General features: G+C 46.8%; 2 protein-coding genes across 3 annotated transcripts in view; one reads left to right on the top strand and one right to left on the bottom strand.

Moving 5' to 3' along the window:
- The window catches only part of APBB1 (amyloid beta precursor protein binding family B member 1), a 424653-nt gene extending 423259 nt beyond the window's left edge, over positions 1-1394 (top strand). The window contains exon 15 of the mRNA XM_085623528.1: positions 1-1394. This exon is cut by the window's left edge and continues 4278 nt beyond it. The gene's annotated coding sequence lies outside the window, so the exon portion shown is untranslated.
- Positions 1395-26663: 25269 nt separating this feature from the next.
- On the bottom strand, positions 26664-143614 carry LOC146806326 (protein NSUN7-like). Of its 2 annotated transcripts, XM_085623526.1 has the most exons (11): positions 143360-143614; positions 117474-117532; positions 102947-103080; positions 84473-84625; positions 55581-55764; positions 43294-43507; positions 41416-41559; positions 33515-33616; positions 32519-32639; positions 31500-31626; positions 26902-29497 (listed from the first exon to the last, which is right to left on the bottom strand). In XM_085623526.1, the coding sequence occupies exons 1-11, from the start codon at positions 143541-143543 to the stop codon at positions 28385-28387; spliced, it is 2535 nt and encodes an 844-aa protein (XP_085479652.1). In that variant the 5' UTR covers positions 143544-143614; the 3' UTR covers positions 26902-28384. The 2 variants fall into 2 exon arrangements, with proteins under 2 accessions (XP_085479653.1, XP_085479652.1); XM_085623527.1 differs by lacking the exon at positions 117474-117532 and having other exon boundaries at positions 26664-29497.
- Between the last annotated feature and the right edge of the window lie 565 nt (positions 143615-144179).

Raw genomic sequence — 144179 nt, 5'->3', positions numbered from 1 at the left:
TTACACTTCCATTGGAACACCTCTGCCTTTTTAAATAGAGTACTACAGTCGAGGGCTGCCTCACTGGCAATACCTTCAGATTTGTTGGGCGAATTAGGACTGGCAAGTAATCCAACATGGGCCTCTGTAGCTGCTGGTTATGATAATTCATCAGCAACTATATTTGTCCTATATGGAACACCAGTGCCCATTATGGACAATATCAAATTGAAATCTGTTAACAAATAGCTGGACACTCCGGCAAGAAACATTCTGCAGTAAGTCCTTGCCAGGAAACTCATATTTTCCCAAAAGTCAGTACTTTGGGCCCTCTGTAGATGAGAAGCTGACACGGTGTGATTTTTGACAAAGAAAGAAGACTCTTAAATGGGTGTACGAGGGTTGAATCTCCATTTAGAATGCTCTTTGTTTTAGAACCTTTTTAAAAGTAATGCATTCCATCAAGTTCGGACCTTGGACTCCATTGAGGAGATGAGATTGTCTGGTTATCAGAAAAACAGAAATTATCCTTCTGGGGATTTGAGATTTCGCTGTGTAGACTCGTCATGTTTCCTGCAAGTCCTGAGTCTTGTGCAGGCCCAACTCCTCAAGTCCAGAAAAAAACCTCTATATATCTCAAGGACCAGTTTTTAGTAGTTGATCACTCATCAGAGTTTTAAAGATGAGGATTCTGTCTTGTGATGCCATCTCAACAGATGGTACCTTTGCAAATGGGGTTTGTTTCTTAAAACTAAACATTGCTGCTTTTACAGATATCTCAAAGGATCCCCTTTCCCATGCTAATTTCATGAGGAACTATACTCTAAGTTTAACAGAATTTCCTTTTATTTCAAAGATTTTAAAAGATTATTGTGCCTGTTGTTTCTCTGGAAATATTTTCAGATCGGACGTTTGTAGGAATTGTCTTTGCACTCTGTGTGGAGTTGCCACTTATACACAGTCTTTCTCTTTCTTCGTGTGTAGTGATATTGGCGATTCTTTCTATGAGTATGTGCTACATGTCTGTAAACCTGCTGGTTGTAGGGATGACCGGTGGGTCACAAACCAGCATTGGCTGCCTCCGTGTTTAGCCTGTGACAGTCATTCAATAGTGCTCCACGAACGGAGCACTGCTGTTGTGGGACTCTGTTGGGTTTCTCAGTCCGCAGGTTTGTGGAACGTGGTGGAAGTGCATGTGTTTTAATTGTTAACTATGCAGGCAGGTACTGTCAGTTTTGTTTTTATTTACTAGCTTTAAACTAGGCGTGAACTGGAAATGGCCAAACTGGAAGAAATAAACAACAGAACTTTTGTTTAATCTTAAAGGAACTGCACATCTCTGCTATAATAGAGAATTGTATGTGTTGTACTTAATTCAGAACAAAATAATGTAATAAAGGACCTAAAAATCACAACTTAATGGTGTTTTGTGCACTGCATATTTTATATGGGATAATGCATGCCACATGTGCGTTTGTCCAGTTTGTGTCTTTACATCATATTGCTCTTGTTATAGCAGAAAGTGTTATATGCATGTCGCGATAAGCTCATGATGTCAATGCAGAAGGATCTATTTTTCAGATCCCGGTGAGGCAGGCACTTGTTGCCCTCAATGCTTCTATCATTTTCACATTTTCTGATTTCTAGAATGTCTGTAGTATATTCACATTGAATCACCCACTCTTATTCCATCTATTGCATAAAGGAATTAACAAATCTAGAAGATATATCAAATTTGCCTTTCAGGCATAAGTCCAAACAGCCCGGAGTTCCATGTGGTATCCAGGACAGTGGTACACTAAGAACCGAGAAGTTAAATTTCTCCAAATCTGCTTGACTTCTATCGCTCTAGATGGCATTTTAAACTCCAGTGGCACTATGGTATTGCACATTCATCACAGCACGTTGCCCTTATCCTGCACCTCTAACATGACTGAGGAGTCTTCATGGTTCCCAAGGTGACCCTGATTAGTTCCTAGTACCACATGCCTAAGAAATACAGTCTGCTCGGCTTATGTGCACTAATTCAGCAAGGTTCTGCTACAGAGGAAAGTTCTCACAGCCTCTTATCACAAAAAGAAAAAGATGAGGGTGAAGAATGAGAATTGTTTCAAGAAGCCATGCTTACTTCCGCCAGCTTCAGACCTCATGGGACTGTTGCTCTCCCAAGCTCCCAAGAAAGAGAAAATCTATAAAACATGTGTATCTGTTTTTCCTCAAGCCATACTACTGATGCTGGCACTCTTTCAAGTAGATCTATTCCATATCACAATAGTTGGTTTTGGTTTCCTCTGTCTGAAAATGTTGGTGTAATGCCAGTATGCTTCATGTATGCACATAGATCATTGCTTACCTTTACACATACTGCGGATGTACTACACTACTCCAAATGCTGCCACTTTGGCTTCCACTACTCAACCTTTTCTTTACTAGTTTAAACATAGTTACATTTTAGTTGGATAACTACTGTATTTGTATGACAACACTAGTGAGGGCTAAGACGGGCAGTGACAAACCAAATCAGGTATGCTAGCCTCTGCAGAAGCATGCCTCGTCATGTTGTAATATATACTGGGGTGGAATTGCACATTGGTTATCTTGTTTGCATATCAAAGGTTGTCCCTTTCTGGCTGACAAGCGAGTAGGTTAGTTGAGTAGCTGCTTACGTTTGCTTGTTCGAAGAGCTGATCTCCATCTTGTTGTGGAGGTGCTCTGTGTTTGCTAAAGCATGCAATAGCCATTGCTAAGTTTGTTCGTGTCTGCTCCATTGGTTACTTCTAGGGTGAGTTTTACGGTGTGGCAAGCTTGAAGTCAACTCTGCACGTACCCACTTAAGGAAAAGGAACACCGCCACACAAGATTGCTATTGTGACGGTTCCTTTTGTTCACTCAGCCTCGCCTTGCTTCTCACCTCCTACTCGATGTTTTCTGAATGTAGGTTACTTTGCTGACTCTGACCCTCCAGATTATCTAAGTTGTGCAGTTTATAAAATCAACTAATATGTAAAAAGCTTTCCCCTTTTGAGCGCATTGGCCCATGCTGAAAATCTCCATCCTCTGCCATGCTGTGCTACAGCTTCTTCTTCATGTCTGTTGCAATTTCTTTTCCACGCCCTTTGCCTTTCCCCTTTTTAGCAGCTGGCTGGGCCATTTTTTCAAGCTTCAACCCTTTTTGACTCCCATCCTGGTAGTCATAATGTCTCCCCATGAGCCTTGTGATCCACTTCCTTCCAGGTAGTGTTCAAGGTCATTAATTAACAAACATTCCACAGGCATGCCAGGGCTCACAGCTACTTTCAGAAGACATGCCCCCACCCAAATACCACAGGATAGTGACCCTGTCTGTCGTCAACCACCACAACCTTGTATAATGCATTTGGAATTATCTGTTCTGGTGAAGCCAGCTGACTCCTTACCATAGTCATACTGGCTTCTGTATCCACCAGAGCCTCTACACCTTGCCCATTGACGGTGACTCATTGCCTATACTTGTTAGTATTTTAGGGCACATGGATATTAGGAACCATTTCACTGTCAGCCAAGGACACTAGGATAACCTCACTAAACTTCCCCCTCATTAACGGGGACAAGCTCCTTACCCAGCACTGCACTCCCCACCCCTGTAACCTTTCCTCCATTGCGAAGTTGTGCTATTTTTTGACACTTAGGTTCCCCTCTGTAGTGTCCATACTCGTGGCACTCATAGCACTTTATGACTTGGGCTGCTGATTTTTGTCAGGGTTGTTTTTCTTCTGGTGGCCAGATTGGGAAGGAAAACGAGACCCTTTTCCCTATGAGTTGGTTTGGGGGCCTGAAATGAACTCCTCCTATTTATCGTCCCCCCTCCTTCTGATGGGAACACTGGTCACCCTTTTGGTAGTCCCTCCCCAGAGGCTTTCTTCGACACTCTGGTGCTGACCCAGATGTCCGGCTCCTCAGGAAGCTTCCCGAGATCAGTAATCTTACTATCCACTAGGTGCTGGTGCAGAAATAATCAAATATCAAGCATTTGCTGCTTTAAAATTGAGTTATAAAGCTCTAAATTATCGTCTACTTTGCTGTCCTTCAGCCAGCCCTTCAGTGCCTTACCAGCTTTGTCTAAGAAGTCAACCCAGCTATGTGTGAATAGCTTGTGACTAAACCTGAACCTCTGTCTATTTCTCAGATGTCAGACCAAACTTGCTGGTCAAGATGCCTTCATAGCAGTGTAGCAGGTCTGGTCCTCCACCTCTAGTGTAAGAAGAGTGTGTCTCCCAACGGTGGCCATGTGCTATAGATAGGCTGTCCGGTTTTAGGTTTAAACCTATAATGACTGATAAAACCCCACCGGAAGGGAAATAGCCCTCACCAGTGTAAACATATAAACACTGGAAAAACCCCTGCACAACCACAAACTAAATGCCATTCAAAGAAAGGAAAAAGAGAGTGAGAGTCATTTTTTTTTCTTCCTGAAGGGGCCAATACAATCTAACTTTCTTATATACAGTAACAGTAAGGAAGATTGGGCTCGCAATATTCTGCTTGAGTTTTGTTGTCTAGGGATGTCACTAAAATGTGGTTTCTTCTACCTTTTTTCAGTTTTGGGGTCTTTGGTCTAAAGATACAGGGGTTAGAAGCACGTTTTAGTTATTTATTTTATAAACTGTAGAGAATCAGGAAATATCAAAATCATATTTGATTTTTTGGGCTACGTTTGAGTCTTTCACTGATGAAAAAAATATAGGTTTCATAAGAATCTTTCCCAATATGTACCATCACATTTACCCACAGAGAATGGATAAAAACCCTTGATACATCAGACCCCTTTTATAGTGAGTCAGTATTGATAGTAGGTGATTTGCCAAACACCCCCGGCTTTAAACATTCAATGCAAGGTATAGTGACAGGCATATGTGAAAAGAGTGCAGTTACAAAGCATCTGGAATACTGGTGAAAACATGACACCAGACTTTTGGAAAACATGGAATGCAGTGTCACTTGCAATGCTGCTACAAAAAGTTCTTACCAAGTTTAACTGATTAGACTGATATTGTTTGTATTTGCAGTGATTCAGCTACGTATATGAAAAAGTTGTGTGATGACCTGTCAAAATCGATACCTGAGCTGAAGTGCTTCCCTGTAAGAGATCCTTGCCACTTGTTAGATGGTATGCTGAAGACATCTATTGACTTTTTCGACCATTCTGATGCACTGTTTAGTTATGCGCGGAAACTTAAACGCAAATATTTCTCATTTTGTGCTTTGTGTGGCATCAAAGAACGAGTCATCCCAACTGTGTCACTTAGTTAGTGGTTCTCTGTCCTAGAGGCCATGAATGGTATATTATTCATGTGGCAACCGTTTACAGAACTTTTGCTTAGTGATGATGCCAAAGGCAAGAAATGTGAGGATCTTTGGTCACATATTGATAGTGATTTGATAAAAATTACACTCTACTGCATTCTTAGATTTTTACAGGAAAGCATGACTTCTGCAGTGGACCTAATAAAAAAAATAGAGTCAGAAAACATCCTTGTCTACCAAGTGTTCAGCATAACTGGTGTAGATGTGAAACATCTCCTTGAGAGTACGCTGGGCGACACTTTTAGTGACTTTGGCACTGCAACATGTTCTATATTAGAGTGCTTGCCACTTGGTAAGCAAAGAAATGTTGAGGAGCAATTCCGGAACATTTAATTTACAATCTATGAGAAGTAGCCCTCCACCAACCATGGCATTTGAAGTCAATGAAGCTTCACTGTGGTACTCTGCCCAAGTTATATATACCTTTCGTAAAGGGAACTTTTCTCTGGAATTTCAAAAGTGCTGTCTCATTTTTGACCGCTTCAATAACTCTGAGGGCATATGCGTCCAGTTCAACGCATATGTTGCGGAGCCTGTCACAGAGAATCACTATCTTCAGGTGCACCAGTATTGGCATAGAAAGCTATGTCAGTGGCCAGCATTAGCAAATTGTGTACTGGCTATGTTGGCGTTGCCTGTCTCAAGTGCCAATGTTCGGAGGGCTTTTTCACAGATCAACGTTTACATGGGAAGGAAAGAGCGAGCATGCATGACCAAAGATTCACTGAAGAAGTATTGTATGGTGTTCCACGATAAGTTTGATTTTGTAAAAATTTATTTGGAACTCATATGCAGTGTACGTACACTGTCTATGTAAAATGCACTGTCAATGCAGAAAGCAAGCAATAATAAAAGCAAAAAGTTCCATAAACACCGGAAAAACACTGTTTCTGTTTTTAATGGCGCACAAATGTGTAACCACTGAAAAACAGTTTTTTAAAGGTATTGAAATCACTTGAAACCACTGAAAAAACACCACCAGAATTTACTAAAAATAGAAACTGAAAACAGGAAAGCCTAGCTATAGACTACCACCCCAGAATGTCTCTGGGACCTTCTGCACTCTTAGAACCACTTCATAAGCTACAAACCACTTTTCCATGTAATTCCCCACCACATATCTAAGCACCAAATTCTTGGGTATTCTGACCCTTGGCTCATGAGAAGACACTGCAGGTATGCCCTTACCATTACTGTTGCTGGATCCTACTTGCAGGGCTCTGAGGTTGAGCTCATGGCTAAGTTTGGCAAGCTCCGGCGTTAGTTTTCTCTCCTCCCTCCTGTCTACCAGCTCCAGGACAGGTTCTTGGAGGAAATGCTGCTCCATGCTCTGGGACTTACTACTGCTCCTGGCAAGTTGTTGGCCCCCTCTACAGGCAGGCCCAGAGCTGGAGCATGCTCCAGAATCAGCTCATCCTCCTCCTCCTGGAATTTCCTGCTCCTCATCTTGAGTGTAATCCCCTGGGACTCGGCCCAGGCCCTCAAGGCTTTCTGAAGCCTTCTCCTGGGTAAAGCCTCTCATGGATACCTGAACATTTTTGCAAAAGATCTTCATCTGATCCACAGTGTAAGACTAACCTGTCCAGATCAAACTCCCAAACTTCCGGTGCAGTTGCAGGTGTAACTTCCCCCAGATTGAGACATAATTTAGCAATAAACATCAAAAGGCCAATCATGGAGAATTACAAAAAAAATGAAATGGTCTAAGTATAGAGTTGAAGTGAACAATGACTTACTATATGGCATTGCACTAACACCAGTCCTATCCTCACCGCTGATCACCAATGTTAGAAACTGGGTTTCTGGTTGTCAATGGCATGCACCCTGTCTAAGCAGAAACCACAATCCTACTCAGGTTAAGGTAGATACACACTAAAAGATAACCTGTACTCACCCTCTGGTAGCTTGGCACAGAGCAAGCAGGCTTATCTAAAGAGGCAATATGTAAAGTATTTTTGCAAACCCCTCAACCCCTGTCCAAATGAGAAGCCACAATACTAGTTAGGGTAACAGACACAGACACAGGCACACACACACACACACACACACACACCCTCTCTCTCCTCTCTCTCCTCTCTCTCCTCTCTCTCCTCTCTCTCCTCTCTCTCTCCTCTCTCTCCTCTCTCTCCTCTCTCTCCTCTCTCTCCTCTCTCCTCTCTCCCCCCCCCCCCCCACTGGAGGAAGACAGAGAGCAGCATGGCAACAAAGAGAAAAGTAGACCTTTCAGATCTGCAGTCCTTCTGGAAGAGGTTCAGTTCAAGATCCAGAAGTGTCTGATTTTAGTGGGTCAGAGACCCAGTGTCTTTGATGTGGGGATGACTTCAAAGCAGCTTTCTGAAGTGCACAGGTTCCCCTCTCAGCCCAGTCCTGTCTGCCAGGCTATCTATGTGGGGTTAATCAGCCCATTGTGAGGAGACAGGACACAATCCATTCCAGTGAAGTGGTAGCCCCTCCCTTCTATCCAGCCTAGGGAAGACCATCAGAATTAAGGGTGGGCGGAGCTTGTGTAGTGGTACTCCATGGAATTTCACGGAGTTACAGCAAAACTCACCTTCCACCACCTCTGTTACCCCCGCTAAAGCCCCCACCCCACTCCCGCATAGTAGTAAGAGTCTTGCCTGCCTCCATAGGTGTCCTGCTCCTGTTGCTGGGCCTGGCTCCACTCTGCTTCCGCTGCTGCGGTTGAATCACAGGAAGAACTGCAGTGAGCATGGCGTACTGCTTGAAGGCATGGCTGCCTCCATAGGTCTTTATGTGAAGGCATGCCTGACCACGGGTCAGGCATGCTTTCATGCAGTATGCCATGCACACTGCAATTCTTCCTGTAATTCAACCGGGGTAGCAGAAGTGGAGCCAGGCCCAGCAGCATGACAGCAATTTGGGTGGCAGGTAAGGCTTCCTGTACCGGTGAGTTTATGCTGAACTTTGCCCTCCAAGTGGAGTAGCACAAACTCTGTAAACTCCGCCTACGGAGCAGAGTTTACTGCCCAGAGTTAATCAGAATGCAGATGTATGTAGATGGGTACTCTGACACACCTATCCTTCCTGTGTTGTGGCTGTCTAGAGGGAACGCACAAAGCGTAGCTGCTACCTACCGCAGACGTGTATTAGAAACCGTCTGTCAGGCACACAGAGCAGTAAGTGCAGAGAAATGTCCGCTTTCTAAAAGTGGCACCAATTATACACTTTCTGAAAGTGACATCTCTAAAACAGTAATGTGAAATCCCACTTCACCAGTAAGGAGAATTTATCATTACCATTCCAAACATATGAAACATGAAAAAGCTACTCCTCTCTTATAAGTAATTACAGTTTAAAAGCCTATTAAGGAATTCCCAATGCAACCTATAAGAGGAGTAGCTGTTGCAGGGATTCTGCTTATACACAGAACTATGCGTAGAACCCCAGGACCTCAGTGAATTGTGGTGTACCAGAAACTCACCTCAGAACCCAGAACCCAGTATCCGGCTAGCATAAGTGTCCCATTCGTTATCCGAGATTTGGCTCGGCGATCCCAATGAAAAGACAACCCAGAACAAGCTACTCAGTGTACTCTCAGGAATGGTGGGAATCGGAAATACCTGTTCGTATATTATTCTCACATCAGTCCACAACAAGAATCAAATGAGACACGGTGAAAATAAAGAGTTTATTTTTATAGACCACGTGTCCTAAGATGCAGTACTTTGGCTAATACAAGCAGACAAATGATTATAATTAAAACCATCAGCATCGTTACAATACCATAGAATATAAAAGGAGTGATCATGTTATAAATGACAGTGGATACTACCACCTTCCCTTTACTAAGAAGCTAATATTATTATTATGCTAATAGAAGGTCTCTTAGGCTTGAAGGAGGGGCCCCATACCTCAAAGATCAGCTTAGTGAAATCACATCACAGGAGCATCAGGAGTCTTCTCGCAGGAAGGCTCGTCTTCGGTCTGAATACTAAACATGAGGTCTGTAATATTAAAAGCACCAACTTTCAGGTATTCGCAGCTGGCTGTATGTTATGGCTAAATAGTGAGTCGATCAACCCAGAGTGGAAAACATGCATTGTCCAACGACCCAGACTGTTCTTGTTACACCGTGTACAGACCAAGGTCGCTGCGCAGAGCTCGGGATGGTAACAACAGATTGCTCTCGTGTGAGGCAAAGCGTGAGCCAGCAGTTTGTTTAAACAATAACATGTAGATGCAGTGTCGTGCGCAAAAGCAGCAAGATGGCTTTCTAACATCTAATGTGGTTATGCTAACCTAACAATGTAGGTACGTATTAAGGGTTTCCTTACTACATGCCCCCTTGATCGAAGCACTATCCAGTATGCAAGAAAAGAGAGAACGCAGAGTTCAGTTGCGACAGAGCAGAACAAGGCGTATTCAATTTAAAAAACAAGTTTCAGTTCAGGCAAAGTCCGAGAATGAAAAACGAAAAAAGGAGAGAAAAAATAAAACCTCAAACGTGCAGCGGGGAAAAAAAATGAAAAAACGCCACACCGGGCAGCAGTGCAGAGACACAGGTAACGTTCAAGACATGTGGGTAAAAACATAGTGGACGACAGTTCACTCAATCCATGAACGTATATGCAGCATACGTGGCAACAGCTTCCAGCAGAAAATCGTTGGCACGGCCGCTAAAGGTTTCCGCCATCCAGTTAATCAAAGAAAAGGAACATACATGTTCTCCAATTAGCGGAGCCTCTAGCACCATCAGAGGGCAACCAGCGTGTACTTCCAAATAACTCATATCCAAGAAGTCATATGCCGCCCTTGCGATGTCCCAATTACCCAGGATTCCATGCGCCGCACCACAGGCCATAATCCGAACACCAGAACAGTCAAACTCATGAGTCACTAAGGGACTCATCAGTCGATCATAATCCGGGTCCGGAGACACCGTGTTGGATAAGCACAAATCCAGAGGCCATTCAAAGGGACAATCTAGGCAGTGAAAGACAGGTTGCACGCAGGTAAAGTAGGAATACCGGAAGGATAATCCATATGCCAGGCTCAAGGTCGCCAATGGTAGGGTACCATAATGTTCAAGCATCCTGTCACGAAGAAGATGTAGACGGGACAGGTTGTGGTGAGGCACAGAAAGTGCAGCCATTCCGTAGTATGAAAAGTAAAAGCAGGACACCTGCCACCAGCGCCAGAATCAGCGGGACACCTCCAAAGACGCTCGAGAAAATAGAGTGAAAAAATGCCGGAATCACACCAAAAATAGTTTGGAAGGAGGTCACGAGGCCTGAGCCCACAAGTTTAAAAAAATGAGCCAGGCCGGTCGTGGACAAGGCATTGAAAATTGTTTGGATCAAAGCTCCAAAATGCAGGGGGAGGTCAGTATTCAAAAGCGCCTGTACCTCAGTGCGCGTATTTGCTACGTGAAGGACAAATGTTTCTCGGGAGGAAGTCAATGGCACCTCCTTTTGGGACAATAGAGCTCTTATTCTGCTCATCTTTTTGAACTCTGCTTTCAAGGTCGGAATCGAAGGCCAGATGGAAACATCCAGCCGCCCATGCGGGGGAGGAAATAGAACATTATTGCAGCAGACTACTCTCTGCGATACAGTTACTATGTATGGGATTCCCACTAACATCCCGCAGCAAGCTTCAATATTCAAAATCAAATAACTACCGTTTGCAAGCAGCGTGAAAGATGGCGTAATCACAGGAACTGGGATAACTTTGAGGACGCAGGCCAAATTCGGGGCGTGTACATTGCAAGCACCGTGCAACTGAATGTGCCTACATACTACAGAACGATCAGGTGTTGTGGTACATTCCTCACCTTTCAGATAAACCTCAGTACCGTCCCTTGTACATCTATACGTAAAAGGGAGGGACCAAACCTCATGTATGAAAGCGGTACCCAGCTGTTCATATCTACCCAGAGCATAGTGTTTCATACAGGATGTAAACTTAAAAAGCGCAAACGGGAGAGTGATCAACCCATGTACTAACCACACGGCTGAATTCAATTCCGCCACAGAGAAAGGTAACGGCTCCAACTTTTCAATGTGTAACAATGAATATGTAGCATCTTTCATGGACATGAACTGCTGCTTTACAGTAAGGTTAAAGGGAAGGAATAATGATGTCGTATTCAGATAGTCCCAGGGGACCTTTCCAGCCTTTAACGTTTGTAATGTCCATGCAAACTGCATAACAGAACGCAACTGGTTTTGACCATGATACAATACAGACATATCATCATGTACAATATCAACAATTGAAGAAACAATATTGTCCAATGTATAAATTCTGGAAGAAAGTGTGTTAATGCTGTTATCTATAACGGCCAAGACCTTTTCCATATTTGCTTGATCAATGGCCCTCAATCTTGAAGCCGCTTCAATTTGTGACAATTTCCACACTTCGTTGTAAATAGCATACGCCCACCTCTTGGATCTGCCACCCACAGGACCTTTAACAAAATCATTCAAATCTATTTTGTCATGTAATTTTGATAAATGAACTTTGACAGATGCCAAGGTGGAATGTTTTAGCCAGGACTGACATAATTTCCCTACAGAGTAGGTAGTTACTGTATGTGAGGACTCAAACCGAGGGTCCACGCGCTGCTGCGTATACCCCGGTTTCAGACCCAGAAAACGTCGTTGACAGGCATCAGAACTGCTTTGCCAAATTAACCATCCTTCACTACTAAATTTCGAAAGATTGAAAGATGCATTAGAGACTAATGACTGCAAAGCAGGAAGGGACAGATCTGTGTGGTTATCCCAATTGGGGTAAGCGCCCAGATCTGGAACAGAAGGGAAATTTAGTTTTTTAGAAGTGGCCAATCCAAAACAGGTGGTCTGGAAGATGGTTGAATTTAAAAACAACATGATTTGGTACAAGACAGGCACGATGTAAAGCTTCAGTTCCCTGAACCTGCCACGGTTTGGAACCCCAAACCGATTTAAGATCAATAGTAGCCTTCCACAGATCATAACCTTTGATTGACAACTCATCCAAAAAGGACTTAGAATATAGTAATTTGGTGTGTGTCAGTCTAACCTTCGAGGCCGACTCAGACATCACTTTAAAAAAAAAAGGATGCTGGGCTGGAAACACTGAAATCAGTAAAATAAGTATATTTATCAACCAATGTAGGTGAACTGCCTAAAGATGGGGTGGGACAGTGTTCCCACTGGGTAAAATTTACAAAATTTCTAAACGTATTTGCTTTGTGCAGGAAGTGATTGCCATAATGTTGAAAACAATACTGTTCTGCATAGTTGGCCGCATTTTCATATAAATCTTCTGCATCAAAAGCGGCATAATATTTCAAATCAGAAAACAGTGCTTCAATGGCATGAACATCCCAATCATCAGAACGAATGTTCTGCTTAACCACATCACCCATAGAAACACGAAATACATTAGGCACATTGATGACCTCAGTAGGACCATGAATTTGGAAGTTAACAGCATCCCACGCAATTCCATCCAAAACGGGCCAGGCAGTAATATTCACAAAAGTCTGATCCCTTTTCATGATGTGGGACGAGGAGTGGGGGGCCAAAGTTCCATTGATAAGTCTAATTATAGATCTCTCTTTGAGATAGTGTCCATTCACCAGACGGAAAAACACTATTACAAATCCAATGGACATAAACAAAAAAATACTTATAAGCACCAGCCAAACTTATGTCCAAGGGGGAATCAAAAAATGTCTTTTGAACCAACTAACAAAAATAGCAATCTTCGAAGGGGAAGTAGAAGTCAATGAGTTAGTGTCAAAGGAGAAACGTGACTGGTTAACCGCCGTAGATTGTAAAACAGGCGATTGACCATTTGTAGGATAAGCATACTCAGTCTCTTCGGGCAGACCACCAGCCGGTGGTATTAATAAGGGATCAGAAATTGACTGCATCTCGATGGCAACATCAGACAAGGTGGTAGAAGCAGGAACCAACACTGAATTTCTTTGCATCGTCTGGCATGAAACTGCTGGAGTCATACTAAGAAGTATCGGCCACTCGCTGAAGTTTGACATTGTCAATAGAGATGTACCTGTTTTCTTTGCGACCAGGAAGTGGAGGTAAAATGACTGTTCTTGTACCCTGCACTCCAAGCACTGGAACCGGTGCACGATAAGAGGGGCCGAACTCCTTCTTGTTCTCCACCTTCTCACGAACCAGGTCTCCAACTCGGGGTAGCCAGCCGACTACCGGAATCTGAAGCTCAGCTTCAGACGTGGAGGGCAAGTGTTCCTTCGAAAGAGTGTCTCTGGCTTCTTGTAGAGTCTGCAATACAGCACAGTGATCATCTACGTCAAAGGGTGCGGTCGACGCCGCCATGTCTAGACCATCAAGGTCTGGAACAAACATTCTGATTCCGAAGAGCATCATGTACGGGGTCCGCCCACCCAGAGACCTTCTAGGGAGATTATTAAGTGCACGTTGGACGTTATACAAATGGGCCAGCCAGTTCCGGCCTGTGCCTAAAACACGTGCTGTCAAAGATTGCTTTAAGTCACGGTTCATTCGCTCCACCACACTATTACCCTCAGGTCAGTAGGGGGACGAAAATTTGACTTGGACCCCCAAATTTCTCATAGCCTCCTTGTAAGCCTTAGAGGCGAACGCAGGGCCCTGATCAGAATGGAAGGTACCAAACGCAAAAGTTCCCACAAAGACACGCAAATCCCTGATGACAGTCCGCGAGTCAGCACTCCTTTGTGGCCATACCCAGAGAAAACTTGTGCACGAATCCACTGCAACCAAGATATACTTGTACGCAGTATCAGAAGAAAAAGGACCGCAGTGATCTAAATAAACACAACCAAATGGCTTATTAGATATGTACAACTGTGTTTGTGGTGGGCGCGCAACAGTAGAAGGTTTAATCTGTTGGCAAATGTCACAATCAAGAACATAAGCGCGCGCTTGTTTATATAAACCAAACCACCAGTAACGTTGTTGTAACAGAGATATAGTAGCGGACACGCCGGCGTGGGCTGACGCCAACCCCTCGTGCGTTGCTAGTATCAGAGCTGGTCTGCAGTCCGCGTTGGGAATAATTCTGTCACCAACGTCGTTAATCCTCACTAACGGGACGTTATCAGGACTTAAATGATAAATATAACGAGAGGGAAAACCCTTCGGGTAATCACTTCCCTTCTCTGTAGCAGCAATAGCTGCCAAGATGTCATCATCAATCTTACTTTTGGATTTTGTAACTGCTGCCACTAAGTATGTAGCCACTGCGGTTTTTGCTGCCTCGTCAGCCAAGCTGTTACCGACAGCATGGACACCAAATCGTTGGTGACCAAGAGTGTGAATAACATTCACAAGTGGGAGACGTTCTTTAAAGTCTGCCACTCGAACCCAAAGCAGTTTATGCTTAATTGTGCTTCCTTTGGTATCTCGATAATCGTTTTGAGACCAGAAGTGTAAGTTGTCATTGTAAGACTGGACACAATAAAAGGAGTCACTTACTATAAGAGTCGTGACTCGGGGATCAGCAAACTCCAGTGCAAGCACCAGAGCCCGAAGCTCCGCCAATTGCGCGGTACAATCACCCAATGACTGCGTATGCACTGCATCAGATTGGAACTCACCATTTACGAATGTACCTACGACAATTGCGCAAGCCGCACAATAAGCGTGCTTTGATCCAATCGCGGGCTGCGCCGAGCCGTCAGTGTATATGACACAATGGTATTCTTCGAGCGGGCGCAAAGACAGAGGAGCCGGATGAACAAATTCATACTGCAAGTACTCCTGAGTCTGTAATGAGGCGTCAAAGATATAAGTGACATCTGGCGACGTCAGTGTTGTGGCCCATTGTATCCACCGTGGATGCAAAGCTTTAGAATTTGGTACACTTGCTTTAGTCACTGCCTCTAGGGCAGGATACGGTGTTACTACCAGAATCTGTTTCCCATGCGACAGTGCGCGTTCTTTAAGGATCGCCATCTGTACAGCAGTCAGAACTTTCTCGACCGTGGAAAAACGTAATTCAGCAGAGGTGTACAAGTGTGATTTATACGCAATGGGGACTGTATCGCCCTCATTAAACGTCAAATACGTGAAACCCACGGCGCCTGGTACTATTCTTATTACCAGGTTAGTGTGGTTATCACGCGTCAGCAAGTATTGTGAAGCAAGAAGATCAGCCTGTAAAGACTGTAGAATAGCAGAGTGTTCTAGCTGCCAGCTAGACTTCGAAAAGGAAGGTTGTACCAAGGCATAAAGCGGCTTGATACGCTGGGCATAATCAGGAATATACGTACGTCCGAAATTCAGAAAGCCCAGGAGAGATTGTAATTTTTTCAGCGTTGTAGGAGCGCGCAAGCATGCGCACTTCTCCAGAAAGTGAGGAGCTAATCCCTTACCCTCATTGTTGAGCTCGTAGCCCAAAAACAACACTGTATATTCCGCGATGTGAGACTTCGCAAAATTAAATTTGTAGCCATAGTCCGCAAAACTCACAATAATATTGTCGACTCGAGACAGATGTGGCATCAGCTCATCATCCGTGAGATAGATATCGTCAACATAGGAGTATGCGTCGGGGTCTATTCTCTCTAAGAGAGAGACCACGCGAGCGGAAAAGACGCCAGGGCTGTTTTTGTAGCCCATGGCTAATCTCGTAAACTGTTTTTGTTTGCCGCCCGAAGTAAACGCCGTCCACTGGTTACTCAGTGTGGATAGGTTGTGGCTAAAAAAGCCGTTGGAAATGTCAAGTGGTGTTTTAAATCTTTTACGCACGAGACTGTCGACAAGAGCCGAGCTGTGAGTATTTTGTACCGCGCAGGTCCGGCAATGGGAATTTAGGTGCCGGTAATGCAAAACTAAACGGTACGAGCCGTCAGGCTTCGTTACAGTGAATAAAGGGTTATTCATAGGGGACACACAGGTTTCAATAACACCCTGATACTCCAATTGTTCAAGGATCGCCGCGACGTGCGGTCTAGCTTCACGACGCATGGGATATTGGGGTTGAGGCTGGGGCATAGACCGCAATGGAATCTCATGGCAGGGGGACAACCGGTCCCATCCCACCTGAGTACGATACACCGCCGGCGCAAGCACCAGCGCCCACTCCTCAGCGTACACTTCAGCCTGGTCCTTAGGCACCGTGTGCGCAAAGGACGGGAGGAGCTTCTAAAATGAAAGCTGGGGGCCAATCTGCCTCCGCTAGGAGGATATCATAGGTGGTAGTCAGATTATCCCAAAAAATCCCCTTTATTGTACGTTGTATGTCACCCTCAATTAGTAAGACTATTTCATAAAGTCTGTCAGGGGGAGCCACTCTGGTGTCAGCTGTTTCAACAGTAACCAATATATCAGTTGCTGTCGCCGCCAGAAATGGACGCAGAGCTTGACGGACTATGGTAATTTCCGCCGCGCTGTCCAGTAGCGTCAGCGCCCATGTCCGGTTCCGAAGCTGTGTCCGCACTATCTGAGGCATACCTTGCCGTCAGAGCAGCCACTTTCTTCTTCTGAAACGGGAGTCTTTGTCGTGCAAATTCGTCCTGCTTGCCTTTACCCTCAGTCTGTCGGGGCTGGTCACGTGTTTGTGGAGCACCCCGACCTTTTCCACCGCCTCCGCCACCGGACTGTGAAGCCGATGTTTCCTGTGAAGAACGAGGAGAACGTTGTTCAGAAACCTGAAACCTATCAGGAGACTTAATAGTAGCACGATCACGCAGATCATAAGTGCGTTCACTACCTGACTGAACGGGAGAGGCAGGCCGAGAGCCCTGTTTCTGCTGCTGCTTTCCCTGTTGTTTCGACCGCCAATTCTGTTTCTGAAAGTTTGGACGGTCATCCTTACCAGAGGCTTCCGCCTTACCCTGCTGCTTAATATCGAGAGTTTTGATCACAGGCTTAACTCCTAAAGAGCTACGACACAAATCTCTGTACGCAGACGAGATTATTTTCGCAAATTCCCGCGGCTTATCCTCATCAGCAACTTTCTTCAGTTCATTACGAACTTGGAACTGCATAGCATCACCCTTAAGGTTACCCATTATCATGGTAGCCACCAGGTCAAACTGTCCGAATAGCCGCATTCCTAATTCTATCGCAGACTCCGCACCGTGGTTATCTTGAACACGTTTAATAACGGAGGGCAGCATCAACATAGACGGAGTGCCAAAGCACTGCGAGTACGTCGCTGCAAAGACCTTCCCCCAGTTCACACAATCATCAATGTCGGGGACCAAGTCTTTAGGCAAACTAAAGGTAAGGATCCTGTGTTTCTCCACAGGAGATGTATTCGGGTATACCGCTTCTATTTGGTCAAATTTTTCAGCAAGCCAAAAGGGGAAATCATCCCTAGTTTGGGGGCGCTTTCCCATAACAGAATTAACCATAACCGGACTAATGACTACCGCGTGGTGGTCAGTTGGTTGTCCCGCAACAGCAGGTGCCCCCGCCTGCATATTGCGCGAAACGTACTGCACCAATGCCCTATATACTGTAATAAGGGCAGTGTGCAGTACACGCAACTCAGCCACCGTCACCGTGAGGTAACGGGGATGAGGCGTAAATCCGGCTAGTACCGGCCAAGTGGCCCCTGCAATCGATAAAGGGCCCATTCTCGGCGGTATAACCACATGGGGAAGGGCGCCATTAAACCAAATAAGATGCTGCCAAGCAGATATTGGTATTTCCTGTGTCCTATACGGTGTATAGTTCGCTGGCACGGCAGTGGCAGTGTAAGAATGAAAGGTATTATCGTCCTCACTCACTGCCGGAATCGTCACCCAAGAGTAGAACAACTCATAGGGATGAGCCGCATCGGCTCCTACCACAAAGATGACGTTCATACCAGTGTCCGGCACCCGATACTGCGTCAAATGACGTTTCAGAGCTGCACGGCTATGCGCCGCAATATCTACCGCCATAAGGACAAGCTACACTTGAAGCATTCAGTAGCACAAGGGTTCAATAACCTTTTTAATGATCAAGCTTGAAGAAACCTATATCAACAGAAATAGGTAGGTTTAAATCCGTCAGACTTGTTATCCGGAAACAAGAATGAGGGTGTTGTGGACTAATATAAGCACTACTAAGGCGTTTCAACTCATAGACCAAACGTTAGGTGCGCCATGTTGCAGGGATTCTGCTTATACACAGAACTATGCGTAGAACCCCAGGACCTCAGTGAATTGTGGTGTACCAGAAACTCACCTCAGAACCCAGTATCCGGCTAGCATAAGTGTCCCATTCGTTATCCGAGATTTGGCTCGGCGATCCCAATGAAAAGACAACCCAGAACAAGCTACTCAGTGTACTCTCAGGAATGGTGGGAATCGGAAATACCTGTTCGTATATTATTCTCACATCAGTCCACAACAAGAATCAAATGAGACACGGTGAAAATAAAGAGTTTATTTTTATAGACCACGTGTCCTAAGATGCAGTACTTTGGCTAATACAAGCAGACAAATGATTATAATTAAAACCATCAGCATCGTTACAATACCATAGAATATAAAAGGAGTGATCATGTTATAAATGACAGTGGATACTACCACCTTCCCTTTACTAAGAAGCTAATATTATTATTATGCTAATAGAAGGTCTCTTAGGCTTGAAGGGGGGACCCCATACCTCAAAGATCAGATTAGTGAAATCACATCACAGGAGCATCAGGAGTCTTCTCGCAGGAAGGCTCGTCTTCGGTCTGAATACGAAATATGAGGTCTGTAATATTAAAAGCACCAACTTTCAGGTATTCGCAGCTGGCTGTATGTTATGGCTAAATAGTGAGTCGATCAACCCAGAGTGGAAAACATGCATTGTCCAATGACCCAGACTGTTCTTGTTACACCGTGTACAGACCAAGGTCGCTGCGCAGAGCTCGGGATGGTAACAACAGATTGCTCTCGTGTGAGGCAAAGCGCGAGCCAGCAGTTTGTTTAAACAATAACATGTAGATGCAGTGTCGTGCGCAAAAGCAGCAAGATGGCTTTCTAACATCTAACGTGGTTATGCTAACCTAACAATGTAGGTACGTATTAAGGGTTTCCTTACTACATAGCCTTCACAGTAGTGAAACACAAAATAGGTTATTTGTCACTGCCAGGACATGCAAAACATAACAGTACGTGTTCTACCTCTTACTTATGTAGTACCCTGCCCCTAGGGCTACCTAGGGCTTTCCGTAGCGGTGGTTTATATGTAATCAAAGGGGAGTTTAAGGCTTGGCAAGTAGTGTTAAATGCCAAGCCAAAGAGGCAGTAAACTGCACACACAGGCACTGCAGTGTTAGGGCTGAGAGAGGGTTGAAAGGCTACTTCTGTGGCTGGCACGATCAATACTGTAGCCCACTAGTAGCATTTAACTTACAGACCCTGGGTATGTGGTATACCACTTTACAAGGGACATACAGTTAAATTAAATAAGTCAATCCAGTATACACCAATTGCCTACATGTTTAGGGAGGAACCACCCCACATAACCACCACATGCAAACAGATAGAAATATACAGCATATCTTGCTGCATATGAGCATTTATTTCTACTATAGATATGTACCTATATATGTGTATTGCTTTGTATAAATGTGTAGAATACTTATGTTTAAATATATATATATTCATTAGTTCTGCTTAACAAATGTACATATTACTGATAATTATATTATTCCATGTTTTGAACATGTATATAAGTGACTGCATAAATAAGTAAATCTTTATATCATAACTATTTATCTACAATTGCTTCACTATTGATCTACAGAAAAAAAATATATATATATATAAATAACTAAAAATAATTTAAAGTGCAACAAAATTTGAAAGCCAGAGTTTATTTATTGCATGTTTAATCTACATATACTACCTTCCTTTATGCATCTATATACCTTCCAAGTACTTATGGATCTATAGCTTTATTACTTTTGTATCTATATATTTATTACTTTTACTTATCTATTACTTTTCTTCTAATTCAGCATATCCAATGCACTACCCTATTTTTCGCCTATGCCGCTCTCAATATATCCTCTAGCTCAACTCCGACTCATCTCTAACCTCTTTTTACTACTGTTTCCAATGCACTAGCCTATTGCTCACCCTATACCCCTATCAATATATCCATTACTTTCATTCTCTCATTCATCCCAAACCCCATACTACTACTATGATCCCCTAAATAGCCCTTTCGAGACTCTTCCCTACTCCATCCCTCCTTGCATCATCTCATACCTCTTTTTACTATTCTGACCCCCCAAAAGAAGCCTCTTTTAATCCCTCCCTCTGACTCTTTCCCCTCCAACTCCCTTTTACTCAACCCCCTCCACCTCCCTTTTACTCAACCCCCTCCACCTCCCTTTTACTCATCCCAAACCTCCTCCTACTGCTATGAGCTCCAAAACAAAGAAAATTCTTCCCTTCTATCCCTCCACTATCCTTTTCAATCCGTATAACAGACTGACATGTCCACCACTTAAATTACTTTCATATTTCACTATACTAATTCACCACTAACACTATGGGTTCCAGAGTAGCGTGTTACTCCCCGAAAAAAGCACTTCAACGCCCATCGGGGGTAGCAAGCGCTATATAAATTCAAACCTTTTTCACTTCTCAATCCCTCCACTATCCTTTTTAATCCAAATAACTGGCTAACATATCCACCACTCAAATTAGTCTCATATTTTCACTATACTGATACACCACTAATCCTTTATGGGTTCTGGAGTAGCGTGCTACTCGCTGGAAAAAAAAGTTATTCGGCTCCTCGTCCGGGGTAGTAAGCTCTTTATAGATGCAGTTACAGTTACTTATGTGAGAGAGCTGATCCGGAATCTGTGTTGTCGAGGGCAAGCGAGACAAACAGAACATGGGCTCTTTGTTTTGGGTGGTGGTGAGTGACAAAAGACGGAAGGCTATGTTTATGTGATGTGAGAAGGTAAACAGGAAGGAGGGCATTTTTCAAGGTGTGCGAAGTAGGGAGGTGGGGCTTTTTTAAGGGGGTGCAAAACTGCTACTGCTTTGTTTTGGGGGTGGCGAGAGAAGATAAATAAGGCCTTGTTTTGAGTTAAGGAGAAAGCCTGACGCTGAAGATTTGCTTTTGAGAGTGTGGGAAGGAAGTAGAGCAGCAAAGTGAGGTTTTGAGGAGCAGGATGTTGAGACTAGCTATGCAAGGATGTACCGTGTAAAGAACACAGAAAGTCTGAAGTTAAGGAGTCCTGCATTAAAGGCCAAGATCTGAGCTGGGAAACTAGAATAGAACATAGTAACAGGAAGCCAAGGAGATGTAAGAATTATCCTGCAAGTGCCAAAGAACCAGACTGTTGTGGAAACACAATAATGGGCAAATACCGGCAACAAATATTGACACTAGCATCATTAGCAACTTAGCTTATTAGCAAGGACTCTGCGACAAGAATGCTACTAACACCTAATGTTACGTGGTCTCTTCCCTAGTGTTGCTTTCAAAATCCCTTCCCATTGGCTCAGTTTCAAACATTTTGTATCATTAGCAGGTTTGGTGAGAATGTGCTGCTACTGTGAGTACTACAGACTTGGGCTCTCGGCCTCAGAAACAAACAACACACTCCTATTAAGCCCTTAAAAAGTCTTTAAATGTTTAGCTTACAACGACAGTAAAGGAAAGGAAATGTAAGCATATGTTTGTTGCTTTTAGTGCTGTAGATTCACATACTTTGCATACTCCTGCCTTCTACTGTTGGGCCAGAACATTATAAGTCGTTTGTTTTCGAAGAAGCTTTGAGTCACAGAACATGGGAGTGATTCCACCCTTATGCAACAATGTGCATGGGCACTGACTACAGCATTACACTCCAGATTACACCATTCTCACTGAACAGCATTGCTGTTGAATGAGAAGGATCAGCCTGATGAGGAGCTTCTTGTGGGGGCTGATGGACATGTATAGTATTATCAAGTACCACAGCTGTGTGGCCCACACTGCTGCCAGCAGAATGATGATCATGGACATGTGCTTCATCTTCCTCCCCACATGTGGGAGGGGTGAAAAAGCATTGACAAATGCCCTTGACCAGTTCATCCATAGTGCATTACCCATGGACTGTTGGTGTTTATAGTTGGAGACAAAGTTTGGGCAACTTGCATGTTCTTGAACGGTGAAGGTCAATTGTTTGGCACCCCCATTTGTGAAAGTGCCTTAGTCGGACTTCAGGGTGGAGTTCCCATTCGTGGGATGCTTACAGCTTAGTGGATCTGCTAGGTGTTCTGCCCAGAGCTTATGTTGTTGTGAATCACCCAGTGCAACATTTGCTGAAGAGGGACCCATGTGCCTTGGGCAGTTATGTCACCAAGACACACCAGCCTATCAGCGATGCGTGATTGGTAATAATCATGTGCAGACATGGGTGCAAGAAAGGTCAACCTAGCAACAGGTTGTTGCTATTTCACCAATGCAGAGCGTGGATTGCCGGACTTCATTGACACTAGATCTTCCAGTTGACCCTCCACTTGTGACCGTTGGTTGGCGAGGCACTGTTGCAAGGGGCATGTTCAATCAGCTGTGCGGTGCAATTGCTATGTTTGAGGTCATCATCTCCAGCAATTTCATTACAGCTCTTACTCTTAACGGAGAGTAGACTGAAAAAGAGGCCGCAGCTGTTTGAATGCTTTCACCCTCTGCTGGTTGGGGTATGCCTTCCCAGTGACGGCAAAAGGTAGTATCTGCAAAGTTTGTGGGTGGGATTACTTTGTGTACCCTAAACAGTGTAGAAGGCTGAGCAGTGTATGAGTGCGTGCTAAACATTACTTCCTGCTGCTGCTCTTGGTCAGCCATTTGACAAAATAAAGAAAGACATGCATGTAGTCTCCTCGTAGGCGAATAGCCACAATAGCCAGACACTTGGTGAAGACTCTTGAGGCTGTAGCAACTCCGAAGGGCGTTCATGTGAACTGGTATTGCTGCCCTCTTACTGCAAACTGGAGTTACCTGTGATGGGCAGGGTGGATGGATTTGTGGAAGTAGGTGTCCTTGATGTCTAACCCCATCATAAACTCTCCTTATCAAAGCAACAGGATGATGCAAGGTTGCCATGTGAAAGTGCTCCAACAGGATGAATTGACTGAGTGGCCAGAGGTTCAGGATAGGCCGTAGGGTCCATCCTTTTTCAGGTATGAAGACTTGTATTGAGTACATGTCCTTTCCCTGTTGGTGTAGGGGTACTGGCTGTTTGGCGCTCCTTTGAATAAGGACTTGAAATTTCTCTCTCTTGTAAAAAAGTGATGTGATGCTGACTGAATACAATTTGACGTTGTTGTATGTTGGTTAGGGTGGTATTAAAAAAAAAAAACAAGCAGTATCCCTGTTTGACTACAGGGAACCCCCTTTGAGCTGAATTGATGTCAACCCAGAGAGAGTGGACATCCCTTATTCTCCCCATGACAGGTGGTACGTGATCGGACAGTGGGCGAGTCTGTTTGGGGCAGACTCTTCCGTTTTGGAGCCAACTCTACCCCTGCCATTGCTGCCTCTGTAGCTCTCCCTTTGAATATCCCTTGCTGGCCTGGGGTCATGAAAGGCTCGCTGCTGCCGTTGATATGTCTGTGACTGGGTGCAGGGTGTGGTTCTTGCTGGCCCTCAGGGGTGTTGTCTGCGAATGTGCCCTTTTGTGATATTAAATTGTAGGGCCCCCTGTGAAGTTCACAATGTCAGTATCTTTTTTAAATTTCTCCTACATTCCATCCACCTGGGGGCCAAAAAGGTTTCCCCAGCGCATGGAATGTTGATATTTTGTGTTGAACCTCCGGTTTAAATCCTGACATGCGAAGTCAAGTTTGTCTACAGAGCGAGATACTAGTGTTAACAGAGGGAGGCAACGTCTAGGGCGTGGTTTGTCTTGCTGCTACCTAGTTCCCGCAGCATCAATGTGCTTACTTTCCTTACCTGGGTGGTGCATCCCCTGTGGCCTGGAGTGATGCTTTCTTTATGGCAATGTGAACCACCAGAGACTCCGGCCGAGCCTGGCCCCCTGTTGTAATGCAGGTCCTTGGAAGAAGTTTTATACTCCTTCTCTATGCAGGGTGTAACCATCTTGGCCCTGACTGTTAAAAATTGGCATGGGGCAACTTCTGCATATCCGTAAGCAAAGATGAGAATTGAGTCTTTGAGGGGGTCTCCACCAAAAAGTCGGCCTAGTTTTCTATGAGTGCATGGCTCCCTTATAGTATTGAGCCACTCTGCATAGCAGCATGGTATACTGTATCGTCATCTGCTAGAGCTGGTTTTCACCAGGTATCTAGGTCGAGATCTTCAGGGGGCTGACATTGAATCTTTCCATGGGTCATCCCCCACCCGCACCCATGCGCTGATTATAATGCGGGCTGCATGGATCGGAGAAGACAGACCCTTCTGGGCACTCTGGCGGGGGGAATTTGAGATAGGCGGTGATGGTGGTGGTGGTGATGGTGGAGGAGGTGGTGTGTGTGGCTGTGGTGATGGCAGGTGGTGGTGGTGGTAAAGGTGAAGCAGGCTTGGGTGCGGCAGGTGAAGCTAGAAGAGCTGTCATTTGATCCCTGCGTTTTTAGGGAACTAGTTGCTGAAGGACTATATACTTGAGCTCCTCGAAAGCCGGCCTCCTCTTCTGTGGGATGGAAGGCAATGTGTAAACCGTCCTCAGCTGAGGAGGCTTTGCCAAAAATCTGTCTGTCTGTCTCTGAGTGAATAAAGAGAGACTTCTGTCTGGTGTCAAGCTTCTCTGCTAATCTCTTGAGGATGGGTGCTTCAAAGGTCTCGGAGCCCAGTGCTGAGGAGGGTTTCAACTTTGATTTTGGCAGACTGTGGATACGGTGTTTTCGGCTCCAAGTGTGAAGGCTTAGTGCCGTTTAACCATGAAGAGGTCGAGCATGGGTTGTCTCTGCTCTAAAGCTTTATCGATGCTCCGACCGAGCACGAAGGGAGCGGTGGACCAGAGACCACACCTTCAGTTTGGGGGTCAATGCAGTACTCCCTCAGGAACGCTGATCTGACTGGGTGTCTTTACCCCAGAGCGGCTCCTCCATTAAGGCGGAGGAGCATCACGTCACTAAACAATTGCCCCCAGAGATTCAAAAAATAAAATGGTATTATATGTTAATTTATTACCATTTTATTTTTCAAAACCCCATCCCGAGCAAAGTGTCAAGATGGGGGAGGGGCGGGGCTTTCTTTGAAAGCAGTGATAGGCAGGGCACTTAAATTTGAAGAGCGCATGCCTTTTTGGCCGGCCGTCTTGCGGCGGCTAGCCAGGCATACTCATTTTAACCTGCAATAACCCAGCTCTCTTTGGCAGCTGGGTCAGAGACTTCATTAGGTCTCCAGAGTCCTCGGGAGCAGTGAGAGTGGGCGCTCCCTTTAATCCTGGTGCTGCTCTCATGCAGCATGAGAGCAGCTCCAGGATTGGTTACTGCAGTTTCCAGGGGCCTGCCTGGAGAAGACCTGAGCGAGGAGGAGGAGGATGTCGCGCCAGGAAGGTAAGTGGGATTTTTCTTTTTTACTATTATTTTTGCCCCCTCCCCCGCCCTCCTTACATGCCAGCCGCCACTGTTTTATCCCATGGCTGGGGGTGGTACACAAGGACCTTGGGCTGTGTTAGTGATGTGCTTGAAGGATCCGCCAGGGCTCCCTGTTCCCTGAAGACATTTGAAATATCAAGTAGCGATCCATGCTGCATCCTCAGGTGTGCCCAAGGTCTTTCCCTTGGGTACTGCAGCTTCTTCTTGCATCTGAAGGCAAGTTTGAAATTGCCCATTGACTCATCGTGCTTGGGAGAGAAACAGAGGTTGCTGATCTCATAATGATTGGTCCAATGGTATTTTGTGTTGGAGTGTGGGCAAAATTGGTAGGGATTCTACGCTATCTGCCAACATTTTCTGAGGCTATTTCCTTCGTAACTGAAAAGAGATTCGGCCAAGTTCTGTGTATCCAGTGATCAAGCCGATCACATGGCTTTGAGGTGTAGATAACAAACTCAGTTGTTGTCTTTTGCTGGAACTGACAAACTGAAGCAGGGCCTAAAGTCACCAAAAGCAAACGTGTGAGCTGCAGCTTTACAGTTCCAACTGCTATGGTGGAAAATAACTATCTAAGGGTGGAGTTGCTGATCTTGCTTTTAGTGGATTGTGGGAGGAGTTACACCACTTTCCATAACTCATAGCTTCTTCGAAGATAGACAACTTTTGATTGTCGGAACCCAATACTAGATGGCAGGTGTACCTTAAGCAGGTGTATCTACAGCCACATGTCTCGAAAATAATAGCATCAGTAGGCAAGAAATAGTTGAGATCTGTGTGTGTGGTTGACGGTATGAAAACTTGGACAAATATGTTGAAATGACCTGGTTCATAATCTGAAAATGGTAACTTCATCACAGAAAGGCCATAGTTTGTCACCTGGAAGCATTTATTCTTATTGAGGAAACTTTGGCTATAATAAGACGTTGGCTCTTTAGCAGACTATGCTCTAGAGCAGAGCAAAATCGCTTAGTTGGCAAAGGTGTAGCAAAGTGTCCATAGATATGAGAAATGCACGATTACTTAGCACAGATGTAGCAAAGTGTCTAAAGACTTGATAAGCAGACCGCAATCACTTAGCATTGCTGTAGCAAAGTCTTTTATACAGGAGGTTGTGGCATCCGTTCTCTCTGCGGTGGATAAGAGTGGCCTGGTGCATTGCAAATGTATGGTGGTGGCGGTCGCGTCTCAGAAGAAGCAAGTGACAGTGTGCCATCTGTTCTTCAAGCATCAGTCATTACTTGGAGTCTCATTTGAATAAAAAGGGGGGAATGAATGAACTGAGAAATGGCCCTGGGCTAGCCTCACCCACAAATGGCAGTTTATCCAGCTGCTTTTCTTTACTGAGGCCTTGAAGATGTGCATCATCTCTGCAGAAGGCTGTTTTTCTTCAGTGAGGCCATGGAGCTGGTCGTCGTCTCTGCGGAAGGCTGCTTTTCTTCAGTGAGGCCATGGAGATGGTCGTCGTCTCTGCGGAAGGCTGCTTTTCTTCAGTGAGGCCATGGAGATGGTCGTCGTCTCTGCCGAAGTCTGCTTTTCGTCAGTGTGGCCATGGAGATGGTCGTCATCTCTACCAAAGTCTGCTTTTCTTTAATGAGGCCATGGAAATGGTCGTCATCTTCCCTGCGGAAGGCTGCTTTTCCTCAGTGAGGCCAGGTAGATGGTAGTCTCCGCAGAAGGCTGTTTTTCTTCAGTGAGGCCATGGAGATGGTCGTCGTCTCCGTGGAAGGCTGCTTTTCTTCAGTGAGTGTATGGAGATGGTCGTCATATCCGCAGAAGGCTGCTTTTCTTCAGTGAGGCCATGGAGATGGTTGTCATCCCCGTGGAAGGCTGCTTTTCTTTACTGAGGCCATGAAGCTGTGCATCATCTCTGCAGAAGGCTGCTTTTCTTCAGAGGCCATGGAGATGGTCGTCATCTCCTGCCGAAGGCTGCTTTTCTTCAGTGAGGCCATGGAGATGGTCATCATCTCTGCAGAAGGCTGCTTTTCTTCAGTGAGGCCATGGAGCTGGTCATCTCTGCAGAAGGCTGCTTTTCTTCACTGAGGCCATGGAGCTGGTCATCTCTGCAGAAGGCTGCTTTTCTTCACTGAGACCATGGAGCTGGTCATCTCTGCAGAAGGCTGCTTTTCTTCACTGAGGCCATGGAGCTGGTCATCTCTGCAGAAGGCTGCTTTTCTTCACTGAGGCCATGGAGCTGGTCATCTCTGCAGAAGGCTGCTTTTCTTCACTGAGGCCATGGAGCTGGTCATCTCTGCAGAAGGCTGCTTTTCTTCACTGAGGCCATGGAGCTGGTCATCTCTGCAGAAGGCTGCTTTTCTTCACTGAGACCATGGAGATGGTCATCATCTCTGCAGAAGGCTGCTTTTCTTCACTGAGACCATGGAGATGGTCATCATCTCTGCAGAAGGCTGCTTTTCTTCACTGAGGCCATGGAGATGGTCATCATCTCTGCAGAAGGCTGCTTTTCTTCACTGAGGCCATGGAGATGGTCATCATCTCTGCAGAAGGCTGCTTTTCTTCATTGAGGCCATGGAGATGGTCATCATCTCTGCAGAAGGCTGCTTTTCTTCACTAAGGCCATGGAGATGTGCATCATCTCTGCAGAAGGCTGCTCTTCCTCACTGAAGCACTCGTTTGCTTCTTTAACACACCAAGAAACTCTGGATTAGGTGGAGGCAGGTAAACTTGGGAGAGGGACAAGACTTGAGATCGCCCCAATGACCGCTGCATATTTAGACTCTGGGACCCTTTATTTAGCAGTGGCCTAATGTCCTCCCAGTCGCCTTCTCTCGCTACTCTAGCGCTGTGCGACCTACAAGTCAGTGAGGCAGACAGGAAGACTTGGGAATTGGCCAGCAAGGGAACAGGAGTTAAAGTGTCCCTTCCTGGCATTCCTTCAGTGCTGGAGCATAGAGCCTGGATCCCAGCAGGGCACACATTGGCTTGCACCTTCTTGGGGACCAAATTGTTCAGTTTGCTCTGTACTGTGATAAACTTGTTTGTCTTGGGCACAGGGCCTTCCTCTGAAACTGGATTTTGTCCTCTAATATTTGTATTATTCGTCTTATCTTCTACTGTTGATAGACGTCTATCTGCATTGCGTCCTCCAGAGTATTTGTATATTGGAGGTATTATTTCGGACACCTGGCTTCTGGTGTGTTTATCTTCCAGGACCCTAAGGTAATCTTCAGCACTCCTTTGATGGTGATCCAAGCCAATGGCAAATCTTTGTAGATCAATATGTCTAGATTTTTCCTTCTCACCTACGCCATACTGCCCCCTGTTGAGGAGCCGGGAAGTCTTAGTGCTGCTTGCAAGTTCTCGCACTCTGTTTCTATTGTCAAGCATTGGGTGCCAGAGCCAAGCCTTGTTATCTGAACTAAGTACCTCAAGGCCCCCTTCCTCCACCGTGTGATCAGCTGGTTTTCTGTTAATAATGTCATTCATTCTCTGGATTCCTTGCGTGCCATCCTGATTGTCGGACCTCTTCCTAGACGTCTTGTGCTTTGGCTGTTTTTTCTTTGAATTATGTTGTGAGGTTGTCTTGGGACTTCTTGCCAGCCCTTGCTTGGCGGCCACCGACCGGGGTGGACCTCTTTTGGGAACTGTCAGATTCTCTTCCTCTTTGTCTGAAAGAACCAGCATGGCCTTGTCCAACAGGCCCTTCTTAATTGCTCTGGCCAAGATCCCCTTCACTGTGATTCCCTGCAACAGAGAGACATGAATTAGAACATTGTGAGCCTCACAGAGCAAAGTATTCGTACATTACCTTGTCCATCCTTTGTATGACAATATCTTAGGTCGCCAAGTACTTTTAACCTGGTGTTTTCTGTAGAATATAGTGTTTTTTGCAATTTTCGCTAGGCTGCCACCCAGTGCACCAAACTGTATTGAACTTTCATCAGTTATCTAAATTTCTAAATAAAAGGAGCGATCTGGCAAAACTCCACAACCTGTCTCCATTTGCACTTGCTCCATCATTGACAATACAAAAAATAGAGCAATTTACACAATAGTAGGACTTTGATTTCTCCCGCCCACCTTATCTTTATTTTTTTCTGATGTGCTTTGTGTATCCTTGGGCACAGCACACGCTTATTTTACCCAGTGCACCACTGCACCAGCTCATCATGTGTTTAGAATGAATAAATAATACCCATCTCTTGAAGAGCGCAAGCTACTCCAAAAAGAAACTTAAAGAGCGCTTTGGTGGAGATGGTTATGGGGGGATGAGGGGAGTGCTGAGGCAACAAGCTGCTGTAGGGTTCAGAAAAGAATAGAGAACCGTTTCAGGTGATAACGAACTAAGCCACCAGTACCAAATTCAAGAACATGCCGAATCTGCTGTAGTGTTCTTGGTACTGCTTCCTTCGGGCACGTGGCTCCGGGCTAAAACATGTTAGCACAGCCAGAGATCTGTGTCCCCCCTTATGCACATCTTTGACTTGCATCTCAAGTCCATGCTTTTCTCCACATTTATTTTGGTGAATGTTTTTCTCCCACTTAGCTGCAGTGTTTAAAGCACAAGTATGTTGTTTTCATTGTCACTGCCTAGACAAAGGATTGCAAACAAGCATTGGCAATGCCAACAGTTCTTACTTTCGCAAGGTATTGGCTTTGTCGTTTTTAGCCATGCTGTACAGCAGCGTGGCTAAAAGTTTAAAAAAAAAAAGTGCTATTGCTATGATAAGGCCTGTGCTTTTTTTTTTATTGCTGATGGACGGTTCTGGACTCAAAATGATGGACGAATCCTTTGGAGAGGGAAATATGGTAAACTTTAAGCCAATGAGTGACACTGAAGCCAACCAATGGAAAGCAATGTGCAGCCTCTGAGCCAGCTGTGAAAGAAAACAGTGTGTCTCACAAGAGACCGTGCATGCGCTGTCTTAGGCAAGACTTTAAAAGGCAATCTACAGTAAGTAGCCTGTCTATAGCTTTGTCTATAAAAGAAGGCACACATGACCTATGACTTAAGGAAAGGCTAAACATAGTCACTCTGCTCCCAACGGCAAAACCTAAAACATTGAATTTTAAATTAGAGGGCAGCCTTAATTAAGGTTTTTTTTTGGGCAGAAACATGTCGCTCGTGTGCTGGTTCCCTACGGGACCTCCTGCCTTCTTGTCATCCACAAAAAAACGTTGGAGAAGCCGCTCTGGTGATATGCACTTCTAAGGGAAGATATGGTGGAAGTGGGCTGTGGATATCTGAAGAGATTAAAGAGGGACCGTGGGAGATGTGATCTGAACTTCTGCCTGACCACAAGAGGGACCCAAGGATTTTCAGAGGTGCAAGAAGATGATCTCCTCGACAGAGAATCGGTGCTGCCTGCCAGATCTGCTTCTTTCACGCAGAGGCCGGAATAGACACCTGGTGTGGTTTGGGGAATCTCTGCTGCACTGGGAGCAAATGACAAGTCCTTTTATTTGGGACTTGGTTTATGAGTCTGTGACTTGTAAAACTATCCAGTTCAGTGTGTTCGATAAAAATTAAAAGAAAAACATAAATACACGACAGTCGCACAGGGACACACAAACAATGATTCACAAATGCATTTAGGAAAAGACTCAAAAGGAAATGAGACAGAAGAAGGAAAGGGATATGCAGATCTGGAGGGATGAGAGATAAAGGGCCATGTGAAGGAAGGGCTGAGAGATGCCGATGGACAATGGCGCTGCTTCTGGTCGGGAAGCGAGGGGCTGTTCTCACCTGCCGCGTGAGCTGTGCCAAGAAGAACCCATTGCCATCTGTGGACGGTTCCACTCTTAGAACTGGATCTTCCGGTGCCGTGAGGGGCTCGGAGGATGAGATCCTGGATGCCAGCGGAAGAGTCAACCTGCGAACAGTAACCACTTTAAAGATGGACTCAGCGAAGAAAGCTCGTTCTTAGAGGGGATACAAATGGTGAGATCTTGTGCTCTGATCATTCACATGCTTAGGTCAGTTTAAACAAGACATTGCTCTTTCTTTCTTCTTCCCCCAGTTAGTCTGAAATGCAGTTGCCATAGCCATTAATGATAGACCTGCTTTTTTATTGGTCGGCACCTTTACCAGGACATGCTGTGGGTTTATGTTTTATTGAAATAGTAGTGGAAAGGGCCTTTAATGTACACATATGGCCTATTCAAAGCTATGGAAGTGTAATATTACACACAAGAAATCAACACGCGGGATTGGAGGAGTGAGGGTTTTTTTTTTTTTTTTTTGCAGGAATGCTCGGGAAGTGGGCCACACCACACACTTGCAAATTTGTTGGCAAACGCAATCTTTCACAAGGCATATTCTCATCCTAGGCACAGTAAAAGATCTAATCTAGTCTAGGGCCAGGTAGGGCTATTACCAGGGTGGCAGTGGGGGCGGAGCTGTGTGAGCCACAAACTGACATCCAGACGGTTCTCCCACTCTTAACACATCATCTGCAGGGAGATATCTGCCATGTCAATAAGTGTTAAGAGCTATAGGCAGGTCTTGCATTTCTCCATGGCTCCCTCACTTTACCATACTCCAGATGTTGGTTTGCGCTCTTGCTCTCATCTTGCAATTCTAGGGTGGAGTTCAGATGTTTCACGTCTGTCTCTTCTGCTCTTATCAGCTCCTGTACTGATATACCTTCCCTGCTTGCTCCCAGATAGGTTCTCCAAATCCTCACTCACCTTTTTGAAGGCTCCTGCTCAGGTTCTGCCCTCGCCTTGCTTAATTACAGTTTCTCTGCCCACAGCACTACCTACCGGTAGACCAGCTCCGGTGAGTTCCTCTCAGGCTGTAGTTTAAGAGCCTGGCTGAGCACTGCTTCATTCTCTTCCTCGTGCATGGAGCTGGTGCTGTACAAGATGGAGTGGACATTGGGAACTAGGGAGAAAGGAGTCTGGTAAATGTACATTGTGATCATGAAACATCAGGGCAGGTAACAAGAGATCAGCTGTAATGCAACAACACAAAGGTGGCACAGGTATTTCACAGTAGGTCCACATCGCCCTCCCTGTCGTCGTGCACCAGATTTAATTTAGCTCCTTTGAGTTGATACCTTCTCTTTCACCACTGTTTACTGGTAGCAAGCATATCCTGTCTTAAGTGTGCTACTGCAGGTGAAATGTAAGTTAAGGAAAAGGCTTATAACAAGCTTGCTAATCACCCTGAACCACTTTGAGACGTCATTGCCTGCTGGGTGCACATGGAGGCTTGTTGGAATTTCTACTATAAGAAATTACTTATTGGTTTAGCGATCTTTAATATCTAGACATAAATATGAGCTTAGTGACTACTTATTGCCTTATAAATGGGCAGTAATGATTGATTTTGTTTGCTCTGCCAAAGCATGTCCTGTAATGTAATAGGATCCATGCTGGTAGCGCACACCCTAGTTTCAAATTTCTTGCATGGTATGTTTTTTCATGTAGAGTATGTCATTGTCGAGTAGATCCTGTAGTGGTTAATGCTCTCATGGTATCAAGATAATGTTGACCAGGAAAGTTCTTGCACTGGAGAAATAAATGCAAGGTGTAGACCAGGAAAAAAGGTGTAAAGGGGATAAAGGCATACAAAGTAGGAGATTGACAAGGTGTCATTGAGTAAAAGTGAACGTGATCTTGAACGATGGACTAAAAGGAAAGACCAGTGCCAGGGATAGAGTTTGAGATGAAAAGCTGTGTGTATGTGGACATTATCGCATAAACAGGTTGGCAGCCAGATGCTCCACCGCACGGTGCCACTGGTGCAACACTTACACTTCATGGCATGCAGCACCAGTTCTAGATGGAGGTCAGCGAACGATTTCACCATTTGTGGTGGCACGGGTCCATGGGCCAGGTGTTGCATCAATGAGATGTCTGTGGAGACAGGAGCAGGTCAACCTTCACGGAGATTTCAGACAACATTAGCTTGCTTTGAGAAACAGAGCAATAGTGTGCCTTTTCTTGGGGTCCCAGAGCACTAAGTGGTGCAGGGTAGTAACTGCAACAATTAATGTTGTTTATCTCTAGTGTCCTGAAGTTTCAATACTGTTGATTCTAGATGGCCAAGTGCTGTGTATTAGCGTTTGACTAAGTGTGCCGGGGTCAGGCAGCCAAGGCTAACTCAATGAGGTTGAGGTTTGACACTCAAGATTACAACACATCCAGATTAAATAACACATGCCAACTTCAACCTTCAGGCAGTTCTTACCTTTCCAAAGAAAATTACTTTATTTACAGGAAGTAAAACGTTCAAAACAGAAACAGTCATCGAGCTAGAAGTGTATAGCACCTTCTGACACTTTGTGGCCCCATCACTCAATCTTGTGCTCAATGGTTTGCTGACTGTGAGACCTGAGGTGACTATCACTCCCTCAGCTGAGTCATCTGCCTACTCCCAGTAAGCAATGGAGGAGCTCACTGTCCTCGCCCTCTTCTGTGAGTGCAAGTAATGCCATTGGATACTCCTTTCTGGGGTATTGTTGAAGCCGATTCACATGGACCAATCAATGGGGTTCTCTGGTTGCACCTGTGCCACCTAAATAATTGAGACCTACCTCACAACTTAATAGGGGCACACCATTTGTCCTCAAGAGCCAGAGGAAATAAAGGCTTTAGTATCCAGAAATGTTTACCCTCTTGGTAGCAGTAAGAGAAGCCTTCTGGTCCTAGCACTCTTTCATGAGCTGTTGGACGCCATGAATGTTATCCACTACCGTACGCATAAGCTAAGGCGCCTTTTCACAGATGCCCAGCATGCAGTTCACTGGATCATACGTAGGTGGCCCAGGGTGGCTGCCCCAGCCTTCCTTCACCAAAGTGACCCATGTATAGGCAAAGCAAAGGCATAGTCTGAGAATGGCCCACTTGCCCCTGAAAGGATACTCCAGGGCCCCCTTGTGCTCTTCAGTGTCTTGCCTAATGTTTACAAAAGCACATTGGTCTGGGTTGGCAAAATGTGGAGATGTTTTGTGTCACCCTGGCCTCATCCACCATTGTTTTCACGTACTTGGTAAGGATGTTGGTCCCTGAGTCAGAGAGCAAAGTCCTGGGGAGTCCAAGTCTGGAAAAGATTCCAAGGAAAGGTCCAGCTTCTACAGGTGCAGTAGTGATGCTTAGGGACAAAGCCTTGGTGTTTCTGGTGGCCTGATCCACAGCAAGAATCTACTTGCCGCCCGACATTATTGAGGTTATAAGAGCACCACCAACTTCAGTCCACACCACTGAAGGGATTCTCTCACAGTTTCTAAAGGTAACAGTAGAGCCCTGGTCTGGACTTCTGGCTTGCCACTGCCTGCCACACCTAAATCAGACTATCCTGCAAAAGGAGGGATACCATATCTTTCATCTGCCTTAAACCTTGGGGCTCAACCAAATGTACCTCATGCTCAAACAGCATCAGGAAATTCCTGTGCATCTGAGGCATCACCAGCGTCTTGCTAGTGCCGACTCTTGGTCTGAGGGCACAATTAACCAGCATTTGCAATGCAATAGGTCTCGCTTTTACGCGAGTTTGAACTATTGGCATTGTAAATGACAATGCCTTTTATTTATGTTTTGTTTTTTAAATCACAAAATAAAAGGCATTGTCATTTACAATGCCAATAGCTTAAACTGTCGTAAATGCAAGACCTATTGCATTGCAAATGCTTGTTTGAAATTAAAAGGACATGGTTTGATACCTGGAGGAGGGTGAGGGGAGGACTCGTGTGTCAATGCAAGCCAGATAGCTGAGCTGCAACTTAAATGGTATCTTGGATGCAGGCTTTGGTAACGCTGCAAGACAAGCTACGCCTCTACATTGCAAAGTTAAATACCTCCTTCCTCCACCGAGACACTGTGTCGTGAACTTTACACTGCCATGGTGAAAGGCTCAAGCTTTGAGGCATCTGTTTCGCGGGCTAGGAGGTACTGCTTCCAAAAAACAAACATGACGGATTCCAGCAAAGCAGGGGTAAAATCGGGAAACGCTCCCCCCTCCCTCACTACAAGACAGGGACACAGAGAGTGAAGCTGTAAGCCTGTACATGTCTGAATGGAGCCAGCGAGTTGCTTGTAAGGTACTCACAGCTGTGAGGCTCCCAGGCTGCTAGTCAGATTCTGTAGTGAACAGAGTACTAGAGACACTTTTTTGAAATTTAAAGGACATGCTTTGAAACCTGGAGGAGGGTGAGGGAGAGGACTCTGTGTGTTACTAAAATAACCAGCGCAGCATAGGCAGTGTGCTGTGCTGCTTACGAAAGACATAAAATATCGAAAAATTTGAGTTTGCGAGCCGCCCCGAAGAAAACAAAGATGCGGCTTGGCAAACATCAGAGCAGACCCTTTAAGGCAAACACAGGGATTCCCAGAGTGAGAGAGCGTCCGTGGCGCAGCAGCTAGAGCTGACAACTTAAGAACTGGGGATGTGTGTTCGAGCCTCGGTGTCGGCACATCCTGCTGATTATGGACAAATCACTTGATCTTCCCCCTGGTCGCCCTAAATGCACTAATTTTAAAAAAGATGGAGTCTGGCTGTCCACATGGGCCGCCCTAAAAGTGGACAAGGCGGTAGCCCAAAAGCCCGATATTCAATCATGCGTCAGCATTTAACATAAACGATGACGCGTGCCAATTGAAAAGAAGGGCAGGGCTTAAAGTCGCTTCTGAATTCGTATTGATTACAAGAAGCCCTCATATAGCGTGCAGCGCTTTGCGCTGCAACGCCAGGCGAGACCTAAAACAAGCATTTACAATGCAATGGTCTCGGCAATATTATAGGTAGAGCTTTTGGTATTGCTCATTATTTTTTTATCATTATTGTATCCCTAAATAAATGGCATTGTCATTTCTATTGGCATTAGCTTTTTTTTTTTGCATATGTGATACCTATTGCATTAGCAGAGAGAGAGTGAGGTAGTGAGATAGAGAGAGTGAGGTAGATAGAGAGTGAGATAGAGAGAGTGAGGTAGTGAGTGATGTTGTGATGTAGTGAGATATAGAGAGAGGTAGTGAAAGAGAGTGAAAGTGAGTTAGTGAGATAGAAAGAGTGAGGTAGTGAGATGGTGATTGAGGTAGTGAGTGAGAGAGAGTGAAGTTGTGAGCTAGAGAGTGAGGTAGTGATGTTTTGAGAGGGAGAAGTTGTGAGATAGTGAGGTAGTGAGATAGAGTGGAGTAGTGAGGTAGAGAGTTATGTAGTGAGAGAGAGTGAGGTAGTGAAACAGTGATGTAGTGAGGGAGAGGGATGTTGTGAAATAGTGAGATGTAAGCAGAGTGGTGTTGTGATGTAGTGAGATATAGAGAGGTAGTGAAAGAGACAGTGAAAGTGAGTTAGTGAGATAGAAAGGCGCAGTAGCGACCCCCAGCTCCCCAGGCGAAGACGAGGAGGTTCTTGGTGCCGAGAGCAGTGGCAGGGTAAGGGCTTAAGCAGCGGGGGAGCGGATGCGGTCCGGCGGCTAGATTGCCGACCTTGGTGCGGGAAACCAGAGTTCGACACTCTGGGTCGCGTCCACATCTCGTGATCCTGGCTAAATCCCTTAACCCCCCCCTCGTGCCTGAATGCGCAACGTAACCGGCGCGCATGTAAAGCGCTCTAATACCTTCGGGCGAGTTTGCGCTATATAAATAAATAAATTTAAAAAAAAGTTAGGACAAGTACTTTACTAAAGCTGGCTCCTATTACTCCTTAATGTGCACCGGCATCCCCTCATTCCGAATGCAACGATCGTAAAGGAGTCTCCCCCGAGTGGAATGCTAAGTGGGCGCCATTGGTGCGGAGGGCGCAGGAGTCGGTGGAACAGATGCAAGCTGTGGCCTTAACTCTCGTGATCCTGGGTAAATCACTTAACCCCCCCTCGTGCCTGAATGCGCAACGTAACCGGCGCGCATGTAAAGCGCTCCAATACCTTCGGGCGAGTTCGCGCTATAACAAAGTGGCGTTGTTACTGGCACTGTTCAAGTGGAATAGTCCTAATACTATATTTAATCCAACCTTCCCCGTTCACTCACCTTAATTCCTGACTCCATGCTGAAAAGCAAGCACACCACTGCCTTTCTCCGAGGGGAAGCAGAAATGCCTCGGAGAAAGGCAGCAGCATTTTCGGATTCGGGGGCGTGTTTCTTTTTCTCTCCTCTTGCCATTGGCTGGAGGAGATAATTAGAAAAGTAGCAAAAAACACGCCCCCGAATCCGAAAAGGACGGGGCCTGTTCGGAGTGACAAACCTCTTCTCCAATGGCTGGCCAGCATTCAAGAGGCCAGCCAATGGAGAAGAGGAGAGAAGAGGGGCGGGTTCAAGCCCCTCTTCTCCAAGTCATTATATCTCGCGAGCGAGACTGCGCAAGCGCAGCCTTCGCTAGCCGAGACCTAAAAAGGAGACCTTCAAAGCTAACTTGAATTGATTAGTCACTCCTTCAGAGACCTGGTCTTCTGTCATTTTCCTTAGTCTCACTAGGGTCGGATACTCTGTATGAAACTTGCAGAACTCATCCTTGGATGCAACAAGCTCTGGAAGGACATGTGATGCCCTTCAGGGCTCTCTTCCTCCACTCTGTCTGGAACAGGAGTCGCTGGGGCCTGAGCCAGTGTTGTCATAGAGCATGTCCTGGATTTCTGCATTAGGCTGTCCTGTTCAGGCATCTCATCTTAAGGAGGTACTTCTGCCTAATTAAGAGGCTGTCAGTAATGTGCCCTAGTGCGCAGAGTTGATGTGAACCCTAGTGCAAAAAATTGATGCCTAGAAAACTGGAAATGCAAATCCTTTCCTTTATCTCTACTTCCGTTCTGGCCATCTTTATATCCATTGATATATAGCCTTGTTTCTCTTCAGGACAGGATATGTTTGTCAGTGCTGGCAGATGTCCGCTTCACCAAGTGGTGGGCAGCAGCGTCTCTCATAGAAGGGATTATTCCGTTGCATCTTGGACCAATTACATTGTATTAGGGTGCAAATGCTTCAGCACTTCTGGGTCTCTCTCCCCAATGCCTTTAGCTACCATAGACACTCTTGCTTGGTCCCTCTCAGGAGTGCTCAATACTGGAGAGAATGCTCCCTATGCTAGAAGCACTGACCCTTGACAGTCCTCCCTCAAGTGGCCTCTCACCTCCACGAAGTGCTCACTGGTCTGTGGGTTGGAGATGGAAATAGTAGCTATTTTTTTTCTTTTTGTCCTTGTCCAAAGGATATATTCACCATGGGCGTTTGTCCTGCTGGGAGCCACTGGAATACTTCTTCTTTTCAGGGTTTTGGCTATGCTGTTGTCACCCTTAAGATTGAAGTAGTGAGACTCCTGCCCATTAAACAACCACATAGACATTTAGAGCCTTTGCCTTTCTGATCAGGTAAATGTTACCTGAACCCGGGTGGACACCCCTCTCAAGTTACTCAGCAAGCAGTTTAGGTACTTAGGTTTTTTTTTCTCCATAAGCTCCATCCAGGTCAATTGCTCATTCCAGTTTCCTTCTGCCACGTTCATCCAGTCCTCATAGAAGGACGCCTCCTTCTTTCCTTCTTGCAGTTCATGAGGTTGGCTCTGTACTGGGACGGAGCAGGTCAAATGTCTGTATTAGAACCTCCGTTGTGCAGTCTTACCACAGTCTTGATTCACTCACTGACTTTGGCATAGTTTCCACTAGATCAGAAGTGACTCAGTAGAACCATTACCTTCGTCTTAAGACTCACTTTATGGATAGTACAAGTGCGCTTGAAGGTCTTGTGCCTCACTTGCGATGGCTGTCATTATCTCATTGGTGACATTTAACCTGGAAGGTAACTGGGAATGACCTAGCATCTTTGGGCATACCTTGCTGGGTCCAGCTCTTTCACCTTGATGCCAGTGGCCATTTGTTTGGCTACTACCAGTCTTTCTCCCTCCAATACTCTGCCTTTCTCTATTTCACCCTTTGAGTCTCTGTCTGAACCCAATCTTGCTCCTTCTGCCTTTTCCTTCTTCTGCTGAACTAACCTCGTCTCCAGATCAAACTATCGTGCATGTTCCTGTACTGTACCCTTCTCGTTAAGGGAGTCTGGTTCCAGGTGCTTAAGTACGAACGCTTCAGCCTCTTCTAAACCAGGAAAGCCTGAACTGGGCAGTAGCCGGGAGACCCTGTGTGGGACAAGCCTGGCTCAGCCCCATTTCATCAGTGAACTCTGTAGTAGTGCCAGCCCCAGGGTCACAGCTATCCTCCCTTTCAGGTCAGGGGCTCAAGGTAGGAGGTATGAGCTAGTCCTTGTCCTTCCCAGAACAGACATCTCTCTAATCCCAGCTTCTACCCACAGCTTAGCTGCCATTTTGAGAGTAGCATATCTGCTACAGCTTGAGACTTGAGTTTAGTAATAAGAGCTGCATGACCACCACCACAGTTAGGCCTGTTTTTGAGGCCCTAGGGGAATCAGTGGTTGCTCAGCGTTACTGGTACAAGTTAATGTTTACCGCTGGTATCTTGGGGCCCACTGCACTCGGTCATTTAATTGGAGTGTAACAGTGTTGAGAAATCAACAATGAACTTAGCGTTATTAACAACGTCCCTTCTGTTTCTACTTGAATTGGTTTGTGTGCAGTGAGCCCCGCTGCAAACATGATCATTCCAAAAGCCTCACTGAATGTCAGATTTCGACTTTTTTATGGTCTGGCTTGACAACACAGCTGTTGCCAGACAATTATGTGAGCATCACTAGAGAGGGACTTTGGCTCTGCCCACATGTTGGGAGCCAGGACTATATGCTTTGATTGGGCAGATGTTATGTACTTCCTTAAAAAAAACGTGCTTGCTGTCTAGTACAGATGTGATCCTTTTATTTATCCAGCTGGCTGAGGTTGAACGGTCAGGGACACTCACATGATCTTGTAATGCTGTAAAAGTGTTTTAGGTAATTTATTATGTTGTCTTTCTTTAGCAAAAGCACAGTTGGGATGAAGGCAGTCATTAACCTACATGGATGTTTGGGTCTGGCTTGACAGTGTTACTGTCACCTAACTTTTTCACTTATACCAATATTGTTCTGCAGTTCTTTGCTTCCATACAAATACATGTCCATTCCCATACTATTTATTTGTAACACTTCACATTACCAAACAACATTCCTTTAAAGCCAGAACTGTTGGCATTGCTTGTTGTAATCAAGCGATTGGCCCTATGTACCACCACAATGGTTTTTGTGCTCATGATATTTAACAATTTACAAAACCGATGTGAGAAAATAGTGTGTTGTTAGCAGCCTAGAAAGGTGGACTTGTCTGGTAAAATGTTCGAAGACCCCTGCCTAAAACTGAAGCAAGTAAAGTATGACGTCAAGATGTGGAATGCTACAGGTTTTGCTAAGCAGTTATTCACTCCATATTGTATTTCACGCTTATGATCAATAATTTGTCTTAACACAAAGCTCTATAGGGTCAGAACCAAGTTTAATAGGTTATCACACCAGGAAAGTGCTGTGAGCTTGCAAAACACAAGTCAGAGTAACGAGCGGAGAGGAATTATTTTAGAGAAAATATCACAATTGGCTTACTGTAACCTGCTCAAAAGCCAGGTCCTTTGGGGGCATTGACGTATTCCTGTTCATCATTTTTTCGGATGTTGCTGACAGCCAGTTACAAGGAATGATAGGCGTGGACCTCGAAGGAGGCTGGCATGATCAGCAAATAAGAGCACATGTTACTCAGAAATCTTTCTTGCACCTAAACTTACACCAGGACCTACCTTCGCCTTCAGTGAGCAGAAAATCTGTGGGATCAACCAAAGCGGAAGCTGAGCCCACCATTGTCAACGCAATCACTCGTACTCTCTGGAGTCGGGGGTCCGTCGGCTGCAAATCCAGGAAATTGGCTGGGATGAATGTCACTTCTAGGGATAAAAAAAATGGTTGACTTCAAAATGTGTTTTCCACATACCTACTCCAGGGTGCTAAATCACAGATTAAGGGAGACAATGGGCAGGTGCATCGGTAAACTGTTTCTAAATGACCTGACATGGTCACACCTTCTCCGCTGTATAAGATTTAAAACCAATGAGACTAGATGTTCTATTTTGGCAAACCATGGGAAACCGACTCCTCATAACTGAAAAAGAGAGTGATTTGAGGAACTGGTGAAGCTGCCCTGGACACCTGACAAATTATAAATGTATGGATGACCCGATGAATCATGGCGAGTGAGTTAACGAAGAGTGACATTTGGAAACCATGTGACTTCCCCCTATCACCTGCCGTCTACTTCCTGAGATGCTCCCAACTGAAAAGTTCATGAGTCAATGAATGAGCCCCATTATATTCAGAGCTTCTATTACGAGAAAGGAAGGGGTTGGGTCTCAGTTCTAAATTCTCAGTCGATTCTTGAACACAGGACATAGATTGTAGGGTTGGAGCAGCAGAGAGTAGGGCCTTGCCAGGACGGCAAATGGTTGCTGAAACAGCACCACCCCCAGCACACATCAAGAAAGATAACTGATGCATGTGACTGTGTTACTTTGAGGGCAGAGACTTATGGGTGCGTGTAGAATCTAGAGAGAAAGCGAAGCAGGTAGTTTTGTGTATTTCATTAAAGGCGAAGTCCTGGGTTCCCTCGCAAAGTCCTGGGTTCCTTCCTGAAGTCCTGGGTTCCTTCCTGAAGTCCTGGGTTCCTTCCTGAAGTCCTGGGTTCCTTCGCCAAGTCCTGGGTTCCTTCGCCAAGTCCTAGGTTCCTTCGCCTTAGCACCCTGCCTATCCCTTCCAATTGGCATAGCCTGCATATGGATACATTAATGTATTTAAACCGCTTTCAGAAGAGCCCCAGTCTTCTCTTTGGGGGACCAGTGTATTTCAGTATGGCCTCCAGTCTCTAGACTGAGACTTGAACTCAGGTCAGGGGCCATCTCGCAGTGTAGGGCTTGTGAATCGAAGGAATTCTCCACAGAGCTGCATCGGTAGTCACGGTGTGGGGACTTGTAGCCATGGTGATCACTATACTGTATTAAGTGTGGGACTTCACAGTGGCTAATGTGTAAACCAATAAGTGCCAAAGCTCTCATCAGGAGGACACTACAGCTTGCAGCACCCATTGCCCCTTCAAGTACTGCCAATGCCAGTAGCAACACAAGTACTAACCATCACACTCCGACAAGTTTGATAAATAAGACAATTCCAGGGCCCCAAAGTTATACGAATGACTTGGGTGGCAGGTATTAGTCATTGTTAATGTATATTGAATTAATAAACAGCTGTTGTGGTCATCTCTAAATTAAACAGACTGCAACTCCATGTGGTAGACTGTCACAAGTGTCTGTGCTGACTGTTAAGTGCCGGTGCCAAGCACCAGAAACCGCCAGCTCATATTAAGCACTGGCACTGCACGAAATATATCATGACCCTTTCTGATGGGTGCCCACCACCGGGATGTCACTGAGTGCTTCTGCTGGGGAGCAAGGGAAGGTCCTTTAAATGTGTTCAACACCAGCCAACCACCCTCCCCTCCCTCGATTCTGCGTAATGAAGGTTGAGAGCAGAGTCTGTCCAGCCCCACAACCCTCAGACCTCCCATCTGCCCTGTGTGGATTAAGTTCTCTGTGTAGTCCCTTAAAGAAGGCAGAGGTGAAGTAACTCACTGCTCACTCCCATATCCTTGCAAAGGTTTCTCAGATGGTCCATGCTGCTGTCGTTCTCTGCGGTTGCACAGGCCAGGACTTTTCCGCTGTTGTCGTCTCGCAGCGCGGCCACATGCACAGGCGCGAGTCCAGAGCCAGCGGTGGCGAAGAGCACATCCTCTGCAGGGGTCAGTATCGTCCTAGTGCAATGTGCCAAGATACACCGAGACTTGTCCTGTACATAACAGAGAGGGTACACGGAGACACGTTACAGTAACAAGCATTTGCAATGCAATAGGTCTAGCATTTGTCAGAGTTCGAGCTATTGGCATTGTAAATGACAATGTCTTTTCTCAGTGTGTTTTAGTTGGAGTGTAGTGGGTGTATGAATAGAGACATAGCACTGCCTAGAGGACTTAGAATGAGGAAATACCACTGGGACCAGAGAAGCAGGAAGCAGCACTGTCTAGAGGACTTAGAAAGAGGAAATACCACTGAGACCAGAGAAGCAGGAAGCAGCACTGTCTAGAGGACTTAGAATGAGGAAATACCGATGAGACCAGAGAAGCAGCACTGTCTAGAGGACTTAGAATGAGGATTTACTGACATGACCAAAAATGGAGCTGCAGCACTGCCTAGAGGATTTAGAATGAGGGAGTTACTGACGGGACCAGAGAAGCAGCTAGCAGCACTGTTTAGAGGACTAAGAATGAGGAAATACCAACAGGACCAGAGAAACCGCTGCAGCACTGGCTAGAGGACTTAAAATGTGGGAATTTTCTGACAGGACCAGAGTAGCGGCTTGTAGCACTGTCTAGAGGACTTAAAATGAGGAATTATCACTGTGACCAAAGAAGCAGCTGCAGCACTGTCTCTAGAGGACTAAGAATGAGGAAGTGTTGTTCTAAAATATATGTATGTTTTCTGTTTAATACTGCTCGTTAATCATAGTTTGCTCCTTTTTGGTGTTAAAAAATATTATTTATAGCAAAAGCAACAAATAGACAATATTGGAAGCATAAACCATTTAGTATATTTACTATATTCACTTACACCAGTGTGACAACAGGTAGGAGTGCAATTTAAAATAGTTCTTTTAAACTTTTTGTTCTCATTTCGCTATTACTTGTTAGCTTGCTACAAAGGGGCAGTTTATCCCTAGAATGTTTTTTAAACAAACATTGATTTTGTTCTCTATCATAGGCTCTGCCTCAGAGACTAAAGAAGATTGAAGCGATCACAAGAGCATATATGACAGTGTCCTAGCTGGTCAAATATAGGGTGTTGTACATGATAGGGGAGTACACGAACGAGCTCAAGGGGAACAAGCTATGTTCATTGGACATTTTCCCTGCTCCGATTGCAGCATATGTCACCTGACCTCACGTACAACTACTCTGAATCTGGAACCAGGCAAGATCTGGACTCAACGAGGACACACTAATTGCAACACATCTAATGTGATCTATCTGATTACATGCCCGTGCGGTCTACGCTACGTTGGAATGACTACCAGAAAAGTCAAACTCCGCATATGCGAGCACCGGAGTAACATCAACGCTCAATAAAGCTCCGTCCTACGAAAAAAAAACACTTTCTCCCGCGAACAGTTTCCCGACTTTAACCGGCAGTGACCTTTTTCCTAACCATGATATCATTGGCTCCCCAGCCGCCATGTTACCCAATCACGCAGCAGTAACGGCTGAGCATGTCAAATCACCGTGGCGCTCTCTCTTTGTCCCGTCGCCTCACGCGACGCACGCCATCCCTGCTACCACATATACGAGCCCCCTCCACGGACCCTGACATTTCGGACCCGGGTGCGAGAGGCTCCTCAGGTACCAAACGGGTGCTGAGCAACGAGGGCGTGAGTAACACTCTATCCCACTTCCTCCTTCTTCCATTTTAACGGTAAGCGCTCTAAGAGATACCACGCTCTTGGTTTTTACTCCTCCTTCCCTTTATTTTCTTTAATTCCAGGGTGTGCCATATGCTCCCACCCCCCTCCTGGGATCCTTGAGGCTTCATATGGATATGCCTCCGAGTAAGACTGGGTTTTCTTCCTTCCCTGTAGTCTAAGTCGTTACCTATGACTTACACAGGGGTACGTTTCTCTGTGCCCCCTGACCATATGCTATATAAGTTTTCACACATAATACAGCATTCACATGTGTCTCGATAGACTTTATTAGACACGCTATTCAGGACAAGTTTCAACCCACTTGCCTGACACCTGTGACCTGTTAATTTTAGGTGCACTGATTTCACAATTATTGCACCTGTGGTATTCGCTAATGGCACTTCTCCAATTGAGCACCTTGTTTGCTGCTTGGCTGACTTTGGCAGCGATGGATTACGAGTTTGACCATCAACACTTACAATTCTTTCATGTTTTGTCTTTTGTTGTGTGTTTGTTAACTATCAGAATAAACTCGTTCCTCTCCTCCATTCTAACTATTGGCGGATTATTCACTGTATATATTTTTCACACTGTTAGTCCACGGGAGGGTGAGCCTTAGCGCGCCCACACCACCGGGACTCTGCACCCCCACTCTGGTCCTGACGAAAGCCTGTTAATCATACATTAAGGCAGAAACATGTTGACCGCCACAGAGTGAATCCGGTCTTCTATTTTTTGACCCTCACTCTTTCTTTTTAATATTTCCAATTAGCAAAACAAATAAAACTGCTTTTTTGACTCAATTGGAAGTTTTTAAATTCACTGTCACCTCACAAGAACCCCGCTCCGCAGTAACCTGGCGTTGTAGCACACTGGGATGGCATTCGGCCATACCCAGTGGAGCCCGATGATGAAGCATGTCACCAACCAGGTTGGCGAGTGAGGGCTTTATATAAAACCTATACTACTTATGTAGGTCTACTTTCCTTTGGAACATTATACAGGATTGTAGTGAGTCAGCAGACCCGTGCTCCGTGAACCTAAAGAGGCCCTATTTAACACACACGGACTTTGTTGTTTTTGATATGTTCATTGGTTATCAGTGTTATCCCTGGAGTTAACTTTGCTTGTTCAAGTTACACATCTTCGCCCATACTGTGATACCTGGATCGGCTTGCGACTATTGAGACTCTCTCAGGTAATATTCGCCATGGAACTTTGCTTTATTGTTCTAGGTCTTTTGGTGGTACAATTATGAACATATTCGTAAAGATGCTCTTATGCTTTTTATGTTACAATATGCTGCTGAAAGCACAGTCAATCTTGCGTATTAGTTTAAGGAAAAGTTACAGAGGGAGGTTCTTGGAGAGTGCCCAAAAATATTTTTTTTAATTAAATACTGTCAGCTTTATTTTCTGGCTGCTCCCCTGAATAACCACAGTGGAATGAATGGCTTCTGCAATGCAGCAGAAAAAATCTGGAACAGGGTCGGGGATTTCCTGCTTCCACAATATTCCCTAGTGCAACTGTCTACAATGGCATATCCCTGCAGGGCATTTGTTGACGTAGCCGCTCTTGGGTGAGGGAAAGCCGCCTACTCTTGTGAGGGGGAAACCTGCTGGCCAGGTCTAGGATTACACCGGAAGTGACAGCAGTAAGTGGGAAAGCGCTGGGTTCCCAATGACACCGTGACCTTCTCCACTGGAATGCGAGAGCTGTCATGATAACACCATCCGACTACGGAAGAGCAACGTGTCCTCATGATGGGCGTTTGAGTGTTGGGGATGTAGTATTTATTATATTGATACTTTTTGGCTGGTCCTGGCCACCACTCCCCCTGGGGGGCTGGCCTGGGATAGGCTTGGCCTTGCCTTTATGTTCAGTCATGCCCATAAACAATTAGTGTAGGGTATCACTGTTCTGCAGCTACTGTGTGGTCAGTGTTTTCATGCCCTATTCAGTTCTATTCCACACTGATGCATGATGGTATTTCTGGCCTCATTCTCCCTTCTCGCTCCCTCCTTGCTAGAGGAAGGGGAGGCCACCAGCAAGTCCAACGAGCCGCTCACGGTCACGCGCTGCTGTTCTTCTGTTCACAGGTGCTGGGATGAAATGGCCAAGCACATTAGCCAGCTGCAAGAACACAATGCAATAACAGAGTACTTACTGGGGGTTGTCCCCCCTCCCCCTTCTGACAGAGGGGGGGGGGAGAGACTGTATAAATCTCCAGAGACGAAACAGCTGCTTAGTTAAAAAAAAAAATTGAACCATAAAGCCCACCCTCTACCTTGTGGTACACCTGTACTGCTCTAAAGCCCACCCTCTACCTTGTGGTGTACCTGTGGTGCTCTAAAGCCCACCCTCTACCTTGTGGTGTACCTGTGGTGCTCTAAAGCCCACCTTCTACCTTGTGGTATACCTGTCGTGCTCTAAAGCCCACCCTCTACCTTGTGGTATACCTGTGGTGCTCTAAAGCCCACCCTCTATGTAGTGGTCTTGTCCCATGTGTAGAGGTGACATTGAGAGTGAGGGCTAGGCAGCTGGACATAGTAGAAGTAGCCGAGGAGTGTCTTTTAAGGAAGTTTATTAAGTCCATAAGATGTGTAGTAACAGCCCCACCAGGAGCAGCCTGCTAGCTACTCAGCCTATCTTCCAACTGTCAACACTCACACCAGGCACCCAAGCATTCCACTCATGTCAATCACACCAACATTCCACACAGAACACTCACACTGGCTGAGCAGCTAGGAACAAGGTGAAAAGGGAACATTATAACATAACATGAGAATACTACATTATCTTCTCCCTTTTAAATTGAAAAACTAAAAAAAACATACTAAAATTAAAACAACTATACATAGTAATGTACAATTGAAGACAGTGGTCCATAACCCTGGGATGAATGGTTAAACCACATCAAGAGAAGGAACACAGACCAAACAAAGAAGGAAAGAAGAATGAAAAGATACAAACAAACTATCACCATCCTCCTCCTTTAATATTGAAACAAAAAGTAAGTAGAGAATGTACAGCTCATAGACACAAAGTGAGCGAACACCACATGAAAAGACATGTGGAAAGAGTAAAAGGAATAACGCACCCCATAATTCTACCACAATGGCTGGACTGCACTAAAGTAAGTACTCCTCATGTAAGGAACCAGACCATAGTACCTGTGGGGAAGGGACCGTAACCCAAGGTACACATGCAAAAATGGGACTGGGACCCATAACATAAGCTGTGTAAATGGGACTAAAACCCATTAAGGGTAAAACACATTTAGAATAAGACCAACAACACACATTGTATGGGACCAACACCCATAAGAACAAGTGCAGCACAAGAAGACTACACAACATGACCAAAGTGCAGCACAAGGTAAACACAAAGTGTCCACACGGTGATGCGCGGGGCGACTTACACTCAACAACAACATCATGAGCGCAGGGCGACTTACACAGAACCACACGTGAGGCACAGTGCAACTTACACACAAGACAGAAACACCTGATGTGCAGGGCGACTTAAACACAAGACAGAAAGATGTGAGGCGCAGGGCGACTTGCACACAACAACAAGTGAGGTGCGGGGCGACTTACACACAACAACAAGACTGCCCATGACGACTTGCACACGTAAAACACCAGACATAAAACATAAAATGAAACCTAATCACAACACAAGGAGGTTGGGAACCACCCACCACGACCAGAACCACACTCGTGTAAGGGTAAGTAATGTAAGGTGGAAGGAAAAACCAAAACCATCCTTCATGTAATGAAATGTAAATTGACTACCACCCACACTAAACAGTCTCCAGTTCGTTGCCAAAATGTAGTGGTCTTATCCCGTGTGTAGAGGTGACATAGTAGACGTAGCCGAAGAGTGTCTTAAGTAAGTTTGAGTCCACAAGATGTGTAGTAACAGCCCCACCAGGAGCATCCTGCTAGCTACTCAGCCCATCTTCCAACTATCAACACTCACACCAGGCACCCAAGCATTCCACTCATGTCAATCACACCAACATTCCACACAGAACACTCACACTGGCTGAGCAGCTAGGAACAAGGTGAAAGGGAACATTATAACATAACATGAAGATACTAGACTCTACCTTGTGGTATACCTGTGGTGCTCTAAAGCCCATCCTCTACCTTGTGGTATACCTGTGGTGCTCTAAAGCCCACCGTCTACCTTGTGGTGTATCTATGCTGCTCTAAAGCCCACTGTCTACCTTGTGGTATACCTATGCTGCTCTAAAGCCCACCCTCTACCTTGTGGTATACCTGTGCTTCTCTAAAGCCCACCCTCTACCTTGTGGTATATCTGTGGTTCTCTAAAGCCCACCCTCTACCTTGTGGTATACCAATAGAGCTCTAAAGCTCACTCTCTACCTTGTGGTATACCTGTGGTGCTCTAAACCCACCCTCTAGCTTGTGGTATACCTGTAATGCTCTAAAGCCCACCCTCTACCTTGTGGTTTACATGTGGTGCTCTAAAGCCCATGCTATACCTTGTGGTATACCTGTGCTGCTCTAAAGCCCACCCTCTACCTTGTGGTATACCTGTGGTGCTCTAAAACCCGCCCTCTTTCTTGTGGTATATCTGTGGTGCTCTAAAGCCCATACTTTACCTTGTGGTATACATATGATGCTCAAAAGCCCACTCTTTATCTTGTGGTATACCCATAGTACTCTAAAGCTCACCCTCTACCTTGTGGTATACCTGTGGTGCTCTAAAGCCCATGCTCTACCTTGTGGTATAAAAAAAGAAGAACATGACAGTGGAACCTTCCAAATGACAGCACCTAACCTGTTTTTATACTCCTTGCGTAAAGTCCCTTATATTTAATGGGATCTGTGTGCACACTGTATAGTACCCACCATCACAATACTTGTTCCAACAGGAACTTAAAAATTCAAAACCAAAGCTTAGGTGCAGCACTCAAAGAAACTTTTGCCAAAAAAGATCATTTTAACGTTCATATCAAAGAAAGAAAGTTCTTGAGTTTATTCTTTCTTTCTTTCTCTTTTATAGTTTCTTTTTCATATCACGTTGCTGAGATGCAGCATTCAAAGCACAGAACAGCCGACGCGTTTTGTCCCCTTGTGGGACTTCTTCAGGGCAATAAATATAGGTGGAGTAAGGCTCTCTCCAAGGTATATTTTGATTCTGAGATTCCTATGTAGGAAACTTATGCCCATCCGATAACAAATTGTGTAATGTTATAACGCCGTTTAATTAGAAGTAATGGTCACTGAGTGACTGAATGATAAAAATCCCACATTGATCATGCCCAGCTCTGCCACTGTATATGTTAGGCAGGTTAAGAATAAATTCCTTGTATGGTATTATAAGATCAATCTAGAGCAGCCAGACGTCCCATTATGAGCACTATTATAATTTTAATCCAATCCAGTAAGAGAGCAACAACCGCAGTTATGATGCAGTGAAAAACACCAGTTCAGAGGGACGTATCTTAAACACGGACGGGCAGCAAAAAGTGGCACCTTGTGGTATACCTGTGCTGCTCTAAAGCCCACCCTCTATCTTGTTGTATAACTGTGCTGCTCTAAAGCCCACCCTCTACCTTGTCGTATACCTGTGGTGCTCTAAAGCCCACCCTCTACCTTGTAGTATACCTGTGCTGCTCTAAAAGCCCACTCTCTACCTTGTGGTATACCTGTGGTACTCTAAACACCACCCTCTACCATGTGGTATACCTGTGGTGCTCTAAGCCTGCCCTCAAACTTGTGGTATACCTGTGGTGCTCTAAACCCCACTCTCTACCTTGTGGTATACCTGTGGTGCTCTAAAGCCCACCGTCTACCTTGTGGTATACCTGTGGTGCTCTAAACCCCACCCTCTACCTTGTGGTATACCTGTGGTGCTCTAAAGCCCACCCTCTAATTTGTGCTGTTCCTGCAGTGCTCTAAACCCCACACTCTACCTTGTGGTATATCAGCGGTGCTCTAAAGCCCATCCTCTACCTTGTGGCATACCCGTGGTGCTCTAAAGCCCACCCTCTACCTTGTGGTATACCCATGAGCTCTAAAGCCCACCCTCTACCTTGTGGTGTACCTGTGGTGCTCTAAAGCCCACCCTCTACCTTGTGGTGTACCTGTGGTGCTCTAAGCCCACCCTCAGTGGTGCCATCATCAGGAGCACTTCATGGAGCTGTGCAACCATTCTTTGGTGTACTTGTCAGGCTCAATGGCCGATTCTGGTTTGGATTTATAGCCTATTCTCTTGTGGGTCTCCACAGCCCACTTTGAGGTGTACATTTGGGGCTCCACACCCCACCCGCATATATACTTGCAGATGTTCTACAGTGCACCAACAGATATGCTTGGGGCTCTACAGTCCACATTCAGGTATGGTGGTGGAGCTCCACAGCCTGTAATTAACATTGACAGGTCTCCAATGACCCAACTCTTGTATTTTTGGGGCTTTATCAATCCCTCTCAGGTAATACTGGTGTGGCTCCATCGCATACCAGCTTCTCTATAGCTGTGGGGCTTTACACCTAACCAACAGGTGTACTGATGTTGCTCCACAGGCTACCTCCGTGTAATTTTTTGGTATTGTTGCTGAAGCTCAATAGCCCACTCTTCTGTATTTGTGGGGCTTCTTAAGCCACCCTCCGGTATATCTGTGGAACGCTATACCCCTTCCTAGAGCGGTACTGTGAGGGCTCCACGTCCTAATTTCAGTTGTGCTTGGTGTAGTGCTGCAAATACTCTCCAGTACACTTGTGGGGATCACAGCCAAGGAGCAAGTCTTTTTGGAGCTCTAAAGCCCATGCTCGGGTATATTCTGAGGTCTGCAGCCTATTTGCAGGTCTTCTTGGGGCTCTGCAGTCCCTTCTCATATAAACATGGGGCATGTCATCCCGAACATGTCGCCTGGAATTGTACAAGCGCAAATAGAACAAATGATGGACTGAATGCTGAACAATGCAGACATTCACCCTCAGATCTGTGTTTAATCCATCGTTTTTTTGCTCACTACGCAACCCCAATTTGGACCCAGCCGTATGCAAATCAGTCTTGACCCTGCCCCCCATGGGAACAGTCCAACCCAAACTGCAAAGCCAGGTCCTCCCTGGACTGGAAACAAGCATCCTAGGACCGGTTTCAAGGTAACACCTATCAGCCAGGCTAGCTTGAATCCAGTGGCACAGTGAGCACGGGAATTGTACAAGTGGCACATGCTAGTGCACTATTAAACAGTGCCCTTACATCCTGGATAACCTACAAACTGCCCAATGATGCACAAGAAGTGCTTACAGAAACCTCAGAACCCAATCTAAACCCAATCTAAACACCCACTGGTGTACCCGACAGAAAATAACTTGAAAGCTTAGATAATTTACAGTATAATAACTTGGTTTCATCTATCATTTTCATGTTTATCACAGACTTGCTAATCCGCTACGCTTCTTGGTTTCATAACTGTTACATGTACATGTCAGCAAGAGGTGCATTATTTGTGCATTAACTTACTGAGCTGTCATACTGTTTCCAGTCAACAGACTGCTCACACCGAATAGTGACAACAGAGGGTGCACAGGTGTTGCTACAAACATGCAAGTTGCAGGGTCGGCTCTAGGGCAGTGCGACTGGTGTTACCGCACCGGGTGCTGACTTCTTGTGGGCGCTGTGTTTGCACGTTTATTATTATTTTAAAGCACCTGCTGCCTTTCATCCAGCAATTTCCAGGCAACTAATACATTTCAGGATAACTCCTGTGATAAATGTTTTTCCTGAGGAGAGATCGGAGTTTTGTTTAATTGGAGTTTTGACTCACTATAAAGAAGCGCAGGGGGTTAATACGCCGGTTGCAGAAAACAAGTACCGAGCAGATTCCATAAATAGATCATTGGGTTACTGCTTTTAAAAGATAGGATTTTAACTTATAAATTGCAAGTAACAAAATTATGTTTCTTTTAAAAGCAGTAACCGACTGATCTATTTACATTCTATGCACTTTGTAATTGTACTGAACTATTAACTTTTAGCAAAGAACTGCATGCACGCTGCAAAGTTCAGATTTGAGCAAAGATTAATGTTGCAAAAAGGGTTAATTTGGGCTGAAATCTATTCTCATTATTAAAGAGAACCCTCCAAGTATGGTGTTCTTTTTTAAATTCTGAGTTGGTGCTTTTCTCAATCGAGCACTATCAAACTATGCCGCCTGCCAGTATTGATGCCGTGACTCCTACATCTTGTGGTCCTATGACTTATGTAACATTTCCTGTATGCTTAGTTACACACGTGTGATTGATTGTCTCTGTGTAATGTGTGTTTGATGCAAAGGGCTCTGACACCCTACATTGGTACGAGTGGCGCCAGATATGCATCTGAGAGAGAGTGGTTATGGAGACTTGGGCACTGTTAAAGGGTGGTGGTGAGGAAATCCATGGTGGAGGTGGTCATTGGGAGCGCCAACTAACATCGTCGCACCAGGCGCTACCAGCTCTAAAGCTGGCCCTGCACCAGTGTTTGATAATTGTCTTTGAATGGAATCTTAGCTAGAGGTGTGCGATGTGGTGAAGTCTGCTATATCAAAAGCAGCAGTTAGATTTCCACAATTATGCTGTGATTTAATAATTACAAGCCTCTGAATCAAATAACGGGTGTGTGCAAATTGCACACTGAATGTTTAGCGAATGAGGATGTAAACTGCAGTGCGATCTATGAACAAATAGTTCACATCACAAACTGTCCATTTGCATAGGGTCACAAAATAGCTTGCCTGATTAATAATATTTAGACAAGTCGCATTTTGTTACCCAAGTGACGAGTGTGAATGCCAGGATGGCAAGCCCGTAAGGAACTCCAAAATGGTGTGTACCAACTTAGTCACACACTTCAAGGTGCACAGCTCATGCCCCCAAGGTTCAACAATTAAAGTTAACATTATATTACCAATTGTTCATTATGATTTGTTACACTTTATTTCATTTTTTTAGTTCACAAAAAGTATTCTGAATGATCGCATCTACGAAAAGAAATTGATCATCAACATTTCTGATATGTCTCATGCAGCGACGGCCCGTATAGGGCGTGTTACCGGGGCGGTGACGTGGGGCAGAGGAGGGGCAGGGTGGGGGGTTGCAAAATGCGGCATACAGCCGATTGCAGGTAATTTACGAGAAAAATAAAAAAAACGACTTTTGTTGCGCACGCTGCATCGCATTTGGCGATGGAATGCATTGTAAAGACGCATTCGTGGTTCGGCCCGTGCTGTCAAGGTATAGCGTGGTTCGAGCGCAGAGTAAAGGCCATTTCCCCACCCAGGTCCTGCCCTGAATTTTTTTTATGAGTTTAATGAGCTATTGTCTGAATACCTTCAGAGAGAAAAGTTCATTATAAAACAAATAAACATTGCATGTGACTCAACTAGATTGGCTCCCGGTACTGTGGCAACGCCCACTTTAGGTGCTAAAGCAGGGGGTTCGTGATGTCACTATCAGTTGCCACTCCAACTTTGTGAGTTGGTAACTTCTCAGCGGCTTTCAACTGCAATTGACGTCCCAACCCATTGGTACATTTCTTTGTAACATGCCCTCTCTTCTTTGTGATTTGGAAAGGGATGCAAACAGGTGCAGCTCCTCCGCAATGGCGGAGGAGTGTTGCCCCGCTGGCAGAGCCAGCAGCAAAAAAAAATAAAAAATGTTTGTTTTATTTTTAAGCAGCTGGCTCTGCCAGCGTGTTCTGGGAGGGGCCGGGACATGGGAGGGGGTAGGAGGAGTGCTATGTGCACTCTCTAAGTGCGCATATGTGTTTGGCCGGCCATCGCAGGCCAACCAAAACACAAATGCACTTAGGTTTCTCCAGCAGCTGGGCTGGAGAAACCCCACAGATGCTCTGACCTGGGCGGAGTGTCTTTTCAGCCCACTCAGGTCTATCCTGATGCAGCCCCAGTGCCTGCTGGGACACAGAAGAGGAAGCACCCGGCAGAACGCAGCCGGCAACTTAAGGTACGTTTTTTCTTTGTTATTATACCCCCCGCATTCTCCCTCCCTCCACTGACCCCTCCCTCCCCTGCCTCACTACCTTTTGTATGTGGTGGCCGCCACTGAATGCCACACCACCTTTACGAGTGGGATAGACATTTTCAGCTTGTAAAAGGGATTTGGTATGTGAAAAAGTGATTTGCCGTCACAAATAACTGAAACCGTCACATTTGTCGTCAAGGACAGCATGACGGGAGAGAATTTATAGCAGAAAAGGTGATAAAGTGAGGAAAATGTGACTAGCAAAAAGACAAGTCTGATGACCTATTTCCTACCAGTGAAACCCAAATGAGCTCTCTCCACTTGTAAAATGCGGGGAGTTATTACATTGTGGGGTGAGTTCTCTAGGAAACTCATTCCTGCGTCTGTTGGCCAGGATCTACTTACCTGCACCACCAGGGATTTGCTGGAAACCAGGTTGGAGTCACAGAGCAGGTCCCGAAGACCTGCGGGAAAGGCGATGACATCATCACAGTCTTTGTCCAATAGGAATGTGTGACCCCTCAACTCTGAACTTCTCTTAACTTTTGACAGCCCAAGTTGTTCAAGTGAGAGGAGGGCATCTTCCACCCTGTGAAAAGCAGGAGAAGCACAAATAAAAAGGGTGAGACAACTCTTAAATAATGTAAGGCCCATAGATGCAGTGACAAGATACCACATTAAATACAAAACTGATCTGTAATCATTTGGATAAACCCTCTTGTGAGTTTGGGGGTTCCAATTACGCAAGATGCGTGGTAAAGGAAGACTCCCCTACGCTGTGAAAGACCCTCCATTACAGAAGGTATCGTGAATAGTAAAACGAGTAGAACTCATTTTACCGTTTAAATATTGGAGTTATAAAATATTGCCAGATTATATAATTTTTCTTTATACTTTTATTTCAGCTGCTGAATCATGTGTCTCAGAAGCTGAGTCGTGTAAAGAGGGGGACAGTCCGAGAGCGTGTTCTAGCAAGCATTTGCAATGCAATAGGTCTCGCATTTATGCGAGTTTGAGCTATTGGCATTGTCAATGACACTGCCTTTTATTTATGTTTTGTCACACCAAGCACCAAATTTTCTTTCTGCCCAGGACTCTGTCCTGATCAATCCGATTTAGTGGTGTGTCATAAGTAGTAATCCAGCATTGCGCATGCACAACACTACAAAGGGTGGGCAGTTAATCGGTCAAGAAATATTCTATGTTTAATGAGGCTGTATGTAAGGCTTTAGCCAGGGTTTGTAGTTTATTGTGATACGCACCTGCCTCATTAAATGAACCCTTTTCACATATTACATGCCCGATAGGGAATTAAAAGCCAATTTTCTCAAGCTCGCTCGTGTATGTTCAAATGTTGGCGTGTATGTACTTTTGCAAATGTTTAGTATAGACACAGAATGAGAGGTCTATGAATGCAAAGAAGAATACACAGAACTGGAAATTTCAGCATAACGCTAAATTCCCAGCTCACTGGCTTTCCAGGTATTGGCAAGTTGTTCTCAATGTGTCATACAAGGCGCTAAAGGTTACACGCAGTCGCTGGTACACTGCAAACATGTGTCACACGCAGCCATACATATAAAACTTGGAAGCTGTGCACTTCTCCTTGTGGAGCATCACAGGCAACGTTTAGATCAGAGTGTGGAGGCGCAACAGAACGTCTGCAGCTGTACAAAAAACACTGTCTCCCTTACAGAGGGTAACCTCCGAACACGGTGCTAGACTGCACAGTGAAAGGGTACCAGGACCGCTGAACAGTGCCCCAGGACCGGTCACACTAGAGCGCCCACTTCGGAGGCACAACCGAGAAACATGGCGAGCAGCAGAGCCTGGGAGTGATCTGCGCATGCCTGGGCACATGACCCATGCCTTGTGAGGAACACGCTTATGAGGTCTGAAAAAATAGATGTATGTATACTAGCAATGGTGAGCAAGTGCAGCCTGAGATGCTGAAGGAGTTGCTTGAGGCACACGGGACAGCCAGGGGAGACCTGGGGACACCCCGTACAGGTGGGAGAGCGTGAGCCAGCACCAGCCCCACTGACCCACCGCCGGGCTCCTGCACTTCCGGGCGGTGCGTGGCTCCTGCCCCCCCGGGCGATGCGTGGCTCCTGCACACCCGGGCGGTGCGGCTTCTGGACTCCCACCTGATGCACCGCTCCTGTTCCCCGAGCCGAACCGAGGCTGGTTGTTGCTCCCACAGGAGGATGGAAGGATTCGCCAGCAGCTTGGGTAAGAAACCTCTCTCTGCTCTTGCGAGGTGCTTTGTTAGTGGGGCTGCCAGCCTCTGCATTGTGAGCAATGTGAGCTTCAGGCCCACAGTAATCACCACTGACATATGCACAGACCGCGATGGTTTCGGGGAATCCCCCCTTTTCCGCCCCTGGAGTTTAGCCGCCAGGCGAACTTGTGGTGCTCTTCGCCCACTCGCGGTTGGTTTGGCTACTGAGCCTCAGGGGTGGCTGCAGCGGCAGTGACAGCAGCACCAGCAGAGCATGGCAGCTGTAAGGGTGGCAGGCGTGGGCAGCAGCAGGGCGGGGAAGCGCCTCGTTTGAGTTAAAGACAATCACAGCAGCAGAGCAGGTAGAACCAGTATAAGGACCTCGCTGTAGCCGGAGCATGGGGATTTTTTGTCTTTATGGGGCCATATGTTGAAACACATGGCCCCATAAAGATAAGAAACCTTTTGCGACGAAACGCAAAACAGGCGAGGCCATCCAAATGGGACAGATGAAAAAGCCGAACAAAAACGTCACAAGGAGCTCTTTTCCAATGACTGGCCACTGTTTAGCATAAACGGTGATGCCGGCCAATGGAACAGAGGGGCGGGGCTTAATGCCCTTTACAGAAAATACCCAAAGTCATTAAAGCTCGCCAGCGAGACGGCGCATGTGCGCAGCCCACGCCAGGCGAGACCTAAAAAGGATCAGAACTCGAGGCATCTACATTAGTGGTCGAGAACATTAGACAAAAGGCAACACACTCCCAAGCAGCAGGTTCTGTTGGCGTCACTGTCAATCTAATTAAAGAGCAAGGATTCCTGGAGGTCCACTACGCTGGCAGTATTAGTTGCTGACTATATTTGTTTCCCAAGAAGGGCGCCCTTGACGATCCAGCTTCTGATGGGTTTGACGCCACAGTTCGCTTTACGTAGGACGACAAGAATTTTAAAGCCAAAAACCTGGACATTTCCCAAAATTAGAAGAAGGACTCCAATTTTACTGGAACCTAGCGCACAGAATGACAGTGTTCCTTAGCAGAGAATTACAGAAGAGGCAGTAAGAACGTACATAAAATGCCAGCAGGTTAAGTAAAAATGCACAAAAAAACAAAGCCAAAAGGTCTGTCCTTTGTTGGTGAACTATGGAACTCCTGGCTTTAACAATGCTTGTGTTTTTGTGGTTTGCTATGTGCGTTTAGTAATACTTTATTTAAAAAAAAAAAAAAAACATTACAGGATTGGTCTGAAGAGTGCACATGCATTAATACACATTGGCGGCCATCTTGAAATGTTTTTTGTAATAAAGTATAAAAGTCTTTTCGAGATAGGTGCCGATGTGTGCCAATGCTTGCGCCTGTGCGGGCTATTATCTTGATAGTATTTCTATAATCAACTGTAAAAGCAATTCAAGATGTCCATTTATGCATGTGATTGCATGTGCAGCATGAATATGTCTGAAATGGTTTTAGACCAAAATGTAAAAAAATGCAGACAATGGTGCATGTAAAAAGAGGAGTGAGGGGTCACGCATGAAACAAAGTGCAAGGCCTAGCAGCTGCGTGTGGAATGCTGCCCGACCATCGCAAAACAGATAGATAAAAAATAACTGTAAATAAATTACAAAAAAATATATTTTACCCCAAAAGCGATGGCACTCCTTTCTGAATGGAAGGAGACATTGTGCACAGGGTGCCCGCTGTTGTTGACATAGAAAGAGGTCAGTTGCTGAAGAGGGCTTACTCGTTGCCCCTTGCTGTTTGCTGTGATGAGCAAAAGCCAAGCCAGAGTGCCAATTTAACAGAACAATAGATAAAGACCCCTCCGTATAAGCCCCGCAATGATGACGTCTTTTTCCTTTAAAACAAGGATGCAGCACAAGTCGGCTAAAGCGGTCTCCAAAGGCCAGACCTGAAAACTTAAAGTGATGACATTTGGAACAAATCCTCTGAAGCGCTTAGGGCAGATGACGTCTGAATTAATCCAAACTCGAGGCAGAGCTTCTGTTTCATTGAATGAGGTTGGCCTCCTCCTAACCCGAACTGGTGTATGTGGGCCGCATGTAGAAATGTAAGAGAGCTTTGGACACGTCACATCCAGTATTAGCTCCTCTGCTGCATGGAAAGGCTCAATGGCCCGGACTGGTAAATTTCTACCTGAGGAAGGTCTTTCCTTGCCCTATATGGCGATGAGTTTTGGGGAGGTGATGCCCTAAAAAGTTACGCAGGAGCTGGAAAGTCTTGCGGGAGCGTTTAGCTGCTCAGTACCGAGTGTAGCCCCCTGTTGCAGCTGCTAGTTTGGGTTCTGGAGCTTGGAAAGTAGAGCAGAGTTTGCCACAGTAAGTCTTCTAAAGCAGTAGTTCCTGGTGCCTCAGGAGCTTTTGGAATAGCATGGTTGCCGACAAAGTAACTTGGCTTGCCGTAGAGCTGTGTTGTGTATATGACTAGCAGGAGAGAGCTCAGTCGTATGAGGGTTAGATGTGGCCTGTTCTATTCCTGTGGGAAGTTCTCCAAAGTATGCATCATGACTGGAACAGGACAGGGGTCATTTGGGGAGACTTCTAAATTGTCCACATAGCAAGACTTCTTCCTGTCCACCTGCTCCGGTTCGGATTTAAGGGCATTTTAATACCAAGTTCTGGTTTGCCTCTTGATGTGCACCTGGATTTCATGTCATGATATTGACTCCGCATTCCTCAGAGAGCTCTGGGGGCATATTTATCAAAGTGTTGCATCGCCCTTGTGCCATACAAAGGGGGCACAAGGACGACGAAACAACTAAGTCAGATTTATCAAGCCACCTTGCGTGGCCCTGCCTGGCTTGATAAATTCAAAGTAATACAACGCAGCGCAGGTCGCTGCCTTGCGTTACTCGGCCCGAGTTAGGCGTGCCAGGGTGCCTGCATTGGCACTAGGCAGCCAAAAGTGCACCATCACTTGGAGTGGACAGGAAGGCCCTTTCCCTTTCACCCAACGCAGCACAGCACGGTGGCTTGCTGCTCTGCGTGAAGGTTTGATACATGTGCCCTCAGGTGTTGGGACGTCTCTTCGGGACCGCCGGATTTGTCGGCTCTCACGCTGCAGACCTCTGCAATAGCCTCTTGGCCGCTGCTTTGCTGTGAGAGCCTCAGTCCTGAAGGGTTTCTGATGCAGAATCAGGAGCTTCTTGAAAGCAATCAGCAATGACATATCGCGCAACTAATTATTTCAGATCGACTGCCTGACCGCTTCTGTGGCAAGGCGGCTTCTGGGGTCGCCTTTAGCATTCAAAGTGATATACATATCGACGTAATGAGGAGTTTCATTTTATTGTGAATCGATAAATCCATCATGATTTTTTATGACTGCAAATGTTTTTTTTGCGCTTGTAAAAGGATTTACTCCCACAAACAATGTCTTGGGTGTAAATCAATTAGTTTGGGTCGTCGGTTGACCAGAGTGTGGGTGTTATAGGGTGGGCTCCTGTTTGTTTTGCAATACACACTATTCGCGAACTTGTTGGCGAGCTCTTCTCTGGACAGAGTTGGAGATGTCCTCATGTGATGGGCATGTCTAAATCTATTTGTAGGGTGAGACGAAGGGCGCTCCCCAACATTGGTGTAGGTTTTAGGGAATGGGTTTCTCTGTGATGAAAATGCTCTCCCCAAGGAGGGACAGACCTCAAAAGCTTCCAAAGGCATTTACACTTGCGCTGCTGATTTCCTGGTGCGGAAATCTATCTTTTCATGAGATAATGGAATCCCCCATTGCCCGAAACTGCTAAAGTTGTAAGAACTTAGAAGCTGTCAAAAATATTAAACATCTCCGTAAAACCTTACTCTGAAATCGATCCCAAATAAATATCTTGCGGTCTTTACAGGGATCCTTTACTTCTCTCAGGGCCAGCTTTATGGCTGGTGGTGCCCTGTGTGACAATGTTTGTTGGTGCCCCCCCCACCCCCATTCACCACCTCCACCACGGATTCTCTCACTAGCACTCTTTAGCGACCAAGTCTCTCTCAGATTCATTGAATTAGTTATATAGCACCACTCATACCAGTGTAGGGTGTCAGAGCACTTTGCATCACACACAGATAATCAATCATACGTGTGTAAATCAGTGTATAGGGAATGTTACATAAACCAAAGGAGTAAAAGTGTAGGAGTCACATGTCATCCATATAGATCCGGCTCTTGTGAACAGTGAGGAGTTGGAATGACCGGGAGGAAAGAACTTAGTCAGTTTATGGCATGAAGAAGAGGGTTTAGAAGGATAGCACTAGACACCGGATTGAATGCCACCCGAAAAGGTCTTGGAGGATCATGGCAGTGGATCTTCCTTGATCCAAAATCAGATGCAAATTGTCCATTCCAGTGGAGAAGTGTGGCTCAATGATTAGAGCGGCAGACCCTTATGCAGAGGTCTAGCCCGGGACCAGGGTTCAATTCCCCGCCTCGGTGGGACTTGGGCTCAAAAATTCCATGGACCTGATCATTCTCGCCTCGGTGCCATTCCAATCATGGAGTCCCACTCTGCAACTCTGGGCAATAGCTTGCTTAATCTCCACAACGGCCCCCACAACGCTAAGGATGCCTGGCCTCCACCTTGGGGGTGCCCAGGAGTGGATGCCTCACAGGGAAAGCCAGGATGGGTTCCACAGCGGTATTCGTACAAGCGCCTTGAGACCCTTGTGGGTGAGTAGTGCGCTATACAAGTATCAATTTACAATTTTTACATTTACATTCGGGCCAAAAGAGCAGTATTATAGCAGAGGAATGTGCAAAAGCCAGACTGTGAAGGGTCATGTAACACATAGGTTTCCAAATGGCAGGAAAGTTAAGCTCTCACCATCATTTCAGTTTGGAGGAATAAGGTGGAAGAGAGACAGTCTGGTAATTAACCAAACAGTTTGGATACGCAGTAGGGTTTTTTGAGCAGAGGTAGCACTAGGGCGTGTCTCCAGAACTTAGAAACAAAAAGTGAGGACAGGGAGAGATTGCACATAGATGTAAGAGCAGGGCCTAAAATTTGATTCGTAAGTCATAGGTATAATTATGGAAAAAGGTTGAGAAGACCCACATTTAATAGTAGGGGTGGTGGTTAAGAGTCCCGGGATCAAGAGGCTAGCAAAGCACTATTGCTGGATGAAGAATTGGAATTGAGGAAAGGCAAGGAACCTGCTTAAAGCTGTGAATCGAAATTGACTTGTATTTTTTTAAATTTTATCTAAGAAGTATGTAGAGATGGACAATCTGCATACTTGCATTACACCGGGCTTGAGGATATATCATGTACTTACTAATAGAGACCATCTGGCGAGAAGAGTTAGTACTGGAAGTTATAAGACTGGCAAAGTGTGGATGACAATCTTAAATGGCGACGGTAATTTCTGATAGTTGTATGCGAGTTTATCAGAAAGTAAGAACATCTCTAGACATGGTTAAGGGATTAGCAGTGTTGTTTAGGACTTTTAATTCCTCCCAGTACCAAGCAACTGAGGTATGTCTGTTTTTAAAAAGAGTAATAGGGTCTAGAATACTGAAAACAATGAATAAAATTATTAGCAGCGGACAACATGTCTGAGCTGGGGGCTAACAGGATGTTTAATAAGATATTTAAGAGCGTGCCGTTGGAAATAAAACTCCAGGGGTGAAAATGAGTTGGGTCACCAGGAGATTTAAGAGAAACCCCCTGTTTAACAGGCCAGAAAAAAAAACTCAGACAAAGATCAGACCAAATAAAGAAAAGGAATCTTTAACAGTGGTACCCTCATCATTTGTCAAAATTGAGTCCAAGACAGTGACTGCTCCTCCATAGGGGCGCCAGGGCTTCGACTCACCAGCTCGCTCTGCCACTAATTGTTTACCTTGACTTTTTTCGCTTTTACATTACAAAAACTATCCTATGAATTGTTTGTTCACATGTAAAGGTTCAATGTCAGCAGAAAAGGGCCCCACGAATTGTATTGCATATGTGTCAGGCGGGGGCTTTTACAGCTCAGCCTCACACAGTCACAATACATTTCTGAAGTGCTGCACTAGTGTCGCGCATTGCAGCATGTCAGATAAAGGAGCTAAAGGGCTTGTCAATCATGCACCCTTTAGCCCTATCATAAATCACAATAGATAAAAAGGGCGTACCTCCAACTTTATCCCGGCTTCTGATAGGGTAGAAGCTTGTGGAAGTGGCTCTGGTGTGCTGATAGAGGGAGGAGACGGGAGAGCGGGAATCGGGAGACATGCAGTTTAAGAGCAGGCAAGCTCTTATCGAAGACTACGGACCCAGGTATGTTTTATTTTCAGCAGTCTCACTCTCCAACTTTGTGTGTTTTTCTGCTTGCTGAGGACTGCATGTATGTGTCTTTGTATGTGTTCTTGGGATAGGTGTGTATGTATGCTTGCATGCGTGAGAGCATGTTAGTGTGTGCTTGTGTTAGAGTCTGAAGTCTGTTGCATGCTCTCTCTCTCCCTCCATATTATCTACTGGCGGTCGCCAGTAGATAGTTATAGTTAGGACAGAGTTCCCATAGGAAATCTGAAAATTCAATTTTGAATAACTTTGGTGCCGGTTGACTTATCTTCGTGAAATTTTCAAAATTAATGGGGCGCTCCGCTCCGCTCCTACCCTGAAAGTCTCGGGGTCATTCGTCAAGCGGGGGCTGAGAAAAAAGGGGGGTCCCAAAACACGTTTTCCCCATGCATTTTCCCATAGGACCTTTAGTCGAAGGTACAGCCCGAACGGCTGAACAGAATTACTTGACATTTGGCAAAGAGGTAGTCCTCAGGTCAGGCATGTGCCTTTTGCTTAAATGGTGTAAATCAGTTCAGTAGTTCCTGAGAAAATCAAAAGTAAAAACACATATATATCTGGGCGGAGCCTAACCACACATCTCATCGTGAGATCTGATTGGCTGTCAGCACTTCATCCAAGAAGTGTTAGCAGCCATCTTGGGACCAATATACATGATAGCACCTCATTAAAAAGCATTGCAGTTAATAGAAGGTTTTAAGACTTTAGTTACATTATAAATCATTTGTTGATGGTACCATACTCATTTTAGGAATTGTGGTGTGTTCTAAGGTGATTTTACCATGTGAAAAAGCCTTCTGCTGTGATATCATGAATCATGTTTGAGAGAAAACTATTTTCTCATGCTTTTCCCACAGAGGTTTGGAAGGTGATCTATAAGCTAACTGAGAGCATATTTTCTGTAAATTCACATTATCTTTCTCAGTCATGTGAGAATGAAGTCTGACATTCTCAGTAAAACATGTACATTCAACTGTCAGTTGATTCCTTTGTGTTCTACTGCAGCTTCCCAGAGTGTTCTAAAGAACAACTAGAGCGCTAACAGTCCTACTTATGACAAACGTATGGCAAACCTGAAGCCATCTTGGTTGGAATAAAGCGGTAACACTTAAAACATTTAATTTACAAAGGAACACAATGAGGGGATTCATTTTGCCATAGAAATTATGATTAGTGCTGCAGAAAGAAAAATTAGGGCACATTTTGACTTCTCAAATCCTCTTGTATGTCATAAAAAAATTCTGACATGCAGACTGAAACATGCACTTTGAATACCAGCAGCAGACTTCCCTGGTGAGCAGTAGCTTTACTACAGTGATCTAATGAGCAACTAGAGTGCTAACATTCATAATTTATTGCAAATGTGTGACACATCTGAATGCCTTCTTGATGGAACCAAGTAAAAAACTGAAAGTATTTCCTACTGAGGAGACTGCAGTAAATGAGGAAATTAGGAAACTTCATAACAAATAAATCTCCCAAGATGGCCACCAGAGACAAAAGAGCCCAAATGTAGCACAAATATCACCCAGATGTAGCCCAAGTATAGCCCAATGACAGAATGTCCCAGGGTGTTCTAACGAACAACTAGAGCGCTAACAGTCTTACTTATGACAAAAGTATGGCACACCTGAAGCCATCTTGATTGGAATAAAGTGGTAACACTTAAAACATTTAATTTACAAAGGAACAAAATGAGGGGGTTCATTTTGCCATAGAAATTATGATTAGTTCTGCAGAAAGAAAAATTAGGGCACATTTTGACTTCTCAAATCCTCTTCTATTTCATAAACAAATTCTGACATGCAGACTGAAATATGCACTTTCAATACCAGCAGCAGACTTCCCTGGTGAGCAGTAGTTTTACTACAGTGATTTAATGAGCAACTAGAGTGCTAACATTCAGAATTTATGGCAAATGTGTGACACATCTGAATGCCTTCTTGATGGAACCAAAATAAAAAACTGAAAGTATTCCCACTGAGGAGACTGCAGTAAATGAGGAAATTAGGAAACTTCATAACAAATAAATCTCCCAAGATGGCCACCAGAGACAAAAGAGCCCAAATGTAGCCCAAATATCACCCAGATGTAGCCCAAGTATAGCCTAATGACAGAATGTCCCAGAGTGTTCTTAAGAACAACTAGAGCGCTTACTGTCTTACTTATGACAAAAGTATGGCACACCTTAAGCCATCTTGATTGGAATAAACTAGTAACACTTAAAACATTTAATTTAAAAAGGAACACAATGAGGGGATTCATTTTGCCATAGAAATTATGATTAGTGCTGAAGAAAGAAAAATTAGGGCACATTTTGAGTGACTTCTCAAATCCTCTTCTATTTCATTAAAAAATTCTGATATGCAGACTGAAACATGCACTTTTAATACCAGCAGCAGACTTCCGTGGTGAGCAGTAGCTTTACTACAGTGATCTAATGAGCAACTAGAGTGCTAACATTCAGAATTTATGGCAAATGTGTGATATATCTGAATACCTTCTTGATGGAATCAAAGTAAAAAACTGAAAGCATTTCCTACTGAGGAGACTGCAGTAAATGAGGAAATTAGGAAACTTCATAACAAATAAATCTCCCAAGATGGCCACCAGACACAAAAGAGCCTAAATGCAGCACAAATATCACCCAGATGTTGCCCACATGTAGCCCAATGACAGAAGTGTGCAAAACACTTATTTTTTGTGTATTTGCAGTTTTATATAGTGCAGACTTGTCAGGTATTGGAATGCTTTACATGAGCATTGGTTACATCACACAAGATCAAATTCATTTTGGTTGTAGACATGGGGAGATTAAGTGATTTGACTACAATCACAGAATGTTGAGCTGAAGCAGAAACTCCAACCTGGTTCCCCAGTTGCAAAGTCTGCAGCTCTGTAAGTAACACCACATCCTATCGTCAAGGTGCAACATTTAATCAAGTGGTCAACTGGATAAAAAAACATAAAGATTACAAATAATTTAAAAGTTCTTTATCACTATTTGAAAACTCAGAAAATATGTCCTCATTTTAGTTTTTTAGAGCACTAACCATAATTTTGATGCAAATAAGACCCTCTCATATATGTAATTTCTAAAGGAAATACTCTAGGTATTACAGTTTTGATTACATCAAGATGACGTCAGGCGTTCCACACTTTTGTAATAAATATTGAATGTTAGCAATCTAGTTGTTCATTGGGATACTGTTGAGAGGCAGAGGCCAGGGGCACGGACTCTGAAAATTGAAGGCAGGTAGGAGAGTGCAGAGGCAACAATTTGACCACACTGGGCAGGCAGGAAGGGCAGTGGCAGCACAACAGACTATGGAGGGCAGTGGAAAGGGGGGCAGGGGCAACAAACCAACAATACAGGACTGGCATGAGAGGCTGTGGCAATATAATAGACCATTGTGGGCAGAAGGAAGAGGCAGTGGTAGTACAACCATACATGCCAACAGACCCGTTTCAGCCAGGAAACGTCCAATGTTTTTAAGCTCAAATGGGCTTTATTTGATCTGTCTCCTGTCTACAATCTCCTCTTTTTCAATGTAACTCAAAGGGGAAAATCAATACCCCAGTTTTTTTCCAAAATCTCCCTCTTACCAAGTTCAAAATGTTCGCAAGTATGGCACATTGAATCATGGTAGGCAGGAGGAATTAGGGTAGGGACATGGACTCGGATAACAGAGGACAGGAGGGGCATGGAGAGGTGCACCAAACTGACCCTACATGGCAGGCATCAGGGTTTGCAGCAGCACAATACACCACACAGCGCATGCGGGACGGGAGTGCAGCACAACAATCCATAGAAAGCAATAGGGAGGGGACAGGACCATGCACATGGACAACAGAGAACAGATGGGAAAGAGGCAATGGTAGCTAGCTGACCATAATGGACTGACAGGAGAGAAAGCTGCAGCATAACAGACCATAAAGGGCAGGAGGGACGGATCAGGGGCATTACAATGGAACAGACAAGCCAGGAGGGAGGGAATAGGGGGTCTGCACATGGAAACAGAGGGCTGGGGGCAAAGTGGCAGGGCAGGAGCAGCAAGATGACCATGGAGGTCAGGCAGGATGGGCACTAGAAACAAGACACACCATGGAGAGCAACAATGAGACTATGGTGGCATACACACAGACCATGGAGGGAAGGTGGGAGGGGGTCAGGGGCAGCTAGCTGACCACACAGGGAAGGTGGGAGGGGCCATGGCAGCACAGAAGACCATGCATGGCAAGCGGGAGGGTTAGTGGCAGCACAATGGCTATGATGGGCAAGAAGGAGGGTGGAGGGGCATGCACAAAGGACCCTGGAGGATAGAAGGGAGGGTCAGGACCTGGGCACAGACAAGAGAGTTCAGGAGAAGGGGCCTCACAACAGACCGCACGGGGCAGGCAGGAGGAGCAGTTGCAGCACAACAGATCAGGGAGGGCAAAAGGGTGTGGCAGTAAAATGGACCATGGAGGACAGGAGGAAGGGGATAGGGGCATGGCATGTGGACAGGCAGGGTGCAGGTGGCAGGGACAGGTTACAGTCATCTGACAATGCTAGGCAGGTGGGAGGGGAGTGGCAGCTCAACAGAACACTCAGAGTAGATAGGAGTGGCAGGTCCATGGAACATGGTGGTCAAAAAGGATGGAGCATGGGCATGCACAAAGACATCGGAGGGCAGGGGGAAGGAGAATAGGGGCAGCAAGCTAAGCACAGAGGCTAAGCAGGAGGTCAATGATGGGCCATAGAATTGGGCAATGGAGGGCAGGAGGAGTGGACTGGTACATCATGCTAAATGGAGGGCAGTGGCAGCACATCAGACCATGCATGGCAGGAGGGAGGAGGCTAGTCCATGGATTCACACAACAGAGGATAGGGAGGAGGTGGATGGGGCAGCAAGCTAACTGTTCAGAGAAGGTGGGTATTAGGAACTTTATTGTTTTTAAAATGTGTGTCTGTGCGAACTACTTAAAATATGAACAAGTATGCAGCATAATCTCACTTTTATTCAGGAAGAAGAGGACGTTTGTGACTGTGACTCCGGGCTCACTTGGCAGAAACACCCCCTGACCCTCCACCCCCATCGCAAAATGTAACGCCCGTGAAAAGGGTAGGTGGACGCAGTGTTATATAGAACATAGTCCTGAGAGCACGATTGAAAATGAAAACTAGATGTAGTATATGGTATAAACTATGCACCAAAAAGTGTGATATAGGATGAACCGGGCGTGAAATATAATATGCAATACATTGTGCGCAATGACAGATTCATTGGAGAGCGCGAGATAGCACAGGCACTAGCGCGTGCTATGCGATATGCGCCTTGGAGTGTAATATGCACAGGGCAGTGTTGTGTAACATAACTAGTCTCTAAAGTTGTAATATAAAATATGTGCTGGGGAGTGTAACGTTGCATATGCACTGTGACAAAGATATGGATCCCAGATTGTAATATGTATGGCATAGCGCTGTGCGTTATAACATACACATCGAGGAAGGCACGTTAGATGGGGAAATATAACCCGTGCAAAGGCAAGTGTGGCATGACATATTTACGGGGTGGTGTTACAGTGCACATGGGCTAGAGAGTGTCATAGCATACGCACTAGCAGGTGGAATACAACACAGAGGTGTGAGGCAATCGGCGGGCACTGGTGGGTGTAACACAGCATTGGGCTCAGCCAGGAGCACGCTGTGACTCTCAAGTGAGGTTCGTCTCCTTTCCAGAGAGTAAAATAAAAAGTTTTACACATCCGGCGGTGGATGTGTTTTTTATTAACCGTGAGGGGGGTTTCTTGCATAGTTTGGTCGAATTTTTGTCGAATCCCCTTTGATGGCTTGGTGTGCGTGTATATTAAATGTGCCCGTCAATAGCTACCCATGTTTGTATAAATAAACGACAAGGGTGTCTACTTGGAGAGTACCCACCGGCGGGGGCGCCGGGATTAGGCACGGTAGGGCGTCAGACACGTCAGAGCTTCACTAGCGGTGTAAATACATTCCATGTGGATTCACTCTCGCCTTTTAATGAATATCACGCAAATCATCATGGTGATAGGTACATACGGTTTGTCCTAGGTGTTTCTATAAATATATATATTTTTAAAATAATAAAAAACAAAGGCCGGCCCCGGGGGATGGGGTCCCCGGAGCCATAAGTGGCCTGAGGAGGGGGGCAACGCAGCCCCCTCCTTAAGAATTTAAATTAAAAAAAGGCCATGACCCGGGGGTTGGGGTCCCCGGGGCCGATTAAGGCCTTGGGAGGGCCAAATTTATTTTTTTCAACCAAAAAAATTAGGGTGCAGGCCCTGGGGGATGGGATCCCCAGGGCCAGTAAATTAGAAAAAGAAGGGGGGGCCACACAGCCCTCCTTCTTAAAAAAATAAAATAAATAAAAGACCGGCATCGCGCTGGAGGCCACGCCCCCTCCTTGCAGCACTCTGCAAACGCGCCCCCTGGCCAGTTGTAAGTTGGGGAATTAATTCCCCTTCAATACTGAGGGTCCCTGAGGGCCAACTAGCCCAACAGGTATCTCCAGTGTGCGCCAGGGAGCTGCGTTGCAGACAGGTGTTCTGAGGCCACGCCCCTTTTTACACCTCTATGCAACGCAGCTCTGTGGCGCTTACTGGAGGTACCTAGTGGGCTAGTTTGACCCTAGGGACCCTTAGGATTCAAGGGGACTTAATCTCTCAACTTAGAACGGCCACAGGGCGCGTTTACACAGTGGTGAAGGGAGGGGACGGGGCCTGAGGTGACGTGTGCAAACACGCCCTGTGGCGCATTTTAAGTTGGGGTAATAATTCCCGTTCAATCCTGAGGGACCCTGGGGGCCAACTAGCCCACCAGGTGCTTCCAGTAAGTGCCACTGCTCTGCGTTGCAGAGAGGTGGTGCAGGCCGTGCCACTTTTTACACCTCTCTGCAATGGCGCTTACTGGACGTACCTAGTGGGCTATTTTGCCCCTAGGGATCCCCAAGATTCAAGGGGTCTTTATCTCCCAACTTAAAAAACGGCCACAGGGCATGTTTACACAGTGGGGAAGGAAGGAGACGGGGCCTGAGGTGACGTGTGCAAACACGCCCTATGGCGCGTTTTAAGTTGGGGAAATAATTCCCCTTCAATCCTGAGGGCCCCTGGGGGCTAACTAGCCCACCAGGTGCTTCCAGTAAGCGCCACTGAGCTGCGTTGCAGAGAGGTGGTCCAGGCCGTGCCACTTTTTACACCTCTCTGCAATGCAGCTCTGTGGCGCATACTGGAGGTACCTAGTGGGCTAGTTGGACCCTAGGGACCCTCAGGATTTAAATTAACTTAATCTCCCAACTAAAAACGGCCACAGGGCATGTTTACACAGTGGTGAAGGGAGGGGACGGGGCCTGAGTTAACGTGTGCAAACAAGCCCTGTGGCGCATTTTAAGTTGGTGAAATAATTCCCCTTCAATCCTGAGGACCCCTGGGGGCTAACTAGCCCACCAGGTGCTTCCAGTAAGCGCCACTGAGCTGCGTTGCAGAGAGGTGGTCCAGGCCGTGCCACTTTTTACACCTCTCTGCAACGCAGCTCTGTGGCGCATACTGGAGGTACCTAGTGGGCTAGTTGGACCCTAGGGACCCTCAGGATTCAAGGGGACTGAATCTCCCAACTTAAAACGGCCACAGGGCATGTTTACACAGTGGGGAAGTGAGGGGACGGGGCCTGAGATGACGTGTGCAAACATGCCCTGTGGCGCGTTTTAAGAGGTAGTTTTAATCCCCTGCCCTATTATATACTAGGGGCTTACAGAGGAGGTCATGCTGATCCCAGGGGGACCCCAACGCATAGTGTTCCCTAGTGTATGTAGGTGTTTTCACTGTATTCTGAGTGTCTTTTAACATAGCACTGGCTCTAGGACTGGTTAGTCAGACTCAGTTACCACCAGTATCCGTCTGAAAAAGTTGAGGGTACAGGATGATTTTGCAACAAGGCTTCTTTCTGCTCTTCTGTTTGTTCTTTCTCCACGTTATCCTTCTTCCTGAACTTTTCTTCGTCTTTGAGGACTTCTGTTGCTTCTTTCTGCATTTCTTTTTTTTCTTTCTGTGCGTTTTTTCTTCTTTCTTCACATGTCCTATCTCTGTAGGCATAGTTAGAAATTAGCATTTAAAAAACCTTTGAAATTCACTGAAAAAACCATAGGTTTCAGGCACTTTATAGTTAGGAATTAGCATTTAAAAAACCTTAGAAATTCACTGAAAAAACCATAGGTTTCAGGGGCGTTATAGTTAGCTGGACTTTTCACTCGTACAAAACCATTGAAATTCCCCCGTTATAGTTAGTTCAGCTAACTATAACTCGCGCGCCCGCAATGCACTGCTGATGACGTCACATATTACTTCACTCATGACATGGTCAGTGACATCACTCATGACATCACTGATGACATCTCAAATGACATCCCTAATGACATCACTGAAGACATCATCCTTGTGATAGAGTGGCAGACCTCCTCTTCCCCTAATATAACCTTTGATACACACATTCAAAAATAGAAACTACAATGTTCAAAACAATGGACATACCAATACCAGTTACAACAACCTATTCAGTAATTCTAAGATCCACATACACATCCACTCATTCACCAACAGTCCTATACAGTCACTCATACATGTACTCACTCATCATATGTACTCACACACCTATACATCCTGTTACACAACGCCACTCATCCATAGAGTTACTCACACACATAGTCACTCATGCTAATAAAGAATCAAACATCCATTTACTTGCATGTATAGTTATACACACACCACCACACTTACTTCTACAGAAACTTACACATACTTAGTCTTTTAAACAATCACTTATAGAAACACATACTTATTCATACAGGAACTCTTTCAATCTCTCACTCTCACATATACTCACTTATATACACCAATAGTCACATATACTAGTTTAAAACATATGTAGTTACTCATAAAGACACTATTGAGACAGTCTATCACTCACTAACACACCCATGCACACACTCATCCACCCATACAGTCCTGCACACATGCTCTCTTCAACACATACAAACAGTGAGTCACTCATTCATGCACCTATGCACTACGTAATACCCCCACCGAACCATACAGACATCAGACACTTATACTGATACTCAAAAACCAACTAATAACCTATATAGACACTCATGTAGCTACTCACCAACCCATGCAGCCATTTACACACAAAGTGAGAGACTGATACAGATATTTACACATTTAAACATTACTCACTAAGCCATGTATTCACTAAGATACACTTAAACATTACTCACTAAGCCATGTATTCACTAAGATACACTTAATCAGTCAGTTATACAATCAATTTTTCAAAAACAAATTATCCATTTAGACACTTATATACCCATTTATTCTTCTATCGACCTTGAGATATACATATATAAAACATATGTAATTTTCAGAAAAACACACATTCACTGGATGATGTCATCAGTGATGTCATTTGAAGTGTCATCAGTGATGTCATGAGTGATGTCACTGACCATGTCATGAGTGATGTAATATGTGACGTCATCAGCAGTGCATTGCAGGCGCGCGAGTTATAGTTAGCTGAACTAACTATAACGGGGGAATTTCAATGGTTTTGTACGAGTGAAAAGTCCAGCTAACTATAACGCCCCTGAAACCTATGGTTTTTTCAGTCAATATATATATATATATATATATATATATATAGAGACCATATATATATATATATGTGACCAAGGCTGCTTGACAGCCGAAACGCGTCTTCTACCCCCTCGTAAATAAACTCACAATTTTCAGCAAGACAGGTGTAGCTCGCCTTCTTTCCAGGTGGAACTGTGGGGAGAATTTTGTTGCAATATATATATATATATATATACACACACACACACACACACACACACACACACACACACACACACACACACCCTCTCTCTCTCTCTAATGTATATATATATATATATATATATATATATATATTCACTGAAAAAACCATAGGTTTAAGGAACGTTCTAGTTAGTTGGACATTTCACTCGTACAAAACCATAGAAATTCCGGTGTTCTAGTTAGTTCAGCTAACTATAACTCACGCCCCCGCAATGCACTGCTGATGACGTCACATATTACATCATTCATGACATGGTCAGTGGCATCACTGATGACATCTCAAATGACATCACTGATTAAATCATCCAGTGACTGTGTGTTTCCGTAAAGTTTAAATTTGTTTTATATATATGCCAAGCTTTATTGAAGAATGAGTGGGTGTATAAGTGTCTGTATGGAGGATTTAGTAGGTACATGACTGACTGTATAAGTGAGGGATTAAATGTGTCTTTCTGAATGCTTGAATTAGTGACTAAACTGTGTGAAAGTCTGTATCAGTCAGTCTGTTGTTGTGTAAGCTGCTGCATGGGTTGGTGAGTAGCTGCAGGAGTGTCAATATGGGTTATTGATTGCTTGCCTGAGTATTTCTATGGCTGCCCGAGTCTGTGTGTGGGTGGGTGTGCATAGATGTGTGTGTGAGTGGTTGATTCACTGGGTGTATGGGTTCAAGAGTGCATGTGGAAACAGCTGTATGGGTGGGTGAGTGTGTGTATGGGTGTGTTGGTGAGTGAATGGATGTCTCAGTGGTATATGTGTAAGTAAGTACATATGTAAAAGGCAGTGTGTGAGTGATGCTGTATATAAATAACTATATGTGAGAGTCAGTAATTGTGAGAGTGGCTGCATGGATGAGTGTGTATTTGTTTCAGTGATTCTATAAGAGAGTAATTATGTGTTAGTATATCTATGAATAAGTGAGGTGGTGTCTGTATAAGTGTATAGGTGAGTAAATGGAAGTATGATTGATTCTTTGCATGACTGACTAGGTGTGTGAGTAACTGGATATGTGGCAGTGTGTTAGTGTCTGTATAGGTGTATGAGTGCATATGATAGTGTTGTATTGATGAGTGACTGCATGTATGAGTGACTGTATGGGTGAAGGAGTGGATGTGTGTGTAGACCTAGGAATCAGTCCGTGCATATTTAGTAACTGGTATTGATGTGTCTATTTATTCGAAAATGGTAGTCTGTATTTTAGAGTGTGTGTATCAAAGGTTATATTCAGGTGTGAGGAGGTGCATCAGATTTTCACGTTGATGATGTCATCAGTGATGTCCTGAGTGATGTCATTTGAGATGTCATCAGTGATGTCACTGACCATGTCATGAATGATGTAATATGTGACGTCATCAGCAGTGCAATGCGAGGGTGCGAGTTATAGTTAGCTGAACTAACTATAACACCGAAATTTCTATGGTTTTGTACGAGTGAAATGTCCATCTAACTATAACGTTCCTGAAACCTATGGTTTTTTCAGTGAATGTCTATGTTTTTTTAAATGCTAATTTCTAACTATAACGTGCCTGAAACCTATGTTTTTTGTAGTGAATTTCTATGGTTTTTAAATGCTAATTTCTAACTATAACGTGCCTGAAACCTATGTTTTTTTCAGTGAATTTCAAAGGTTTTTTAAATGAAAATTTGTACGTCTAATGTACCTCAGTCCTATGTTTTTATTTTCTATACACATATATATATTTAAAAAATTGTGAATAATTTTTAGTTAGGAAAACTATCTTCATTCTTTTTTTTGTGTAATATTATACAGAAGTCGCGTACCCTTCGCGCTTCCTACACAATGGCTGCGCGCATTCCGGTAGCCATTTTGAAAAGTCACGCTACGGTCGCAGCTTTGGCGTGATTTGTAAAGTATGAAATATCTTTAAATTAATTATAAATAAAAGTTTTCCTTTAAGTGTTTGTCTAAATTTATTAATAAAAGTATTTTTAAAGTATTAATTTCTATATAATTTCGACGAAAGTAAAGTTACGAAATGCGTGGTGTAGCCGCGTAATGTGTGCAGCATCTCCCCACGCGTATTTCCGGGGTCATGACATAATCGCGCTGAGATCGAGCCAAAGTCGAGACTTCGGCATACTTTTAAAGTTGAAAAAATTACTATAGAAAGTTTGAATATGATATTAGGCTGAACAGTTTTGCTAATACACTTATTAAAAGCTTATAGAAATTTTTATTTATAGGGTATAATGATATATATGATTTTCGCGGGTGCGCCAAGGGTGCTCGACGAGTGCGTGCTCCCTACGCGACTTCATGTCAGCAAAAGAAAAAAGGAATCTGATTGGTTGAAATCAATTTCATTGTGAAAGAGGGAGGATCCATCCTTCTGATATTTCCCTTACTTTTTGTTCTTGATAGAGAGAAGACCTGTTTCTTGCTTCTCTTTATTTTGATATACCTTTTTTGTGTGTTTGTTTATTTTTAATACAACTATGGCTTCTAGTTTTGCCGATGTTGATCCACTTGCAGTAGAGAAGGAAGAACAGATGGTGCAACAGAAGAAGAAAAGAAAGGAAAGCATTGTTTGGTCCTTTTTTAGTGTACAAGATGACCTGCGATGGATGCCGCTTCTGCCTCCCGTAACCTAGAACGGCACAGTACGGTCAAACCGCGGTGGGACGCACACTCGTTGACCTCTCATGGCACTGCTCTACACTTCGGGGAGGACGCTTTCCATTAGCTGTGTTTTCTGATGACGTGTCGCGCCGGCCCCGTCCAACAACAGGACTCCTTTAGATCGAAACCGACTCTTCCACTCTCTCACCGGAAGTGAAACCAGGCCACGCGGACACTTTCACAATACAACAGCCGGGAATGTACATTTCGGTAAAAAAACACATTCCTTCCTCGTAATCAAATAAAAGACTCACTGAATAACAGGGGCCAGCTTCGATCGGTAAACAGCTGTTACAACGACTTTTTTACTTGGCAATACCATTACAACGCATGCATTACCATGCATGCGTTGTACATCGCGAAGTCATTACTAAATATTTTTTTAGAATGCATGGTCTTTTACCACGCATGCCTTTACAACGAATTTAGTTGTAAAGGTATGTATGGTAAATGACCATGCGTTCTAAAATAATGTAGACGATCCATGTCGTTGTAAGGAAACATAGGCTGTTCCGTTTCCTCACAACGACCTGCACCGCCCCTAAGAGACGACGTGAAGCAGGAACCATGAGGAGTGACAGGTAAGGGGGATTGGGAATGGGGTGGGGGTCACTTTTCTAGGGTTTAGGGTAGTGCAGTGGTGTTTGTGTAGTGTAGGGGGTTGTGGTGGCGGTAGTGTTTTAGGGTTTAGGGTGGTGTAGTGGTGTTTGTGTAGTGTAGGGGGTCGTGCTCGGGGTAGTGGTTTAGGGTAGTGCAGTGGTGTTTGGGTAGTGTAGGAGGTCTGCTGGGGGTAGTGTTTTAGGGTAGTGAAGTGGTGTTTTGGTAGTGTAGGGGGTGGTGCTGGGGTAGATTTAGGGTTTAGGGTAGTGCAGTGGTGTTTTGGTAGTGTAGGGGGTCGTTCTGGGGGCAGATTTAGCGTTTAGGGTAGTGCAGTGGTGTTTGTGTAGTGTAGGGGTCGTGTTTTAGGGTTTAGGGTAGTGCGGTGGTGTTTGGGTAGTGTAGGGGGTCGTGCTGGTGGTAGTGTTTTAGGGTTTAGGGTAGCGCATTGGTGTTTGGGTAGTGTAGGGGGTCATGCTGGGGGTAGTGTTTTAGGGTTTTGGGTAGCACAGTGGTGCTTGGGTAGTGTAGGGGATCGTGCTGGGGGTGGTGTTTTGTGTAGCGCAGTGGTGTTTGGGTAGTGTAGGGTGTCTTGCTGGTGGTAGTGTTTTAGGGTTTAGGGTAGCGCATTGGTGTTTGGTTAGTGTAGGGGGTCATGCTGGGGTAGTGTTTTAGTTTTGCACAGTGGTGTTTGGGTAGTGTAGGGGGTTGTGCTAAGGGTAGTGGTTTCGGGTTTAGGGTAGCACAGTGGTGTTTGAGTAGTGTAGGGTGTCGTGCTGGGGGTAGTGTTTTAGGGTTTAGGGCAGCGCAGTGGTGTTTGGGTAGCGTAGGGGGTCGTGCTGGGGGGTAGTGTTTTAGGGTTTAGGGTAGCACAGTGGTGTTTGGGTAGTGTAGGGGGTCGTGCTGGGGTAGTGTTTAGGTCTCGCCTGACCCAGCGCATGCGCTGGTCTGGCGAGACTTATTGAGAGGGCTCCAAAAAGTGCTACCAGGCCAGCCTAGAGCCACAGTGCATGTGCGCGGGCGCCGCGCTTTACCGCCATTACTTTCGGTTTCACGGCCGCTTTGATGTTTGATCGCGATCACTTTCACTTTCGCGGCCGCACGCCCGCTTTGCATAGCCTATAGGGCTCGCTTTTGGGACCTTATAAGTATTTAGTTATGCAACTGTTGCATGGCTAAACACTTATAAGGTCCCAAAGGCGAGACCTATTGGCTATGCCAATGCTTGTTTAGTTTAGCACAGTGGTGTTTGGGTAGTGTAGGGGGTTGTGCTGAGGGTAGTGGTTTAGGGTAGTGCAGTGGTGTTTGGGTAGTGTAGAGGGTTGTGCTGGGGGTAGTGTTTTAGGGTTTAGAGTAGTGCAGTGGTGTTTGTGACGTGCAGGGGGTCGTGCTGAGGGTAGTGTTTTGGGGTTTAGGGTAGTACAGTGGTGTTTGGGTAGTATAGGGAGTCGTGCTGGGGGTAGGTTTAGGGTAGTGCAGTGGTGTTTGTGTAGTGTAGGGGGTCGGTCTGGGGTGGTGTTTTAGGGTTTAGAGTAGTGCAGTGGTGTTTGTGACGTGCAGGGGGTCGTGCTGAGGGTAGTGTTTTGGGGTTTAGGGTAGTACAGTGGTGTTTGGGTAGTATAGGGAGTCGTGCTGGGGGTAGGTTTAGGGTAGTGCAGTGGTGTTTGTGTAGTGTAGGGGGTCGGTCTGGGGTGGTGTTTTAGGGTTTAGGGTAGTGCAGTGGTGTTTGGTAGTGTAGGGGGTCATGCTGGTGGTAGTGGTTTAGGGTAGTGCAGTGGTGTTTGGTTAGTGTAGGGGGTCATGCTGGGGGTAGTGTTTTAGGGTTTAGGGTAGTGCAGTGGGGTTTGGTTAGTGTAGGGGATTGTCATGCTGGGGGTAGTGTTTTAGGGTTTAGGGTAGTGCAGTGATGTTTGGGTAGTGTAGGGGGTCGTGCTGAGGTAGTGTTTTAGGGTTTAGGGTAGTACAGTAGTGTTTGGGTAGTGTAGGGGGTCATGCTGGGGTATTGTTTTAGTGTTTAGGGTAGTGCAGTGGTGTTTGTGTAGTGTGCAGCGCATGCGCTGCATCGCTAGGCGAGACCTAAAAAGCATTGCACCAAGATGGCTGCCAACACTTCTTGGATTGAAGTATTGGCAGCCAATTAGAGCCAAGCTTGTGCTTGTGTAGTTAGGTCCCGCCCAGATATATAAAGATTTTTTTCCTTTAATATCTCAAAAACTACGGTATTTCTCAGGAACTATTAAACGGATTTACACCATTTAACAAAAAGGTCTATTTCTGAGCCAAGGGCTACCTTTTTGCCAAATTTGGTGTAATTCCGTTCAGCAGTTCGAGCTGTAGCCATGTCTAAACTTTCCTAAGGAAAATAACATGGAAAAAACACGTTTTGGGACCCCTTTTTTTTCTCAGCCCCTGCTAGGCAAATCACCCCGAAACTTTCAGGATAGGAGCGGAACATAGCGGGCCATAAGTTTTGAAAATTTCGCAAAGATTCATCAACCGGCACCAAAGGTTTTGGGAAAACAAAAAATGCTTTTTCTATGGAAACTAGGTCCTAACTATCTACTGGCGACCGCCAGTAGATAAAATATATATAAAAAAAATATTTAAAAAAAATATATATATATATATATATATATAAATGAATACTGGTGTCTCGTACTAACCCTCCTTTGCATCACACGCCATTCATCGAGGCTACAGGAACACAGCACCGAGCAGGTCAGAGAGGCAAACGGGTCCGTAGTTCATATGAAAACGCTTTTATTCTTTTTTTAAGTTTTTTAAATTTCAGCGAAGTGCAAAAAATGGGGATAGAGACACTTATATATATATAAATATATATATATATATGCTCTGATCTGTAGTGTAGGTTAGCTGTGGGTGGGATAAATGCAACGGCGGTGCTTCTGTGCTTGCTGGACCAGCCATGTGTTCAGGAACCCACAGCGCGCTCCCGCTCTCCTTTAAATAGCAGAGAGAAGACAGACGGGCTACATCTGTCCCAGGTGAGGTGATGCACAGTAGCAATCAATACCAGGTGGCACAGTCATGCAATCGGCAAGAAGTGGAACCCGCCGCATTACACTGTCGCCACCCTGATTCGACCAAACAAACGGACTCTGCATTTTAATATCAGCAAGTGTTCTATCATATGTCATGTTTACGATTCGTCCATGAGTGACGCATGGTCGCAAGTGCCCCCTGCCAACTCACAGCTAGCACTTTGACGACAGCAATCTAACATGCCCTTTACTGAGAAAGCAGGGCTGCCCCAGAACGTCTAATACGTGAAACGCGAGGGTGAAGTAAAGTGCCTGCTGCTTCTTCAAAGGCTCACATTCAGGTCCACTGAAATTGTAAGATTCTGCGGCCACGGACAGTTTCCATATAATTTATGGAGATGGTGTATTTGTCCACCATCTGCTGCTTAATTTTCAGTTTTAACAAAAATAATGATGCTCCTAGCTCAAAAGGATCACTAGTTATTTAAAAAAGCTGCTAGAGGTCCCTTTGAAGAGGTTGGTTGGTCACATTTCAGTTTCCGAGTGCTGCATTAGGGTGATAAACCGGTCCTAATGAGGCGAAACCTTGGCACAGACAGTGTTCCTTCATTATTTTGTCCTTTTACACATTTTAACAGATATTACAAAATTTGCTGCATAATGTGCTTTTTTTGCTGCGCAATTTAGTCAGCCCTGCCGCGTAATGTGCAGGGACCAGCCTGTGCTGCACTCAGGAAGACGACAACGCGCTGAAGGTCACCCCATGGCTCCCCAACTTCACTGCCCCCTTGTTTCCAACCTGTTCACAAGGCATGCTGCCTCATTTCTGTTGAGTGCCGCTGAGGTCACTGAGCGACTATCCAGCAGGGCCTGCCCAAATCACCTTCGGTACATAAGGCATTCTTCATTTCCATTGGCTACACCATGCACCAATCAGGCTTCCCACAGTATGTGCGCATTACAACACGTCTTTTGGGGATCACTCCACCAGTGGTGAACCAAGGTCTGGGATGGGAGAAAACTTGGGAAAGCATGGCCTCCGCTTTTGCTTGTTACCCTGGTACGAGTCAGAAATGAGGGTATTCACTGGAGAACGCGTGGAGGTTAGATTAGACATTGTACCTTCAATTAGCCCATCATCAGCCGGTGGCCACCATGAGGCATCTTTGAAGGGATTGAAGACCCTCAACAGGAGAGTTCCCCAGGATAAGCCAATAAGGTGGCAGCTGGCCGTGGTGAACAGCAGAAGGCGGATCAGGCCTACTATGGGGTGTTTGCAGGGGTGCGTTGACCACGTACAATAATCCTCAATGAGTAGGCACCCTTTCTTTCAATAGCCGAGATCAGACTGACCCGACATGAATGACAATACTGCTCCCAAAAAGACCTTCCTGGAATGTGGGCGCTAACAGCATTATAATAATAACTTTTATAAAGCGCATGGTTACTCCATCTGGAATGTCCCTGCACTAGGAATGCCACTCAAAAGAGCCTAAGGGTGTGAAAACAGATCACTATCTAAATGAATCATCAACAATTAAATAGAACTTAGCAGAGAAGATCTCAAAAGGGGGCCAGGAGAGTGCAAATTGCGAGACGCAAAATCAAATTGTCGTACATCTGGCCCTGAATGATGTGCCAGAGGTGCAATCCGATCAAAGGGCCCAGGTTATCCGTTCTTCTAGTTGCTGATTTGCTGAATCTATACCCTTACTTAGAGTGGGGTAATTGGTCATTAGGGTATCTGTAAAAGCCTTCGGGGTAACTTTTGCCCTTTTCCGCATTTTACACTGCATGCCTTCTGTACAGATAGGTATGGGACTCGTCAGGGGGACTGAAAAGGAATTATATAATGGTCAGATCAGGTAACTGGGATGGGAGCCTCTACTATCACCCCTGCTGAGGTGGAAAAGAAAGAGACCATCGTGTAAGCAAAAAAATTTAGGAAGGGCCATGGACCCGCTGCGAAAGCTGAAGGATTTCTAGATCCTCAATGAGAGTGGAGTCCAGGCGGCAAAAAGCTTCTTCTAAATGTAAATTAAGGTCACCTAGCACTAACAGTTTAGTATAGGTCAGCAAAAGGGAGGCAAGATATTTGCTAACAAGGAGATAAAATTGGAAGCCAATCAATGTGGACGGTAGATTAAGAATCCTGCCAGCGTGCAGTTACTGGATGTGGTCAGGGAAAAGAAGGCCATGCGCAATCTACATTGTCAATTTCTTAGGGCCCGATTCACAAAAGTAATCTGAGACAAAATACTAAATTTACAACTTTCGGAATTCACCAAAGGCATTTAGGAGTAGTAAAGTTAGGATTCCTAACTGTACTACTTCTGGATGACTTTTGTGAATACCGAAAGTCGTAAAGTTAGGATGTTTCTCAGTTTAGGAGTAGTAAAGTTAGCAACCCTAACTTTACTACTCCTAAATGCCTTTTGTGAATACCGAAAGTAAAGTTAGGATTTTGTCTCAGTTTAGCAGTAGTAAAGTTAGGAATCCTAACTTTACTCCTACTAAATGCCTTTTGTGAATACCGAAAGTCGTAAAGTTAGGATTTTTCTCAGTTTTTAGGAGTAGTAAAGTTAGGAATCCTAAGTTTACTACTCCTAAATGCCTTTTGTGAATACCAAAAGTCGTAAAGTTAGGATTTTGTCTCAGATTACTTTTGTGAATTGGGCCCATAGAAAGTACAACGTATTGCTTGTTTAAAAATGATCTCAGTACCACCCTCCCTTTGGGGCTTGCGATCACACCTAAATATCACGTAACTCGGTGAGTTAGCGGCAAGAATATCTGTGGCAGAGTTTTCAGTGAGCCAGGTTTCTGATAAAAATAGAGCATCAGGCTGTTGGTCTGTAAGAACATCAAAAATCTCAGTTTTGTGTTTAGGGGGGGATTGACAATGCTGAGAATTGATAAGGTGACACCCTTTGGGGAAGATGCCTACCAGACCTTCTGCACTCAGGCTGGGGTTACATAACACTTGCTCTCACATGTGGCATGACATCTTCTTTGGCCCTGACGCCTCCTACACACTTAGCAGTGTGATATGGAACGCAAAATGATTCAGCGTGTTATTATAGACACCAGGCTCCCTGGAGCACCACCCCGGTCTAGGGGAGGATTGGGTATTCTCATGGGTGAGGAGTGCCCTTCCAGTGGGTTTAAAGTGATGGGGACCTTACCACTTCCAGAGCTCTAAAGTCACCCAGGTCTGTGGGTGAGTAGCTCATCCAGTCTAGGTTTTTGTTTTGCATTCTGTGACTTGCAGACCTGTTTGTACAAATATAAAATCAGTATACACGTCCAGAATACAAAGCAAAACCTGGACCTGATGAGCTACTCAGGTGTGGACCTGGGTAACCTGAGATTACACTCTATAAGGGGCCATAGAGCAGGTTGGCCTGCACATATAACCATGATAACCCCCACACACACATGCCATGGCAGAGTGCCAGCAGAGGAGCCACCACTCACACAAGACATAAACAGAGGGATTCCAAGTACCAAGATCCACCCTTAGGGTTGGTAGTCCTTCGCTGTCACCCATCAAGCCTGCCCACGTATTGGTCTACATCTGGATTTAAAGGTGTGTGAATCATCAGGTGCAGGGTCACTCAGTCCCTTGAGATGAGTGACCGTCCATCCAGAAGCTCAGGCTGAACATGATCTCCACTGGTTCAAGTCTCAGGCTACCCTTCAGAGCTGTCCCATCTCTGGGGGGAATCATACAAAGGACCACCCCCAAGAGGCTTCCTCCTTCGCCAAGTTCTCCATGCAATCTCCAACTAACCACCCCACTTATATTAGTAAGACTTAATGCATGCACACTCACCCACACTTACTTCTGTGCCCTAGGGGAGCCCATCCCTTCCCCAAAACTCTTTAAATGTGCCTTCCCCCTTCTAGAATAAGCTAGAAGCATTCTTCCCCTAGGCCTCTCAGCACATGCATGACAATAATATGGTTCACTCAGGGATGGGGTACATGTCTGCACACAGTGGACAGTCCTGTCCCAACACCCTAGGCCTTTCAGCAGATACACAACAAGGATATGGCTTACCCGGTGCAGGGGTACGATGGTGGACAGTCCTGTCCCAACACCCTAGGCCTCTGAGCGCATGCATGACAAGGATATGGTTTGCTCAGGGCAGGGGTACATGACTGCACAACCAAACGGGGACAGTCCTGTCCCAGCACCCTAGGCCTCTGAGCGCATGCATGACGACGATATGGTTTGCTCAAAGCGGGACTACATGTGTGCACAAGCACACAGAGCACAGAGTCCTCCCACAGAACCTTTCCCTTGGTGATAAACGGTGCAGGTGGTAAAGGCTCTTGACACACAGTTGCTCCTCTGCTTAAGGTCACACGATGGTGGGGTGATAGTCTGCTTAATGCGGCCATGTGTTCCAAGCACTTGTACAGTTGTGTGATGTGGCACAGTGCATCAGCATTAACGATGCAATCTGTGCATTTCTCATGCAGTATGTATTGTACAAGTAGTAAGTCCTCAAAGTAAGTTCCAGCCTGTAAGATTTCCTAGCACATTGTCCTAGAATCCATCCCCCAGAGCATGCCATGAAGTGTCACACATGATTCAGCCAGGACCATCACCCATCATGCTCACGATGCCCCCACTGTGCAGGCTGGGTGGGAGCCTCACCTGGTTTTCATCTTATTCACCCAAGCGTAGAATGGCACTGATCCTGCCATAATTTGGCCTTTCTGCACAAACTCTGGTAAGAGGCATGAAAGAGACGAGACCTCTCTCCGGATCCGCACTCGGGCGAAGGCTGCGGCGAGCTTAGTCCGGTGGCTGTGAGGGAGAAAGTGAGGGTAAGTTAATGCACACTTGACAAAGCTCCTTCACTACCAGTGCAGCCACTGCTTGGGGTTAACCCTTCCCCAAACCAGATGATAAACACAAGCAGGATCTGTGCTGGGACTGTGAGGCAGTGTGCTCCCAACCCCCATTCTGTTTAGATGATAAACACAAGCAGGATCTGTGCTGGGACTGTGAGGCAGTGTGCTCCCAACCCCATTCTGTTTAGATGATAAACACAAACAGGAACTGTGCTGGGACTGTGAGGCAGTGTGCTCCCAACCCCCATTCTGTTTAGATGATAAACACAAGCAGGAACTGTGCTGGGACTGTGAGGCAGTGTGCTCCCAACCCCCATTCTGTTTAGATGATAAACACAAACAGGAACTGTGCTGGGACTGTGAGGCAGTGTGCTCCCAACCCCCATTCTGTTTAGATGATAAACACAAACAGGAACTGTGCTGGGACTGTGAGGCAGTGTGTTCCCAACCCCATTCTGTTTAGATGATGAACACAAACAGGAGCTGTGCTGGGACTGTGAGGCAGTGTGCTCCCAACGATAAACACAAACAGGAACTGTGAGGCAGTGTGCTCCCAACGATAAACACAAACAGGAACTGTGCTGGGACTGTGAGGCAGTGTGCTCCCAACCCCCATTCTGTTTAGATGATGAACCCAAACAGGAACTGTGCTGGGACTGTGAGGCAGTGTGCTCCCAACCCCATTCTGTTTAGATGATGAACCCAAACAGGAACTGTGCTGGGACTGTGAGGCAGTGTGCTCCCAACCCCCATTCTGTTTAGATGATGAACCCAAACAGGAACTGTGCTGGGACTGTGAGGCAGTGTGCTCCCAACCCCCATTCTGTTTAGATGATGAACCCAAACAGGAACTGTGCTGGGACTGTGAGGCAGTGTGCTCCCAACCCCATTCTGTTTAGATGATGAACACAAACAGGAACTGTGCTGGGACTGTGAGGCAGTGTGCTCCCAACCCCATTCTGTTTAGATGATGAACACAAACAGGAGCTGTGCTGGGACTGTGAGGCAGTGTGCTCCCAACCCCCATTCTGTTTAGATGATAAACACAAACAGGAGCTGTGCTGGGACTGTGAGGCAGTGTGCTCCCAACCCCATTCTGTTTAGATGATGAACACAAGCAGGATCTGTGCTGGGACTGTGAGGCAGTGTGCTCCCACCCCCATTCTGTTTAGATGATAAACACAAACAGGAGCTGTGCTGGGACTGTGAGGCAGTGTGCTCCCAACCCCATTCTGTTTAGATGATGAACACAAGCAGGATCTGTGCTGGGACTGTGAGGCAGTGTGCTCCCAACCCCATTCTGTTTAGATGATGAACACAAGCAGGAACTGTGCTGGGACTGTGAGGCAGTGTGCTCCCAACCCCATTCTGTTTAGATGATGAACACAAGCAGGAACTGTGCTGGGACTGTGAGGCAGTGTGCTCCCAACCCCCATTCTGTTTAGATGATGAACACGTTCTCTCCCTGCTCGCTGGCTCTTGCCCATGTTTTAGTCCCCACCAGTTCCTGCTCTGGCTCTCTCTGAACGTCTTCAATGATGGGTGATGTTTCTGCTGAGGCTCCAGGTTTGAGTCTGCTTGAAAAGGTTTCACCTGTCTGGTGTTTGCCAATGTAGTAATCTGTGGGTCACCTGACTTGATAGCCATGGCAACCATCATACTGACAGGCTAAGATGCCTACAAAGTACTATTGCAAAATACAAAGAGGATATCATTTCCCCCAATGTATTTGTGTATACTGCAACATTCTATAGTTAACATTTTAAGGACGCTGGAGCCTCGCCCATCAATCTGGCAAGCTTCATCAAAGGATCCGCTTCTCGCCTTGGATAAAATATTTTTTTGTAAGGTGGGCTCCTAAGTAGCAGCTCTCTGTAGGCATCTTGGTGGACCCTTAGGCACATAGTTATGAAGGTTTTGTGTCGCCCTTGCACAACACAGGGGCGGTGCAAAATCTAAGTGAGATTTACCAAGCCACGCAAGTCACCTTGCGTGGTCCTGCATAGCTTGATAAATCTAGAGGAGCGCAAGTCACTGTCTTCTGTTACTCTGCTGCAGGGAGGCGTTCCGTGGATGGAGTGCGGGTGTTTCCACACATCCAGCCATGCATTCGGACATATTCCTAGATTTACCAACACTGGCAGACCTGCTTAGAATTGTACGCTTCCCCACCAGGGGTGCAACGAGGAGAAATATCTTTATTTCTCCTTTTTTCCCTCTTTCTAAAAAGCCTCTCATGATTGTTTTTGTGCAGAAAGGTGTCCCTCCCTGCACAAAAACAATCCTGCCTACAAAGCATGCACCCATGCATCATGGTGTAAAAATGCCTGCGTTGCCGCTAGGCAGCCGTGTGTGCACCAGCACAAACACAACGCAGGAATGCGTTGTATAATGTTAAATGCGGTGCATTTCTGCACTCTCCCTTTCATACCGTGCAGCACTGCAAGGTGGAACGCTGCAGTGCGTTGCGTGAAATATTGATAAACATGGGCCTTGGTTTCGATGTGGACATGTCTTACTGGTGATGGATCTTTGGTTAGTAGGAGACCCCTGTGGACTGTGTGTCGAAGAACTTCAGGAGTCTCTGCATGCAGTGTAAAGGTTACCCGGTGGTAGAGCGGTCTCTTTTATTGCAGTCTAGCTGAACACTGGGGTATGATCCCCTGTATACCCCCGTATTCTGTTCGACCTATTTATGCCTTTCTAGGAGCCCGCCAAAAGCCTGCAGCTCTTATCACCCCACTACCTATACTTGCAGGTGTATATGTACAAGGGCTTCTGCAAAGGGTGTGTATTTGAATGAAAAGGAAAACAAAGTCAGTATTTCAATCAATATACGTTATTTCAGACAATAGACCATAAAAAAGTATATGTGCTTTAGGATAACAATTCATTAGAACAGTCCATAGGGGCACACGCTCGGACCTCCGATTCCTAGTTTCTAATTACTGTCTTAAGATCCGGCACCCCATTAAATAGACAGAAATATAAACAAATATAAAACAATGTTAAAAGCAGATATATGTTACAAACACTAAAAACACATAGAATCACAGATAATAAAAGTTAATAAAATGGAGCGACACCCCTAATACTATAGGCAATTGGGTGTTATGTTCCAGCAGTCTAAATCCCACTATGCAGTGCTGTGTTCCCAGGTTTCTGCATAGCTGGAGCAACCAGCGATGCCTAGCCTTCCTGTAGCCGGCACCGAAGAACAGTACGTGGTATTCTGACTCCTCTGCATTACTGCAGGCCGGGCAGCCTAAAGGGGTCAAGCCAGCCCATTGGTTAGGAAAGGCGCGCAGCGGGAGGACCCCGTGCCTGGATTGTAAGTATAGCTTCCTGGCCAGGGGCGGTTGACTATCATCTAGGGCGGGCTCTAGGCTTGTCTGGTCTTATTCTCAGGAGCACTGCAGTTAGAGAGCCATCGATGAGCTACCCTGAAGGTGGGAGAGTGTGCTCTCTCTAACCAGTCTGTAGCAGTCTGATTCCTTGGTCTGCTCCCTACCTCAAGAGTGATGTGGCGCAAAGTAGGAGCGTAATGTCAACTGAGCGGGTACCTCGTTTACGCTCAGCCGGGCGGCTTACACACGTATTCATCAAGAGCTTCCCTTGTAAGGTCTGGAACCACAGCTAGCTCTGGGAGGTTGAGCGGCTACTCAGGCGTACACGCCAAGAGACCGACTCAGGAGGGCACCCCCACTGTTTAATGCCCAAAATGGCTTTATTTGAACTCTCTCCCGCCAAAAGTCCCTATTTCAGTGTTAGTCAGTGGGGAAGATGAATACCACTGATTTGTTTTCATTATCTTCCTCTTTCTTTTTTCCAAATATTGGCATGTATGCTCATGGGTTAATTTGTGCTGGTGCTTGCTGGTGATGAACTTATTTTTAGGACTGGCTTTTTCTTCTTCCTATGGGCAGCAGTCATGATTAAAACAATTTCTCATCCCCTGAGTTTGTGTGACATCCTACAGGGGTCTCAGGCCACTTGGCCTTGTCATCCGTCACCTGTGGCTCCATCTGTCCTCAGAGTTAAGCAGCTCAGCCATGAGAGTTGCCCGTTCGACTTGGACCACATGGCTAGAGATAGGGTGACCAGACGTCCCCGTTTCCCCAGGACGGTCCCCGTTTTTGGAGAGGTGTCCCCGTGTCCCGACACTTTTCTCCAAGTGACTCAAATGTCCCCGTTTTCAAACAGTGTCCAGGTTAAACACAGAAATGTCCCTGTTTTTCATTGTTCCGGTTGATCATGCGTGCGCATGCTCTCTTTGGACTGTTTACCGCATGTGTCGTCACTGAGGTGAGCGCTGCAGCAAGAAGGGAAATCCTTTGAAGAGAGACATTTTACACGCAGCGCCACCTCCGGCATCGTGCCAGCCAAAGTTTCTACTTTGGATAAAACAATATTTCTTCGTCCTGTAAGTTGTATTCATAGCCATACAAACTTTTCAGTAGCCCTTATGCATACCGTGCAAGGATTAATGCATTGCTCATTGCATGTTTTATTCATAACCAATTGATGCATGCTCTGTGTTCTCCATATCAAAGCTATGACTTGACCTTTTGACTGACCTTTCAGATCACGGCAAACTGTTTAGCTGGAAAGGACTTAAAGGAACAGTATTAACACCTGTGGAAGAGGCGAGCAGTGCTGCTCGAGCTTTTTGCGCAGGTCTTCACACTATTGCACTATGAGATGATACCAATGGCTAGAGTGCACTATACAGACCCCAGTAAGGTAACATGACATCCCAGCAGTGACCATGCAAATGTGGGAGGACTGTGTGGTCGGCCAGCCTTTGCCACCCTTAAGACCCTAAGGCAGTAATACCTGGAGAGAAGTGGTTTTTTTTACATTGTGCATGGCTGCCATTTGGCAATTTAGCATTCCGCAGTTTACCTCCAATGCTTTTCTGTCATGAGCAACTAAGCAAAATTGGTGAGTTGTACTTGACGTGGTGCTGACGCGCAGCTATAGAAACGAGCATTGATAAAGCTAGTAAATCTGGCGTTTGCTAGCCTGTGATGTTTTATTGATTTTTGGCAAATATGTGCTATAGTCCTTAAAAGTGTAAATGTAATAAAAAGTACAAATGCTGCTGTGTAAAGGAGAGGGGTGCCAATAAAAGACCGCGGATTAGTTGTCTGTAATGCTTCATCTCTGTCTGTGGAGGAAGCTGTCATTGTAGTCCTTTTTCTATGTTTATGACAGCTGTCACATAGTCCTACTTTTATGTCGATGGTTACTGCAAACCGTAGTCCTACTTCTATGTCTATGACCTGTCCCCGTTTTTTAGGTCGAGGACCGCCGGTCTGCCGAAGGCAGAACCGGAAGTCGGAGATTTAATGACTTGGAGAAGAGGGGCTTGAACCCGCCCCTCTTCTCCCCTGTTCTCCATTGGCTGGCCTCTTGAATGCTGGCCAGCCTTTGGAGAAGAGGTCCGTCACTCCGAACAGGCTCCATCCTTTTCGGATTCGGGGGCGTGTTTTTTTCAAGAAGTCTAATTATCTCCTCCAGCCAATGGCAGGAGGAGAACACGCCCCCGAATCCGAAAGCTCCGCTGCCTTTCTCCGAGGCATTTCTGCTTCGCCTCGGAGAAAGGCAGTGGTGTGCTTGTTTTCACAGCGCCGCGAAGCTACCAAATGGGCCAAACGCGTTGGCGGCTTCTCGCCGCATGGAGCCCAGAGCGCGCGAGTGTTTATTTCAACTACCCGGGAGGTTGCCACGATCAGAGATAAGGTGCGTGTGTGGGTGGGTGGGTGGTTATAGCAAAGGGGCGTTAAAATGAGGTACTGAAGTCCCCTGCTCGGTTTATATTTTTGTAGGTATGGTGAGGTTTACACAATGCCCGGATGAGAAGTGAGCGCATTGTCGTATGTGTAAAGTCTGTCCCCGCACTTCAAAACGGGAGGGGTCGCTGTCCACACCCAGCCCGAGAAACACTGGACCGACCAGAGTATATTAGCTCGCTTCGGTTTGTTCAGCCCGAAGCGCTAGAGAAGTAAAGCCACTCTTTTGCCGGCACTCTTTCTTTAATGTTTGTTTTCTTTTAACTGGGAACCCAAAACTGCATGGTTTGTTTTCTTCAATAAAAACCAAACGAAAACGACTGGGAATCGTTGCCTTCGCTGCTCACTTCCGCCATATTATTTGTTAGAAGGCATTAACCCTTCATATCTGCACTGTAAGAAGGAAAAAGGTTTGAAGAGTGAACCTACAACGAAAATATATGCAGTGGTGTTCGTTTGTTGTGTTGTTTGGGGGAGGGGGGATTGTTAGTGGATAGAAGGGATGTAAACGTTTTCACATCAAAGCAGTATGTGCCACACTCCCTGGCGAACATTTCACCGGATATATCACCACTTTATATACGTGAAGGCATATGAGGTACGAACTACTATGGAAACATTTCCAGTTGTTTTTGAAACTGGCAGTTTGTTCTATATGTAACGACGGGACTGTCACCTCACCATGAATCACCTTCCTCCTGCGCGTCGTTTGCCGAGATCCATCCAAAACAACAATACTTTGTTTTCTTTAAATAGTGCCTCTCTGAAAGTTTGACGTTTCTCAGCGTCATAAATACGAGTGTGGCATTATTGCCTTACCGCTGCGCCATGTTTTTTTTTAGTCATCAGATTTTTTTGGAACAAAATAATTAGTTTAAAAAAAGTCCAATTGGTCGCACACTGCTCTACCTACCAGCGTGTCGCCCCAAAGAATTGTGGTCCCTGAAGTCAGCGTCGGCGGGTACACCTATGCCCGAGTCATGAGTGCAAGTAAGTGTAGCGTTAGCCATCCCTGGACAACGTGTTTCGAGGTAGTTGCCTCTCGTCAGCAGGGAGTAGGTGAGTGTGTAGGGTTGCTGTGTAGGCTGCTAAAATAAGTGTTCTCAGGTAAAGTACCTCTCTTTGGGGCAACGCACTGGTAGGTGGAGCAGTGTGCGACCAATTGGACTTTAGTTAATATTCAGGCTCCTTGAGCCGGTGGAGCTGACGAGCTCATGGTTACGCACCTGCGCGCTACGAGAGGTACTTTACCTGAAAACACTTATTTTAGCAGCCTACACAGCAACCCTACACACTTTCCTACTCCCTGCTGACGAGAGGCAACTACCTCGAAACACGTGTCCAGGGATGGCTAACGCTACACTTACTTGCACTCATGACTCCGGCATAGGCGTACCCGCCGACGCTGACTTCAGGGACCACAATTCTTTGGGGCAACACGCTGGTAGGTGGAGCAGTGTGCGACCAATTGGACTTAATTAGTTTCAAAACAGAACGTGGAGGACTCTTATTTTTAATGTTGGGATGCCACCTGTCACCTTCAATGGTGTGAGTGAAAAAAGACTGTCTGCTGAAGACCTGTTGCTCTCAAGGATGTTCGGCAATCAAAGACACATTTTGTCCTGTTTGCGGCTCACCGAGCGAGGCAACTGACGGTGCAGGTATAATTTTATGATCTGCATTTGCATTTACACCCTCGTTGTTTCTGTGTTTTGTACTACACACAGTGTGCTTGCACATGGCTCTCTGCGCTCTGCCTTTGCCAGCGTAAACCGCTCTGGCCACGTGGCCCGCGCTATATAAAATCCAAAATAAATAAGCCACGGAGAGCAGTGCTTGGGTGTGGGGGAGGGGGTGTTTCCTATAGGACAGGTTCTGAGAACACACTAACAAGGTCTCTTAGGCACACGAACAAGAGCTACACCATATGCTAATAACATTTGCACCCCTTTTCACACTTGCTCCTACGAGGGCAAGGTGTAACAAGCATTTACAATGCAATGGTCTCGGCATTGGTAAAGTTAGAGCTATTGGCATTGCTCATGACATTATTTTTGTTTATGTTTTTGTTTTTAAAACATTTAAAGAAACGGCATTGTCATGAGCAATGCCAATAGCTCTAACTTTAACAATGACGAGACCGTTGCATTGTAAATGCTTGTTGTTTTGAGAATCTGGTCACCCTACTAGAGAGCACGTGGGCCGGGAAGGTGCAGCCAGACCGATGAGAGGCCCGCGACAAACCCCCACTGGGGGGCGGAACCAAGAGCGGGTAACAGCAGAGCCTGTGAAAACGACGGTTGCCACTTGGTCAGCATGGTTTAAGGTGACCAATCGGCAGGGGCCCCCAGGAGAGCCACGGGGTTATAAGGACATGGGGGGAGAGCAGGCCATGGGCCAGAGAGGGGTCAGCAGTGGGCGGACACAGCACTTGCAGCCAGGATTAGGCACAAGGGGCGCCCACAGCACATCGCAGCAAGGTAGAGCCTAGGAGCCCAAAGGCGGTGCTAGACCCTTGCTGGGTAGGGGCATTCACTCGGGGTGCTGTCACGGGGTGCTGTTATGGACTCAGGACTGGACTTGATCAACAGACAATTTGGCAATAATGATGTTAAACTTGGTTAAACTTTGAACTGTGTGTTTGATCATTAATGTGAATAAAGAAAAGCAGCGGCCATTTTGCACCATCAAAGGCTCATTTCATCTGTTTCCGCAAGGGAAGGTGGGGGTGCATGTAACAGACGCGGGCACTCACCCATCTGGGAGGGGGTCAGATGGGCACTCTCAGGCTTGCACCCCTCTAGGAGGGACAGAAGACTGCCTGGGCACACTCAACGGCTAAGAATTCATTTGTGACCACAGGAGGCCTGGGCAGTTTACCAGTCATGGACCGGTCACTATACCAAGGAGCCAGCAGGAGCCGTCCCTCACGCCGCCGGATGTCCAGAAGTAATCTCTGCCCATCCACTGAGTGGCGCAAGTAACGCACTGCTCCGCGTTGGCTTTCACTGGTGTAGGGGAGCGAAGGGCACACTGACAGACTGTGGGGACGCCAGCTGGGTGCGTGAGGGCGCCACCACGGCAGGGCTCCTGACTCCATGGCTACTCATTTTAGAAACATTGAAAAGGGCCTCCTGGCCAGTCACTGGTAAGTGTGCGCCCCCGTGGGAGCAGTCTGCGCCTGGTTCACTATATCTCCTCATTTCAGCCGCAGTCCTTGCTGATACTGTAGGATGCTTAAGGGAAGTCTAACTAATCCGGATTGGATTAGGCCTGGGCGAAATTCAAATCATACGAGTGTAATTCGCATCATTTTGGGATTTTCTCTATATGATTATTATGCAAAATTCTTTAAATTACCCCATCATGCCATTTTGCATAATTAAGGCCCATTCGCTATAAAAATCTACCACAAATATGCAATTCTCAGAACGCGAGGGAACAGCAGACCTTAGTGGCTTTTGCGGAGCTTTTGTTTTGAAGCGTCCTTGTGCCAAAAAACGACGCGAGAACACATTTTGCACTAACATATAGCATGAAATGACAAACAGCATTTCACATAATTACACGTAAACTTGCATAAATTTGCCATAATATCATGTAATTACGCGAAAGCAATTTACATGACATTCTCACATCTCCAGGTAGGATGTTGCTCCCCAATCTCCACGTTATTCCCCATTATCAAGGAAAAACTCATAATTGGGTGCTATTTATCTCGCCCAATAAAGGTAGGCCCAGCAATGGCGGATTTTATTGAGTGTGGTGAATACACATCCAAGTACTGAGCCGCTCTTAGGGGCCGATTACGATGGTGGAAGGACTGCCACCGCCAGCCCGTAGGTGGCGGTCCTTCCGCTGTGGACCACGATTTTCCCACCACTAGAATGGCGGAGGGATCCAGAACGCGACCGCGGTGGACGCAAAGACCGTCCGGCACGGAACCGCCACAGACAATCATTCCGATTGCCTGGCGGAGCGGTCTGCACCCATAAAAGGGTGGCGGTGCCTAGCAGGCACCGTCCTCCAAATTACGATGCGGTCTTCCGCCAGCCTTTCCGTGGCGGGTAACCCGCCATTGGAAGGCTGGTAGAGATTGGTTTCGGGAGGCCCATTGCGGGCTCCCAATGTGTTGGGGGGGTGTTTGTGCACTGGGATGTACCCATGGTACCCCCCAACATTTCACTGCACCAAGTGGCAGGCACCGCGCGGTACCTGCCACGTAGTGCAGTGAAATGCACAACATGCATTTTTTACATCACGGCGGTTGCTGCTGTCAGCAGCACCCACCGCAATGTTAAGAGTGCAAGGTATGACCACATCATAATTCGGTGTGCGGAACCGCCGCAAGTATAGCAGAAGGGCCCGGTCGCCACCACCATGGTGGACAGACTCCAGTCCGTCAGCCATGGTAATCAGCCCCTTAGTGAGGGACCAGAGAGGCAGCCTGAGGCACTCGTAGTGAGGGACCAGCGAGGCGGCCTGAAGCCCTCGTATTGAGGGACCAGTGAGGAGGCAGGAGCAGCGAGGCGGCCTGAGGCACTCGTAGTGAGGGACCAGCGAGGCGGCCTGAAGCCCTCGTATTGAGGGACCAGTGAGGCGGCAGGAGCAGCGAGGCGGCCTGAGGCACTCGTAGTGAGGGACCAGCGAGGCGGCCTGAGGCACTCGTAGTGAGGGACCAGTGAGGCGGCCTGAGGCACTCGTAGTGAGGGACCAGCGAGGCGGCCTGAGGCACTCGTAGTGAGGGACCAGTGAGGCGGCCTGAGGCACTCGTAGTGAGGGACCAGTGAGGCGGCCTGAGGCACTCGTAGTGAGGGACCAGTGAGGCGGCCTGAGGTACTCGTAGTGAGGGACCAGCGAGGCGGCCTGAGGCACTCGTAGTGAGGGACCAGTGAGGCGGCCTGAGGCACTCGTAGTGAGGGACCAGTGAGGCGGCCTGAGGCACTCGTAGTGAGGGACCAGCAAGGCAGCCTGAGGCACTCGTAGTGAGGGACCAGAGAGGTGGCTTGAGGCTTCATAGTGAGGGACCAGTGAGGCGGCCTGAGGTACTCGTAGTGAGGGACCAGCGAGGCGGCCTGAGGCACTCGTAGTGAGGGTCCAGCGAGGCGGCCTGAGGCACTCGTAGTGAGGGACCAGTGAGGCGGCCTGAGGCACTCGTAGTGAGGGACCAGTGAGGCGGCCTGAGGCACTCGTAGTGAGGGACCAGTGAGGCGGCCTGAGGCACTCGTAGTGAGGGACCAGCGAGGCGGCCTGAGGCACTCGTAGTGAGGGACCAGTGAGGCGGTCTGAGGCACTCGTAGTGAGGGTCCAGCGAGGCGGCCTGAGGCACTCGTAGTGAGGGACCAGCGAGGCGGCCTGAGGCACTCGTAGTGAGGGACCAGTGAGGCGGTCTGAGGCACTCGTAGTGAGGGTCCAGCGAGGCGGCCTGAGGCACTCGTAGTGAGGGACCAGTGAGGCGGCCTGATGCACTCGTAGTGAGGGTCCAGCGAGGCGGCCTGAGGCACTCGTAGTGAGGGTCCAGCGAGGCGGCCTGAGGCACTCGTAGTAAGGGACCAGCGAGGCGGCCTGATGCACTCGTAGTGAGGGTCCAGCGAGGCGGCCTGAGGCACTCGTAGTGAGGGTCCAGCGAGGCGGCCTGAGGCACTCGTAGTGAGGGACCAGCAAGGCAGCCTGAGGCACTCGTAGTGAGGGACCAGAGAGGTGGCTTGAGGCACTCATAGTGAGGGACCAGCGAGGCGGCCTGAGGCACTCGTAGTGAGGGACCAGTGAGGTGGCCTGATGCACTCGTAGTGAGGGTCCAGCGAGGCGGCCTGAGGCACTCGTAGTGAGGGTCCAGCGAGGCGGCCTGAGGCACTCGTAGTGAGGGACCAGCGAGGCGGCCTGATGCACTCGTAGTGAGGGTCCAGCGAGGCGGCCTGAGGCACTCGTAGTGAGGGACCAGCAAGGCAGCCTGAGGCACTCGTAGTGAGGGACCAGAGAGGTGGCTTGAGGCACTCATAGTGAGGGACCAGTGAGGCGGCCTGAGGCACTCGTAGTGAGGGACCAGTGAGGTAGTCTGAGGCACTCGTAGTGAGGGTCCAGCGAGGCGGCCTGAGGCACTCGTAGTGAGGGACCAGTGAGGCGGCCTGAGGCACTCGTAGTGAGGGACCAGTGAGGCGGCCTGATGCACTCGTAGTGAGGGACCAGTGAGGCGGCCTGAGGCACTCGTAGTGAGGGACCAGCGAGGCGGCCTGAGGCACTCGTAGTGAGGGACCAGTGAGGCGGCCTGAGGCACTCGTAGTAAGGGACCAGTAAGGCAGCTTGAGGCACTCGTAGTGAGGGACCAGCGAGGTGGCCTGAGGCACTCGTAGTGAGGGACCAGTGAGGCGGCCTGAGGCACTCGTAGTGAGGGACCAGTGAGGCAGCCTGAGGCACTCGTAGTGAGGGACCAGTGAGGCGGCCTGAGGCACTCGTAGTGAGGGACCAGTGAGGCGGCCTGAGGCACTCGTAGTGAGGGACCAGCGAGGCGGCCTGAGGCACTCGTAGTGAGGGACCAGTGAGGCGGCCTGAGGCACTCGTAGTGAGGGACCAGTGAGGCGGCCTGATGCACTCGTAGTGAGGGACCAGTGAGGCGGCCTGAGGCACTCGTAGTGAGGGACCAGTGAGGCGGCTTGAGGCACTCGTAGTGAGGGACCAGCGAGGCGGCCTGAGGCACTCGTAGTGAGGGACCAGTGAGGCGGCCTGAGGCACTCGTAGTGAGGGACCAGCGAGGCGGCCTGAGGCACTCGTAGTGAGGGACCAGTGAGGCGGCCTGAGGCACTCGTAGTGAGGGACCAGTGAGGCGGCCTGAGGCACTCGTAGTGAGGGACCAGCGAGGCGGCCTGAGGCACTCGTAGTGAGGGACCAGTGAGGCGGCCTGAGGCACTCGTAGTGAGGGACCAGTGAGGCGGCCTGATGCACTCGTAGTGAGGGACCAGTGAGGCGGCCTGAGGCACTCGTAGTGAGGGACCAGTGAGGCGGCTTGAGGCACTCATAGTGAGGGACCAGCGAGGCGGCCTGAGGCACTCGTAGTGAGGGTCCAGTGAGGCGGCCTGAGGCACTCGTAGTGAGGGACCAGTGAGGTGGCCTGATGCACTCGTAGTGAGGGTCCAGTGAGGCGGCCTGAGGCACTCGTAGTGAGGGACCAGTGAGGTGGCCTGATGCACTCGTAGTGAGGGTCCAGCGAGGCGGCCTGAGGCACTCGTAGTGAGGGACCAGTGAGGTGGCCTGATGCACTCGTAGTGAGGGTCCAGTGAGGCGGCCTGAGGCACTCGTAGTGAGGGACCAGTGAGGCGGCCTGAGGCACTCGTAGTGAGGGACCAGCAAGGCAGCCTGAGGCACTCGTAGTGAGGGACCAGTGAGGTGGCCTGATGCACTCGTAGTGAGGGTCCAGCGAGGCGGCCTGAGGCACTCGTAGTGAGGGACCAGTGAGGTGGCCTGATGCACTCGTAGTGAGGGTCCAGCGAGGCGGCCTGAGGCACTCGTAGTGAGGGACCAGTGAGGTGGCCTGATGCACTCGTAGTGAGGGTCCAGTGAGGCGGCCTGAGGCACTCGTAGTGAGGGACCAGTGAGGCGGCCTGAGGCACTCGTAGTGAGGGACCAGCAAGGCAGCCTGATGCACTCGTAGTGAGGGTCCAGTGAGGCGGTCTGAGGCACTCGTAGTGAGGGACCAGTGAGGCGGTCTGAGGCACTCGTAGTGAGGGTCCAGCGAGGCGGCCTGAGGCACTCGTAGTGAGGGACCAGTGAGGCGGCCTGAGGCACTCGTAGTGAGGGACCAGTGAGGTGGCCTGATGCACTCGTAGTGAGGGTCCAGCGAGGCGGCCTGAGGCACTCGTAGTGAGGGACCAGTGAGGTGGCCTGATGCACTCGTAGTGAGGGTCTAGCGAGGCGGCCTGAGGCACTCGTAGTGAGGGTCCAGCGAGGCGGCCTGAGGCACTCGTAGTGAGGGACCAGCGAGGCGGCCTGATGCACTCATAGTGAGGGTCCAGCGAGGCGGCCTGAGGCACTCGTAGTGAGGGTCCAGCGAGGCGGCCTGAGGCACTCGTAGTGAGGGACCAGCAAGGCAGCCTGAGGCACTCGTAGTGAGGGACCAGAGAGGTGGCTTGAGGCACTCCTAGTGAGGGACCAGCGAGGTGGCCTGAGGCACTCGTAGTGAGGGACCAGTGAGGTGGCCTGATGCACTCGTAGTGAGGGTCCAGCGAGGCGGCCTGAGGCACTCGTAGTGAGGGTCCAGCGAGGCGGCCTGAGGCACTCGTAGTGAGGGACCAGCGAGGCGGCCTGATGCACTCGTAGTGAGGGTCCAGCGATGCGGCCTGAGGCACTCGTAGTGAGGGTCCAGCGAGGCGGCCTGAGGCACTCGTAGTGAGGGACCAGCAAGGCAGCCTGAGGCACTCGTAGTGAGGGACCAGAGAGGTGGCTTGAGGCACTCATAGTGAGGGACCAGTGAGGCGGCCTGAGGCACTCGTACTGAGGGACCAGTGAGGCGGCCTGAGGCACTCGTAGTGAGGGACCTGTGAGGCGGCCTGATGCACTCGTAGTGAGGGACCAGTGAGGCAGCCTGAGGCACTCGTAGTGAGGGACCAGCGAGGCGGCCTGAGGCACTCGTAGTGAGGGACCAGTGAGGCGGCCTGAGGCACTCGTAGTGAGGGACCAGTGAGGCGGCTTGAGGCACTCGTAGTGAGGGACCAGCGAGGCGGCCTGAGGCACTCGTAGTGAGGGACCAGTGAGGCGGCCTGAGGCACTCGTAGTGAGGGACCAGTGAGGCGGCCTGAGGCACTCGTAGTGAGGGACCAGTGAGGCGGCCTGAGGCACTCGTAGTGAGGGACCAGTGAGGCGGCCTGAGGCACTCGTAGTGAGGGACCAGCGAGGCGGCCTGAGGCACTCGTAGTGAGGGACCAGTGAGGCGGCCTGAGGCACTCGTAGTGAGGGACCAGTGAGGCGGCCTGATGCACTCGTAGTGAGGGACCAGTGAGGCGGCCTGAGGCACTCGTAGTGAGGGACCAGTGAGGCGGCCTGAGGCACTCGTAGTGAGGGACCAGCGAGGCGGCCTGAGGCACTCGTAGTGAGGGACCAGTGAGGCGGCCTGAGGCACTCGTAGTGAGGGACCAGCGAGGCGGCCTGAGGCACTCGTAGTGAGGGACCAGTGAGGCGGCCTGAGGCACTCGTAGTGAGGGACCAGTGAGGCGGCCTGAGGCACTCGTAGTGAGGGACCAGCGAGGCGGCCTGAGGCACTCGTAGTGAGGGACCAGTGAGGCGGCCTGATGCACTCGTAGTGAGGGACCAGTGAGGCGGCCTGATGCACTCGTAGTGAGGGACCAGTGAGGCGGCCTGAGGCACTCGTAGTGAGGGACCAGAGAGGCGGCCTGAGGCACTCGTAGTGAGGGACCAGTGAGGCGGCCTGAGGCACTCGTAGTGAGGGACCAGTGAGGCGGCCTGAGGCACTCGTAGTGAGGGACCAGTGAGGCGGCCTGAGGCACTCGTAGTGAGGGACCAGTGAGGCAGCCTGAGGCACTCATAGTGAGGGACCAGTGAGGTGGCCTGAGGCACTCGTAGTGAGGGACCAGTGAGGCGGCCTGAGGCACTCGTAGTGAGGGACCAGTGAGGTGGCCTGATGCATGTGTGAAGAGAATCTGGTGCAGTTTTGTAAATAGTCTGATGCATGTTTCCTGAGGGGAGGAGGGGCCTCCCATGTAGTGATCCGGTTATGTGTTCGGAGGCTCTCTGTTGTATATTTAGCACCAATTTCATACATCCATGGTGAAAGGCCTGGTGCACATTTGTGGAAACTGGGTTCCATACTTCAGGCAAAGACTGAAGAGCCTCGGTGGAAGGGGTGCCCATTGTGGTGCTGTGTTTAGCAGCTCTTGGCTACAATCCCGTGCACTCGTCAGAGCCGCCTGCATTTCTGTCTGATGCTCTCATACATGTCTACAAAGGTAGTCTGATAGATGTGTGGGTGACCTGCGGATGCATATTCTGGGCTCACTGTAGTCAGGGCCACTGGAATTATGCGGCAGGGGAGGATTATGCTGGAGGGTTGACAATTATGTAGCAAGAAAAGGTCAATTATGTGGCTTAATGTGGCACATTTTGTGATAGTATCGGCTCATTATTTTGTCATTTTTACTCATGGTATTACCGTTTTAGCACAGTTTTAACCTCCTAGTTTAACACACAAACACTGCTATAAGCAAGAGAAAGGTGACCAGTCAATTTTTGCGGAGGGCCTTCCACGGCACAAAGACATATGCTGCTGAGTTTAGTAACTTTTGATCCTTTTGAACTTAAAAACTTTTTTTTTACTCTGCAGATTTTGAAGAAAAGGATGGATTATGTGGCAAATGTGACAAACCCATAAACGCAAAAAATGCTGCATTTGCAAAATCTCAAACATCCAGCGACCCTAACCGTAGTGCATTTTGAGGAAAGGTTACTGCACATTTGGAAGGCGGTACATCTGGTGGAAGTGGGTCGGGATGATACAGGAACTGGGCGGTGGCCTATTTAGCAACATTTTGGACACATGCACTTATGTATTTATTTTACAAATTAAGCACTGCAGATTCTGCAGAGAACAAAAGTTTATACTATTACAGCATACAGACATGATTAGCAGAGAGGTACATTCTTAGGGTACTGAGACATACATGCTCACCTGAAACATACATAGACATAGATGCTTTGACATGTTGAGATATATGGCAGGATGGCTCAGTTGACTTAATGTTTGGCGCTGGCAAGAGTGCGGCAAGATGGAAGTCATGCCTGAACCCCAGCAGGAGATACCCTGCCTATGATCCTTCCATAGGTCCTTAAACTGCTTACCTTACGTGGGTACTGACAAACATCTGTGCAGTATGGAGTGTTTCATACAACACAAATTATTATATAGTTATACATTGGCATGATGAGGCATGCATACTTAGCAGAAACGTGCATACTTAGACATACACACTGTGACAAGCTGAGACATATATATTTAGACATACCTCCTGAGACACGCATACTCACATGAGTGGTACACATTTGGGTATACTTAGGCATGATGCAGAATGCATATGTAGTTGAGACATATATTGTTACCTGAGATTTATTATTTAGACATGCATACTTAGTCATGCTGGGATATACATACATACATACAGTTTCTGATCATTAGGGGAAGCATAACTAAGCAGGATAGGATGAGGTCGGGTGAAATATAAATTACGCCAGCGTAATTCACATATTTTCAAGAATCTTGATTTACACTTGTTATGCAGCATGTATGCCATAATGCCATGTTGCATAATTAAGTGCCATTTGCCATGAAAATGTATGAACCACGAGCAAAGACATGATGAGAATGACAGATCTGAATCAAGATTATTTGGACACACATTTAGACATACCGAGACACACATACATAGCTGAGGCATATGTATTTAGACATACACACTTACACATTTTATACTTGCGTACGTAGCTGGTAGGTACATATTTAGGGGTGCTGAGACACATACATATTCAGACACAGACTTGGAGATGCTGAGGCATACATACACAGTTGAGACACACATATTTAGAAATACACATACTTACAGACGGCGAGACATGCACATGTATGTAGCTGAGGCATAGATGTAAACATACATACTTAGACATGTTAATATACGCATGCATATTTAAACGTTCACACTTAGACATGGTAACATATGCTTTCACACATAGCTGAGACAAATATATTTGGACATGTGAAGATAAACATGCATATTCAAATATGTACAGATGTTGCAATATACAGGCACATATTTAGACATGTTAAGATATGTGTGCATATTTAGATGTATACACTTAGACGTATTAAGATATACATGCATATTTAGCTAAGACATGCATACTTAGACATTTTAAGAGATACATAAATAGATGTAGAGATGTTACGATGTATGTGCATCCGTAGCTGAGACATACATACTTAGACATGTTAAGATATACTTGCCTATTAAGACATACATAAACGTGTTACAATATACATGCATTCGTAGATGAGACATACATACTTAAACAAGTTAAGCTATACATGCATATTTAGATGTACATAGACATGTTATGATATATGTGTTCTTATCTGTGACATACATACTTAGTCATGTTAGTTTATACATGCGTACTTAGATGAGACATACATAGGAATGTTAAGATATAAAGGTGTATTAATACTTGTATATATAGACATTTTCAGAAGCACATGAATACATGTCACGTAAATTAAAATGTTATGATATACAGACATTCTTAGCTGTGACATACATACTGAGGCATGCTGGAACAGATGGAATTAGAGCTCTCCATCGGGATCTGTCACACAGACACTCTGCTCTGTGCTAATACATATGTAATGATCCTTCCTATAAGTCCCCTGGTGTATCATGTCTGCCAGAAGCCCTCCACCATGATCACAGCCGAGGCTATAGACTTACTTGTATATAGCCTTCGCCACGTCGGTCACCTCCTTCCCCGCTTCCTCCTCGGAGCTCAGAAATGGCAGCAACGTGAACTTGCTTTTGTGGAACTCGTAGAGTAGAACCAGCACCAGGGAGGTCAGGTGTACAGGCTGCAGGTCAGGAGAGAGGGAGGAAGGAAAAACAGAGACCATCTTTACTGCACAGGGATTCCACAAGAGATTCACAAGACCTAGACCTGAGGATTCACTGAACAGAGATAGATAGAGCGCTCCACTGGTTTGGGGAAAAGACTTTGGGGCATATTAACAAGGAACAGGGAAAATTAACGCTAAGGGCGCATAGCGTTAATTTTTTTAACGGCCGCTATCGCTGGATATATCGCCTGGTTATCGCGTTATTAAGAACTCTAACTGCCTAGGCGATAAAAAATTCTGCGATAACGGCATTTTGGGAGGTTATCACTGGTAATGCAGCGATAAAACTACAAGGATAGGGATATCCTTGTTGATAGCCCATGGTGGACTTAGCCATGTAATCCACCTCCCATTGGATTACATGGCTAAGTCTGAAAATTAGCAGACGTAAAAAAGCAGCGTTAACCGTGGTTAGCGCTGCTTTTTTTGTCTCTAACAGGGTTAGCGTGAAGCTTGATAATACATTTCTCCTATTATTTTGCTCTGGAATGCCCACTTTGCATCTCATTAGAGATGCAAAGGAAAGCGTAGTGAAAAAGGGTGCTAACATGCGATTTTGCATGTTAGCACCCTGTTGTTGATAGGGCGATATTTTTATCTCCGCTTCTTTGGCTTTTAAAGCCAAAAAAGCGGAGATAAAGCCCTTGTTATTATGCCCCTGAGTATTCCTAAAGTAAACCATGCTATACTGAGACTGAACATAAACAGTCATTCACAGACAGAAGACACAAGTACTGAAGTCAGACGTGTGCCTGGCTAAAAAAAATCTTCAAGTTACATTGACCACATTTTAATTTCTCTGCTTCCCAGGCAACTCCCAAGAAACTTCGAGGAGCCGACTCGCTTTTAATGAAGCCAACCCAACAGGCCATGGAGCTTTGACCTTCCCAGCTGGCTGTGAGCACCAGTTTTTCTCTCCACTAGATGTATCAATATGTTTTTCTTGTTACGTTATGTGCGCCTCCGCCTACAAATAGTGCCTTGTGGACCATTCAGGACTGAAAGGAGAGGTAGCTAATAAAAAGAGCCCAGACAGCCAGAGGGAAGGGTGTGTCAGGAAATGGGGTGTGTCAGGAAGTTGGGATTGAGGGCTGGCCTGAGCCCACCATGGCTGCTCGGAGCTGAAGCTTCGTGGTAGCCCTACGCCACGGCAACCAAGCGGTGTACTTCTCCGCACCAAAACCATCTGGAAAACCCCTCTCCCGACATCGTAGCACTGGGTGCATCTGCCGCTGTGAGCACCGTTCCCCCTAACTGCTCTGGTGCCGTGTAATCGGCTTAAAATTTGCCAGGTGATTGCACCTCAAAATGGTGCTTGAGGCGTAGTGGACTCACTTTTATATAAAACTGAGCTGGGGCCGTGGAATCAGGAGCAGACACCTGAGAGACTCCGTCGGAGGAGCGGCGAGTCCCAGAGATGTCCCCTCTGCATCCCCAGTGCGCGCAAAAGTGATCCGGTGGTGGCTGCAGGGAAGTGACTGCCTGCAAATGGCACTTGGAGTGCCGCAGTGGCCAAACACTGCGGACCGGGATGAAGCAGTGGTGATAGAACCTTTTGTCACCAGTGTTTTTCCAGTGAGTCAGGGCGCAAATGCTATCACCCGCACCGGGAGGGAATGGTGGTGTAGGGAGGGGCCCCCCGCAACACCCACACATGCAACAAGGCGCCAAAGCGGCCCTCCTGACTCTAAAATGGCAGCCAGTGAGACGTCTGTCACGAGGGGAGGACTGCGCACCGGAGGGAAGGCACAGTCAAGGCTATGAAGAGAAAATGGGAGAGAAAAGGCAGCATGACCTTAACATTCAAAGCTGGGTCCCGAAACCTGACGTCCTCCCCTGGTTTCCTCCGGGGACTGATCGATCTGCAGACCGCCCTCCTATGGAGGAGTTCTGCCTGTCCGGAACAGGAGTCCCCACTCTCGGCTGTGACACATTTCAGCATTTAAATGATAGCAGTGGGGGTTTCTCTGGGACCACCCCCCCGACAAAACGATATGGCCCTGGAGACTTGAGCCATCTCAGGACAGTGCCTGACCTCAAGATGTCGCCTGGACTTTGCTCGGACTATGATTTCTCACCTCTCCAACTCCCCTGCTCTACTATGACATTTTCTGATTACACCTGACCACTATCCAGACAGCAGAGTCTGAGCATTATGGCCAATGCCCGGTGGACCTGCCTTGACAGCTATTGAGGAGATTGGCCCTGGTTAATCCTGCCGGCCGTCACCTACCCAGCCGGACATTGGACACAGTTTCTCCCCGTCTCCCTGTTCTGTCTCCTTTCTCCCCCTCCCTTGAAGAATTTCCTTAACATAGTTTTTTTATCCTATGTTTGTCTATTCTCTTGTAACAAATGTAACTTGTAACCTGCAACTCTCCGATCCTCATGTAAAGCGCTCTGATACCTCCTGGTCTAGCCAGCGCTATATAAAAGTCATTAAATAAAATAAATAAATAAAAATAAAATAAATAAAGCTTTCAGTATCTAGAGCTCTGGAAAGCCATTTGCTAGTAAGTTTGCAACTCTTCATTTGTAGATGTTGTAAATTTATACATGGTTCCCACACGTGGGGCAACAGAGTCTGACCACGTGCTCAATTTCACAAGCACTAGCGAGCGCCTTTAATTCGTGTGTTGAGCTTAAGACCCACAGGAAAGGTTATGAAGCAAAAGTACCAGCAAGTTCGCTCTGTGGCTTGGAACGTCAACCAATGCCTCATCTGATCCACCAAAGCTAAACATAGTTGGTTGAAAGACTTGGAGGTCCTTTTTAGGTCTTAGACAACCCTTGTCACTTGGGGCTGCAAGGATACAGCTAGGTATGAGAGGCATAAAGAGGAAAGGCTTAAAACAGTTCATTTCATTGAATTCCGCGCTCTCTCAGGCTCCATCGATGTCGCTCAAGGCGGCACTAGCAATTTTTAATTGGGGCTTGAAGGATGTTGTTGAGTTTCCCCTCAAGGAGTTGGGTAAAATCTGTAATGAAAACTACTTTAATTGAAAATAGCTTTGAGAACATGAGGCATTGTCTTAAGATAACAGGGTTTATTTTCAAGGGGATAGTGTTACCAGGACTTCTCTTTTAGCGATGTTCTGGTGGCGCTATGCCCTTTTCCATATTTACAACGCAGCGCTTCACTTTGCGTGAAAGGGGCATGCAATGGGTGTTGCTGTGGGCGTTCCACTGCAACACCCGTTGCATTTTGACGCTTCCCCAGATTTACAAGGAGGTGTAAATCTGAGGCAGCGCCAAATCTAACGCCATGCAATAGAAGGTGTTAGAATGGCAAAACGAGGCAAAATACTTTTATTTCTCCTCGTTTCTGCTTTTTCAATGTGTGCTGCTAATGCAGCAGACGTTGAAGTAACAAATCGCCATTAGTGATTGGTTATGTGCAGGAAGGGCCTTCCTCCACAAAAACAATAATTCCCTGCAACGTAGGCACCCTTGAACTATGGTGCAAGGGTGCCTGCATTGGCGTTAGGCAGACAATTTTAGCACCAGCGCTAGGGAAACGCAGGGGTGCATCATATTGTTGTAAATACAGCACATGCCTACGTTTTGGAAATGGTGGAGCGCAGCGCTGCCAAATTTGGTGCAGCTGCACGCGCTGACATTTCCTTGTAAATATGCCCCAGCATGTTTAGCCGTAGTTCTGGAATTGGCAAAGTTTGGCTGTTTTTATTTATCTGCACACTTAGATGAACATGTCCCCTGGCCTATCCGAGGGTCGCGGCTAGTCTATGGAACAGGTACCTGGGAGAGCGTCCCGTTCCCATGAAGGGTTTGTAATGTTTGTCGCGATGAGGTGCAAATGATGGTCCTTGTTTTAATTGTATGTGGGGAATAGAATGAAGCGTGTGACGTGATGTCAGACCCAGATCGCGTCAGAGAATGTGTACCGACTGTAAGAGATGATGTCTAGAGAAGGCCAGGGCAGTGGATGTATGTTTGCCCCTCCTCACTCTTTTAAAACAATGGATTTGCTGTCAGATGTAATTTTATGAAGATGAGTTTTATCTTTTGTTGGTTTTGTTAGTACAACTCTTCATGGAGTTGTAGGGCTTTAATATTCACTAAACTAGACTTGACAGTCAACAAATCGAGGCAGAGAATTCCTACATTTCCTACGTAGTCTGCCTATTTCTCCGGCATGTACCGTGCTAATGCGCTCCGCTCTTATGCTATAAACTCAATAAGTCTTTAAAACTTATCGTCAATCTCACAATATTAATACAACATAGTTTCCTGTTGCTTTGGAGTTTTGCCTACACCTGTTCATCTAAGCCACTTATCAATGCACAATCAGAATTTTACAGAGGAAACATTATGTGCTGAAAACAAAGGTTGCTAACTCTACACAACAATGCAGCCCTCTTTCTACCGCTCATTTACTCCTTCTGTTCTCCTCCTGATAAGGCACGTGCATCTGATATAATAAGTAGTAACTCACAGGCTGGCTGCGCCTCAACATTGTATCTGCGTTGAATAAATCCAGTACCAGCCTGGCGCGGATCAGGCGGAGCTGGAGAGAGTGGACCAGTCAACAGAGGAAGCAAGGATCGGCCATGCCACGCGCACTACTGCTTCGCTAGTAGTGAACAGGGTCTGCTGCGCGAGCTTTACCTCTCTTTGTAGTTGGAATGGGTGGTCAATAATAGGGGGCTTAATGCAAACCATAAGCAAAAAACTGCAAAAGACAACTGGTCTGCGGGTTGTACTACCAATAACATCCTGGCACAAAGACAAACAAAGGGCCTCATTTACGAAAAGTGGCGCATCGTTGGGCAAAAACAGAGATGCGTCACTTTTCATAGCGCCGTCCTTACAACACCATGGATGTGCCATATTTACAATACGGTGCTCAATGGCGCAAGGATTTACAGATACATCAGGAATTCTGACGTATCTGGTGAGGCAAAAATGATGCATTGCTGGAGGGTTTTGGGAGACTGACGCAACTCCAGCAGTGTGTCATAACCCATGGGCGAGTGAAACGCCCTTTGTCGAGCCTTGCGCCTGCTAAGGATTTTGACGCAGCCAAGTCCCAGAAGTGGTGAAGTGAAATCTCATAGATTTCACTGCGCCACTTCTATGAGCATTTTTTACGGGGGAACGCCCACCCTGCATACAGTATACCTCATGCAGGTATAATGTAGCGCCGGCCTTTACAAAGTGGCGCATCTTCCTAGATGCCTCACTTTGTAAACAGGGCGCAGTGCGGCGCATTGATTGCGCTGCTCTAGTGTCACAAAAAAAGTGATGCAACGGCAGCGCAAGCCTTTCATGAAGAAGGGCCAAAATATCTAAAGGTAAGTGCATAGAGGGAAGGATAGATCTACTCTTCCTAACTCCACATCGACGTACCTTGAAGATGTATCTACCACATAGGTACATATATGTGGTCACGTATAGAAAATCTAGATTTATGTACATGTCAATATTTTTTTCGGTATTTTGTCCTCGGTATTCTGTCCCACTGATACTTGAGGTTGATATTCAGGCTGTACACCGTCTGCGGCTGTGCATGCCGTTTGTTGTTCACTTTGGAATGTTATAGATCTCAGCCTGAGGTAAAATGGCCACAATATAGGAGTTGGCCTAACGGCTAGGGCTGTCGTCCTCGAATCTGGGGACCTGGCTTCTAGTCTCGGCAATAACGCTGAACATCCTGTGATTCTGGGCAAATCACTTAATCTCCCTGTGCCTAACAAAAAAACAAATGAATGTGTCCTCATGTAAAGCAACTGGTGCTATGTAAAGCGCTCTGATACCCGATACGTGTGAAGTTTGCGCTATATAAAACTCTGTAAAATAAATAAATAAATAATAAATAAATATGCTATAACTAAGGCTCCCAGGTTTTTGTTTTAGCTGATTTTTACAGACAAAAAACAATGTGTTTCCTATTTGTATTTATTTTTCAGAGGAAAAATACTGAAAATGTAGTTTCTTGTGAGTGACTCTCCATGCTGTCTTTCGCGAGTTGCAGACCAAGTTCCAAGAACAGAGACAGAGCATACAGGAGTGAAAAAACAGCACGAGATTTCCTTAAATACAGGCATGGGTTAACATGTATTTGTAGAATATTGCTGATATTTTCCTGTGGCTGTAGTGTTTTATTATTATTTGGCTGCTTAATTTGTTAAAAGGTGATAGTCATTCAAGTATGAGTGCAAGTTTAGCAGTTAAATAAATGTGGAAATATACCATTTTACAACTCCATTTATTCTCAAAACACAAAATAAATGTGGATAAGTACCAATAACATGGCCAAAAATAAATATGGATAATACTAACGAAAATGTTCAAAAAATAAATAACATAAACCTGGGAGAAGGAACTATTATTAGGAATTCTGACACAATTTTCCCCTCTCTCTTTCCATGAATTTTAGTTTTTTGAGTTTAGCTGATACACCGTCCACTTTGAAGCCACCCTGTCACCTGCTCCATGACCTCTTGAGATCTTTCCCATCTCTTCCTGAAACCTCGGTTGCCTGGTTACGAAGTATGGCATGGTGGAGGGCGGGTAGCCTGGTTCTGGACTGGTGGTAGTCCATGCTTGTGCAGGATGCTGTTCCTGACACTGGCTTCCCTGTTATGTCGCTAAACCTGGCCTGTCACGGCTCCTCCTGGCACCAGAACCTCCTCATATCCATTCAACCTCACAGACTTATTCATCCATACACTCATTGATCCATTCCTCCATCAATCCTCACACTTAAAGGTGCATCTTTAGGTCTATTCATCCATACATTCGTACATTGTAACAGTCACTCATTCATTCGTCTGCTCTTCCGCTCTCATTCTTTCCTCTATCTGCCCTCTTATTATATCTAGTCACCTGGCCTGCACTCTCATCGACTCATCACTCATACACGCTCACATATTCATCCCCCATGATCCACCCACACACTCACTGGCTTATTCATTTGTTTTTCTTCACACTACCATTCATCATTCCTCATATTCATTCGCCTCCTATCGTTTGCACCCTCATAGATCCATGCAACCATTTTCTTACTCATTCCCCCATTCATAAATCCTCAAACTCATTCTTTCACCGGTCCATCTCCACACACATCCATCCACCCTCATGCACCCTTCCATCCATCTTCTGGCTCTCATTCATGCAGCCATCAGTCCTCTTCATTGACATTCATCATCCATATTCACACTTTCACTCTATAATCAGTTCACTTGTCCATCTTCCTACTAATTCATCCAGATGTAACAAATGCATGAATTTACAAACAACCCAGACCTACTGGCTTTTTTCAATATTTATATTTTAAATAATTAAGGGCCCGATGTAGATCTTGGTGGATGGGTTACTCCGTCACAACTGTAAAGGATATCCTGTTCGCAAAAAATAGAAATTCTATAGAATATAATGGTATTTACAATTAGGCGGAGGGTTTATACTTCACCGTTGAGACAGAGTACCCCATCCGCCGAGATCTAAACCAGGCCCTAGGTTCTAATTTTAGTGATAACTGATAAGAGAATGAAATGCAAGTTTTCATCTTCTCGAGGGAACTCACACTAGAGATGTGGGAAACTTATTTTCAGCAGGCAAAAACAGACTTTGAAATAGGTTTCATTCTCCCACAAGTATGTGGGTAGGAGGAACTGTCTTTGCACAAGGCCATTTAGCAACCAATAACAACTTTTTCAAAATTCAGAAAAGCAGTTTTATTAGCACAAGCCTAATCTGTTGTAGGTTCTAATGTTGTTAACGAGTTTGAGAAAATGTGGATTTGCTAATGAAAATATTCTAACATTTATTTGTTTAAAAGTGACTCAAAATTCTCAATAAGCAAAGTTAAACAAGTGATTTTGGAGTTTAGAAAAATTGAGTTGTTAAATAAAATATTATAGTGATCATTAAAAGGCGCTACACAATGAAGGACCGAAGTTCCTCAACAATCGAATGATCTTCTACCAACCTAGCAGGAAACTCCGCTTCGAATTCCACATCCTAGTATCCACTTGTCGCATCTGCCGGACGAACAGCAGAGGCCGCTCTTCCACCCGGCGGCTAAGACCTAGAACAACCTCCCCTACACCTCAGAGCCTCACCTTTGCTTCAGCAGTTCAGGAAGGACCTCAAGACTCGGATGTTCAACCAATAGGAGAACATGCAGCTCGTTCTCCCAGTGCCTCGAGACCCTCACGAGTGATGCAGCCGCGCTCTACAAATCTGATTGACTGATTGATTGACTAACACATTTTACAAACTTATAATTGTTCAGATTTCATTGCAAAAAAACCCATCACATTGTGCAATCTAATACATTCTGTATTTGTCCAATCTGTACAAATTCTGAAGTTCCAGTCTTTTGTTATTTTTACAGTTATTTAGCCGGTCTTTCGGTTTCGGTGAAGTTGGTTACTACCACCTTGAGTATATCGGATTTACTCTGAGTTAAATGATATGTTTCTATAGACGTGTTTATAGATAAGAGAGTTTGAGGTTCCCCATAAAGCCTACAGCACATGGTTGCCCGTGTTTTCAGACCAACAAGAGGCTGGTCAGCAGAGCGTTTGACTCCCAGCGTCATGCACCATAGCGAGCTACGGATAGTTGCCGCACGCTTGTAAGAGCGCTCAGTGCTGACTTTTGTTAGGGCCTGGTTCGTTATTCGAATTGAGTGCCTCCTTGAAGGGACTGACCTTCATGATTTTAACTTAAGGATTTGGGCTTTTGCACTTTTCATTTAGTTCGATTTTTCCCCCCGTAAACTTATCAATTTGGAGATGCCGGACTCCAGTTTGTTTTAATTTATCATCTCCCCTGTTCTTTGGCCGACACCCCGCGTCACAGCCTTGCCACGTCACCCTCGTGGTGCTGACTTTTGTCCCATACAATGGCAGGGCAGTCCTGTACAGCAGACGAGTCACTGGCTCCCCTCCAGTGGCTAATTTGTAAAAAAAAAAAAAAAAAGTGCCGGGGCTTTCGTCAGGAGGCAGCTTGCACCAGCCCATTTCTCCTGTTAGTGCCGCCTAAAACAGAACCAACTACTAACCATGAAAGTGGGGAGAGGATGTGGCATAATGGCCAGAGCTCCGACTTCGGAGCTGAGGAACACATTGGCTCAACATCCTGTGATTCTGGGAAAATCACTTAATCTCCCCGTGTCTCCCAGAAATTAATGTGTCCTTCACTGGTTCTCATGAAAAGTACAGTTGCTGAGGATTCAGTGCTGCTGCTGAGCACCGGAAACCACCGGCTCAAATTAAGCACTGTTCCCCTCCCGTTCCAAGTCAGGGCTCACTTTTTTTTGTTATTCTCTCACAACGCTTATGGTCAACACCGCCAAGACACTTCAAAGGTATGTGTCTGCTTTACAAGAATTTTTTTATTTCATTTCGTTCATGCCTTACTGTAGCAATTGCTTTCCCTATGTCGCCGTTTACAACCACTATAATTTGCCTAGTATGATTACTGACCTTTTACAACAAGCATTTGCAATGCAATAGGTCTCGCATTTGCGAGAGTTTGAGCTATTGGCATTGTAAATGACAATGTCTTTTATTTGTGTGTTTTGAAAATGTGCAAGTGGTGCGTAAACATGTACTTCGTGCTTATAGTCGTTGTTTATGAGAAGGAAGGCTGGCAGTAACTACGCCCCTGTAACTGCCATCCTTCATTCTCATAAGGAAGGATTGTAAGTATTTAGGCACTGCTTGCAGGTTTTCAAAACAAATAATTAAGAGGATTTGTCACTTAGAATACCAATAGCTCAAACTCTCGCAAATGCGATGCAAATAGCAAATGCTTGTTTTACAGAGTCAGGATGGGACTTTCTAATACTGTCAAACAATAAGCTGCTATTAAACATCCAGGTTCTAAGAAACGGTTACTATCCAGTCACAAATGACCCGCTCTAGTGTTGGTTATGTCTGCAAAGGCTTTTAAAAACTGGACTGAACCGCCCTTTTCTGAAAAATGGTCCAGGCACCCGTGTGCACACGATTATGAAGAGGAATTGGTTACATTAGCTTTCCTTTATCCTCTTCTTAAATCTTAAATATATTATGTTTTATCATGTCACATCCAGTCATGCTGTGTTATGTTATGCAAAGCCATCATGCACGTCACAGAGCCTTTAAAGAAACAGCTTTCAGAGCAGCTGAACAAATACTGGACATGTCTTTCCCATAAACGTGTTGCGTGTCCGTGCCCAGCCATGTGTGCAACACTTCCAGAGACACTGCTGTATTGTTAAGAAATCCGCAAGAAATTCATTAGAAGCAGTAACCCCAGAGGCACCATTGTAAAAATAGCCCATGGGGTGACACCCTACGCTGCTGGGGCCTTGATTTAGAGCCCGGGCTGCAACTGTCCAGCGCTGCGGGCTAACCGTAACACCGGGCAAATGCTACGCCACCACCAGCAGCAGTGAAGTCCCAGGGAAAACAATGAGGTAAGATGAACCGAAGCCAGCAGCGTAGTCCGCAGTGGCTTTGGCTGCTATTTAATGGATCTAAGATATGAATTATGCGACATATATTCTAATGAGAATGCCTAATGCTCTTTGCTACTTGATACTTCTTGCGCTGCCGCATATAGACGGAGGGTTACCCGCAGCTTACTGCCGGTACAAGGTTCGATCAGGCTGTGTGCACAGCTTCCTCCACTGCTTCCTCTCACTGTAGAAGCTGCAGTGCACACATGCTCTGGGGAGTTCTCTTGTTTGTGGCGGAAGCTGAAACCTTAGCAGCCCCTTCTGCAAACACCCCCCTTCCTGAAAGGCTCAGTTACTGCAGACGAGATTGCAAAGGCTTGGAAACCACCAGCTGCACTGGACACACCGGTCTGGCTCCATCATACATTGAGCTGGGCGAGGGCCGAGGCCGCGGTGCTGTCAGACGGCCAGCAAGGGGGTCGGGGGCGAGCATGGACTCACAACATGGGACATATACTTGCAAAGGTTGGAGGCGAAGGACGACGCGAGACATACAGGACTCAAAGGGGACACACCCGCAGATGACACAGAGGGGATAAATACATGCTACACACTTGCTCAATTAACATGTTTCTCCTGCCTTAACTGGGATTGTTCAGCCTCCGGACTGAGACTCTGTTACTGCTGGAGCAGGCACAGGGTCCGCAACAACACAGCGCCGCTGCGAGGAGAATTCACTGTTACACGTAATAAAATAAACGAGCGCAGTGACCCTGAAGCCGGCGCTGCGCTCAATCAAAGTTATAAAAAATGAAAAAAAATAAAGGAGCGCGGTGTCCCAGAAGCGGGCGCCGTGCTTATCGACATGAGCTCCAATTAAACCTACGGCACGGATAACTTTGCCCTCTGCCTTGTGTGAAGTCGCAACGCCGCAGAGAGGGCGTGCATGTGCACATCTCCTGTCCGGCATGTGTCTGCCTTGTGTGAAGTCACCCAGACGTGGGTCCCTTGCTCACTTTGCCACTGGATTCAAGCTAGTCTGGCTGATGACGGCTGATTAGCCAGAAACCGGTCCCAGGATGCTTGTTTCCGATCCAGGGAAGATGTGGCTTGGCAGTTCGGGCTGGACTGTTCCCATGAGGCACAGGCTCAGCCTGATTTGCATATGGCCATGTCTGAACAGGGGTGGCGGAGTGAGCTAAAGAATGATGATGGATTAAACCCAGATCAGTTGACTGGGGGTGAGTGCTTGCAATGTTCAACACTCCATCCATCATCCCCTTTGGTTTTGCTTTGTGTGAAGTCGCAGCGCCACAGAGATGCCGTGCGTGTGCACATCTCCTGTACGGCATGTGTCTGCCTTGTGTGAAATCGCAGTGAAAGCTGAGATTGAGCGCGCGAAAGTAAAAGCGTGGTGGGAGCGCGTGAAAGTGAAAGCTGAGATCTCCAGACGCCAGAGAGGAGATGCCGTGCGCGTGCACATCGGCTGTCCAGGCAAGTGCACATGTCCTGTCCCCCTTTGGCAACCAAGTCGACAACAATAGATCTCGCCAAGACGAGCAGCACATGCGCTGCGTCGCTAGGCGAGACCTAAATAGCTTTTGATTTATCTTTTGCTAGTTTTAGTACCAATTTGTTTTTTTCTGTAATACAGATTTATCAATGAGCTGACATCAATGTTCTACTAAGGATTGTTTAAAAAGAGTGTATTGTTCACCTTCACTGTTAAAAGTTGTGTGATGTCACTTCCTGCGATGTCATCAGATTCCAATGACTTCCGGTGTTCCTTCCACTGTCCATAAGAAGCACTTGACCCATTGAGTCTGCCCATTTACCTTCCTGTTCTTCAGCCGAGTCTTTTTCCCCTCACACAATGATCACGCCTCAGGTCTGTCCCAAGGCGTTTTGAAAATGTCACCTTTTCGCTCCCATCATGCCGCAGTGAGGCGAGTCACTGTGTGAAGAAGTGTCTTATGCTACTTTCAGGGGTCCCAGCTCAAGTGGTACCTAGTGTTCTAGAGCTACAGGCCCTCTGGGGCACTTTCACTTCCTCCATTATATTTAAACCTCCGAGGTATTCACGTATCTCTATAGTATCTCCTATATAGTACCTCTGTCGGGCATTTAACATTATCCTTGACTCTCTATCTATAAATGCTCGGCATTTTAATATTTCCATTATATCAATGCTTTCACTTTGCACAATGTATTTATTTCTGAGCCCTGTTTAAACACCACCTTCATACCTGCTCTCCCCTGTATCCTATCCGGGGAGTATATAAAGAGCCCCATGAGCCCCCCCCCACACACGCACACTCTTCACCACTGTACACCCCCAAGATGTTAAAGGCCCACCCCGCATCCGCTTGGTGGTTCTCCTCTGGACTGATTCCACTGGCTCTGCCTCCTTCTGGAGATGTATCTTTGAGACCTGGAGCACTTGCAATGGGCAAGACCTCATCGTCGTGTCCGTGCACAGCACGGACACGGTGTGTTGGGTGTGTTTTGTTCTTGTGTGACATTGATTACAAGAGTGGTCCTGGGATGATTTACAAAACACAAGATAATGTGTTGCATACAGCAGTACATTTCAGTGTGAGAAATTCTAGACCCCCTACTTTTGTTAAAGTTTTTTAAACGTTTATTAAAGTGTGAGAACCTGATATGAAGTTCAGTTTGCCTGCCACCAAGGCATCTCCTCCTTGAGTGAGTCCACCAATGTGTCTTCTCCTTGAGTGAGACCACCAATGCGTGTCCACCTTGAGTGAGGCCACTAACATGTCTATTCCTTGAGTAAGGCCACCGATGTGTCTCCTTGAGTGAGGCCACCAACGTGTCTCCTCCTTGAGTGACTCCACTAATGCATCTCCTCCTTGAGCGAGGCCACCAACGCGTCTCCTCCTTGAGGGAAGCCACCAACGTGTCTCCTCCATGAGTGAGTCCAACAATGCATCTCCTTGAGTGAGGTCACTGACATATCTCTTCCTTGAGTAAAGCCACCGATGAGTCTCCTTGAGTGAGGCCACCAACGTGTCTCCTCCTTGAGTGAGTCCACTAATGCGTCTCCTCCTTGAGTGAGGCCACTGACGCATCTCCTCCTTGAGCGAAGCCACCAACGCGTCTCCTCCTTGAGTGAGGCCACCGTGTCTCCTCTTTGAGTGACGCCACCAATGTATCTCTTCATTGAGCGAACCACCAACGCGTCTCCACCTTGAGTGAGCCAAGTGCAGTCAGTATCAATGGAGGGAGTCACATGTCCCCGCATGTCGCTGCTACTCCTAGCTGGAACCCCGTGTCTCCTCCTTGAGTGAGTCCACTAATGCGTCTCTTTGAGTTAGGCCACCAACATGTCTATTCCTTGAGTAAGGCCACTGATGTGTCTCCTTGAGTGAGGCCACCAACATGTCTCCTCCTTGAGTGAGTCCACTAATGCGTCTCCTCCTTGAGTGAGGCCACTGACGCGTCTCCTCCTTGAGCGAAGCCACCAACGTGTCTCCTCCATGAGTGAGTCCACCAATGCATCTCCTTGAGTGAGGTCACCGACACATCTCTTCCTTGAGTAAGGCCACCGATGTGTCTTCTTAAGTGAGGCCACCAACGTGTCTCCTCCTTGAGTGAGTCCACTAATGCGTCTCCTCCTTGAGTGAGGCCACTGACGCATCTCCTCCTTGAGGGAAGCCACCAACGCGACTCCTCCTTGAGTGAGGCCTCGTGTCTCCTCCTTAAGTGAGGCCACCAATGCATCTCCTCATTGAGCGAGGCCACCAAAGCGTCTCCACCTTGAGAGAGTCCAAGTGCAGTCAGTATCAATGGAGGGAGTCACATGTCCACGCATGTCGCTGCTACTCCTAGCTGGAACCCCACCCTGCGACTGAATACTTACCGTCCCTTCCTGTCATAGACTGATCATGTGCCAAAACTGCAAACTTACCAGTCTGAAGGAGGCGAGGAATCCACTATCGATTAAGACGTCTTCCAGGATGTCTTGATCTGCAGAAAGAACGAGGCACAAATTAGACACAGAGACGTTTCGTGCTGGATCTTCAACCAGTTGTGTGCAGAACCGGTGCAAACAATTTTGGGATTGAATTAAAGTTACTCAAACATCAAAGGCACCAGCATCTCTGTGTTGTTGTCATGCAGGTTTCCTAATGATCAGGGAATGGATTTGGATTCACTTTGCTGCTACAAGGGTTTACTTCACTACACTTCACTAAAAAGGACCACCCTCTCCTATTCCACCTTTTCCTATTTCATGGTCCACTTGCGAGCAGATCCCTGCACAGAGAAAGGACAGACACATCCACACAATACAGAACACAAACAGGGCTTCGCCGCTCCCCAGTTAGTTTGAGTATTGGTCCTTCATCAGGTCCCAAAGGCGCAGAGAATAGTGTATTTGGACCTAGATTGAATGGCAGAATTAAATATATAGCAAGTTTTATGAATAAACATGTGAGCCCATATGTATAAAAAGATTCACATAGCACAGCAAGCCACGTTGCTGTGCTGCGTGAAAGGGCAAGAATGCCCCGTACTTACTATTATAAGATGCTTTTCTGTCCTTCGCTAGCGCTGGTGCACTTTTGGATGCCTAGCGCCAAAGCAGGAACCCGAATGTCATGGTGCAAGAGTTCCTGTGTTGAAGGCAGGATTGTTTTTGTGCAGAAAGGGGCACCTTCCTGCACAAAAACAATCCTTGGAGGCATTTTCCTCTTTTGAAATGCAGCACACTTGGAAAGAGAAAAAGAGATAACAACGAGGAGTAATAAATATATATCTTCTCGCTGCACCTCTGGCAGCGAGGGTACAAATCTGATGCATTCCCAGGTCTACCAGTGTTGACAAATCTGGGAATGTGTCAGAATGGATGGGTGGATGCGTGGGTTCACCTACGCTCCACCCACTGAACACCTCCCTGGGCAGATTAACGCAAGGCAGCCGTTCGGACTGCATTGCATTTGTCTATATTTATCAAGCCACGCAGGACCACACAAAGGCAACGCAAAACCTTGAAAAAACATGCCCCTTGTTTTCTAAAAAAGGATCCTGAAATAGATGAGATTCCTAATAACTATATTTATTGACCAAGAACTGTTTGTTTTGGCTACACAGATATGCTTGTGCACAATGTCTTTACTAGTTATTGTCGGTAGGGCTGGCACCCCTATATTATTTCTAGTCTTTGTTGCCCCTGCCCTGCTCTATCCAGTCAATCACAGCCTTGGAGTTCTGTGAACTTTGGAGAGAATTGCCCTTGTAAATCAGACCCTTGAGAGTTTTGAGTGTCATTTGCTGTACTTTTTATAATGTGTCTGTCAATTATCCTGGTATTGGAAAGGTGCAAGACCACGTGGAGGACAGCCACAGCATCACTATTAGTGATCAGGCGGCCGCCATGTTTATCCAGAAGCAGCATGAATTTTCTGTTGAAATACCTTAAATTGAAGACCTGTTTCTAAGCACCTGAACACTTTTAAGCACACATGTTATCCAGTTTGTGTGGCACTACATTGACTGCTAGTGTTGTGTTGAATTCATGGTGATTTCACCATCTCAAAATTGTCCTCCTTGGATTTCATGTAGCAGTTTTAGAGGAACAGCTTTCTGTCATGAATTGTTCGTGGTAATTATGGGTAATGGCTGCAAAATGGGGATTCATTCGGTGAACAAGATTAGTATTCTAGCTTTTTCTTAAAATTCTGTGAGGCTGGAAAAAGGCTCAATTAAAACCCTGGCCATGATGCTCCTTGCTATGTGTTGGTTCCTTTGGACCCAATCAGCATTATCGGCCATATGTGCGACAGAATCATTTTGTGCGTTTGTAATACCGACTTTTTGTGACTCGCACTTCGGAGCTCGCTAATTGTGATGTACAACAGTGTCTCAGACACTGTTTGCGATTCCCAATGGGGTCTCAATTGTCCTGCCTCATTAAAATTCATGAGACAGGTTGCAATTTGCGACCCACTGGGAATGGCCGGTAATCACAGGAATGGTGGCCTGCTGGGGTCAGCAGACCACCCTGTCTGTGATTGCTTTATAAATAAAGCAATGTTTTAAAATTGAAATGAAGCCCATTTTCCTTAAAAGAAAACTGAATGTTTTTCAAAAATAGAGTAGGCAGTGGTCCTTGTGACTGCTGCCTGCTCTTAATAAATGCTGGCGCCTAAATTCACAAAGGGGAAGGGGTCCTTTTGGGAACCTTCCCATTTGTGAATGGGTTACCACCTTTTTCACGGAGTCGGTAAAATATTCAAGTTTTGCAACCACATTCCGCTTGCAAAACATTCATCCATGCCCCTGCGACTCACTATTAGGAAGGGACACCCTTGAAACTCCCTTTCCTCATACTGGCACGCAAACCCTATTTTGCGAGTCGGTAATAAGTTACGACTCACCAAATAGGGTTAGTAGATACCAAACAACTCTTTAGCAGTGCAAACAGCCGAATTCTCCATTTGCGACTGCTAAAACCTGTTGTACACGTGGCCCTTTGATATTTGTATCAAAGTATGATTTATAATGACTATTAAGAAATTGGTTTTAGACACTGCTCTGAATGGGATGAGAACAAATTGCCCAATTTAAGAGCTGTCACAGTCTGTAAGCAGGATTGACAACACCAATAGGCCTGGCATTGGCTTCTAGCATTTTGGTTTTATCAATTACTGTTATGTTGTGGTTTTTGCAAAACTTTACTGGTCTTGTCAATCTCGAAAAAGCATTGGCTAAAAGCAAGCATATTTTTGAGTCTCAAAAAGCCCACATTGCCATAGTATTCCCAGGCACAGAAGGTGACGGAAACTACTTTGTGTGCGCATGTGCTCCTTGCGAAAGGGCAAAATGCTGTCACTCACAGTGAGGTCAGCCAATGGCTGAAGTGGATGGACCCATTGTTCCATCTTGTATACTGAAGAGGGAGGAAGAAAAATGTGAAAGAGACAACGGCAGACTAAGGGATGAAGAGGACTGGCAGAAATTCAGTATAAATAAGTATATTAAACATATAATTTTAGGAAAAACAAAGGAGTATATGTTCAAGCCCTTATTGCCACCACAACATCATTATTACTGATGGTGGTGGCGATAGAGGCTGCGCCTTATGTACTAGGCAGCGTTAAGCTACTTAATGTGGCTTAACGCTGTCAGGTAAATAAGCTCCATTTCACGCTATGTTAGCGGGGAAAGGGGTGGGCAGTCGTCGGTGTTGCGGTGGGCGTTCGTCCCCCGCAACAGCCATTAATTTCGCCGCTGCTGCTGCCTTGTGCAGCACACATGGAAAAAGCAAAATGCCATGGTTTTTTCATGTGCAGGAAGGTGTCCCTTCCAGGACATAAACAATCTTTTTTTTTAAATGCCAGTTTGTCACTTTCATGTGTGCTGCATGAAGCAACACACATGAAAGTGACAGAATGGCATTTTTAGGATTGTTTATGTGCAGGAGGGACACCTTCCTATACATAAACAATCCTCCCCGGCACGCTGACACCCTTGCACTATGGTGCAAGGGTGTCTGCGTTGGCGCTAGGCAGCTAAGTGTAGCGCCATCGCAGGGGGAAACGCAGGGCTGTACCACATTCTTGTAAATATGGTGCAGCCTTGCGTTTCAGAAGTGGCGGAGAGAGGCATTAAGCCAGGAAGGGTAACGCCTCACTTCGCCACTTCTATTGTACATATGGCACAAAAGATCTTGAGTAACGCCTGACTTAAAAATTAATTTATTTGTCTAGAAAGCTGATTTACATGAAACACTGTAAATATTTCAAAGGCGGTACACTAGGTCATAGGTTTCAAAATGGTTGCATAATTCAATGATAGAGATGAAACTGACGAAACATTATATATAATTTAACAACTTGGTGCAGTATTATACGTGTATTTACCACGTTAGGCACAGGAAGGTGAAGTCATTTTTTCAGATTTACACGTTTGGTCACGTGTTGAATGGCTGCAGCTGGGATTCGAACCCAAGCCTCCAAGGGTCAGTGCTTCTGTGCAGCAAGAAGTACATTTATGTGGCCATCATGTGGCTGACACATACTGGCCCTCGCTACTACCACGACGCAATCCTGAGTGCAAATGATACCCCGTGTAGATACCAGGGAGAGGCGCGCATTTCATCAAGTGCGCAATGTGTGCACCAGCTCATGTTTTAGAGTTCAGGGTGAGGGACCTCGCACTGGCTTCACACGGTAACCCTGAGCCCCAGGTGTTAACACTCTGCACTGGGCCGACCTGGTGAAAGGAGTTCAGGGGAAAGCCCTTCAGGGGAGCGGCGCAATCTACACCGAGTTGTAACTTTAAACTGGGATTAGCGCCCTCGTTGCTAGTTGTAATGAGAGCCTGGGTGCACAAACATGCCAGCGCAAAGGAGAAAAGGGCCACCATGGAAAGACCGCCATCTGGGCACATCGATTCCTTGCCATTCTTTAATTTTTGCAAGATGCAGAGATGCACAAAACGTAGTAGGATGAAGCCCTGGGCACCAATGAATGGCAGCACTTTTGTTGTCCCGTCGCCCCCAAATGGGGGCCGGCAGTGAGCAAATGCAAAAGAAATCAAACGCGTCAAAGTAAAAAAAAAGTAAAAAGAAAAAGACCTGAAAGTCCTGGCACTTGCGTGCACTACTTTTTAGGCGGATGTGCACTTGTGATGGCAAACAGTGGAAGAGACCCATTGGCTGAAGAAGGGCTCCGAAGGGCGGTCCTATGCTGCAGGCAGTGATGAGAGGAAGTAACGTGTGAATGACACTTTAACAAAGCAGTGGATGAATATGGCTGACCCGAAGCCCTCTAGAGATGTGTAGACGCATTTAGTTTTATTTAAGGTATTTAATGCATGAGGTGGTGAGATGACTAAAGCTGTAATGTGTCTAGAGTACGCCTAAGCTTGTCTAGGAAAAACACAATGGAGGAATCCGGTACAAGAGCAAAGACGGAAGCAGGGACTGGGGCCCTCGTTTACAACGATCTGGCGCAGGGAAGCGCTGCGAAGCTTCTTGCTGCGCTGCCAAACGCCAAAAGAAACAAGCTTTGGCATAGCCAATAGGTCTCACCTTTGGGACCTTATAAGTTTTTAGCCATGCAACAGTTGCATAACTAAATACTTATAAGGTCCCAAAAGCGAGACCTATTGGCTATGCCAGGCGGCCGCGAAAGTGTTCGCGATCAAAACATCAAAAGTGAAAGTAATCACGGTCAAGGGCGGCGCGCGCGGCCACGCACATGCACTGTAGCTCCAGGCTGGCCTGGTAGCACTTTTTGGAGCCCCCTCAAAAAGTCTCGCCAGACCAGCGCATGCGCTGGGTCAGGCGAGACCTAAAAGGCAGGAACGCACCGTATCTCTGAGATACGGCGCATTCCTGTCCTCTTTTACTGCGCTGCCCCACAAATGGCTGCCTGGCGCCAGTGCCGGCACCCTTGCACAGCGGGGCAAGGGTGCCTGCATTTAAATCAGGTTTTTTTGTGCACGAAGGGATATCTTCCTGCACAAAAACAACAGTGACGCCACCCCTGGAGAGACGCCGGGTTTTGACACGTTCCCAGGTTTACGCTATTTTCTGGGAAACTGAGAATGTGTCAAAATCCATGGACATATCATGGGAACACTCACTGCAATGCAATTGGCGCATACCCCAACGCCGTGTGAGGCAACGCAGCGACTTGCACTGCGTTGCCTTATATCATATCTACGAGGCCATGAAAAGCCATGCAGGGTGACTTTCTGTAGCCTCGTAGATGTGATTGAGATGCATTAAAAGTTATGCTCCGGCGGCCTAAATTGCATAGTGATTCAGCAGCCGAGGGAACTGACAAACTCGATGGGGCGGTGGTGCCCACTGGCCATTTCCATCTAGGGACCCAAGTGCATGGGCACAGACAAACCGTACAACAAGGACGTTGAACCAGGGAGCATCATCTTCAGCGCCATCTTCAGAATATTTTTATTGCAGCAGGAGCGTCTTGAACATGAGCGTGGTTATTCAAAGCTATGCAGCACTGCTGAAATAGGCACAAACTAAATTAGCCTCCATTTTGAGCGCCAGCACTTACTAGGGGCTATGGGCAAATTTTGCTTCAATCTGGTTTTGCTCACACGCTTACCTGCTTACATTTAGCTGGCGATAATTGTGCATGAATAGAGAAAAGGCAGAATTAACATATGTAAGAGATGCAAAAAGTTTTATCAGAGTGCACTGATGCCAAAGCTTCTTCGTGCTAAGGAGTCACAATCACGATACAGCATCGCCAAGATCTACCATCTGCCTCTGGTTGAAGAGCAGGAGTTTGTGTGTGATGATCCCCATTTTTCCATAAATGTATAAGTCAGGTGTAAAAAAATCACCAGATACTGAAACCCAAATGTTTTTTGCGCATGGTATTTTTGTGCTCAGAATTCACTCTGGGGTCTAGAAGACACTGGGGGGCATATGCTCAAGCAGTTATCGCCGCGTTAGCAGCACTTTCCTGCTGCTAATGTGACAATATTTTTATCGCCCTATTCTCAAGCTGTCGCTAACAGCCATTAGCGACAGCTTTCTGGGGATAGGGGCCGCAAATAACATCCACGAAAATGTTAGCAATAACTAACGCTAATAATATGCAGTGTAGGCATTCCCGTGCTAAAACGCATGCTAACCCCACTTCACGATATTCTCAACGATCACCCAGACCGGCTATGCGATTAAAAAAACAACCGCTAAGGCCCGTTAGCTGCTGGAACTTAAGACCAGAAAAAAGCTGGTCTTAAAAATGGGGATACCACTTGGGGCCACATCTCAACAGGTTCTGGTGCTGGACAGCGCTGCAAGCAATGTTGCAGCTCTGCCCAGCTACTAACTTACAATGCAGGAATGCGCACCATCAAAACATAGTGCACATTCCAGGGCCCCAGTCATGAAAAGTGTTGCTGCGCTGCGACAAGACAGCGTTGCAACACTTACGCCCTCCTTGCTACAGCATGGATGCGCTGTATTCACTGGAAAGCGCTCCATGACGCAAGTAATGACAGATACGTCAGGAATCCTGACGTATCTGTCTGCGCTAAAGTCACGCATTGCTGCAGTCGTGTCACAACCATGACGCAAGTCCATCAATGCATGGGGCCAGCCTATCCCTGTGGCACTGCGTCACCCTCACGCCTGCCATCGGGCAGGCGGAAGGTACTGACGCAGTGCCGTTCATGAGGGGCACCCAAATGTGGGCGCTGTTGGAGATCCATTGGTGGTGGGTACACGCTGTGGTGTCACCGTTTGAAAGCATTGGTGGAATGATGGTGCAGAGGGAGTAGACGAGACGTCCTTTGGTGGCCTTGATCCAGCTGCAAGGGTGTGCAATGATGGCGGTGGCGTCCGGTGGGCAAGGTGAAGAGGTGACGTTACCAATGATGGTCGGTCCAGGAGAGTCCGGTGTCGTGGCTGCAGTAGAAGTTCCCGCTGGCGGAGGTGATGTGCTCGACTGTGTGTCCTGCTATGTGGATTTTTGCAGTGACTTGCTGCTTGCGTCTGATGTAGGGGACCTTCCCAAGGAGGGTTTGGTGTCCTGGTCACTGGGGTTGTCCAGGTGGAACTTGAAATCACCGAGTTGGATGTCGTAGGTGAATGGGAGACCCGGGGGTGCAATGAGGTCTACATTGCTATTGGAGAATGGGGAGCTGTTGGACTTGGCCCTTTTTGCAGGGTCATCCCTAAACTTTTTGCAGGGTCCTAGCCTTTTTTCTGACATGGTGTTGGTGGTTTTAGGCCTCTGGGTACTTTAGCACTGCTGTCCAGTGTAAAGTGCGTGCGCTCTCTGTGTTACAAAAGGGTAAGATTGGTCTACACCTGTTTGGCCTCTTTAATTTACCTGTCTGTCCCTTGTAAAGTGGTATCTCATATACAAAGGGCTGGTAAATTGAATGCTACTGGTGGGTTTGCAGTGCTGATTGCGCCACCGGCCAAAGTAGCCTTTCAAACCTATCTCAGGCCTCTGCCATTGCAGGGCCTGTAATGTAAAATGTAATGTAAAAATTACTTATAAAGCGCGGCATTCACCGGACGGTTTCTTGGCGCTATTCACTTTATTCAGCAAGAGGCAGAAAGCGGGGAGAGAAGAATTTATGAGTAAATGCCATGGAAGAGGTGGGTTTTTAGGAGAGACCTGAAATGAAGGTGAAAGGGAGAAAGTCTCAGTTCCAGCGGCAGAGAGTTCCAGAATGAGGGTGCCAAAAAGGAAAATCTGAGACCTCCGTGTTTTTTGCGCTTGAAGCGGGGAGTCTGAAGGAGCGCAAGATGAGAGGAACGGAGGTTCCTGGAGGGGGTATAAAGATGCAAGAGGGAGGAAATAAAGGAGGGACCGGTGCCTGCCAGAGATTTATGAGTCAGGCAGCCAAGTTTGAACTTGCAGCGCTCCGAAACGGGAAGCCAGTGGAGGGCCTTGAGGAGAGGACGAACGTGGTGATGTTTTGGTTGATGGTAGATAAGGCGAGCTGTCTGATTCTGAATCAGCTGCAATCTGTTGATTTGGTATTGTGGGATGCCAACATACAGGGCATTGGCGTAGTCGATCCGAGAGATGACTAACGCCAGCAGTACCAAGGTGAGGGCTTCAGTGGTCAGAAAGTGGGCAATTTTCCGGATCTTCCGGAGCTAAAAAAAATGAAGGGCCTGTGCGCGCAGTGTTACTGTCGCTGTGACGTGGCACCTAAAGTGTGTGCCATGTCCGTGACCCCCCTTTTACTACATGTCAGTCACCCCTAAGGTAGGCCCTAGCTAGCCCTATGGGCAGTGTGCATTGTAGGTAAAACATAGTGACAAACAGCTATTTTTGGTTTCTCACTACTGAGGGGCTGCCCTCTCATAGGAATGCATTGGGGATTCCCTGATAAGTGTTTCAGTGGTAATTCCTGATATGAGAGGGGTGTTGGTTTTTCATTGAATATTTCTTTAAGACATGGGGTTTTAACAGTGTCAGGTCACGGGGTCAAAGACAAACATTAGATTTCAAACACCAATTGTTTACACGTGGGCGAGCCTTTAATATCAATGGTTTGAGAGGTGTAGAGAGCGTATTCTTTTGTACATATCGAGTGAAAGCGCACGTTGAGACGAGGTTGCTGGTTGCGGCTCCGGAGGTAACTGTTTAAACATAGACTATTTAGCACGCGGGGAGAGTTGGTATTAAGATGCAGCGAGGTTAAAACGTCTAGGAATTTTGGGGATATAATAAGAAGGTTTAGAGTGCATAATTGACAAATCAGGTGTTTTATTAGTTTGGCACAATTTATGTAGCGATTTCATGTATTGTATTATTTTGACATTTTTAATTTTGAGTCTGGGGGTTTGTGCTTAATGGTGAGGTGCGCAATATCTTTGTTGTGCCGCAAGGTTTTTTTTCCACAATTTGTTAATTGCAGGGTGTGAGGGTTGATGAGGGTGGTGGCACAGGGTTCAGTTATATTATGATTTTTATTGGACACAGAATGTTTGAATAGAGCAGTTGGTGAAGCTTATTTGTTTCAGTAACCCCTGACGAAGAGCCGCTTGGGTCGAAATGCATTGGGTGAAATTAAAATTATATGAGCCCACTCGTATGAATGATTCTTCTCACATGTCGCTGTTAAAAGCCTGGATGGGCAAGCAGGAGGTATTCGAAAATGTTCAATAAAAGAATCATGGTGACATCACGTTGTTTCTGCAGTGATTTTCAGAAAAATTAATGGATTAAATGTGAAATGAGGATTTTTTTTAATTATGGTTTTAGTGGTCAAAAATTGATTATTCAGCAAATAGTAGCCTATTGTGAGGAAAAAGTTTCCTGCATCTAGCAGTGTGACAGAGGGGTGCGCAAGCTTCGTGCCTTTTTGGTTTACTTTTAGAAAGTTGGCATGTTCTTACTTATCCATTCTGTGCCCCTGACTGTCCCTAGAATACACGTCTGAGTTGGATGACAGTTGTTGGGCTTTGTGAATTCATTCTAGACAGTCACACACCGGAAGCTGAGGTGTGCCCTGCATAACCTGATGGCCCATCACCAGACTTATGAGCCTTCCTGAGATAGAGTGGTGGAAGGAGCAGAAACCTGTACCAGAATAGGGCTGTGCCTATCCTCACACAAATAAGTCACCACCACATGTAGTGTGTCTGGAGCCAGGGCAATTAAGGGCAGGGTCATATGCACTACAAAGACCTTTATTTGAACTCTCCCTACTTCAAAGGCCAAAATGGGTCTAAGTACTGTAGCTCTGACACCATGTTCTCGGAACATTCTGCACTGAGGACATTTTGCCAGGAAGAAGAGCTGTTTTCCTGCCAGGAGGGACTGCCACTTAGCTGCTTGCTTTGCTGTGTTGGCCTGCTGCCTGTGGCTTCTTGCCTGGGAGTGAGAGGACTGGGTTTTTCTCTCTACATCCTGCTTTCTGAGGTTCTCCAAGGACTTGAGTTGAGCTTGTCTCCTGTTGGAAGTCTCAGGGCCATCAAAGACTTCACCCGTAGCTCCTGAGCTCCTCTGCTGGGAGCCCTATTTGCCAAGTGGTGTCAAATTTAGTTCCTGGGCCCCTGGAAGTGAGTTCTGTGCTACAAAAAGAAACCAATGGCGAGTGACTCATTAACCGGTGCCTGTCTGTAACTTTGACGCCGTGCTGCTTCGTACACCGAAGTCATGGTCCCCGCAAGATGCAATGACCGTGACTTACAATGCAGGCTCTGATGACAACGCAGCACCGCCGAAGAACCACCACTGTGGGGGTCTCGAGTACCGTGTCACTGCCATCCGTGATGCACTGCTCCAACTCCAGCACTACAGCCGTAGCCCAGTGGTTCGACCTTAACGCCGGACACCCTAAAGTCTTGTGGCTTGACATCGGGCTTCATCATTGACCCCGCACCACAGTAAGGAACCGAGGGTCATCTCGGCAACCACCGCATCAACTCCCCTGCGCCCGCAACACCTCTGAGCAGCAGTGACTCCCTGACTCTACACTGTGTCTTGGTGTAGTGTGTGTAGCGGGGCTACGCACAAACTCTGTGAAGCTCCGCTACGCCGCCGGCTCCACCCCCCCATTAATGATATAAGTTAAAAGTAATTTTTAAAAAGTTAAAAACATCTACCTGTTTACCGCGGCATCCCCGGGCTGCCCACCTCCTCTTCCTCGCACCACACGGGTACTGCTTGATAGAAGTGCGCATGTGCGTTCGCCCGTTTATGCGCATATCTCGCGAGAAATGCACGGGCGCTCGCGCATGCGCACTTCAATCAAGCAGGACCCGTATGGCGAAGAAGAGAAGGAGGGCAGCCCGGGGACACCGCGGTTAACAGGTAACTGTTTTTAACTTTTTTTTAAATTACTTTTAACTTACATCAATAATGGGGGGGTGGAGGCGGGCAGAGGGCCAGCTCCGCTCCGCTGCGGAGTGTGCGGGGATTTGCCTCCTCCGCATTCTTCACGGAATGCAGAGTAGGCAAATCCCTGCAGACTCTGCGAGCGGAGTGGAGCGCTCCGCCCATCCCTACTCTGCACCACTGCCAGGAACCAATGCATCACTTGCTTCAGTGACGCCTTACCTCTGCCATGCAATGCACTGTCTGCGATTGCCAACTTGCCGGTGACCTGCATAGCAGTAAGGAAGCAACACCAGACTTACCTCCCCCAGGGTCTTGCATCGACAATGATATCCGGCATCTGCAAGGTACAGTAGCAGGGTCTGCGTGACGCTGGTCCTTGCTCTCCGAGGCCCGGCTGACTTTGTGGAGTAGTCAACGTCAAGCGTGACCAGATAGCCCCGTGGGAGCTATTGTGTTTCTAAAAAGTAATACTCGATCTAATTTTAGAAAACTTGTATTCCGATTTGTGTATGTTGGAATATTTTTGTCATTTTGGTATTGTTTTACTCAGATAAAGATTGGCTAGTTTTCTAAGCTGGTGTGGAGTACTTTTGTAGTGTTTTCACTGTGTTACTGTATATGTGCGTAAATACTTTACACAGTGTATCTGGGGATAAGCCTGACTGCTCCGGCCAAGCTACTAAGGAGATGAGCTGCACAGGTTATTCTTAGCGTGTACCTTACTTAACCTGACTAGAGTGAGGGTGCCTAATTGGACAGGGTGCAAATTCGTACCAATGAGAGACCCTGTGTCTAACAATATGTATAAGGAGAGGTTGTAAGTGTCTGTTCTCAAAGAGCTTCTTGTGGATAATTTCAATACTTAAGGGTCTGCTATGGTCATCCCTTCAGCCCTTCATGCCTCAATGATTGACTTACCTGACAATCTCAATTGTTTACTTCTAGTGCAGGGACTTTCCTTCCTCTTCTTGTGTTTGTCCCTATCCTGCAGCACAGCTTCTTTACCATCCTTTGATTGGATGACTTGTATCTTTTCACTGCTCACATTAAGGGAAGTCGTTTTTTCTTTTTCATTCAGCAGTTCAACGGGGTGAATTAGTTTCTGGTTCTCTCCCTCTTGTGCTGCTCCCCCACTCAATTTCCCTCCCTCAATCAATTTCCCTCCCTCCTGCTCTCACTGTGTTGTTCCACCCTGCCCCCCCAGCTGCATATTAAAGCCACACAATCATAAAAAAAGAAATCCTATCTTTTAACATGTTCTGATTCATAGAACCATATAGAGAGTCAATCATATATGAATAGAACTTGCAAATGATTAGGAACGCAAATAATGCCAGAATCCATGACAGCCTCAAAACGCGTTTGTCAGTTGGGGTGAAGGAATAAAATAATTAAACCTGACTCGAGTGTGCGCTACTAACTTTGTGACAGCATGTGCAATCTTGGAACTTTTACCAAATTAAGGCCACAAAATGGCCATGGCCTCATGACGTAATTTGACGCGTGTGTCATCATGCTAGGGTCGCAGCCGCGTCAAGAAGCATACATGCACACATGACATGATGCATGCATGTGCCCCATATACATTGTATCTCTTTTTTGCCATTACTATTATCAGGCTGGAGAGGATGTGGCCTTATGGTCAGAGCTGCCGACTTTGGAGCTGGGGAACTAGACTGAAGTCACGGCGCCAGCTCAACGGCCTGTGTTTCTGGGCAAATCATTTAATCTCCCTGTGCCTAAAAAACATAAAAATGACAGTAATACATTCCAGGCACGCAATGCCCATTGGACTCAAAGGGCTTCAGCCCCCCCGTCTTGTGTCTCAGCCCGGGCTGAGACAGCTTCCCAGGCACACATACAGCCGCACCCGAGAACTTCACAGGTCTTTAAAAGACCATTTACTTGTTAACGAGGCTTTGTTGTGTTTTCACCCCTTTTTGCAGAGCTGTTTATATAGCGCGAACTTGACCCGAATCCAATCAGGTATCGGAGCGCTTTACATAGCACCAGTTACGTTACATGAGGACACACATTCATTTTTTTGTTCAGGCACGCGGAGATTAAGTGATTTGCCCAGAATCACAGGATGTTCAGCGTCATTCCCGAGACTCGAACCCAGTTCCCCTGGTCCGAGGTCGAGCGCCCTAGCCGTTAGGCCAACTCTTCTCCCATTTTTAGAGCCCCTTCATCTCCGCTCAGCATATTGCTAGAAGAATCAGGTCCCCCCAACCCCCGAAAATTTTAGTAGCCCCTCCCTCCCTCGAAATTTGGCTCTAGTTGCGCCTCTGATACATGCAGGGCTTTAAGACGCCTGGGTCTCACCGGATCTGAGCACCAGCAGTTTTTAGGTATCGCCTGAGACAGCGCATGCACTGCTCTGCGAGACATTTCGTATATGGGTTTTCAAAGTGCTACCAGACTTCGCTGGCCTAACGCTTGGATTCACGCGAGCGTGCACGCAGGCAGTCGCCATCTGCCTCCCTTCCAGCGCAATCACTGCTGTGCGCACACCACTTGCGTGCTTACCACAGAGCGCGTCCTCGCACGGCCGTTACTTTTAGGGCCGCGTAGCAAATGCTTGTTATTTCTTTTCCAATCTCCTTTAGCTTTATAACACGACAAAATTTATAGCAAGAGCTGTAACAGCGATAAAACACTGCCCTAAAAAGGGAATCCTGCTGAGCTGGCATTTGGAAAACAAGTTTCTTCTACACAACAAAAGGAAAAACAAATTGACCGAGAAGGCGTGCGTGTTTGTGTTTATTAGTCAGTTGTCGTGTCTCTGCTTTATACAAAGCTAATTTCACAGGTTTTAATACTTGTCACAGAGGTGTTTCGCATTCATCCACTACAGGAGTAAGTTAAATTCGTAAGATTTGTCAGCCTGTGTTTTTTGCTTCTCTTAGGACTGAAAATAAGACTGTGCGAAGCTCTTGTATTATTCATTGTTCAGTTGCCCTGTTCAAAAGCTGACTATTTTGCTGATCTTAAGCCGTGCGGGAACACTTTATATTTCGAAGTGCATTATCTTCCCAAATGCTGTATGTGTTTTATAGAACGTGGCAGAGTGTCAGAGCTTTCTACAGATTGAAAGTGCCAGGCAGTGTTAAGCTTTCCACTTACCGAGCCGAACCTCATAGACTGAGGCACACTGCAGTGTGTCAGTTCTTTGTAGTGAGGAGTTGTTTAGCGTAGGAGTGTTGCATTTTGTTTAGGTTGATGCGTCTCCTGAACCACTTGCATTTTCCGTGCCCCCCCACGCTCCTCTGTGGGTCCGGCAGGTTCTACTTCTTGTCCTCAGAGGGGCACCCTCCACCCCCAGAGACGGGGAGGCTGCCTGGTATCTGAGGCGGGCTCCGGAAACATAGGCCTCCTGCTCGGCACCCCCGGCCTTTCCTTTCATCCTGCCGGGGACTTCACACCTCAGTCCGGGGCATTGTCTGAGCGAGAGCAGGAACTGACGGGGCCGAGACAAAGTGCCCGCCATAAAATGCGAAAGGCAGCTATTCCTGCGTCTCTTTCTTCCTATCTGTCGCCCTCCCGTTCTTTTTTCTATATTTTCCTTCCTTTGCTTTTCATTTTTTGTCTTGTCATTTCTTTTACATGTATTGTATCTGTATATGTTTCTATGTTCTTTCTTTCCAATATTCTTTATGTATTTATCTTTCTTTGTTGCTACTTTTCTTTCTTTTATGCCATATTTCTCTCCATTGTTCCACTTCGGCTCTTCCTTGTTTCATTACTTTCTCGCATTCTCCACTCCCACTCCCACCCTTCCTCTTTTCCTCTTTCTCACTCCTTCCCTCTTTATTCGCCTCTTTCGTTATTCTTTCTCCTTTTCAACATATTCACTACCTCTTCATTTCATCTTCTTTTTCCCTGTCCGCTCTCTGTTTCGTTGTGTTCTTTAAAAAAAAAAATACATACCACACTCATACACACTTCCTTGCATCTCTTTTATGTCTCAGACGCGAAGGTGAAAGCATCATTCATCCTGTCTCCTTAATCTGGGCATTTTTACTGTTTGGGTTCTGCGCATGCTCTCTTCATATGCCAGACTATGAGAACTGCTTGTGGGGGCATGGCACCACTTCTCCACATATTCCTTCCTTCCTCGGTCCGTCGCTCCCCCTGTCTCTAGTTTTGCCCCAGGCCGTGTAAATCCCGTGGACCCTAGAATCAGGCCAGGAGCCCCTCGCCATGGCTAATCACACTGCCAGGCGGACACCGGACGCCCCTTCCTGTAGCAATAAACGCCAGCATTCTATGGGGCCATCCCTCTACTCGAGCCCAAACTCAGCATCATCCACTTCTCTATAATATAACCATGTTTCAAACCGGTCAATGTTGTGAAAAGTTCTGTTGCAGATTGTTACAGATTTGGCTGGAGACGGACTACTTTTTACCAAAGATTTCATACATGTAAAACGGTGGCACGCACCCTCTCCATTTTGCTGCCCAACTCCAAACACGCACTCACTCACTCACCAAAATTAAGAAAGAACTTTTACAAGCATTGAAAATGCAATAGGTCTCACCTTTGATTAAGTTAAAGTAATTTGCTGTGCTAATGGTATTGTGTAGCAAAGCAATAACTTAATGAAAGGCGAGACTGATTGCATTTTTAATGCTTGATTAAAGGGGGCCTAGAAATGGGTCTCTATCGGGCTCTGTTTTGTGCCCCGGTATAAGCGGTCCGTTGTTTTCCGGACTGCAGTGACAGCAGGCCCATCGACGAGCCTGCTCACACCTCACTAGTGGAGAAGTTACGGCATGATGTAATGCTAAGTGAGTGTTGTAGGGGAAGGGAAATCCTTGCTTCTTACATCTCCCATGTGTCTGCTTTTTAAAATGCAAGACTCCGAGCGCTGTTGCACATGAGGGGACCCTATTGAATAGCGCACACTGCAAATTGCCACTTCTCTTTATGAAACTCAGGAGCACAACATTGTCGTGGTGTCTCCAGGGCTTTGAGTGGAAGCTTTTTCAATATTATATACAAGCCATAGTTGCTGCTTATTATCTTATGCAACTAACAACCATTGACAAAGCCAATTGGCCTGACTTGTTGTAGGTATGATGTTACTTGTTGTATCACATATCTGGATGCAATGACAGAAACAGCAAAATACAAATCGGGCGGCACACTATGCTAAGCACAAATTTTTAGGTCTCGCTGAGTCAGCGCACATGCGCTGCTCGGAGAGACTTTAGTAGGTGAGTTATCAAAGTGCTGCTGGCTGGCGACAAGCTTGCGTTCACACGAGCGTGCACGTGCGAACCGCCAGCCTTCAGCACCATCTGTCTTTCCTCTTGCTTGTTCCCTGCCTCCGCCCCTCCCCCCGCTGCTGCGCGCGCATCCCTAGCGTGCTTTAGCGCGTCATCGTTATCACTTTCGCTTTCAGAGTGATCGTGATGACTCGCTTATACGGCCGCGCGGCGTTACTTTTACTGCTGCGCAGCCAATGCTTGTTAACAGTCTGTTGCTGTTTTTCCGGTTCAGACACACTTGAGCTGTTCTCATTCACCTCTGCACTGTGTGCTCATGTTTCTGGCGCCAAGCACTTATTACCAAACTAAAATTATTTCATTATAGTTTATTTGGCCAATAGATGTTTTTCATTACTGACCTATTGCTGATTATGGTCTTTTTTTATTATAGAACATAATTTATGAATGTGTTTAAATGTTACCTTGTTGGAACATGTTGCATTTGAAAAATATGTTCGAGTAGTCGGTCTCTCCCTTACTGCCCTAGTCACTACCACGCCCCTCAGCCAAAAATCCTGGTTGGCCTAGCGACACCTGCAGTTCAATCACTTCAACAATCCATACAGTATCACTGAGTGACACACCCAGCTGAAACCCATCAGTGACCCAGCACCATCCCATGTATCTCAGCCCTTTGTCAACACTTCCATGTCCAATGTGTTCATAAAAATATAATGCATCATCAGTGCCGGCCAGGCCTTAGTTTCTTTGCCCCCTCCATATCCTCATCCCAAGCCCCAAACAGGACCACAAAAACTTTGACCCATGAATGAAGTATTTCAGAACATGCAAACTTGGGACATAGTACACAGGGGCACTGCAAACATTGAAAATTGAAAAAATTGATGGTGGTCCTAATATACCCACTCACAGTATCTTATATTACAATGTAATTTGGGCTTCGTTCTCCATTTTTTTTTTTTAATAAAACTTTTTATTAGAGAAATCAAGATACAATAGCCAAGGGGAAGTATCCATCGATGCATACCACTGGACAGAGAGAAAATAGACATGCTACTAAGATAGGCACAAGCCCCATTTGTTGCGATGGTTGAACCATTTGCCCTCTTTTGCCGGTATCCTCCCATTTTATGATAATATTTTGAAAGCAATTTTGTCACACGTAATTTCTAATAAATTTGGCAGACTATTTGCGCAGGCTAACAAATCACATTCACTTTGAGAAAGCCCTTGGCTGAGGGAGAAAGAGCAGCAGTGAGTATTTGTCACACACTATTATTGCACTTCATGAGCAAATTGTTGCACTTTAGTATGAGCCAGAGCAATAAAGTAATCTAGGGGCATATTAACAAGCGCTTTATCTTTGCTTTTTTGGCTTTAAAAGCCAAAGAAGCAGAGATAAAAATATCGCCCTATCAACAACAGGGTGCTACATGCAAAATCGCATGTTAGCACCCTTTTCACTACGCTTCCCTTTGCATCTCTAATGAGATGCATAGTGGGCGTTCCAGAGCAAAATAATAGGAGAAATGTCGCTAAGTGACATTTCTCCTCTTATCAAGCTTCACGCTAACCGTGTTAGAGACAAAAAAGCAGCGCTAACCACAGTTAACGCTGCTTTTTTACGTCTGCTAATTTTCAGACTTAGCCATGTAATCCAATGGGAGGTGGATTACATGGCTAAGTTAGGTTAGCGTTGTTAATAACGCAATAACCAGGCGATATTATCCAGCAATAGCAGGCGTTAAAAAAATTAACGCTAAGCGCCCTTAGCGGTAATTTTCCGTGTTCCCTGTTAATATGCCCCTTATATCTTTTCATCTTGGAGTATCTAATTCATTTTTATGCGTTGTCACCCCGGTGATTTGGGCATAACCGCTGAATGTAGCGTCAGTCATTTTTTTTTAATATTTAGGAATGACAGTATTTGTTAGTTGTTACTGTGTGCCGGCGAATGAGTAATAGCTTTGTCTAGGCTAGATGTGGGTAACACCACCTTGGTCAAAAATCGCATGCCTTAAATTTATGTCTTAAATATTCGACGTATGTTTTTTATTAAAAACGTTCTTGTACTTCTGCAAGGTTAAGCCTCTCTTCCTAAGAAGCTCCACAGCTCTCTCCAGGGCTCGTTGCTACTTCTCATCTGAACCATCAATGGTGAGTTTGCTGCTGTGCGAGGCATCAGTCATTGAAGTACTTGAGCTGTGGATGCAAATCCGCATGGCATTGTTTTAAATAAACATCACTTTTTTGGTGTTAGGATTCCGAATGTAAATCATTCTCTAACTCGGTCTATTGAAAAGCATTTTTTTGATCCAAAGTACTGAAAACCTGTGCGTCACTCAAAATAGCAATATTTCCTTTTGTTATGAACTCATTGTGTACCCGTACGCTCTTGTTCAGAACCCTGAGGTCGATTTTACAACCTTCCCTCCCAGCTTCTTAAATCGCTATTAAAACAGGCGCCATCTATAAGGCGTATCATGTTGATTTCATAGCGCCTTCAAAGCCCACTTTCATTAACAATGCAGACCCACCCTGCCTAGAAGAGGGTGGATTATCACCGACAGCTTGTTTTACCAGAATGGCATTGAGTTGTACATTGATGACATGGTGAAATCCTTTCAATTTGCGTATCTTTTCACTGACGGCATCTTCATATTTGTATATGATGTGCTGAACTTTGTATTTCTGCCATTGACACTTGAGGATGTGAGCATGAATCCTCTTAACTGCTTTAATATGTCGTCTATCCGTGATATCGTCCCCATCCGCAGCTACATAAGCATGTTGCATCACACTTCTTCATTGGAAAATACATTTTACCCAGGAATACCCATTGACTATAATAGTACTCTTTTGAAATGCTTCAGGTTGTATGACTTTCAGTCTGCTGTCGGACCCCTTTGATAAGGATACCACCACCTGTGATGGTTATAGGTGAAGCTGAATCCACCACACACATGTTTCCATTCTGACTATTTAACATGCTAAGTGGTTTGTCACTGTGATTATTATTTACTCTTGAAATACGTTATCAAATGTTACCTTATATCCTCAGTGTTTTCACTCTACTCATATTTGCGACATGTCCTTTACGTCCACAGTTCTCCCTACCTTTACCCCATGTCAGACGCATCTTCAATCGCCTCTCTAGATAATTGTGGCCACATCTAGTGCATGTCTTATTATGTAATTTTAGTTACATTTGTAAGTTTCATCCCGTAGGGTGGGCTTCCCGAGGTCTATAATGGCTCGGTTGGGAGGCCCTGCATCTCCCCTCAAAAAATAAAAAATAACAAGCATTGGCATAGCCAATAGGTCTCGCCTTTGGGACCTTATAAGTGTTTAGCCATGCAACACTTGATGTTGTTGCACCAAGGATATTGTGCTGGATAACTAAACACTTAAGTTCCCAAAGGCGAGACCTATTGGCTATGCCAATGCTTGTTAGCTTATGTGTTTTCAAGCCACGCCCTTAGTTACATTGGCCACGCCCCTTTCAGAGACCCCCCAGTTTTTTCATCCCACTTAAAGCCCTGGCTGGATACATGTTATCTTGGGCAGTGTAACTGGTGCTCAAGTCAAGTAACAACAGCTTTATTTGGCAAAAATCATGTGAACTATAAAAGCAAAACTGGTGCTCATTTAAAGCGCTGCAATGCCATTAGCGCTATAAAAAAACTTTAGAAAACAAAGAAGAAGAAAAAATACTATTCAGCATCGGCAAAAAGCCGTAGCAAATCCAAAGGGTCTGCATTTGCCAAAGACAAAAGGTAGTACCTGTTGGCTTTACCAATACTCGTGTCTCATATCCTCAGGTGTGAAACTTGTTAATATAAACTCAAATGAGTTCTGTAAATCGGTGACTGTTGCCTCTCACTGCGTTTGCCTCTCACTGCGTTTGTCTCTCACCGAATGCCGAACCCGACCCCGCATCATCGCCTTCCTGCCCCCGCTGGGGCAATTTCCTTCTCAGGGTGACCCACAAACACCCCCGACTACTGTCTCGCTGAGATTCGCACTCAGTGCGCGCTCTGTTGTCCCTTGACCCCCATGCCTGTACTCAGCGCACCTCACACAATACTCGAGGTGCCCCCTGTCAGGAAGAGTGATAGCCGAGTCATTATCACTGGTTGCAGCAGTGACATACTGCGGCAGATGTCACCCGGCCTTTATTCAAGGCTTGTAAAGCAAGAGTCCCCCCTGATTCTGCAGCCCCCTCCGCCCACCAACAATGGCCGTCTGAGGGGCCGTCACTGTCTGGCGGGAGCAATAAACCCCCCAGGGTGGGTGGACTCCGGGACTCAAGGGGAGGAGGGGGTCCAGACTGACTGTCACACCAACCAACAAACACAGCTACACACAAACATCAGACCCCAGCCCACCTCACCAAACAGACACAGCTCCTCACACACAGGTCCTGCTCTTCACACACACACACACAGCTCCTCATACACAGGTCCTGCTCTTCATACACACACACACACACAGCCGCTCACACACAGGTCCTGCTCTTCATACACACACACACACACAGCTCCTCACACACAGGTCCTGCTCTTCATACACACACACACACACACACAGCTCCTCACACACAGGTCCTGCTCTTCATACACACACACACACACAGCTCCTCACACACAGGTCCTGCTCTTCATACCCACATACACACACAGCTGCTCACACACAGGTCCTGCTCTTCACACACACACCTCCTCACACACAAGTCCTCTTCTTCACACACACAGCCCCTCACACACAGGTCCTGCTCTTCACACACACACACACACACACAACCCCTGTTCCTCGCACACTGACGTCCTGTTCTTCACACACTGACACAGCCATTGCTCCTCACACACTGAGGTCCGGCTCTTCACACGCAGACACAGCCCCTGCTCCTCCCACATTGAGGTCTTGCTCTGCGCAGACAGACACAGCCCCAGCCCAGCTCACCGCATAATTCTAACTCTTAACCCCGAGGTTTGACTGATAATGCGGGGCCGTGACTCGTGCCCCGTGGGGGTGGTACTGATGGGAGCTCGTGAACAGGCGCTGCTGACACCTCGGAGAAAATAACACACCTCCTAATCCCTCCAGGCCCTTCTTTATGTAGCACTCCACCCCCACTTCCAGCCATATCCCTCTTTCTGTCTATTCACAGGGAGCAGAAGGAAGTTCACCGCTGGGTCTCCTGCTGCGCCGACAAGCTCGCCCCCCTCTGCCGTACCACCAAACAACGCCCTCTGAAGGCCGCCTGGTTCACCACAGAACTTCAAGAAGCCAGACGCTCCTGCAGATGCCTAGAGAAGACCTGGTGAAACCAGAAAACCACAGAAGCACGAAACAACCACAAGAGCGCCCTGAAGGAATACCACCAGCGCATAAGAGACACCAAATGGACCTTCATTAGAGACAAAGTCCAGACCAACGCGGCCAACGCCATGGAACTGTTCAATGTCATACAGCAGTCCATAAAACCCACCTGCGAAGCCACAGATATCACACCTTCCCAGTCTGAAGATTAAGGCCGCCGTCATCGCACCCGAACTAGGATGTACCATCAACGCCTCCCTCAGATCCGGAATCTGCCCAGAGGACTGGAAATGGGTGGATGTGAAACCCCTCCTCAAGAAACCAACGGCTGACCCAACGGACCTGAAAAACTACCGGCCAATCTCTCTCCTCCCCTTTGCGGACAAAGTAACCGAGAGACTCGTCAACGCTCAGCTGACCGCCTTCATCGAAGAGAACTCCATCCTCGATGCCTTTCAGTCTGGATTCCGCAGCAACCACAGTACCGAGACCGCCCTCCTCGCTGCCACTGACGTCATCCGCATACTACATACTACTAGACTGGGGACACACTGCGGCCCTCATCGTCCTAGACCTCTCCGCAGCCTTCAACACCGTCTCACATTGCACGCTCGCAGCCAGACTTCACGGCACAGGAATACAGCGAGCCGCCCTCGACTGGATCCAATCCTTCCTCTACGGCAGAACCCAGAGGATTCGACTCACTCCCTTCATCTCCAAACCCACGGAAATCAACTGCGTAGTCCCCCAGGCGTCATCACTCAGCCCAACGCTCTTCAACATCTACATGGCCCCCCTCGCCGCCATCGTCAGACAGCACGGGCTCAGCATCGTTTCCTACGACGACGACAACACCCAGCTCATCCTCTCACTCACAAAGAATCCCGAAGACACCAGACTCTGCTTCCAGGAAGGAATGAAGAACGTGGCAGCCTGGATGAAAGACAGCTGCCTGAAGCTCAACTCAGAGAAGACCGAAGTCCTCATCCTCGGACCCTGCACCTCTGCCTGGGACAACACCTGGTGGCCCGCTGCCCTCGGAAGCCCACCCACCCCTACGGACCACGTCCGGAACCTCTGCATCATCCTTGACTTCTCCCTCTCTGTGAACCGCCAGATAAACGTTGTCGCTTCCACGAGTTTCAACTGCTTTCGCATCCTTCGTAAGACCTTCAAATAGTTCTCCCCCTGACTGCAGAAGGACCATCACCCACGTGCTCATAAGCAGCAGACTGGACTACGGCAACGCCCTCTACGCCGGAGTCAACAGAACTCTTCTACACAAACTCCAAACCATCCAGAAGGCCGCAGCCAGACTCATCCTCGGGACACCACGTCACAAACACATGCCTCAACACCTGCAAGACCTCCACTGGCTCCCCGTCAAGAAGAGTGTCACTTTCAAACTCCTTACCCACGCCTACAAATCCCTCAACAACATCGGACCCAAATACCTCAAAAAGAGAGTATCCTTCCACGTACCCAAGAGGAACCTCCGCTCCGCCGACCTCGCCCTGGCAGAGGTCCCCCGCATCCGGAGAAACAGAACAGGTGGGAGAGCCTTCTCCTACATTGCAGCCAAGACCTGGAACGAGCTCCCTGTGAACATTAGACACTCCCCGACCCTGCACACCTTCAGAAAGGACCTCAAGACCTGGCTCTTCAACTGATCCAGAGCCATGTTTTTTCCCCTTCCCCGGCGCCTTGAGACCCTCACGGGTGAGTAGAGCACTATATAAACCCCTGATTGATTGATAAACACACACTTTGGGATAGTGAGTACCAGCACTTCTCAATAACAAACTCACACTCTGGGACAGCGAGTACTAGCACTTCTCATTAACAAGCACATATTCTGGGACTGTGAGTGTGAGCACGTCTCAGTAACAAACACACTGTGGGACAATGAGTACCAGCACTTATCATTAACAAGCACATATTCTGGGACAGTAAGTACCAGCACTTCTCAGTAACAAACACACACTTTGGGATAGTGAGTACCAGCACTTCTCAGTAACAAACTCACACTCTGGGACACCGAGTACTAGCACTTCTCATTAACAAGCACAAACTTTGGGACAGTGAGTACCAGCACTTATCTTCTCAGTAACAAACTCACACTCTGGGACAGCGAGTACCACCACTTCTCATTAACAAGTACATACTCAAGGACAGTGAGTACCAGATCTTTTCAGTAACCTACACAGACTCTGAGACAGTGAGTACCAGCTCTTCTCAGTAACAAACACACACTCTGGGACAGGGAGTACCACTCTTCCCCGGGACAGTGAGTACCACTCTTCTCAGGGACAGTGAGTACCAGCACTTCTCAATAATAAACACACACTCTGGGACAGTGAGTACCAGCACTTCTCAGAAACAAACACACACACACACCCTGGAACAGTGAGTACCAGCACTTCTCAGAAACAAACACACACTCTGGGACAGTGAGTATCAGCACTTCTCATTAACATGCACATATTCTGGGACAGTGAGTACCAGCACCTCTCAGTAACAAACACACACTCTGGGGTAGTGAGTGCATGCATGTCTCAGTAACATACACACACTCTGGGGTAGTGAGTATGAGCACTCCTAGATTTCCATTTTAAGAACTGACCCCAGATACTCACAATTTACCTTCCCAGAGACACTTCCAACAACCTCTAACTCTGGTATTACCCCACGCTTCCTGCCTCTAAGTTCTAATACCGAACCCCCCTTCGCCCGCCCACCCACCCGGGCTCACAGCTCATAATACTCCCTGGTACTACCCCCACCCACCCGGCCTCACAGCTCTCCATACGCCCTGGTACTACCCCCCACCCACCCGGGCTCACAGCTCATAATACTCCCTGGAACTACCCTCCACCCACCCGGACTCACAGCTCTTCACACTCCCTGATACTCATAACCACCAACCCACACTCACTGCTCTCCAGACTCCCTGGTACTCACAGCTACCCACCCGGACTCACAGCTCTCCATACTCCCTGCTACTACCCCCCCCACCCACCCGGACTCACAGCTCTCCATACGCCCTGGTACTACCCCCCACCCACCCGGGCTCACAATTCTCCATACTCCCTGGAACTACCCCCCACCCACCCGGACTCACAGCTCTTCACACTCCCTGATACTCATAACCACCAACCCGGGCACACTGCTCTCCAGACTCCCTGGTACTCACAGCTACCCACCCGGGCTCACAGCTCTCCATACTCCCTGCTACTACCCCCCACCCACCCGGACTCACAGCTCTCCATACTCCCTGGTACTACCCCCCCCCCCCCCCACCCGGACTCACAGCTCTCCATACTCTCTGGTACTACCCCCCCCCCCCCTCCCCCGACCCGGACTGACAGCTCTCCATACTCCCTGGTACTACCCCCAACCCACCCGAACTCACAGTTGTTCACACTCCCTGATACTCATAACCACCAACCCGGGCACACAGCTACCCACCTGGGCTCACAGCTCTCCATACCCCCTGGTATTCACACCCACCCGGGCTCACAGCTCTTCATACCCTCTAGTACTCATAGCCACTCAACCGGGCTCACAGCTCTCCACACTCCATGGTACTCACAGCCACCCACACGGACTCACAGCTCTCCATACTCCATGGAACTCACAACCATCCACCCGGGCTCAGCGCTCTCCAGACGCCCCGGTACTCACAGCCACCCACCTGGGCTCACAGCTCTCCGTACTCCCAGGTACTCCCCCACCCACCCGGGCTCAGAGCTCTCCAGATGCCCTGGTACTCACAGCCACTCACCCGGGCTTCACAGCTCTCCGTACTCCCAGGTACTCACACCCACCCGGGCTTCACAGCTGCCGTATCTTTCACTCACTGTACTCGGAGCATCCCCGGCATTCACGGACCCTCAGCCCCCACCCGCCACCCCCCACCGCACCCCCCTGTACTCACAGCGCAGGGCACACACCGCTGCCCGGAGCTGACCCCGACTCTCCCGGGAGCTGCTGGCTGCGGGCGGGGGCTGCTCTGCCCCGTACTCGATCCTGCTGTCCTCCCTCCTCCGAAGCGCCTGGAAGAAGCGGGCAGCCCCCCGGTACAGCCCATCCCCGGGGGCACCGCTCTGCCCCGGGCTCATGGCTCCTGCCTGCTGGGGCACCAGCCGGCTCTGAAGAGGAGTGAGGCTGGCACTGGTGAGGCTGCGGGAGGGGAGGGAGAGGGCAGGACCTGAGGAGGGAGGGCGGGCGGCCCCATCCAACCCCGTGTGTATCCAAGCCAAGGAGCAGCCTCTCACGGGACTGTGCCCCCTCCCCTTGAGTGTTCCCACCTACAGTAAGGACCGGAGCCCCCCACTTTATGTGGGTTCGAGGACCGCCCACAGTACTGGCCTGTGCCCCCTCCCTATGTGTGTCCAGCCCCACCTACAATAAGGACCGGTGCCCCCACTTTATGTTAGTTCAAGCACTACCCCTACAGTACTGACATGTGCCCCGCCCGCAGCCCCTTGTGTGAGCAGCCCCACCTACAGTAAGGACCGGAGCCCCAATGGGGTTCGAGCACCGCCCCACAGTACTGGCCTGTGCCCCCTCCGTATGTGTGTCCAGCCCCACCTACAATAAGGACCGGAGCCCCCACTTTATGTGGGTTCGAGCAACGCCCCACAGTACTGGCCTGTGCCCCCTCCCCTTGTGTGAACAGCCCAACCTACAGTAAGGACCGGAGCCCCCACTTTATGTGGGTTCAAGCACTACCCGTACAGTACTGACCTGTTCCC

Source organism: Triturus cristatus, chromosome 8 (assembly GCF_964204655.1).
Source record: "Triturus cristatus chromosome 8, aTriCri1.1, whole genome shotgun sequence".
Classification (NCBI taxonomy): domain Eukaryota; kingdom Metazoa; phylum Chordata; class Amphibia; order Caudata; family Salamandridae; genus Triturus; species Triturus cristatus.
Note: the sequence above shows the minus strand (reverse complement) of the source record. Positions and strands in the feature narration are given on the sequence as shown.

Excerpts from the sequence above, each read along its gene's own strand:
- LOC146806326 (XM_085623526.1), bottom strand. The coding sequence starts at position 143,543 with ATGAGCCCGGGGCAGAGCGGTGCCCCCGGGGATGGGCTGTACCGGGGG. Across the intron at positions 84,626-102,946 it reads GTGGCGAAGGCTATATACAA|CCACCGGACTAAGCTCGCCG; the intron begins GTAAGTCTATAG and ends TCTCCCTCACAG. Across the intron at positions 32,640-33,514 it reads GGTGCTGCATGCCATGAAGT|TTCCCAATGTCCACTCCATC; the intron begins GTAAGTGTTGCA and ends CTTTCTCCCTAG.